Source organism: Triturus cristatus, chromosome 4_1 (genome assembly GCF_964204655.1).
Source record: "Triturus cristatus chromosome 4_1, aTriCri1.1, whole genome shotgun sequence".
Taxonomy (NCBI): domain Eukaryota; kingdom Metazoa; phylum Chordata; class Amphibia; order Caudata; family Salamandridae; genus Triturus; species Triturus cristatus.
The window spans coordinates 997,693,146-997,837,324 of record NC_140585.1 but is presented as its reverse complement, the minus strand read 5'-3'; positions in this window follow the sequence as shown (position 1 = coordinate 997,837,324).

Here is a 144,179-nt window from a genome sequence, read left to right as displayed (position 1 = left end):
TAGTCCCCCCTAACCATGGAATTACCAGACTAGATGGGTCCGACAGACCAGATGGAGGCATTGTCTGCATACACAGCCTCAACCTATCAGTCAGACACGCAGAATCTCCTATCTTACCCACCTGCAAATGCCTTTGCCTTGATATCTCAAGCAACAACAGTTTCCTTTGCAAGTTACACATGATATACCATCCTCCAGGTGACAACCTAGATTTTATTGAACAAATCATGGAATCCATTGGAACAAACACCGATCAACATTGCCCTCAAATTTTCCTTGGAGACTTCAATCTACATTGGAATGACCTGACTGATCCAGCAATTAACAGTTTCAAATCCTTTCTTGCAGACCTGAACCTGACTCAAGTCTGCGACAAACCCACTCACAACAAAGGATCAACATAAGATCTCATCATTGCAAAACCCCACTCAATTCAGATGGAATCTATCCTACCCTGTGATTGGACTGACCACCATTGCATTACATTCCTCATTTTGAATGTCCTGAAAGACAACACAGTACATCGATCCAAGCCCAAAATATGGAAAAGAAACATGCACAACATATAATGTAACATGCTGTCTTCTCTCTGTCACAACAACTTGACTTCCCCTGAAAAGCTCTCAGATGTCCTTGATCTTACAAATCACAACATTGGCTCCATGGAAACTGTTATGGACTCCATTACAACTAAAAAGAATAACCACCAAAATTTCCAAACCATGGTACAATAGTAGTCTCAACACAGAAAGATGTAACTTAAGACTAGTCGAACGTCTATGGAGATCTGACGCATCCATTGAACAGCTCAAGCACTTAAGATCTTTAAGGAACAGCTTCTACAAGAACACCAGAACTTCTAAAGCAAATTTCTTCAGAAACCAACTTGATCAAGCCAGCAACCGACCCAAAAATCTATTTGATCTCATAAAAGCACAATTGATCTGCGCACCGAATCAGTCTCTGGTGGGAACCAATTCACTACCAAATGGTGAGGAATTTGCCTCCTTCTTTCTGCAGAAGGCAGAAACCATGAGAAATGACCTACAACTGGCCTTGGAACAACTTCTTATCCCCCTTCAACACTACCCTACCCTTCCCTCCCCCAGACCTTGCATCACAGTGAGCTCTCCCAGCATTTTCTCCCAAAACAACGCTTCATGGAACTCTTTTAAAACCTTTGATGAAGACATGATTCAGTAATTATACTGAAACCCCCAAACCATTTCAATGACCTCCTTCCCTCGAAATTCTTCAAGGAACTCATATTTGCATTACTCACAATCTGGACCATTGTTAATGCTTCGCTCCTTCAAGGCTCCATCCCTGGCTGTCTAAAGTCCGGTCAAGTTACTCCCATTCAGAAAAAACTAAAAGTGAACCAAACTGACACTACCACCCTATTTCCAATATCTCTAACCTGGTGAAACTCCTGGAAAAATGTGTTCACATTCACCCTTGCAACCACATTGATCAGTTCCATCTATTAGACCAATTTCAATCTGGTTGCCGTGTGGGGCACAGCACCGAATCTGCTATGACACACATTGTAGATGATGCACTAAAAATGCTGGACCAGAACCAAGCCTGTCTTTCAGTCCTCCTTTACCTAACATCGGCATTCGATACAGTTAAGCACACAAATTTCCAAGAACTTCTGGAACACAGGTCTAATCCTGAAATGGTTTGCCTCCTACTTCCTTAGCGGATCTCAAAGAATCAAGCTTAATCTATCTGCATCTCAGTCCATGGCAATCACTCTTGGGGTACTACAGGGATAATCTCTTTTGCCCTCCCTCTTCAACCTATTCATGGAGCCCATAACTGAAATTCCGAGCTCAACTAACATCCAATATCACATGCACCCTGATGATACCCAGCTATACCTAAAAGTCTCCTGCCCAGATGACATCAGCTCCATCAACACAACACTAATGGAAACTCAAAATTGACTAACAACTAAATACTCAGAAAACTGAACGCCTTCTAATCGCCCCACCCAACCAGGCACTGATCATTGAAGAATGGCTGAAACAGTTTACAGTCCTTAACTGCACTCCACAAATCATTGACTCTGCAAAGTCATTGGGCGTTACGCTTGACAAGAATCTCAACATGCAGAAACACATCAGTGCCTCCACCAAAGCAGTTAATCACCGAATTAGTATTTCAAGAAAATGAAAAACTTTCCTCACTCCCAACGATTTCAAACATGCTGTACAAGCCTTAGTGATACCCAGGTTGGATTATGGTAATACAACCCTATCTGGATTGCCTGGATAGAAACTTGCTCCTCTAAGGGCCTTGCTCAACTCTGCCGCTAGACTCATCACTTGCTCAAAAAGATACAACCACGTCACCCCAGATCTCAAATGCCTCAATTGGTCCCTTATGAAGCAAGAATCCAGCTAAAAATGGCATGCATGATGCATAAAGCCCCCACCACAATACCCCTAACCATCTCACCCAGAAACTCGAACTCTCGAGCAGCTCCAGAGCATCTAGAAGCTCTAACTCCTTTCTTCTGAAACCTCAGAGATTCCACAAGAAGAAAACCTACAGCTGTGCTTTCTGTGGGATTGCCCCAAGAATCTGGAACTCGCTACCTCCTAAAATCAGAATGAATCCTTCCTTAATGTCATTCAAGGAAGAAGTCAAAGAATTCTTTATGAACAAATTTCTTTCCTAGATCACATTACTCATATCTCCCAGTCACTCACATGATCAATTATATCTAGCTACTTAGTGTACTTTGCAGTGCAGTACCGACTTTACTCTCCTGCTTCTCAACTCTGCCTGGTACCTTCACTGGCATGAACAATGCCAATATGTTGCTATTAATGAATGCTCTGTGTTATTCGATTGTTAGTGAACTTGCAGTGAATGTGATTTTATGGTTTCTACTGCTCTGCATGCTGTAATTCTGTAAAGCGCTCTGATGCCAGCAAGGGTCATGTTCATGCTATAAAAAACGATTAAAGTAAATAAATAAAATAAAGGAGCGAGGGGGAGTGAGTGAGTGATTATGTTTGTGGAGGGGATCCTTTCTCTTGTTCTTTATAGTGACTTTCTAGAATGTTCTTTGCTCGATTCCACTAGTTGCGTTAACGAGTTAGTTTTAAGATTTGCAGATGTTTATTTAATTGCATCTGTGCCTCTCTCGAAACAGTGCACATTGCTTACTCAAGGTCTTGGTAAATCTCTATTGTGTTCAACAACAGGTGTGAATGGAAGAAAATTCAATTTAAAAAAATGACTTGTAGACACCGATAGAGGTACACAGCGATTTAATTGAATTGAATAGTTTATAGGGGCATACGATGACCAAGTGCCACGCAGTTTACAAAAAATTCATGATGTTTATCTGCATCAAAGACAAAGGGAAATACAACAATCTTTTCGAATCGGCGCAGCAGAAAACGGGAACTTACAACCAACAGACACTATTTACAAACTGCATAACCTTAAGAAAGTGTAGGCCTTTTATGGCCCAATGAATATGAATGTAAGAAAAAGATTCATATATAAGTGGCACATCAGGGATTGAGGAGTGAAAGGTGACAGTTAGAACAATACATTGTATGTCCTTTTTCAGACTTTCTCAATATTTTTTGTTGCTAAGTTATCGGAAAATCATATATTTGTTAATTGGAAAGAGTTAATGATATTACTTAACCAACAGGGGCTGTATCACTATCCTGGGCCCTGCGCCAGGCAGAATAATTGGTGATGTATGTGGGGGTGGGGGAGCGCAGCAGCACCCCAGCAATGACCATGCTGGAGTTCAAAAGGTGTATGAGCGATAAAGATACCTTTAGATTTTGTTTTTATCCTGTCACATTTGTTTTGCTGTGTCAAAGACAGGGGTAACATGTCATGATAGGTCTGCTGACAAATAGCTGCTTATTATTTGAACGTGGCCTTGGGGGTTTGCATTTATTTCTCAGGCTATAACATTGCAGGAATTTGTAAAGTGAACTATCTGACAATCTTGCTGGGGCTCAAGGAGGGTGAAAAAAAATGCTGTAGGAGGTTAGTTTTTTCATAACACCCAACAACGTTTAAATAGCTGGAAAAGAACTGTGCTAACATTTGAAAATGTTTCAGCAGTTATGACACCACAAATGAAGCACTTTTTATGTAATTCTGAAGTGTGATGGAAACAAATATTTAAATACGATCAGATCAAGACACTTGACTTGGTGAAGTGCAAAGGGTAAATATCTGCTAAAGTCCGATTTACAAACATTATCATTTGTGCGCTATATTGTTTTATCAGTAAAACTGTATGTCACTTCGAATTTTCTGCGCATTTCAAAGGCAGCTGCGCTGTTTGCAAATGGCAGTATGCTACCAGACTATGCTTTAGTAATATATATTCTGCAGTGTGCTGCAGGATTCATCACTGGCTACATACCACACCCTTGCCACTCACCTGTTGAATGGGTCTGGCTCATTTGTTGTACTTGTTCTTCGTGTGACACTTACATATTTAACAATCCCTATGACATCAGTGATATAACATTGATGGCAGCACCCCAAATCTGAAAATTATTCAAGCACCATAATAAAAGGTCTGTGTGTTTCTTTTTCTCGTCTTCAGCACTCATATTAGCTCTAAAGATCTTTGTGTTTACGCATGGGCTCCAGTGCTACAGGGCACAGGGTGAACACTGTGGACTTCTCTGTTAATGCGGAGTATAACAATTCAGATTTGGCTTGGTTGTGTTTGATAACTGGTTGATTTCTAAATGCTAATGTCTCTGAGAAATTATTCAAGTGGCTTGACAGTTGTACAAAAATCTGTATATCTGAAGCTTAAAAGTGGTACCAAACTGGTGTTATGAGGATAACTACGAAGAGGGGTTGGATGTGAATAATATAAAGGTGTAGAGAGTGGGAACCCCATTGGAACCCCTGAGGAATGTAATGTGATATACTAAGTGAGACCAACCAGAGAGTAAACAGCAGATGGCTGAGTTGGGCACCCCAGACTTTCCATATAAGAAGGTTAAATTTCACGGTGTTAAAGAGGGTGAAGGGATTCAGAAGGTAGAGGAGGGAATGCATCCTAGCGTTGACCTCTTCTGAAGTCCTACTGCACCCATCAAGGACTGACCATACATGACAGCTGATTGATACTTGTCAAGAGCTTGGTGATTTCACAAGTGGTTTTGTAGTTGGCCCCTTTCAATGAGCTTTGCTAGAAATGCCAGGTTGTTGTGATGGGACATTATTTCCCATAACACACTAGATGGCATTTTCAGAAAGGGTAAGATGACAACGTTTCTCAAAGTAACCTGTGATGGGACGATATTTTCCACCAGTCAGCAGGTGGCTTTTTCAGGAAGAAAAAGATGACAAAAAATGTTTAGAGTAACCTAAAATATGTTCTATAGAGTAGATTTATTAATAATTCTGAAGATTATGAATGACAATTTGGAGTGGCATTGGCCAGGGGCAGGGTTTGCTTACTGCACCTTAAGTGAGCTGTGACCCAGATTTCAGGGAGCGTCAGAAGAAAAAAGGGGTGGGAGATGATGAACCAGCAACATCATAAGGTTTCGCTCCTAATTGCTCACAGACAAAACAGGTCCCATTATCTTGAAATGTTTTGCCAAGTTCTCACAAAGGTCCTCTAATGAAAGACATCACACTGGTGCGTCTTTCAGCACTGAATATATAAAGCTTCTGCCCAAGACACAGCGGGAATAACGCCTTTTAGTGAACCAGAGTAACTTGGCACTGAGACTCCAATGGCAGCACTTAAACACGAGCTGGGCATGGATAGCATTGAAACTCGTGGCACTTAAGCCAGCATTGTTCTGGCATCAAATATGAACCAAAACAAATTTGGCAACTTATCTCTAGCTTTTCCATGAACTTTAGAAATGCAGCAACTAAGTAGCCATGGCTTAAACCTGTCACAAGCACTCTTTCTGGTATAGGATGCCCTGAGTATTGACTCAAACCAAAGGCAATTATATCATCAACCTTAGACCCAATAAAAGGAAAATATTGGTCATGGCGTTCTAATCAACACTTTGGTAAATTGCTCATTTTATTTCAGGAAACGAAACCCTCATCTGGCTCTTAGAACTATTTGGATCAACTATTTCTGCCAGCATAGAGAGCATTGTTTATGAAATTTATTTTAGGGTGTCACCCATACAGACCTTTTCAAGAAACTGGTTGAACACTAGTAGAGATATCACCTACTGTTGCTCACAAGACGGCGATAAAAGACTTATGCATTTCACGTTGCTATGCTCCTTTTCTCTGTCAGCAAGGAGGATATATCTTTGCCCACTTTTCAAAAAGTATAATGTAAGACATTGCAACTCCGCCATGAACCTATGCCTAAGTGTTGATCTTGATTGTATTTTTAACCCCGCGGCCTTTTACATTTATGCAGTGATAGGGGGGGGGAGGGGAGTAGTCTCCAAATCTCAATCTCTAGCATAGTCATGAAACAGAATTGCCCCACTGGTCGTATGGACCGTTGATAGTCAGCTAAAAGGGTTGAGGAAGAGCTAGCATTCACAAGTCATTTCAATTTCAATAAATTAGTTCAATTCTTTTAATAATGCCTGAGAGGATGATATGCAACTTTAAAGGCTTATTGTCATGGTATTAGGGCATTACAAACATCAACTCATCAATGATTAATCAAATATACCATTTAGGCAAACAGCTAAAGTGCTCACAGAATTTAAATGGAGATAAAAAGTGCAGAATGCAAATAATCAGTTTATAATGAATGCAAATTACCCAGATTTAGTGTTCCATAATGAAATTCATTCTAGCTCAATTAGAAAATGAAAGTGCACAGGGTATTTCTAAAGGGGTAAAGAGGAAGGTGTCAGCATCATGTGAACTTCAGAAGAAGTTCAGAAACTGGACAGAGTGTTTAGCATGAAGCATCACACTGAGGGCAAGTCAGGAAAGGTAGAGAAGTCTGCTCTCCAAGGTCAGAAAAGGATCTCTTTACTAATTGCTAAGGAACACTAATTAAAAGCACAGTTGAAAGTCCCAGAACTTCCATTTCTCGCTCCCAAAGTTCAGAGCCAATCCAGAGGCAATATTTGCCGGGAACCAGTTCACTCCGTAAATTCCCACTCTCACACAATTAATTACACATCTGCTCAACCTTGAGGGTTGCATCACCCTAGCACAATGGGTACACAAGGCTCCTTTCACCATTGTCTTTTCATGTCTCTGCAAACTTTCTCCTCCCAGGCCTCACTATCAATCTAGTACAAAATAATTAACCTTTCCCTAGCTAAGGAGGGACTTGATAATGCACATTTAAAGAAAGAAATATACACCATACTAGCACTCTGTGTAGCACCCAGCTAAGACCTAAAGTCAAGCTAAATTAGCTTAAGAATCAAAATAGAAGTACAGTATACAGTTACAAGCTGTCATGACTATAAGGTGAATACTCAATAAGTGTAAATGCATAGTGATTTCCAAATGAGCACAGCATCTTCATGTATGATAATGCATAAATGTGAAACAAACATGTTAATGAGTTAAGGAATATGTGGAGTATATGCTGTAACATATGAATAAAGTATATACAGAGGATAAAGTCTAAATTACGCTGTTCGAACGGCATGGAGTATTACGCAATACTTATCCAATGGAATATTACACAATCCTTATCCAACTGGTAAAATTACTAAAGTTCCGCACTCAAAGTTATCCCAGAATATTGTGCAATATGCCTTATGCATTGCCGTGCCAACCTTAATTGCACGCATGCTAGGGAAAAAGGCCAGAGGGTCGAGAGTAATCCTTGAGCAGTAGCTATTTACTATGAAATTTGAAAAACACTATTCTTAATTGTGTTGATTTAAAGCTATAGAAACACATTCATAAATCATTAATTCAATACACAAAGCACTTTAGTAGGGACTATTGGCAATCCCTAGAGGCTACTTCCATGATCACATTAAGATTAACTCTTTAGCAGTAGTCTTTTATTACATTTTAAACATGCTATTTTTATTTGTGTTGATTTAAAGCTATAGAAGTGGCTTAATAAATCACTAATTCAATTCACAAAGTATTTTTGCAGGGATTGTTAGTGATCCCTATAAGATACTGGTACAACCGCATTATGCATGTATGTTCTCTGATTGCACCCAACATTTATTCTGAAATCCTTGCTCATTATGATCTGTCCTGGTGACATAAAATTGCATATGGATTTATGTATATGTTTTATGTATAAATACACATGTACCAGTATTTTATGTGTATTTTCTTAAATATTTATGGGAGGGTTGAGTATCAGTCTCAACCACCGGTGTACTGGTGGGGTACGTGTAATGGGATACCACCAGAGACTGATATTCAACCCTCCTCTGTGTCAACTCCTTACACACAGAAAACCTATCTCTCTTCTCTCCTTCATGTCCTGTTTCTCTACCTTTTTAGCCCGCAAACAGTGCTCGTCCTCTTCCCCAACCGATAGGGCATAGCTGATCGTACACAAGGTAAGGCTATGCAAATTGTGCCACGGTGAGCACAAAGACCAGCACACTTGCATGTCTTACCTGTTTCTTTCGGATGCATAATGCCACAAGCGTGTTGAACAATAACAAAGGGCACCAATATGATAACAATTTGACAATGGATGCAAGAATGTCATGAGTGATTTATCACACATATTGGTGAATGTGGCATTTTTTATCATAAGACTGGTTTATGATTGAAATACACCACGTGTGGTGGATGTACCAATATCAAAGATTAACCGCTGCCCACATATAAGTCCACCGGTAGGGAATTTTTCTGGTATATAAAAACGCTTGTGTCAGAAATGAAATAATTGTAATTTTATTTGCTATTATCTCCTTTCTAATTTTTTTTTCCCGGTTGGATGATTGTTTCATACATAACAAGTAGGCACCACCCGCATAAGGGGGGGGGGGGTGTAATATGCTCAAAAAGGGGGATAGTTAGTTCACACTTTCTTGGTCCTGAAAAAGCGCCGCGGATCTTGCATAGACCATAGAGGCATGAAACGTGTCAACCTGCACTTTATTTCAGTTGCTACTTGGCCACAACATTGACCTTAAAAGTAGCACCAACCATTTTGATCTTTTAACCAGAGAGGAGAGTCAACAGAATAAAAGGCATATCTGACACCCCCTAGTCAGTTTTAGCTCATTATCATCACTCCTCACCAATCAACCCACTTAGGACACCCTCACACTCATCTTCCAGCATCCAAACCAAAAGATCTCCTCCAAAGTGACCCTTGGGGGGACCTGATGGGCATTGAACCCCGGCTCACGAGGAGCACACACCCAGTGATGAAGCATGACATCCCTAGGGATGTGTGAGGGCAACAAGAAACAGTCTTGGTGACCGTCCCCCTTCTGATCTATCTAAAGCCTAAACTCCTTTCTCAGGAACAGTGATCCCCAGCCTTGATTTAGTCATTTATTGAGACCTTGACTGCCCCTTGTTTTTGTGTTTGTGGCCTCATTACTAGTGGTAAGTCACTACTAATAATCCACTATACAACACTAAACAAACAAACTAAACTGAGTAACGCTCCACGAAAACCTAATTAATTTAGTGATGACTGAAACCATGCATTTTAATGTGACAGATCGTCTACTGCTTTTCTTAGGCAGCCACAATAAGCACCTTTTTTTTCTTATTTGACATCTTTAGCAAAATTAAAACTGTCTAAGAGTATGTGGATTATGATATCGCTCATCAAAGAATATTGTTTAGTGCTAAAAGTTGTAAGCTAAGGAGTATTACATTGTCAGGATATTTTTGCCACATCAAAACTTTGAAGGGATAGGAGGGCCAGAAAGTAATTTTCAAAATAGTTTCAAGCAAATGTTATCAATAGTTCTTTCATTATAATGCTACTCAGCAAACTCCAAGATTGCAGTAACAGCTGCATGGCATTGATACTTAACTTTTTGCCAAAAAATATAGGGAAGGGGATAGAGTGAAATATGTAATGACCTCTGGTTGCTTTCACACTCGTAATTCTCTGATTTAACAAAGGCTTTCATAAATTTCTAAAGCAACAATGGTAAGAAACAAGGCAGAACCATGAGGAAAAGTGACATCAGACTGTACATTACCTATCATCTCTGATATTTTTGGATCCTCTCTGCGCAATCACTGTAAATGTAGTAAAGGTATGTTTTACATCAATTTAGATTCACAATCATTGTTTTGTGATCTAGATGATTTACAAAATAACTTTACAGTTTAAAACATTCAGTGAAATATTACATTTTCAGCAAAAATTAAGCAATTGAATCCCATCTGCCAAAAATGAATTTGATTTTGCACAAGCTGAAAAAACGAAAGCTTCAAAAACTCATTGTATTGTGAACTCAGGAACTTTGAAAAAATCTCTGAGCAGAGAGACACTGCACATTACCAGCTGATGCATAAAGTAACCTGTTCTAGTTCCTTATCCTAGACACATAAACAGGCAAGGGCTCTGGATGATGGATACATTTCGTAGGTAGCCCTCAAGGAGTTCAAAGAGACACTCTTACTCTAACATTTGCCTCATTGAACCTAGTGAAGGAAAATGAGAAGTGGTGCAAAGGCTTGCAAAAGAAACCCTTTTAGGACTAAGAAAAATATCAAAACCCTGATAATGTCTCCCATAACTTTATTCTCACTTAACCATACATTATCTTTCCCTTATCCTGGTGAGGAACATCATCACCCAAAGCAGGAGACACGGGGAAAGGAGTTCAATATCCAACAGACTGGTGGGGATAGGAGACGAACCATACACTACCGAAGAACACGGGGCAGGTTAAAGATAACTTCTGTGGTTGCTGGAAAACATCCTGGTCTGTTGGCAGCAGTGACGTGTGTTATTGGAGACTATTCTTAAATATTGCACTCTGTTTATTTCTTAGGGAAGCCGATGACGTATGGCATCTTACACCTCGGATTTTTCTTGACAGTTTGCTCTTTAATGTTTTCCCTGTGCATTCTCATTTTACTCTGTTTCAGTCTATGCCCATCCCTCAACTTTAATATTTAACCTGTTTTACGTTCCTGATAGGTTCATGTATTATCGAGAGCCTACTCTTGCTTGTGTTTATTTGGTGCTTCGTTTCTTTATACCGGGGTGCTGGTATTTGTTAAAGCTTGAACCTATGGGTTAGCCTTTATTTTTAATTCATGTGTCTTTTGGTCAAAGATAACCCCCTTCTTCACACATGAATGTATAGACAAAGCCATGGGTTCAGGATGATATCTGTTCGATTTTCTGCACTCCCTCTATTCATTACAGTCATGTCTTGGACACAACCGCTGCCCATTTTTGTACATCATTGTTTTATGTCCCTAATACTAAAAATAATCAATATGTTGCTTTTTCACCCTCTTAATCAACATTCACCCATGACTATGGTTTCTTATACCTTGTCTCACTCTCTTGCTAGTAGTTCATCCTCTTCATTCTTTATTGTCAGGTCCACTAAGATCATGAAAACAATTATGCATAGTACATGCTTCATGTTTTTTCATAGCAGGGTATTTATTGTGGATCATTGTTTGGACATCATAACTGAAGGATACCTCTGACACAGTAATTAGTTTAGTCTCCCTCCCAGTATTTAAATTGCATATCCCTGACCATATCACTGGCACCTCAGAAACGTGTGATCCGAGACTTGTTGGCTATCTTGGCCAATAAATTCCCTTTAGGCAAATGCAATCTAAATTTACAAAATGGTTTTGATTTCATCGTCATAATAACAGTCTACAAACCCCTCTGGAGAGCTTTAACATTGTTAGGAAACTAGGATTAAATGCACGGAGGACCAAATGATGTGGTAGGGTTATCTAAATTATACAACAAAAATGTAAATTATGCAGCACATTCTCTTCCAGTAGCACCTTCATTCATTTGAACTAGAAACAAAATTTGAAAATGTTGTTAGTTATGTGCCAAATATGGTAAATCCTTAACTATACACTATACAGTTAACACTGCTGCTACCGAATTACCTAAGTCCACTGACCCGAGCCAATGCTCATTATTTTATCAAGAAAGATAAATAAAACCTAAACATCCTTACTCCAGTTAATGACCGTTGTAAGTGGTTCAGCTTTTTTAAGTGAACTACTCCGAAATAAATATGTAATATAAAAAATACATAGCATGTACCATGTGTAATATAGTCCAATAATGGTATCTATAACATATATAGAGACTAAACAGGTAACTGTGTAATGCGGTCAAATGTTGCCACTGAAGGGTTCTGGTGACATCATAAACTAGAAGGCTAGATGCCAAATGGTTTTTAAATGTCACCAGAACTCCAAGATGGCAATATTACACAATATTGCATATTACCCATTATATATTTTGTATATTACATGTTTATGCTAGCACAATTTTAAAACTCAGTATTCTGGTATCATAACCCTGCCCCCTTACAGACATACTTCCACTGCAAAACAGAACTTCGAACTCTTGTGAGTCCAGTACAGTGTAGTCTGGGCAGGAAATACTTCAATTACTGCCAATATGAACAATTTCCCCACCATTCACTGATCCATCTGCCAACAACACACCTATTGTTTGTAATCACCCAGTCCAATTCGTCTGAATCCCTTTTATTCTTATATAGTTAAAAGAAAGAAATCTCACTCTTACCTTTGATATGTGTGTCAACGTATGCCTGCTTGGCAATGAAGATGAGTGGATGAGAATAATGTAATATAGTGTGTTAAATACAGTACATATTTAACATTCAGCTATGCTGCAACCCACTTACATATATTTTCAACTATTCCCCACACAAAGAAATGAGTACCAACTCATCCACATATGTTTTGAAAATAAAAATAGTTTTATATATTTCTTTAAAAGCTGTAAACAATAAATTTGTGTATACATCTTGAGGATAAATAAAATGTCATAGAGAAGGGGAAAGAAAACAAATATAGTGCCTGAATACAGAACGGAAGAGTCAACTTGGAGGGTGGTGGGCAACAGAAAAAAACACATTGGGAACATGAGGATCCAGTCTATCCACACTATCAAATGGGGAAAAAAAACAATTGCCAAAAATATAGTTCAAATCATAATTACAAGGAGGGCGCTAGGGGGCTTGCGACCAAGATGGCCGCACGAAGGTGAGGCTCTGGTAGTCTGGACAACAAATGCAGCAATAATCCGGAGTAATCACCACTCCATAGGGAGCATAACATGCAGGATCTATCGTTGACTCCACCAGCGAACTGACGGAGGCTCGTGCAGGACCCACGGTTCTATGTGGAGGTGCTGAAGCCAGGGACAAACTGATGTGGCTGCGATGGAGCCACAGGCACAGTCATTAACAGAGGCTGGTGCTGCACATGAGGCGCAGGCCACACCCGCGGCGCGCCAGCAGGCTCATGACGTGCGGAGGCACCCGTGGCCCAGAACGGCCTGACAGCACTTACCAGAGCCCCTGCGATGCAAGCAAGATGAAGGTAAGGGGGATGAAATAGCGGCGCTGGGGGAGAACTGCATAGGCCGGACAAGCTCCGGCTTCGGCGACGGAGGCCAGACGGAGACAGAGGCTGCGTCCATAGGCCCCCTTGCTGCCAGAATAACTGCCTGCACAGCAGAACGCCCTAATGCTGGCAAAGAAGAGAGACGGCTACCCGCAGATCCCGGGCACAGCAGGAGGGGACAGCCGGTTTATCCTGGATGCTGATGCCGCATGCGGCGGAGTAACAGCAAACTCCACGAGGCCTCGGGGGAGCAGAACAACACAACCAAGTGAGGCACTGGGGCGCAGTGCCTGAGCTGCGTCGGAGACTACGAGCCAGGGGGGATGAACAGAGAGACCCGGCGTGAGGGTTAAAGACTCAGAAACACGACAGAACACCCTCACCCTCAAGTGAGTATGCTTCTGGCACCCCGCACCACAGCTACTCATCCCGAAGCGCATGTAAGTCAATGGATTAATAACTTATGACCCCAGATGATCTAGAAAAATAGACACCAGCCCCAGCCTCACTAAATTTACTAAGCAATAGTGATGCAGCGTGGAATTTTAAATCCTTCGTCACAGATCAAATATTACACTAGCACATTCACTCAATACATTCATTGGTGGAGCCCATAACACCAACACTCACACTTCATTGATCCGTTCTCACAGGAGAGATAGATTATCCAAACACTGACATGAAAGGAATATCTTTCCATTAAAAGAACCTAATTTACCTGAACATACATTAAGTACTTTTATTAAACTCAGAACCTCGAGATATTCCCCTCATTTTGTCGACAGATCAGTTAGTTGATTTTGGATATTTTGTGACTCAATTTTTAATCTACATTTAATCTTATTCTAATTTCTCTAAATAAATCACCCGACACATTTGTTTGTTAGAATAATAATTTTGTTTATCTAATCAATTTCAATAAGTCATAAACCAAATCAACGAACATCATATTTACCTAATCTGGCTATTAGTCGTGCTCTAAGTCAATAAAGTCGTGGAAAAGTCTTTAATTCATCAAAGTCAGGCAGCTATTCAGTCTTTCAAAGATTCAGGATAACAGCTGTCCAGCAGTGTCACCGTCCTCTCCGTCAGCATAACGTCAGGAAAATGAAAGTTCGCTCAAAAGAAGGATTTTGTATTCGCTTTGTCTACCCACTTTTATAATGAAACTAACGTCAAAATGTAACAAAAATCAGTTTTAGAAAGTTCTGATTGACTGGTTTGGGGTCATTCGGTAAAGTTCTCACATAGTCCGTTAGGTTAAGTCATCACACTTGCTGGTTCCGGTTTTAAAGACAGTCCTTTGTTTCATGATTTTGGCGAAGCTCCCAGGGTGTCTTTGATGGGTACATCTTGCCTGGGGTCAGGACGAGGCCACTGTTGCTGGCGGTGGCGCAGGCGCACTTCACCCAAAACCTCATGAAACAATAGCAGTCACGTCGTGTGTCTCAGTCAGCCATCTTTTCTTGGTCCCAAATGGTCAACTTAAGTAAAACAAACACAAAACGTAATTAAAACATTGAAATGGCTAATAAAATGTTAAACCCTCACTAATTCCCCTATGTGTAAGTAATTATCTAGCATGATAGCAACATTTAAAGCGTTTATATTCACCCAGTGATGTCATCTCCAGGCAGCCGCTGGCAGAGGGTAGGTGCTGACTGAGCCGGCCCCCGACGCAACCCAAATAGGGCGCAGGCAGCCTCGGCAATACCTAGGAAGCCCCTGTTCAGATACACGAGGGTTACACTAGCTTGGTACGCTCTTTCTGTCTCTGCTGACTAGGTAACTGTACCCCGCAGCCCCGTACCTCAATTTAACCTTCCAAAGACGTAGGTTACCTTTCCAATCTCTGGCACCCTCGTCTTCACCGTGCACAACCTTTCACAGTTTCGAAAACACATTATTAGAAAAGTTAGTTATAGACCTGTCTTTATGTAAATAGTTTTTATCTATTCTAGTCGGAACTATCTTTTGAATCTTCCCTATATTAGTTATGTTTTCACTATGTCCTTCTAATGTATCTATAGTAACTTTAAATGAGATCAGGCGAGCAAGTACATTCCATAGAAGCATTAGTAATCCTGTACAACAACAACACATTTTACACCATCTCTTCAAAAATGTACATCTATCTTTTCTACTATCTATGTTTGCCATCTTTGCTAAAATGGACTGTGTCTTTTGACTTAGCCTCTTCTACTTCACAACTAGTTTTCTAACCCAAGGCTCTAAGCACCTACGTGGTTCTACCAGTTTTTGTCTTTTTCAATATTTTATTGTCTTTCTCTTAGTCGTTTTCTTGTCTCATTCAGTTTGGCATTTCATCATTTTTCACTTTTTCTTCGTGATCAGTATACAGAATGTCCTGAACATCCGTTTCTTCTCCTATATCGGACAAGATAACTCAAGATTTCTGCTTCTTCGTCTTCCTCAACCACTTCCGGTACAACCACCTCTGGATTTCCTTGGCTATCCGTCTCTTCGTTTACTTCAGGCAGGGCCCCATACGTCCATTCTGGTGATTTATACTTCTGGTTAGGTTTTCTGGTTCTTTTGCTCTCTTTAATTTTAGTGGTTACTTCGTCTTTTGATTTCACCTGATTTGTCACTTCATTCACCTGTTCAGCTCTTGGTGAACTTACTCGTGTCAGTCGGTATCTCAACCTTTTTATTTTATTTGGTCAAACATCATCTTTTGCTGCTCTTTTCAATCTACTTCTTTTATCATTCTTTTCAGTTCTCCAAGCTCTCTTTCTTAGAACTCGACCTTCAGGTATTTCATCTTCGCTTTCTTCCGACTCGGTTTCAACTTGCTTTTTACTTTCAACAGTTTCTTTTTCCACCACTTCTTTAGTTTTCCCTACTTCTGTCCCTCCGCGAATCTCCATCACGCAATCTTCCTGCTGACTACTTGTCCCTGTTTCTAACTGGATGTTGGAGTTCCCTACACCTCCTCGGGGGTCTTCCTCAATAATCTTTCCGTCTCTCTGTGTATCTGGCACATGTCCATCTAAATGTGTTGTTTCAGGTGGAATTTCTCTCAATATTTCATCTGGCACTTCCTTCTCAAGAATCTCTTTTATTGTCTCTTCACTGTCTTCTTCTCTGGTTTTCTCTTGTTTTCCCTTTGAACACTTCGCTCCTTGTTCAGTCTCTGAGTCTGAACTGGTATCAGAAATCTGTAACATTCCTCTCAGGGAAATACTTCTTGGAACATGTGTTAGACTTTGTTCTGCTTCCCCCTCACAGGGTTTTCTTTTGTTTTTGGCTCTTCGTCATCTGACTCAGTACTGGATTCTGATTCATCAAAAGACTCCTTTTCTGTGCTGTCCACTGGATTTGAAATTCTCAATATATGGCTTGCATGGATCCAATTTTTCAATCCAGCACACTTTACAGCTGTTGTTGTGGTCAAGATGACTTGCCTTGGTTTTCCCCACCTCGGGACCAAACACTTTCTTCTTCTGGGGACTTTTATTCTCACCCAGTCCCCTGGGCTTAGATCATGAGCTGGCTTCTTTTCAAGGGTGGTGGCATCCGCTCCAACCTGATGAAACACAGAATGAACTGCGTCAGCCAGGCCTTTACAGTATTCCAACACCATGTCATCAGTTATAGTCATCAGCTTGTTGACTGGTATAAACACGTGCTGCATGGCTCGTCCCATGATGATTCCATGAGGTCTTAACCCTGTAGTTCGATCTGGAATTGATCTAATAGTCATGAGTACTAGAGGCAAGACATCAGGCCATTTCATACCTGTGGCTAAACACATTTTCCCTATTCTATTTTTGATGGTACCATTCATCTGTTCCACCACACCAGAAGCCTCTGGTCGGTAGGCACAATGTAGTTTTTATTGTACATTCAATGCTTCACAAATCAGTTTTATGATCTCATTATGAAAATGTCCTCCTCGGTCTGATTCAATTGTCACTGGGAACCCAAATCTGGGGATTAATTCCCTCAAAAGTAATTTTGTCACTGTCATCCCATAATTTCTTCTTGTTGGGAATGCCTCTACCCATCTGGAAAACAGACAGACCATAACCAAAACATACCTCAGTCTGTTACAGGGAGGCATCTCAATGAAATCCACTTGCATTCTGGTAAAAGGTCCTCCTTCTCGACCTATTGTTCCTAGACTCACTACTGTCTTTCTTCCTGGATTGTATTGCTGACATATTAGGCATCTCTGGCAAAGACTTTCTGCTACAAGTCTGAATTTTGCATTATACCAGGTTTGTTTAAAGGACCTGACCATAGCATCTCTCCCTATGTGTCCCTGTCCATGATACATCCGTGCCATGGCAGACACCATGCTATCAGGCATGACTGGTCTTCCATCTCGATAGACCCACACATGATCTGTCTCTCTGGGTGCACATCCTGCTTTTACCCACCGCTTCATTTCCTCTTCTCCTACCTCTTCCTGCAATTGTCTTACTTCTTCCCATGTTCCCACAGTGTTAGTAAACATCAAAGAGCAAGAAATCACCTCTCTTTCCTTAGCCCGATTAATTTTATTTCTGATTTCGTGCACAGTATTGTGCCATGTCATTCGCGTATTTGTTACCAGTGGCAATATAATCACCACTTTGACTATGGGCAGCACACTTCACAACAGCCAATTGCCTAGGCAATTGTATCGCCTCAAGCAATTTTCCAACCACTTCAGCATTCTTAATGGGAGTTCCACTCGATGTCAAAAACCCTCTCTGCAGCCATATTTGACTGAAGTCATGTACGACTCCGAATCCATACCGGCTGTCAGTCATCACAGTCACTCTCACACTCTTTCCAATCTTACATGCTCTAGTCAAAGCGACAAGTTCAGCTACTTGTGCTGATTTTACTCCTTTCAGATATGACGCTTCCATCACTGCTGCAGCTGTACATACCGCATAGGCTGCACTTAATACTCCATCATCTGTTCTCAAACAAGACCCATCCACAAACAGAACAAAATCACTTTCTGGTAAGGGTACATCTTTTATGTCTGGTCGAGGTTTTGTACCGAAATCAAGTACATCCAGACAGTCATGATCTGCTTCATCTCTGACTTCCACATTCTCAGCATCAGGCAATAATCTTGAAGGATTCACGTTCAAACATCTCACAAGACTTACATTCATGGCACCTAGTATAATTTTCTCATACTTAGTCAGCCGACTATGTGTCATATACTGAGTGCGACTCCTTGTTAAAAGGATTGCCACATCATGAGGTACGAACACTTTCACAGGATATCCCATCACAATTCCCTCACTCTGTTCCAAACTTCGGCATGTAGCAGCTACTGCTTTCAAACACCCAGGTAAGGCTACAGCTACTGGGTCCAACATTGATGAAAAATATGCAATTGGTCTCCTCAGTGTTCCATGCTTCTGTATTAGGACAGAGAGCGCACACCCATTTCTCTCACTGCAATACAACCCAAACTCCTTTTCATAGTCAGGCATACCTAATGCAGGTGCTTCACACAACCCATCTCTCAATCTTTTGAATGCTGCCAATTCCTCTTTGTTCAAATCAAAGGGATCTTTCACATCACTTCTTGTCAGTCGTACCAAAGGTTTTGCAATCAACGAAAAATTGCTAATCCATTGACGACAATATCCAACCATTCCCAGAAACATTCTCACTTCTCTTTGGATCATGGGTGCACTCATTCTTTTTATGATCTTGATCCTATCTATCGTTATTTTTCTCAGTCCTTTTTCAATGTGATGTCCTAAATATTGTACTTCTTTCTTGCAAAATTGTACTTTTGATGGGGACACTTTAAGTCCTCCATCTGCCAAATGATTCAGCAATGCTATCGTGTCAAGCTCACAAGCCTCACGGGTTTTCGACGCCACAAGAAGGTCATCGATGTACTGGACTAATACTGAATTTTTGGGCATTAATAGACTTTCCAAAGACTTCTTCAATAGCCGATTAAATATCGAGGGGCTTTCTGTATACCCCTGTGGAATTCGGCACCAAGCCAAGATACGCTCGCCGAAACGAAATGCAAAAATTTGCTGACTGTCATGGTGCAATGGAATGGAAAAGAAAGCATGGCATAGATCCATTACTGTATACCATTCTGCGTCATGAGGGATCTGATATAAAATCACAGATGGATTTGGCACAATGGGACAACATGACACATCAATCTTGTTTATCTTTCTCAGATCTTGTACTATCCTGAACTTCCCACTAGGTTTTTTCAGTCCCATTATTTGTGAATTACATGGACTACTCATTATTTCTCTCAAAATACCTTGTTTTATAATTTTTACAATCACTGGAGTCATTCCTTCAATTACTTCAGGTGTCAATTTAGATTGGGGAACATTTGGATAACTTACTCCTTCTTTTACTGTTATTTTTACTGGATCTACATTTCTCATTAATCCCACATCTTCTCCTGTGAAATCCTAAACTTCTGCCTTAACAGATTGTTTTAATTCTTTAGGTAATTCATCAGGGTTAAATACAGCATAGGTTTCAATAACCTTATTTTCCCTGGTTGTCATTGTCATTTTATACAGCACATCTTCATCTGGGGTTTCAAATGCTATCCCATCCGGGGTACAAAATATAGTGCAGTTCATTTTGCACAACAAATCTCTACCTAATAGATTCACAGGACTGGTATCGCACACGACAAAGCGGTGCATTTCAGAAAATTTCCCTAAGCTGACTTTCACTGGGTCTGTAAGGTGAGTTTTAATCTGCCTGTTGGATACACCAACTACTTGGATCGTTTCATCCGAGAGAGGAAGATTCTTAACATCAGCTGATCTGACTGTTGATCGAGTAGCACCAGTATCAACTAGGAAAGTAATGCTTTCATCATTTATTTTTTTTTTTCTTTTTTTTTTGAAAAACCTTTATTGACATTTCAATCAATAACAAGTATGGGCCTACAACCCCCCGGGGCCGGCCGCTAAGCAGTCAGAGCAACAGAGATCAAATGTTAACACAGGCAGCACCTCGGGGAGCAGAATCTTCATGCTAATATAGTCTGACCAGTGAACTGCGCAGGTAGGACACCAGGATAAAAAAAGGGGTTTTCATTTTATAATGGAAAAAGACAGAAGGATCAGGTGCCGAACAATTTCCCAACAGCGATAAGAGACAGGCAGAATAAAAAACGTAAGCAATAAACAGCAATCTATTTGGATCAATGGCGCAGACACAGGAAATTCAGGATGGGGAAGAATATCATGCCCAGCTGCGCCTGCAGTCCCCTGCCCTAAAGCCCAGAGAACACCCCGGAAATTGTGGCACACATGAAAAGGCAACGATTCACAACAAAGGAGGCGTACCACGCTGATCCCAGAAAAGAAAAACAAGAAGAATCAGAGAAGAAAAAAGAGGCCATGGAAAAAAAGAGATTAAAGACTAAAGAATCCCCTCCCCCAACCCCCCACCCTGCACCTCTGCAGATGAGTACGGCCCCCCCCCCCCCAGCAGTGTGCCTGTCGCCCTGGAACCAGACCCGAAATATAGAAAAAACAGGGAAAAAGGAGTAAGAAAAGAACCCCACCAGACGGGGGGGTAGAGAGAGTATTAATAAACTGGAGGAGGGCCTTCAAAACATGCCCCCGGCTTCTCCCTCCCGCACATTATGTGTCCCCCAAAGCAAACAGTAAGCAACACAAAATCGACCATGTCAAAGAAAGATGGGGAGCATTTTGCACCTACTATACCGACAGTTATACCATGAGAGCACGCAACCCCGAGCCCGCCCGCCTATTAGCCGACCACCTCTGAAAGATCATTCTTATCCTTGGCCACTCTTAGCAAATCCGCCCATGCATACCCCTCGACCCGGCGCCATGTCCAATGCTACAATGCTTTCATCATTAATCTTTCCATCTACAAATGGGCCTGACTGGTCTACTTCTAGAGTTGCGCCAAGTACGCACTCTTCTTCCTCCCTTCGGCACCGTCAAGAACTTTCTTCTGAATCACTCTCATCGCGTTGCAGCCAATACTGCGAAGCAGCGCTAGTGCGCGGCGGTTTATTTACCTGTTCTCCGTTGTAGAATCCGGTTTCATTACTATACTTCTGGGAATTTTTGCTCTGTGGAAAAGGCGGTTTTGGCACCCGATTCTGTTGGGTAACAACCTGCTGCTGTCTCTGCGGTTGACCACTCACCTCATTCTGCACCTGTGGATTCAATGATGCATTTTCATCGTTAGTACTTGGGGGAAATTTACACTCTGATTTCCATTGCCCTATCCTACCGCAATTATGACACAGAAATTTCTTCTTAGCTTCCTTTATATTTCCTTTACATTTCCCAGGACTAATTTTTTGTCTTGATCCTGGATTATTCGCTTGTTCTGCTAATTGAGCTTCCTGTCTCTCTGCTACCTTCATTTGTGCCCACATAGCCTTCTCTTTCAATTTTTGCTTCAATCTCATCACTGAAATATTTAGCATGTTTCAATACTTCGTCTATTTTCTTATTTTGCCAGTCTACAGTATGCTGTTTTATCATCTCACTAATTTCTGGACGAAGACCATATACAAACCTGTATACAAAGTGACTTAGATCCTTTTCACTCAGATTTTCATCTCCACTAAACTGTTTAAAGGCCAAAATTAGCCTCTCATAATATGCATGTACTGACTCTTTGCTTTCCTGATGTGTTCTGTCATTTTTACCCAATCTGTCTCTTTAGGTGGAACCTTATTTTTCAGAAAGGCTATAACCTGTTCATATTTCTTCATTAACTCGGGGTCTGGAGCCCCTGTTTTTGGATCCCTTGGGTATTCTTGTGTTGGCCAATCTAACATGATTTTGCATTCTGTCCATAGATCTGCTGGTACTATTATGTCAAACAAGCTGTTTAGATCAATCCACAATACTCTGGACAATTTTACAAATCTGTCCACCTGTCTATACCACTCGACAGGTTTTTCACGTAGTCGAGGGAAGTCATTTGGCAATGACAAAATATCTTGCCTAGTCCTTGGGACATGTACATATCCTCCTCCTGGAATTTCTCTCATAGGGCATTCTGTTACTACCTTCTCTTTTTCTCTAACAGGGAAAGCTGAAAAGGTTTTATCTGAAGCATTATCTCGTTTGATACCATCTACTTTTCCATATGTCCACATCTCCCCATTTTCTCAACAAAATAATTATTTCCTTAATCTGACTCATTCGTCCTGTGGTATTCATATTTTCAATGTCCTTTTCAGTGAAATCTATTCGATATGGTTTCTGTAGGGCTTTTACCTTTTCAATATCTATACCCATTTCATTTGCCACATCTTCTAATCTTTCATGGAGACTTTTTGCTCTCCACGTTATGCTTTTACACAGGAATAACAACTCCTCATCCTGGTAGGTTTTTAACTTCTCTGTAGGGATAGTTCCTACAATTAACTCTTCCAGTACCATTCGTAATTTGGCCACATCTATTGAGTGAGATTATTTGTCTTTCTCTTGCAAGCTTCTCAACCATTCACTTAATTCCTCTGTAGATGGCCCTACTGACTTCTCTACATTACCTTGTCCAGAATCCTTTTGTGTTTCTAATATTGTCTCCACTGTTGTTATACGTCTTTCTGCACAATTCTGGCCTACAAACGGATTATTTGAAACATTTGGTTCAATCATACTTATTGTCTGTCTCCATGGATTATCATTTTGACTTGGTTTTGGCTGTTCAACCTGTTTATTGCTTTTATAAGGGACCGTTAAAGAATGTTCGACATCTTTTTGTTTATAGAAAATAGGCATTACTGGACCTATCATTACTGGAACTGTTACAACTTCCAGATTTTTGGTCAATTCTCTTATTTTCTCTGGTAATTCTAAGGTTGTCTTTGCTAGTTCTGCTGAATTTTCACCATTTATTCTACTTCCAGACTTCCTTTCTACCTCCTTAATGGAATTGTTTTTTCCCAAAACTTGGAACTCTGGTTCGGATTTTATGATTCGTAAAGTTTTTTTCATTGGGGCACTTGGTGTTAATATTTCTGGTTCTGGCCGATATGGAGGTGGATTTTTATAGAACATGTCATCTAGAACATCGTCCTCCGATTTATTCACTCCATACCCTCTAGTTTCCACATTATGTCTCTTTTCTGTGCATTTTCTTCCTTAATTTTCTCCTGCAGTTCGTACGGGAAACAAACCCTCAGTCATACTCGCATTCTGCCATCTTCTCATTCGATCATCATGATTCTCATGTCTGTATGACCTACCAAACATGTATCTATACCTTCCGCCACTTCTCTGTCTTTCTCGGTCATGCATCTCATCTTCCCATTCTGTAAATGCTTCAAATTGTGTCGGTCTTGGTTCTAAATTCATAATTTTCTCTCTTAAATTTCTCAAAACTGCCAAATTAAATGAACCATGTTCTGGAAAAGCCAAAACTCCGTCTTTCTCAGTATACTTGACCCAATTGTCCAACCAAATACAGGTGTGATATTCATATTTCGCAACCATAAAGGATGCGTGGGTTTTCGGTGGAGGAAGTAATTGTCCTTCCCTAGTTACAATCGGTTTGTCCTTTTTAAACCACTTTTTAATTCTACCAAACCAGGACTTCTTCTCCTTTTCGGGGGGGTCGTAATACATCTTTTCTGCCTTTTCGTGTATCTCTAGTTTCTCCTCTTGACCGTACTGCTTTTCTGTCCAATTGTATCGCGACTCACAATAACGCACCAATCCAGAGCGTCTACGTCACCCTGTGATTCTCCACTCCTAGCGCGGCGTACACTAACGCACCAATCTGGAGCGTTCTACATTTCCAACTGAGTGGCCAATGCCAGCGCGGTCGTTCTGTCGTCAGCAGCCGCTGCCGCAGCTCCTGCTCCTGTCTACCCCTCCTTTACAAAATTCACTCTGTAAGTTTTGTTTCAAATTTACAATTCTGTTACTAACAACACAAAAACACCACCATTGTCCGCTTCGCTAACCAAGGAATAGCAATAGACCTTTCTCACGAGAATTCCGTCTTTCCCAAGAGCAGCGCTTACCTCTGCCCTACTACGGAATCGTTACTTCCATTAATAAAGTAGCACATCCCTCTACCTTACCCTTCTAACAAGCATTAGCTAACCGTTTCTCCAGATTTAAGACACTTGATTGGAGACACAATGCTCCTGAGAAATAAAACTAGCGTTTCACAATTAACCCGAAAGCCTTCACATTCACGCACTTTCACACGAGAAAATGTAGTACATTCACACAGAATCCTGTCTTTCCCGAGAACAGCGAACAGTCTGTCCTACTACAGAATTATGACATACGTTGATATAGTAGCACTTCCCTCTACTTTACCCTTCTAACAAGCTTAGGGAGCACCTATTACCTTCCTAGTGATAAGCATTATCAGAATGCCATTTGGACTCCTGGTACCTAAGACCAAAACTTCACAGGTGACCTTCGCTACCATACACTTCTTTCATACAGGAGATATTTCTAATGGTAACACGCGACGATGTCACCGTATCGAACCCAGACAATGCGTCGTGCAACTTCAATCGTTACACGTTTCTCCCTGTGTACCAACAGGGTAACAACAAACAACAATTCCGTCTTTCCCGAGAGCAGCGCTTACCTCTGCTCAACTACGGAACCGTAACAAACTTCCGACTTCCTACATCCCAGAAGCCGTGCAAACAACATAGAACTCGACTCGACTCACATAGAGTGTTAATACATTAACCAATATCAATCAATAACCAATAATCAATAAGCAATTTACAAGCTATATTCACCAAACCAAAATATTAACAACCATCATCCTGCTACCAGAAAAACTGATGCAGCGTTGAATTTTAAATCCTCCCTTCGTCACAGATCAAATATTACACTAGCACATTCACTCAATACATTCATTGGTGGGGCCCATAACACCAACACTCACACTTCACTAGCGCGCAACCAAGATGGCCGCGTAGGTGCGAGGCTCCCGAGGACCTCCGCAACCTCCTACGATTATCCTGAAATTATCCTGCCCTGGATGAGGGGACTATGTTGGTGAACCTGAGCTGAGGTGGCACCCGTTTCCCGCTTCCGAATCGGACCTCGGACACCGGAGTGAGCACCGATTGAGGTTTGCGGCCTTCCCCTCGCCGGACCCCGGATTTGCGCTGTGGGGTGATCCAGTGACAAAGTGAACAACAGCGGCAGGCAGGACCTGGCGACTCGCGTACCCCGCACTTTCGCTTTCGCACCACCTTGTCGTCTCTGCGAGGTTGGGTCGCGGAGCCCTTGGTGTTGGTGTGGTGTGGCCTTGCTGGGAGACCCTGCCTGCCTGCAGGCTGTGATCCACCCCGCTGCTCTGAGGGGGCCCCCCCGGAGCTCGTGGCCCTGCTTTCCTGCCCTACACGACGTGGCTGGTGCGACTGGGAGACTGGTGGCCATGGCCACGAAACAAGATGGAGACCGGGCAAAGACCAAATCGACCCGGCGTGGCGCCGTCCATCAGGCCAACAGTATGGACCGCTATACCCTCCAGAAGGGATCTCCCGATGGACCGCGCAAGTCCCCTGAGAGCCCTCCTGATGCCCCAGACCTGCCCGCAGATCTGACTCTGCGAGATGTCATGGGCGCCATTGCCGAGATGAAGGCCTCGGTGGGCCAGCGGTTTGATACACTGGCGCAGAAGATTGACTCGGTCCTCGTGGATGTTGGCCTGGTGAGGGCCGATCTTTCCAAAACCAACGACCGAGTAGATTCTTTGGCCCACACCGCATCGGGCCTAACGACAGATGTGGCGGCCTTGCAAACAGAGGTGCGCCGGCTTAGTCAGGCGAGTGCGCTTATGGATCGACGCCTGGAGGACTCCGAGAGTCGGGCACGGAGGAACAACATCCGCATTATCGGGGTGCCCGAGGGACGCGAGGAGGCGGCGGCGGATCTCTTTGTGGAGGACCTGATTGCTACCCATCTCCAGCCACGGGGGCTGAGCAAATTCTTCGCTGTGGAGAGGGCCCACAGGGTTCCCGGGGGAAGGCCGAAGGTCGGAGCCCCTCCGAGACCTCTCATCGCCCGGATTTTCAATTTTCGGGATAGAGACGCTATCCTGCAAACCTCCAGACTGCATGGACCGGTCAAGCTTGACAATATGGAGGTTAATTTTTATCCTGATTTCACCCCAGCGGTCCAGAAGCAGAGACTGAGCTTCCTAGGCGTCAAACGCCGTCTTCGGGACCTAAACCTCAAATACGCCATGCTTTTCCCGGCCAAGCTGCGTGTGGAGGTGGATGGTCGCACGCACTTCTTTGATCGTCCCGAAGCGGCCGGGGACTGGCTGGATACTCTGCCCGGGGATCGTGATCGGGGGGGCGGGGGGGGCGGCGGGGGGAGACGGCACGCTGGATCGGGACTGAGGGTCTAATATTGGGCCTCACTCTGGACGAAAATGATGCCACTTTCGATTCTGCGTCAGTTTTTGTAAGTTCCCCTCCTATGGAGGTTGTGTTGGGTCTATTGGGGGTTCTCCCTCCTCCTCTAGGGGGTTTAGTTAGTCTAACTATATATGGGGCGACAGGCACACTGCACGTTGGGGGGGCTGTTCGGGCTCATGCAGGGGTGCAGGGAGGGGGGAGTTCTGTTGGGGTGGGTGGGTAGGGATGGATTCGTTTTTATCACAAGGCAAACGTATTTTTGTGTTAGTTCTAAAGTGCTCTCCGGGGGACGAATGATGGCTTCTGTATATGATGGGGGGTAGGGAACTAACTTTGTTGTCTTGGAATGTGAATGGACTGGGGGACAGGATCAAACGGGGTGTGGTCCTGCAGTTTTTGAAGCGAATCTCGCCCGATGTAGTCTTTCTGCAGGAGACACACCTCATTGGCAACTCCTTCTGCGCCATGAATCGGCGTGGCTATCGCCTAGTGGCTCACTCGGGCTTCACGTCTGGCTCAAGGGGTGTGGGCATCATGGTGAAGAACTCGCTCCCGTTGGAGATTGATGAGGTGCTCCACGATGACAGGGGACGTTACACGGTCTTGGTGGGAAGACTGGAGGGCAAAGTGGTTGTCTTTGTGTCAGTATACATCCCACCGGGGCTGCAGTCGACCACCTTTGCGGACCTTGGGTGCCTTCTCCTTGGCCTTCCGGGGGGGCTTTTAGTTGTGGGGGGGGATTTTAATGCGGTGGTATCTGGGTCTGTGGATCGTCACCCCCCTAGGGACCTCCCCCGGGCACAGGCGTGGCTACCCGGCCTCTTGGATACATTTGGATTAGTGGACTGCTGGCGTTTAAAACACCCCATGCAGCTGCAGTACACTTTCCACTCGGGAGCCCATGGTAGTCTCTCACGACTAGACTATGTCCTTGTCCCGGTGGCCTATGTTGGGAGGGTGGGAGAGGTGCGCCATTTGCCACGGGGTATTTCGGACCACTCCCCGCTCCTACTGCACTTTGATGTCTTTCCGAGGGGTGAGGGTAGGGTGGTCCCAATCAATCCTTGGTACCTGCGCGACCCCACCATTCGCGCTGAATTGATTAAATCCCTTCAGCGATATTTTGACGAGAATGTGGGGTCTGTGCCTTCGGCTGTACCGCTATGGGAGGCCTTCAAGACAGTACTCCGAGGGGAGGCCCTATCCCTTATTTCCCACGCCCGGAGGCGCGAGCGGGAGGAGGTGACCCGGATGGAGGCTGAAATAGCCGAGTTGGAGGGTAATTTAGAAGGTGGGGTGACGGATGCCGCATTACATGTCCTCCAACTCAAGCAAGCGGCCTATAGGGCCCTCGTCACGGAGGCGGCCAGGGGCCTCAGTAGAGAGCAACAGGGGCGACTGTATGATGTGGGTTATAAGGCTGGTAAACTTATAGTGTGGTTGGACAAAAAAGAGAGAGCGAATCGTGTGGTCCCGCTGATTGAGAAAACGGATGGTGTGTGTGTAACTGAGCCAGAAGAAATCGTCTCCTGCTTCGCGGATTATTTCCGTGTGGTGTATTCCCCGGTGTCTCCCTGCTCGGAAGAGGATTCCCGTGCCCTGCTCAGTGATATCGCGCTGCCGTCCCTTTCCGGGGATGACAGGGTGTCGTTGGACGCCGCTCCCACCTCCGACGAGATCACCCTCGCCATACGCTCTGTCGCTTCCGGCAAGGCCATGGGTCCGAATGGTCTCCCTATCGAGTTGTACAAGTTGCGACCGGATTCGCTGGCACCCCACCTCCGGGCTATGTTCCTGGCGGCACACTCGGTGGGCTCTCTCCCGCTGGACCAGCGTCTGGCTACAATCGTGGTCATCCACAAGGAGGGGAGACCTCGGGACCGGGTTACATCCTATCGGCCCATTTCGCTACTGAATGCGGAGCCCAAGATTCTCGCCAAGGTACTGGCCAATCGGCTGGTCGGCGTGGTGAGCGATTTGGTTCATCAGGATCAATCTGGCTTTATTCCCCATCGCAACACAGCCCTTAATCTGCGGCGTTTGCACGGTGTGCTCGCACGTGCCCCGTTCATACGGGAGCCGGCCATTTTGGCGTCCTTAGACGCCACCATGGCGTTTGACACGCTTGAATGGCCATATATCTGGGCGATGCTTGCGAAGTTTGGATTTGGCCCAGGGTTCATCAGTTGGGTCAAATTGCTGTATTCGGGCCCATTGGCGCAGGTGGTGGTGAACGGAAGAGTGTCGGCTCCGTTCGAGCTGGGCCGGGGCACACGGCAGGGCTGCCCCTTATCGCCGCTCCTCTTTGCACTTGCCTTGGAGCCCCTGGCGGAGTGGCTGCGGTGGGAGCCTTCCATCCGTGGTCTCCGTTGGACCCCTGAGTATGAGGACCGCGTATCCCTATACGCTGATGACATCCTCTTGTACCTAGCTTCCCCACGTAAATCACTCATAGTACTGGTTGATGTTTTGCATTCATTCGGTCGTAACTCCGGTCTGGTCATCAACTGGGCTAAATCGTGTGTGTATGTTCTCTCCGGGGAGGCTCCTATCCTCCCGCGGGGCTGTCCGATCCAGGTCGCCCCGCAGGGATTTAGGTACCTGGGTGTCTTCATTACTCTGGACCCGGAGGCTCGGTATGATCGGAACTTGCTTCCCCCTCCAGCGTCTGAAAGAGGATGTCGCGCGCTGGCGGCGTTTGCCGCTTTCGCCGCTCGGCCGGGCGGCATTGTTTAAAATGATGTCGCTGCCGCGTTTCCTGTACGCGTTGCAGAACACTATGGACCTCGTCCCAGCGCGCTACTTCCGCGAAGTGGAGAGTTTGCAGCGCCGCCTGTTCTGGGACGGGAGGCCACGTATTGCCCTGGCTAAGCTGACGCTCCCATGGTATGACGGGGGGATTGCCCTCCCGGATATTAAACGGTATTATTGGGCCTCCCAGCTAGCTGCGATTAATCAGGGCCTATATGGGCCCGCCTTAAACCCGGCGTTTGAAATGGATAGGATGCTACTTCCAGGTGGTGACCATAATCGAGCGCTCTACTCTAGCGCGCCCGACGCTCGCCTAACGGGCCCCACGCGTGTCATGGTGCGAGTGTGGCACGCGGCCAATGCAGCTATGGGGTGGAAGGACCGTTTGACCCGGGCGTCACCACTATACGCGTCTGAGCGGTTGGGCTCCTTGTGGACCTCGAAGGGCTTTGAGAAGTGGGACTTAATAGGCATTAGCAAAGTGGGGGATCTCTGGACGAGGGGAGGATTTAAAACGTTCGAGTTGCTGCAGACGGAATTTCAGTTGCAGGGCAGCGAGTACTTTCGGTATTTGCAGGTCCGGCATGCGCTGGGCTCCGTCTTTCCGGACGTTGCCTCCATCCCGGAGTGTTCCCCCCTGGAGGATAGAGTGCTGGATGGACACGTCCCTGACAGCACGATCTCACTGATCTACAAAAAACTGATCAACGACCGCTCAGACTTGTTGACTGCCCTTCGTGAGGCTTGGGTAGCCGATGGGCTGGAGCTGGACGACGAGGACTGGATCTCCGCAGTGGCCTCCCCGAAAGAGGTGGCCATACCGGCTCGCCTTCGTTTCGTCCAGCTCAAGATACTCCACAGGGTCTACATGACAGGGCCAAAGCTCCTGCGTATGGGCTATGCTGAGGACGGTTTGTGTAAGCGTGGGTGTGGTGCGCTGGGGACTTTTCTGCATATCTTGTGGGAGTGCCCGGAGGTGGAGGGGTTCTGGCGTGGTGTGCATGAGGTGCTGCGAGTGGTCACGCATGTGGCGCTGTTGCCCGAAGCGAGGAGATGCCTGTTGAATGTGTGGGAGCCTACCGATTACTCGGTGCCGCAGACGTGGTGGGTGACTCTGGGGTATATGGTTGCCAAGCGTGATATTGCCCAACTGTGGGAATCCCAGAGGCCCCCGACTGTGTCGGCCTGGAAGGAACATATGGATTGGTGCATGTTTCGGGAAAAGGTGGTGTATGTGGCGAGAGGTAAGCCTGCGACATGGGTGAAAGTATGGGGCCCCTGGAACGCCTACCGCGGGGGAATCTGTGCTCCACCGTTATTGCCCGATCCGTCGCCGGCCCCGTCCCCTTAGCCAACTCATCCCCCCGGTACCTGGGCATTAGGTGTACCCAGCCCTAGTTCTGATCTCTCCCCCCTCTTGAGATTCCTATGGATGGCTAGGATCCCCCCTCTAGGGGAGCACGTGTTGCTATTTCCGATTGAGGATTGCCTTGTGGGTTTGTTTGTATTTGTTGTTCTTTAAGTTTAAAATGGAACCGTATAGTGGGGTCTGGATAGTGTGGCTCGCAACGATGTTACCTCCTGTGCATGCTCGGCCGCAGCACCATGTGTTTTATAAATGTATATCGTATGCTCCTTTCATTGCTAGCGGCCGGCCGGAAGGTTGTAGGCCCATATTTGTATATTTTTGAGTCTTGTAATAAACGGTTTAAAAAAAAAAAAAAAAAAAACACTCACACTTCATTGATCCGTTCTCACGGGAGAGATAGATTATCCAAACACTGACATGAAAGGAATATCTTTCAATTAAAAGAACCTAATTTACCTGAACATACATTAAGTACTTTTATTAAACTCAGAACCTCGAGATATTCCCCTCATTTAGTCGACAGATCAGTTAGTTGATTTTGGATATTTGGTGACTCAATTCTGTAATCTACATTTAATCTTATTCTAATATCTCTAAATAAATTACCCAACACATTTGTTTGTTAGAATAATAATTTAGTTTATCTAATCAATTTCAATAAGTCATAAACCAAATCACTGAACATCATATTTACCTAATCTGGCTATTAGTCGTGCTCTAAGTCAATCAAGTCGTGGAAAAGTCTTTAATTCATCAAATTCAGGCAGCTATTCAGTCTTTCAAAGATTCAGGATAACAGCTGTCCAGCAGTGTCACCGTCCTCTCCGTCAGCATAACGTCAGGAAAATGAAAGTTCGCTCAAAAGAAGGATTTTGTATTCACTTTGTCTACCCACTTTTATAATGAAACTAACGTCAAAATGTAACAAAAATCAGTTTTCGAAAGTCCTGATTGGCTGGTTTGGGCTCATTCGGTAAAGTTCTCACATAGTGCGTTAGGTTAAGTCATCACACTTGCTGGTTCCGGTTTTAAAGACAGTCCTTTGTTTCGTGATTTTGGCGAAGCTCCCAGGGTGTCCTTGATGGGTACATCTTGCCTGGGGTCAGGACGAGGCCACTGTTGCTGGCGGTGGCGCAAACGCACTTCACCCAAAACCTCATGAAACGATAGCAGTCACGTCGTGTGTCTCAGTCAGCCATCTTTTCTTGACCCCAAATGGTCAACTTAAGTAAAACAAACACAAAACGTAATTAAAACATTGAAATGGCTAATAAAATGTTAAACCCTCACTAATTCCCCTATGTGTAAGTAATTATCTAGCATGATAGCAACATTTAAAGCGTTTATATTCACCCAGTGATGTCATCTGGTGCAACTTCCAATTACGTCACAAAAGCAACATATATCATGCAATATTCTAATTTTCTACCATTAGTATGCGTACATATATTAGTATACAGTTAATTTAGCCATGCAAATGCAAATCCCACGTGTAATTCTTTTGTTAATATAATTGGTGAGTTATCACTTCAAACAGATTAATAATATTACAATTAATAGATTATTCGGATTAATATAGACATGCAGACAATGGGGGGTATACAAAATGTTGTACTACCCGCTCCAGCAATAGCAGCCAGAGCAACACCACCAGAATCTCCGTAATCCCACCGCTCAACAGACCAGCGTGAGCGGACCTCCACTAATAGGGACCAGGGACAGTTTCGAACGATAAATATTCAGGGACTGTGAATTGCCCATGTTAGACCAGACTATCACCCTACAGTATTACCGAAGAGTACGACTGAACCAAGTGGAAGAGCTGGTCAAGGTGGACCAATAGAACGTATAAGATGGAGTAAACTGATGGAAAGCAGTTGAAACTGCCATTCGAGGCCTGAAAAACAACCCGCACGCAGCACGAAGGGCAGACTGATGCTGAGGCTCCCCTAGATAGCCAGGAAGACTATTGGAAATCCTTGCTCCTCACCATGAAAAACAGCCTAACGTCCATTGAGTCAAAAACGGACACCATGTCTACATGCATGGACACAATTCTTCAAAAAAATTGAAAAGCATAACCATAGACTCAGAGAGGGTGAAACCAGAATCTTGGACCTGGAGGACAATGCAATGAGTAATAAAGAACAGCTCTCTCAAATGGATTGCCTGCTGAGAGTAATCGCAGCAAAAAATGAAGATTTAGAAGCGCGTTTGTGCCGGAATAATCTGTGCATACTTGGTTTACCTGAAACGACAAACACAGGTCACATGGAAGACTATATAGACCGGCTTCTCTGCGAGGTGTTGGGTGCAGAAGCTTTCTCAAAACACCTGGTGATCGAAAGGGCACACAGATCATTGGGAACGCGCCCTCCCCCAGGAGCGCCACCATGACCTATCATAGTCAGTTTCCTTAATTACCGTGATAGGAATACCGTGCTGCCCATAGCACCGGAGAAAAAGAAAGAAGAAAATGAAAATACAGTCCTCACGTTCTATCCAGATTTCACGCTGGCAGTGCAAAACGCAAGGGGTAAGTTCATCAAGGTTAAACGGAAACTTCAACAAGCCCAAATAGACTACACAATGTTGTACCCGGCGTGACTCCATGTCACTCAAAAAGGGAAACAATACTTCTTCCAAACCCTCAACAAGTAGAGGATTTTCTGAAAAAGAACCAATGCACAGCATTCAATGGAAACTCCAGCAGGTCCAGATTCTGCTCTCCCTCACCGCTGTCAAAAATTGACTGATGGCTTTATGGCTAGCGAGGTAACAAAGTTGAGAAATGAGACATGCTAAAGAGACTCAACAACATAACCCCCAAGCAATATTGACCTCCAGACTACAATGGAACACATGATGAGATGAGATGATCCTGCCGGTGAGGCCCAGTGGGTAATGCTGGGCCTAGAACTTTCGACGCCAGATGAGGTGCCCTTGTTCATTGGTTGTTGTAATATGCTCTCTCATGTGTGATAGAGAACTAGACAAATAGGTCCGGATGCCCCCACATACTTCCACTTGTTGGGAGTCCCCCGGTCAGTGGGACAATATGGGGAGGAGGGAAGGCGCAAACCCCCTAGCAGCACCTCCATTGGAGAACCCCCTATTTACTATGCTGTTTGTTCTTAATTTCAGATTCGGGGTGGGAGGGAAAGGCATACACTACAGGGTTCAAGCCTGCCTGCAGCCACCGGCTGTGCACATTTTTTTTCCTCTGTTTCCTGTGCTGTTTTATTTTTGGTGTTAGGTGTAAGTATTGTTTTACTCCTGTGACTGCCACTGTTGTCATGTCCTGCGCATCCTGCTCATTATCCCGCTGCTGTTCCCCGCAACCCCTCCCCCTGCCTCTCATGCTCCTGCCTCACAGCTGAGCTTCCCTCCCTTCTCCCCTATTTAATCGTGGCCACTGCTGGGGCGAGCAAGCAAGACCTTTGACTCCGGTCAGGGACCTGCTATCTCCCCCAATAGCTCCACCGTTGTGCCGTTGCTGCTGATAGGGATCTGGCAGGGGTTGAGCCTGCCTGCTGCCCCCTGCCTCGCTGGGCCCATTTTTTCCTCTGTTTTCTGTGCTGTTTTATTTTAGGTGTTAGGTGTAAGTATTGTTTTACACCTGTGACTGCGGTCCTGCTCGTTATCGCGCCGCTGCTCCCCCGGGGCCCTTCCCCCTGCCTCTCATGCTCCTGCCTCCCAGCTGAGCTTCCCTCCCTCCTCCCCTATTTAATGGCAGCCACTGAAGGCATGCCAAAGGCAAGACCGTCTGAGCCTGTCCGTGACCCAACCAGCACCAGGGACCCTGGATCTCCAACCATCCACAGCTATGACTCAGCTACCCTCCTCGCACTCAAACTCGTGAGAAACAACAACTGCCAGCTGTCTGTGCTGAACACCACCCACAGACAGTTCTCCTGCAACCACTGCCGCCAGACCTTCAAGACCTTCAACATCATCAGCACCCCCACGGCCACCACCACCGCACCAAACGCCAATACCTCCAAAACCCTGAGGTACATCCTCCTCAACATGCGCTCCCGGCACAAACATGCCGTTGAGATCTGGGACCTCCTCGACACCCTCTCAACAGATGTCGCCTTCTTTACAGAAACCTGGACCAATGCCTTATCCGCCCCTGACATCACCACTGCCATCCCTGACGGATACAAGATCCAGAGGAAAGACCGTCCCAACCATCCCGGTGGAGGACTCGCCATCGCACACAAGTGCTCCCTCCGACTCTCTATCTCCACCACCGACTCCATCTCCACCACCGAACACCTTCACTGCCAGATCCAGACCAGCCCTAGAACCACTCTGCGTGGCACCCTCACTTAGAGACCCCCCAAACCTCACACCCCGTTCGTCACAACCATCGCCTCCATGGACTACATACTCATCGGAGACCTGAACTTCCACCTCGACAACCTCAGCGAATCCAACTCCATCACCCTCCTGGACAACCTAACCAACCTAACCAAGCTTGGCCTGAAACAGCTCATCACCATGCCCACCCACAAGGCAGGACACACCCTCGACCCCATCTTCGCAGGAGGTAACAGCATCCACTTCAGCCACACCACGCAACCCCTTTGGACGGATCACCACTGCGTACACTTCAATGTCGACAAAACCCCTGCCCCCAAACTGGCACTGCAACCTCCATGAAGGAACTGGAGCAAGATCACTGAGGAGCAACTCAACCACATCCCCCACCATCTCAATCGACCCCAACCGCGCAGCCAAAGAACTCCACAGATGGATCTACAATTGCGCAGACAAGCTTGCACCCCTACACAACTCCGACAGGCAGCGCCCAGGAAAGCCACCTGGTTCACCGCCAACCTCCAAGAATCCAAAAGCACCTGCAGACGTATCGAAAAGAACTGGAGAAAAAGCAAAACACAAGAAGACCACAACACCTACAAGAACGCCATGACGGAATACCACCAACACATCAAATCCACCAAAAGGACCTTCATCCAAACCAAGATCCTCGCCAACTCCAAAGAACACTTCAACGTCATCCAGGAATTCACCAAGCCCCCCAATAAATCAATCAATCAATCAATCAGTGAACTTGTAGAGCGCGCTACTTACCCGTGAGCGTCTCAAGGCACTGGGGGGGGGGGAGGTGCTGCTATTGCTCGAAGAGCCAGGTCTTGAGGAGCCTTCTGAAGGTAAGCAGGTCTTGGGTCTGCCGCAGATGGGTGGGGAGGGTGTTCCAGGTCTTGGCGGCGAGGAAGGAGAAGGAACTGCCGCCAGAGGTTGTTCGTTGGATGCGCGGGACGGCAGCGAGGGTGAGGCTGGCGGAGCGGAGCTGGCGGGCGGGGGTGTAGAAGTTGAGTCTGTTGTTCAGGTAGACTGGTCCGGTGTTGTAAAGTGCTTTGTGTGCGTGGGTGAGGAGTTTGAAGGTGATCCTCTTTTTGACGGGGAGCCAGTGCAGGTCTCTTAGGTGGGAGGTGATGTGGCTGTGGTGGGGGACGTTGAGGATCAGTCAGGCTGAGGCGTTTTGGATGCGTTGTAGTCGTCACAGGTGTTTGGCCGGGATTCCTGCGTAAAGTGTGTTGCCGTAGTCCAGCCTGCTGCTGACGAGGGCTTGGGTCACCGTTCTTCTGGTTTCGGTCGGGATCCACTTGTAAATCCTGCGAAGTATGCAGAGCGTATTGTAGCAGGAGGAGGAGATGGCGTTGACCTGCTTTGACATGGAGAGGGAGGAGTCGAGATTGAATCCTAGGTTGCGTGCGTGGTCCATGGGTGTTGGAGCTGTTCCCAGTGTGGTCAGCCACCAGGAGTCGTCCCACGCAGAGGGGGTGGGGCCTAGGATGAGGACCGCCGTCTTGTCCGAGTTCAGTTTTAGACGGCAGCTCCTCAACCACTCGGCGACGGCCTTCATTCCCTCGTGGTGGTTGGTTTTGGCGGTGTGCGGGTCCTTGGTGAGGGAGAGGATGAGCTGGGTGTCGTCGGCGTAGATGATGTTTAGGTTGTACTGGCGGGCCACTTGTGCGAGGGGGACCATGTAGACGTTGAACAGGGTCAGGCTGAGGGATGAGCCCTGGGGTACACCGCAGATGATGTCGGTGGCTTTGGATCGGAAGGGTGGGAGCCGGACTCTCTGGGTTCTGCCGGAGAGGAAGGACGTGGTGCAGTCCAGGGCCTTCTTCTGGATTCCGGCTTCTCGGAGGCGGGTTCTTAGTGTGCGGTGGCAGACCGTGTCGAAGGCGGCTGACAGGTCTAGGAGGATGAGGGCTGAGGTTTTGCCGTTGTTTAGTTGGCACCTGATGTCGTCTGTGGCGGCGATTAGGGCTGTCTCGGTGCTGTGGTTTTGTCTGAATCCGGACTGCGATGGGTCTAGGATGTTGTTGTCCTCGAGGTGGTGGGTCAGCTGTATGTTGGCGATTTTCTCGATGACCTTCGCCGGGAAGGTGAGCAGGGAGATGGGCCGGAAGTTCTTGAGGTCTTTGGGGTCCAGCTTGGGCTTTTTGAGGAGGGCGTTGATTTCGGCATGCTTCCAGCCTTCCGGGAATGTCGCTGTGTTGAAGGAGATGTTGATGACCTTCCTTAGTTGGGGTGCGATGGTTGCGTCAGCTTTGTTGAAAACGTGGTGTGGGCAGGGGTCTGACGGAGATCCTGAGTGGATAAAGTTCATGACCTTGCGTGTCTCGTCGTCGTTGACGTGGGACCAGGAGGTCAGCTGGTTGGTGCAGGTGGTGTTCGGGGTGGGGTCTGTTGCGGTCGAGGTGGATGAGGTATTGAAGCTGTCGTGGATGTTGGCGATCTTGCGATGGAAGAAGGTGGACAGTGAGTCACACAAATCTTGTGAGGGCGGGATGTCGTTGGTATTGGCGCTGGGGTTGGAGAGTTCCTGCACTATGTTGAAAAGTTCTTTGCTGTCGTGTGCATTGTTGTTAAGTTGAGCTTTGAAGGATGTCTTTAACGGACTTTTAGTTTATAGGCCACCCGGGCCCAGGAATACGTTCATTGAGGCCATTATGAGGGTAATGGAATCATGTATGGGACAATCTAATTTTTCGGTGCTGGGTGATTTCAATTTCCACTTAGAAGCATCAGATAACACAGATACTAAGGAGTTATTGGATCGATTCCTTAGTTTAGGTCTGAAGCAAATTGTCACCTGCCATACACATACGGCAAATCAAACCCTCGATGGCATTTTTACAAATCACTATCAGAAAAAGTTGATTAAAACACTATTTCATATTTCATAGTGCTGTCTTTTTGAAGTTTCCATAAAAGGACTCCAAGACAGAACTGTAGGGCCAAAGATAACAGGGATCGCGTGTGCCTGGAAACAAATAAATAGTCCTGACCTTGAAGCCAGTTTGCTTTCACAAAAACCCCAAATGGTTTTTGACACTGACACTGACTCAGATCAAGCAGTAACACTTTATTACCAGTGGATTGAACAAGCGGTTCAAAGGCTAGGCTTGGAAACTCAGACACGGGCAATTACTAAGCGGACTTCGGCCCCTTGGTATAATCCCGACCTAAAAAATTTTAAGAGAATTTGTCGAGCCAAAGAACGACTCTGGAGGAAGGAATACTCAGAGATCGATAAAATGTGCTAGAGAGAGGCACTAACAGTATACAAAGAGGCCATATTTGAGGCAAAATCCAGATATTTTGCAGAGAAAATTATGGCTGCAAAAAATATTTCTGGTGAACTATTCCAGAAAGTTACTAAATTGCCCACTTTTGGCAATGTAAAGTCAGTAAAGACAACCAAACCATTTTGTGACAAACTTGCCAAATTCTTCTATGAAAAAATGGTCAAAGTCTATGATGAATTCTCCATTGTTGACAATGATATCAGTCAAGCCGAGTCCATGATGGATGAATCTGACACAAAAGTTTTGTTAAGAAATTTCTCCTCCCTTACACAGGATAGAGTTGAGAAAGCTATCCTCGAAATAAAATCAGGCTCTTCCCTGGATCCATGTCCTGTTATGGTTCTCCACATGGTTCCCAACACAATAGCAAAAATCTTAACACCCCTATTGAACAATATCCTCACATCTGGGTATTTCCCAGTAGAATGGAAACATTCCTTGATTAGGCCTATTTAAAAATAACCTACTCTTGATCCTCTCGAAGTGGACAACTATCGCCCCATTGCTAGTTTACAATTTCCATCTAAAGTTCTCGAAAAGGTGTTAAATGAGGAACTCCGGTCATTTATAGAACATAATAATACTAGATATAGCGCAACATGGCTTCAGGCAACACCACAGCACTGAATCTGCATTAATTGCAGCCACTGAAAGTCTATGACTACAACTAGACCAGGGTGGAAAGGCTATACTGGTAATGCTTGATTTATCCGCCGCGTTTGATACGGTGGATCATCACATACTCCTTCAGCATTTGGCGGATAGAGGGATAAAGGACAAAGCTGCAGATGTTCTTCGTTCCTATTTGAACAATAGGAAGCAAGCTGTGGTTATAGATGAGCATACATCCTCTCACTTTGTAATTTCATGTGGGGTGCCTCAGGGATCAGCACTCTCACCTACCCTATTTAATATATACGTCTCCCCACTGGCTAAACTTATTCGCTCCTTCGGTTTCAAGGCCATTTGCTATGCAGATGACACACAAATTATCATCTCTTCAGCCACAAATCCAGAGACTGTGGCGGAGAGTTTTAAGCTCTGTATGAGTCAGATCATCTGCTGGATGCAGAATAATTGTTTAAAATTGAATACCAGGAAGACGGAAGTAGTTATGTTTGGAGGGGACATGTCTCTCTGGAACTCAAATTGGTGGCCTGAAACAGCAGGACCATGTCCCCAGCCGGTAAAGAAGGTAAAAAACCTTGGAGTTCTTATCGACGACCAACTCTCCTTAACTGACCAGGTAAATAGCATCACCTCCTCCTGTTTTTACACTGTTAAAATTCCTTTTATTCCTATGTCCTTGAGGAAAATGGTTGTAACGGCACTGATCCTGTCAAGAATTGATTATTGCAACTCACTCTGGAGCAAAAAAAAGTGTGATCCAAAAACTCCAGACCCTGCAGAATGTGGCGGCTCGGCTGCTACTGGATTTACCTAAATTGAGTTCAATCAGCCAAATTACTCGTGAACAACTACATTGGTTACCCATATCCGCGAGTCAATGTGTGTGCTACATAAGAGTTTGCATAGGTTAGGACCGTCACAGATAGGTCAATACTGCAAACGGTATACCCCATTGAGAAGTCTGCGTTCTGCGTCAGCCTACCTGCTTGTGGCTCCAAAAGTAAGGACACTGAAGTGGGGTGGCAGAAGTTTTTGGCACCTGGCTCCTAAGTTTTGGAATACTATGCCTTTGTATCTTAGAATGCAAAGTGATTTGTTACAGTTTAGAAAGGGACTAAAAACTTGGTTATTTACATGTATCCCCACAAAATCGTAAGTTTCTCTTGTCTTGACGTAATGGCAGTAAGCGCTAAGACGCCAAGGCAAACATGCGCTCTACAAAAAACAATTTTCATTTCATTTCATTCATTTCATTTCATCTCTTGGCTGTTCTGATGAGTTGGTGATGTCTGCGGATGGCGTCCTTGTGGGCTGTGTGGCTGTCTGGTGTTTGGTCGTGGAGCCATTTCTTCTCCAGCTTCCGGCATGTACATTTGGAGGTCTGGAGTTCTTCAGTGAACCAGGCGGCTTTCTTGCTGGGGTGGTTGATGGAGGGTTTCTTGAGCGGGGCGAGGGTATTGGCGCCGTCGTCTATCCACTGTCTGAAGTGTCGGGCGGTGGCGTCTGTGTCAGTGGGGTCGGTGGGTGGGTTCTCGGCAAGGGTGGAGGTCAGCTGGTCTTTGGGGACTTTGCTCCAGCAGCGACGAGGCAGCTGTTGGGTGCGGTGGTGCGTGGTTGGTTTCTTGAAGGTGAAGTGGATGCATCGGTGGTCGGTCCAGTGGAGTTTGGTGGTGTGGTTGAAGGTGATGTGGGTGCTTGTGGAGAAGACGGGGTCGAGCGTCTGGCCGGCGGCGTGGGTGGGTTCAGTGACGAGTTATCGGAAGCCGAGGTTGGCGAGGTTGTCGATCAGGGTGGCGGAGTTGGCTTCGTTGTTGTTCTCGAGGTGGAAGTTCAGGTCCCCGAGGAGGATGTAGTCCGTGGAGGCAAGTGCGTGTGTGCTGGCGAGGTCGGCGATGGAGTCGCTGAAGAGGGCCCGGGGTCCAGGAGGTCTAGACGAGTGTTCCTCTGAGGGTGGTGTTGGGGTCGGTGTGGATCTGGAAGTGAAGGTGCTCGGCAGAGTTGAGGGAGAAGTCAGCGAGGGGGTGGACCTGGAGGGTGGATTTGTAGACGATGGCTATTCCTCCTCCAATTCCGTTGGTGCGGTCTCTGCGAGAGATCTTGTAGCCGTCCGGAATGGCTATGGCGATGTCAGGTGCCGAGGAGTCGTTCCACCAGGTCTCGGTCAGGAAGGCGACGTCTGGGGCGGAGGTGTCGAGCAGGTCCCAGAGCTCGACGGCGTGTTTGCATGCGGAGCGGGTGTTGAGGAGTATGCAGCAGAGGTGGTTGGGTCCGGTCCTTGGAGGTTTGGTAGTTCTCTCGCATGTGAAGTTGCAGGTGTGGCAGGAGAAGGGTCCGTGGGTGCGTTTCGGGGCGGCCTGGAAGCAGCGGTGGTCTCTGCCGGTTTTGAGAGCATAGAGGGTGGTGGTGTCATAACGGAGTCTGGCGTTGCAGCGGGTGCGGGGTCCAGGGGTCTGGCACTGGGCGCGGTCCAGGCGCGGACGGACGCAGACAGGCTTGCCTTTGGCGTGCCTTCGGCGCACCAGCGGCGCAGCCGCTGCGCGCGGCCTCCATAAGAGGGGGAGAGTGAGGGAGGGGCAGCTGGGAGGCGGGAGCGGGGTGGCCAATGGGAATGCGGGGGGTTGGGCCGCAGGGACGCAGCGGCGGGAAGCTGGAAACAGCGGGAATGCGGCGATCTGGAGCCGGCGGGCACAGGGGAACCTGAGGAATACAACAGTTATGCAAACAGGGAGAAGGGCACAGAGCAGTCAGCAGAGACCAGGGAGAAATACAATTAGGGAGAAGGGCACAGAAAAGACGGTCAGCAGAGACCAGGAAGCACACAAGATACAGGCAGCGAGCAGCTGGCAGCCTTGTGGTGGTGTGGGGGGCGACCTACCTGCGGGCAGGGTCAGCAAAACCACAGACATCACCCCCTCCCAGGACCCCTGTGACAAGCTCGGATCCTACTTCCATCTGAAAATCAAGGACCTCTACAACCACTTCAACGACCAGACACCTGATGCCGAAACCCCCAGCAATGCCAACCAGCCTACCATCTCCTCCTGGACCCCAGTCACCACCGAAGACACCACTTTGACCATGGGCCCCCCACAGACCCCTGCCCACCACACATCTACCACAGAGCTGCCACCAACATCACCCCCAGAACGCACCATCAACACCACCTTCAAGACCGGCACCTTCCCCATGAAAGGAAACGTGCAGAAGTCAGACCCCTGCTAAAAAAGCCCACAGCAGACCCCACGGATCTCAAGAACTACCGACCAATCTACTTCATCCCTTTCACTGCCATAATCACCAAGAAGATCGTCAATGCCCAGCTAATAAAATTAATCGAAGAAAACTCCATCCTGGACCCTTCCCAATCCAGCTTGCGCAGCAACCACAGCACCAAGACCACTCTACTTGCCTCCACAGATGACATCTGCACCCTCCTCGACCAAGGACACACCACGACCCTGATCCTGCTCAACCTCTCTTCAGCGTTCGACACTGTCTCCCACTGCACACTCACCGCCAGACTCCACGACGCCAGCATAGAGGGAACCGACCTCGACTGGATCTGCTCCTTCCTCACTGGTAGAACCCAAAGAATCACACTGCCACCCTTCCTCTCTGAACCCACGGAAATCAACTGCAGAGTACCCCAAGGATCATCCCTCAGCCCCACGCTCTTCAATATCTACATGGCCCCCCTCGCCGCCATCATCAGACACCACAAACTCAGCATAGTATCCTACGCCGATTACACCCAGCTCATCCTCTTCCTCACCAAGGACCCCGTCACCACCAGACCTAACTTCCAGAAAGGAATGAAGGATGTCACATCCTGGATGAGCAGCAGTTGCCTGAAGCTCACCTCGGAGAAGACCGCGGTCCTCGTCCTCGGACCTTCCCCCTCCGCATGGGACAACACCTGGTGGCCCACTGCCCTTGGCAGCCCCCAACCCCATGGACCACGTCCGAAACCTCGGCATCGTACTCGACTCCTCTCTCTCCATGACCTGACAGGTCAACGCCGTCACCTCTAGCTGTTTCAACACCCTCTGCATCCTCTGAAAGACCTTCAAATGGATCCCCCCGAATGAGGAAAACCAACACTCATAACCAGCAGACTGGACCCTCTACGCCAGAATCAACAGGTCGCTGCTCCACAAACTTCAGACCATACAAAACACCGCAGCCAGACTCGTCCTTGGCATTCCCAGACACAAACTCATCACCCAGCACCTGCGCAACCTCCACTGGCTCCCCGTCAAGAAGAGAGTTACTTTCAAGATACTCACCCACACCTACAAATGCCTCCACAACACGGGACCCCAATACCCCAACGAGAGAATCTCCTTTCATGTACCCAAGAGAAATCTCCGATCCACCTACCTCGCTGAAACCCCACAAATCTGCAAAGCCAGAACTGGTGGAAGAGCCTTCTCCTACATCACAGCCAAGACCTGGAATGAGCTCCTGATCGACATCAGACACGCCCCCTCCCTGAACATCTTCAGGATGACACTCAAGACCTGGCTCTTCGACTGAACAGGGCTGCTTACCCCCCCAGCACCTTGAGACCCTCACGGGTGAGTTTGATTGATTGATTGACAAGTTGGGATGTCGGCGTGGAAGGGGTGGAAACAGGATATCAGTTGCAATATCAAATTATTCCTCAACAGTCTTTCGGAGCAGTACATGTCAGCAAGCCTGAACAATGATGCAAAAGTGTTAAGCACATTTTCACTAACATCATTTGACAATGACAAGCGCAAAGCCATTGGTTTAACTCCACTGTATGTCCTGGAATGTTTGAGGGTTAAATAACCCATGTGAAAGGCGGGCACATCTTAGGATATTTGGATAGGCAGCAAACCCAAATTGCGTTACTTCAAGAGGCTCACCTTGACCCAGCCACACAGCCAAGCTTTGCTGCCCATTGGGCATCGCATCACTATTTCATGTCTTACTCCACATATGCAAGGGGGGTAGGGATCTTTATTAAAAAGAATACGCCATTTGTGCCAGGAGGCACCCTGATTAATTGTAAGGATGATATTGCATTGTATGGGGCCGACTATGGTCGCATGTGGTTACAATCGCAAATTGTTATGGCCCCAACATAGATGATCCCCACTTCTTTGCTACATTATGGGGCAAATTACTCTCTACAGGAATGACATATGTCCTCGGGGGGATTTTAATACAGTAGTTTCCCCCACTCTTGATAGAGCTTCCCTGTTTGCACAACATTATACTGCAGCACAGGGACAGCTTGCAGGAATCATTGCAGATAATTATCTCCTAGATGCATGGAGATAATCGCACCCCAATGGGAAAGAAGGCACACATCACTCTGCAGTGCACTCAACCTGGTCTAGGCTTGACTACTGGTTAATCTCAAGGGGAATGGGACACTGGGTAGAGCAGATTGAACACCAAGCAAGGACATATTATGACCACTCCCCAGTGAAAATGACACTCTCCATTCCAGGCTGTGAGCCACCATATAACAAGTGGCGATTACACCCAATGGCACTGCTAGATGCAGTATTTAAACATGAGGTAGGACAAGAAATACAAGAATTCTTTGAGCGCGATATTGATACTGTCCCAAAATCACCACGGTGTGGGAAGCATGTAAGGTTCATCGAACAAACTAGCCCTGGTATTTAGCCAGGGATTGGAACTAGAGGCACAGGACCTAGGGGCTAGCCACCTCCAACACGAAATATAAACACAAAGGGGGCTGCCCCTAGTTGGGGTTTCTACATACACCTGACCACATGCATCACGGTGAAGGGATAATAAGTTCCCAAATCACCTCTCACTTCTTTTATTACCATACAGTTGCCCAATGAATTAAAAATTATTCTTTTTGACAACTGTAATGGTTTTTAAATCACTTTCACTACTCACGGGCCCCCACTTAGTTTAGGAGTGCATCCCTGTCATTAGGTGTATGCCCGCCCTCTATCAAACTGAGTTTTTAGAGGGCGAGGACGGCCTATGATGAAGCATGACACCAGGTGGTGTGTGAGGCCAGTCCTTCACTTTTTGTGAGATGCCCCTACTTCACATGCATCTCTAAAAAGTCCTGTAGAAACCCCAACTAGAGGCACAAGCATTTAAGCTTACCAAGAGTGGGGCTCTGTATTATGAAAGGAGGGGGTATATTAAGGGATATCCGAGCTCAGCTCAGCAAGTCAGAGACTGAGATAAAAGGGCTAGAACAGGAAATGACCAAGTGAACCACGGAGGGAAGTACGAAGGCTACCGTGCAAGGAAAACTAATGGACTACAAAGACACAGCGAAAAGGGAATGTATCTTCAAAAGTAAATACCACAGAGCGAGAATCTATGGGGAGGGAGACCACCCAGGGAAGGCCATCGCTTTCTACATCAGACAACTCAGGTTTTCTAACTATGTTACTGAACTGTATGATCCCGAGGGAACTATCCATAGGAATGTGACTGATTTAATAAATATATTCACAACATATTACTCTGCCCTGTATACCTCACAAAGGTCACAACCCCTAAACCTCCACAATATCTTGAAGGCACTAGCATGGCTCGGGGACTCCCAAATAGAGTTTTTAGCAGCAGACCTCAAAGAGGACAAAATCACAGCAGCCATTATGTAAATGAACTCTGGGCGGGCTCAGGGGTCAGATGGGCTGCCTGTAGAACTTTACAAAACCTATGCCACACAAGTAGTTCCCATTCTATAAAAGGTGTTCGAAGAGGCAGGCGAGGATGGTATACTTCCATTGACAATGAGAGAAGCCATGATAACCCCGTTGCTCAAACCAGGCGAGCCAGCGGAATATTGCGAGACAAATATACATCCATATCAATACCGGCATTCTTCCAAAGGGCAAGCAACAAACATATTCAAATTCAGGTCATAAAAATATAGATAAAATAACTCTTTAGAATATGATATGAGACGAGAGAGTTGTTGCATATAATTGTTCTCTTTGGCCCATTCAGTGGAACCTGGTATGTTTTAAGTAGGAAATTATTGGTTATTCTAAATGTACAAGTACAATGTGTCTTTTTGAGTGTTTTTTAATTTAAATATGTTTTTTGTTTGCCCTTTGGAAGAATGCCAGTATTGATATGGATGTATATTTGTCTCAATACAGGATTGTACCCTGGAATACACATGTATATGTTTTTTAATAACAAAGAGAGCAATATGTTTGTCTTGAGAAAGATGGTATGAAGTGAATTAACACCGTCGAAACACGCCACCTGCACAAATCGCATTGCTGGCTGGATCAGTTGATACTAAACGGGAGCTAATGTACATGGTCTCAGTAGGCCTTTTTTCTACGAATGTGTAACTTTGTATGACAAAGTGTAGTGTCTTTATCTCTCTTTTAATAGCTAAGGAATTGGCGTTATACATATGTTTTTGATGTTTTGTTAACATAACAGGTATAATTGTGCATGAAATATTTTATTGTATCCAAATGTATTAATTGTTTTGGCAAGATTGCACTGTGTATATATTGCTCCTTGCTTTTTATTGTATTAAATAACAAACATACCTAGAGAGTATACGTTTTTAAATAAACAATTGTACTAATTTCTACTCCTGACATATTATGGATTTACTGTCTGGATCTCGTTCATAGTTATATGTACGTGTCTGAGTGTAAGAGGTGTTGTCAGTAGAAGAGAACAGGAACTGAGGGAAAAATCTTTCTTTCACTTGTTAATATTTCCCTATTCCCTTGGTCAAACTAAGGGGTCCCTCTCTTTAGTTTTTTTTAATAATGTTAATAGACAGATTGGTGTTGCCTAATCTGGCTGGGTTCATCCCAGGAAGAGCGACGTCGCACAACCTCCAAACACTGTTCTCGGTTCTTCAAGCCATAGACCCAGACACTGCCGTGTTGGCATCATTTCTTGATGCTACTAAAGCATTTGATTCCGTAGAATGGGACTAACTTTTAGGAATTCTCTGACACACGGGGATGCCCCCTGGCTTCCTCAGGTAGATAGAACTCCTATACCGAAAGCCCCTGTCTACCGTCCTCCTTAATGGCTCACGTTCTTCCTTGTTTGCAATCACAAGGGGAACGAGGCAAGGCTGCCCGTTATCTCCAAAATTATTTGTTCTAGAAATCAAACCATTAGCAGCAAAATTGAGACTGCACCATAAAGAGCAGGCATTAGTGTATCCCACCAGACACATTCTCATATCACTAAATGCGGATAATATAACCTTATATGTTAAGGACCCACAGGAAAATTTGAATCCATTATTAAGAGAAATTACTAAGTTCGGGGAATATTCGGGTATAAATATTAATGGGAGAAAATCAAGCATATTCCCCCTCACCGATAAGGTCACACCCTATGCTCTGGACTGCCCCCTGGAATTGAATGAGATGGAAGTAGATACTTGGGGATTAAGATTACAAGAGACAGAAGCAAACTGATGCACACAATCTATGGCAAGACCTTAGACACCCTAACAGAGTCTATATATCGCTGGATAGCAATGCCACCGTCCATGGCAGGGAGGATATCACAAATAAAAAAAGTGATATTGCCCTAAATGCTTCATTTATTTGCGAACATCCCATACAACCCAGGGAAAGCATATTTTAAAGCTCTGCGAATGCAAACAATCCATTTGACATGGGGGGCAAACAACCAAGAAGTGGGAAGTACTTACTCTCCCATATTCACAACGGGGATTCGAAATACCCAATCTCGAACTATACTATCACTACACACAAGCACAGTATGCGGTGTATTGGTTCCATCCACCCCCTTCATGCCCTATTTAGCAGTAGAAATGGGATGTATGGAGCCCACCCCCTTATCAGGATTTATCTCCACACTGCAAAAACAGCGAGAAGCTGACCCCTCTACAGTATCTTGCACCAATACCGCATGGAGGAAAATAGCTGCCAGACTAGATATGCAGATGCTATTCTCCCTTCCCCTGCCAATAGAGTACCACCCAGACCTACAGGTCACTTACGAAAGGCTATAGAGACAAGTCTTAGATAAAGTCCACATAAAGACGTGGGGGATTTCTACGTAGATGGGGAGTTTCTAACAGAAGAACAGTTTTTCCGTGACAATAACCCCATTGCGATGGATATATTTATGTTCATCAGACTCACATCAACCTTTTGGGCTATCACCCCAGAGTTCCCACAACACCCTCAGACTCTCCCACCATTACATTATATAATCCAATCAGAACCACCCCAACATGTGACCTTACATATATACCACAATACAGAAAAAGCAATCAAAATACCCCAGTTATCATCGCGAATAGCATGGAGGAGGACCTGGGCACGCCAATAACTGACAAGCAATGGGAATATTGCTGCAAACAGATAGGGTACATCTCAGCCAATAGTAGGCTCAGAATGATACATTATAAATTCCTACATTAACTGTATTATACACCAGCCAGGCTATACAAGCTCCACCTAAGCGATAACGACAAGTGTGTGTGGTGTGGATGGGAGGGGGCAGTTTCTTACACCTAGCATGGGAGTGTCCTGTCATCAATGATTATTGGCAGCATGTGTTCGCAGCAATGGTACAGATGGTGGGTTCCCCACTCCACACTACCCTGATTACAGCCATATTGGGATATACTGAACACGTTAAAACCGCACACAAGAAATTCTTAGCACTGGGATTTCTGATAGCAAAATGCAAAGTTGCTTGTAAATGGAGGAGAGGCAGGGCCCCACATTTCAAAGATTGGCTCCTAGATATGATAACATGGCAGGAGCAGGCTCTCACTTATGCAGAATTACTCCCGCCCACGTGTAGGCAAAAAGATATATGGGAACCCCTGAAGACTTACCTCCTCTCTACTCCAGACACTGCACCAGCCCCTTCAGAGAGGCGAGACATTACGGGGCTATGAGGGAACCAGCAGCAAGAATAGAGATACCGATCTACAGCAGAGCTAAAGGAGTAACTATGCTTTGTACAGAGCTAGATGGAGGCAAATGTGAAGTTGTAAAACGCAGATAGCCCATGCCTTATACAAAATCACTATGATGCATTACGCCCGAAATATGAACAAAAAAGCCACTGTACAGACAAATCAGGACGGGATTAACATTTAATGTTTACCACTAATGCAAGATGCAAGATAACGATGTAGGCATGTACTGAATGTGCGGTATAATAATATGACTGATGTATGTTCTTTTTTTGTTCCTTTCCTGTATTGATTATTTGAAAATGTTAGTATTTAAAGTAAAATTTCAAAATCAAAGAAAATAAAAATCCACGCCAATTTAGATGCAGTGTCTGAAAATCTATCCTGGATTAGAGCTAAAATTCCTGGTCACCTTCCTAGTCAGACAATAGGACCACATTTTGCTCCTCTTCAGATGCAGATACTTGGTATAGTGGAATGGGACTGGACACCATCTAAGAATTGTGACACAACTGGGTATGTTTAGAAACAGAGGGGAAATACATACTGGCGCACACAACACTTCTAGTGCAGGGGTGGGTGACAGAATCACTAGAAATGGCTGCAATCCTTGAGGATAAGAGGAAGTAGAGCTGTGGATGCTGGTCGGCATTCACGTTTCATTTTGTATTCACCTCTCCTCTACCAATTGAAGACCACGAGAACGGTATTCCTTGACAGCAGTCTCATGGCCTCCTGCTAATGAGCCATGGTTACAAACCCAAAGGCTGGGGGTAGGACACTATGCGTAGAACTGGTTCCAGGGGTAAATCTTTATCTTTGCCATATATCTTCAGGGCACTTGGAATAGAAGAATGTTGACAGGGGGTGCAGGTGGAGTCCTTGTTGTAGTGTGGCATCTTTATGGGTTGGCTTCAGGCTCTAATTAGAGAGGGTCCTCCTCCTGGGAAACCACAAATGTAGCTTTTTGTTGTCCTGAGGTGTCCCCTTGTCTTCCACCACCTTCCTGGTCTTTATAGCCTCTACCCACCTCTTAAATAGCGAGTGATCGACTCTTAAGATAGATGCAGCCTTCCTGCTGGTGGAGGCTCCCTCCTCTCTGGTGGTGATCTCTTCTTCTTGTGCCTGCCTAGCAGCTGAGGTACTTAGTAGTTTTCTCCACTGGCCCTGTGGTTCTCCATTTTGGCCTTACCCATCCGCACAAAAGGACTTCACATAAACAAAAACATATTTGAATACTGGCGTAGAAAAATAGCAATGTCAAATCAAACACAACCCTTTAGCATGCAAGATTATAACTTGTAGCTGTAGGTGACCCTAGTTATCAAAGGTGCAGATGCAACAGACATTAATTTCCAAATAAACATTATTGTTTCTGTATGAGAAAGAAACAAAAATGTCTCCTTAGCATATGTGATGTACAAAGAAAATGTCACTGTTGCATTTCATTATGATGACAAACAGGAATATATTATGTTATATATCATATGAAGGTGAAGTGTTGATTGGTAAAGTGTGCATGGCTATATTCTGGATGTGTGATGGCTGTAAAATGTAAATGGACATTTCATGTGTATTCCAAAATCATGACCATTGTATCTTAGCTACTTTGTTTAGGTGTGAAAGACATGTTTTATTCCGGGTTTGATGTTTGGCTGACATCACAGAATTAACCTCCATTATAGACGCTGTGTGCATTTAAGCTTGGTGAATAATTAGCAGCAACGAATAAGGCCATACGACAATAGTGAACAAAACATTTTTTAAAATAAAAAAATAACAAATAAGAATACTACAAATAAATATAAATTAATGTATACTATCACTTTCAATTATTTATGCTAATGGTATTAATTCATATACAATGTTGTAGGATTGAGGATTATAGAACAACATTCACTGACAACATGGATGCAAACAAACTAATTAAACACAGTATTTAACATTAGGAAACTAATCTACAGACACAGATTTACTTTTTTAATATCTCAAAATATGCTGCTCTGCAGGTGAGATTGGTTGGTCAGGTTGTTTAGAATAGGGCGCGCAGGATGTTGAGCAGAGCTGTAATCAGCGCATTAGAAACAGCTGAGACTGAGATAGTAAAACACTGTGGGGGATATTCACAAGGATTTATCTGTGATTTATCTCCACCTTAACGCATCAAAAGAGGAGATAGATTTAACACCCCATTCACAAGCTGGTGCAAACTGCAGACAATGCCAGTAATCCCGCGATAACTGCCCCAAAATGTATCTCCATGGTGGGCACCACCAATTAACCCTAATGAGATGCACAGTAGGCGTTCCCGTGCAAAAACACATGAAAAAACCACAACACCACTTTCACAACGAACTGCCAGATCTGCAAAAACAGGCGATAAGTTGTGGTAGCACCAGTGATTTAACACCTGCCTTTTGCTGGTGCTAAGCAGGACGACTACCCACAGCATGAAAGGGAGCCCAGCCAAGAGCCACACCTGAAGACCCACAGATGCCATGGAGACAATGATCATGCAGCTCCGATACCCATGAGGGTCACAACACCCACCGCCACCACCTCCAGCCCCCACTGGACATACACATACCGTGCATGACACAATAGCCACAAAAAGTGCATGATAACGCACATTGCCAAAAAAAACACACGTGTGGTCAGAAGAACGAGAAATAGTCACACAGCACTGAAGTAAAAACCAAAAACTTTATTGAAATACAACACAAAACACCAATGCGGAAGACTCCTGTTGGGTCCGTCAGGAACAATCTCAACGTCACAGCCTGGAAAATAAACCACAAAATCAGGATGTGTGTCATGCACACATTAAAGGAGCAAGACACAGAGAAGGAAAGAAAGCCAGAGAGAGAAAGAGAGGGAAGGGAGAGAGTGAGAGTGAGAGAAGGAAAGGAAGGGAGAGAGTGAGAGAAGGAAAGGAAGAGAGAGAGTGAGAGTGAGAGAAGGAAAGGAAGAGAGAGAGTGAGAGTGAGAGAAGGAAAGGAAGAGAGAGAGTGAGAGTGAGAGAAGGAAAGGAAGAGAGAGAGTGAGAGTGAGAGAAGGAAAGGAAGAGAGAGAGTGAGAGTGAGAGTGAGAGAAGGAAAGGAAGAGAGAGAGTGAGAGTGAGAGTGAGAGAAGGAAAGGAAGAGAGAGAGTGAGAGTGAGAGTGAGAGTGAGAGTGAGAGTGAGAGAAGGAAAGGAAGAGAGAGAGTGAGAGTGAGAGTGAGAGTGAGAGTGAGAGAAGGAAAGGAAGAGAGAGAGTGAGAGTGAGAGTGAGAGTGAGAGTGAGAGAAGGAAAGGAAGAGAGAGAGTGAGAGTGAGAGTGAGAGAAGGAAAGGAAGAGAGAGAGTGAGAGTGAGAGTGAGAGAAGGAAAGGAAGAGAGAGAGTGAGAGTGAGAGTGAGAGTGAGAGAAGGAAAGGAAGAGAGAGAGTGAGAGTGAGAGTGAGAGAAGGAAAGGAAGAGAGAGAGTGAGAGTGAGAGAAGGAAAGAGAGAGTGAGAGTGAGAGAAGGAAAGTGAGAGTGAGAGTGAGAGTGAAGGAAAGGAAGGGAGAGAAAGAGCGAGAGAGAGGGAAGAGAGAGAGAGAGAGAGAGAAAGAGAGAGTGAGAGTGAGAGAAGGAAAGTGAGAGTGAGAGTGAGAGTGAGAGAAGGAAAGTGAGAGTGAGAGTGAGAGTGAGAGAAGGAAAGTGAGAGTGAGAGTGAGAGTGAGAGAAGGAAAGTGAGAGTGAGAGTGAAGGAAAGGAAGGGAGAGAAAGAGCGAGAGAGAGGGAAGAGAGAGAGAGAGAGAAAGAGCGAGAGAGAGGGAAGAGAGAGAGAGAGAGAAAGAGAGAGAGAGAGAGAGAAAGAGAAAGAGAAAGAGAAAGAGAAGAGAGAGAGAGAGAGAGAGAGAGAGAGAGAGAGAGAGAGAGAGAGAGAGAGAGAGAGAGAGAGAGAGAGAGAGAGAGAGAGAGAGAGAGACACCACCTCCCCAGCGCACCCAGGCCCCACTGTTCACCTGCTGCTACCAGTGTGTCCACCAGTGGGCACACCACGTGTCCGTGCAAGCTCCAGGCCCCGGTCCCGCCACCATGGCATGGTCCACATCATGCGGACCGGCCCCACGGCCCAGCAGGTCCCACATATGGCACTGAGTCCTGAGTCATCAATGACGGAGACCACATCAGTGCACACGTCATCATCGCAGGCTGCACATCCGCTCAGCTATTTCGATGCCACTAACCCTGTGCAACGCCAGTCAGCGCCATGTGGTGGTAGGCCTGTGATGGCCGCAAGGCTTCGGGTACCACTAACCCTGTGCAACTCCAGTCAGCGCCATGTGGGGGTAGGACCGTGATGGCCGCAATGCTTCGGTGCCCCTAACCCTGTGCAACCCCAGTCAGCACAACGTGGTGGTAGGCCCATGATGGACGCAAGGCTTCGGGTGCCACTGACCCTGTGCGCAACAGCTCATGGGCCCTTTGTGATTGAGAACCATGGAGCGTCCGTCAACCAGTCACCACCGGCAGAGGGGAATGTGATGTTGTCTGACCCTTATATTTGCGGGGTCACATGGCCTGTGACGCCTGTGCCAGATGGGTGTGGTGTGTGTGCAAACCTGCCCTCAGGGAGTGGCCGTGACATGCTGACAACTAGACCAGTGACCTGCACACCACCAGTGAGTACACCTGCGACAGGTAGCTATGTGGGCCCCCTCTCAGAGCATAAGCGGAGTGGGCTGGCCTGGCGTACGCCGGACCAGCAGAGGGCTTGCAACAATGACTCAGGGGCTCTGGGCGTGGTTCAGTCCTTGTCCGAACAATGAAGCGACTAATGCGTGTGTCCCTGTTGTAGTATCCGCGGCACCCGGAACACAATAGGCAATGTAGCACACTGTGACTGACATCTCACTAGATGAGCATCATTGACATAAGGAAAATCACTGTCCCTACATTCATCTAGACATTCATACATGAATGATGAAAGACATGACACAGCAGTGCGTTACTGGATGCTTATTGTACATCCAGTGGAGTTTTGCTGCTGGAGCGATACAGGGCCATGCCAAGCACACCACACAATAAGGGCCCGTGGAAGGCCAGCCAGAGTCCATCCGGCATGATAAGTACTGCGGAAGAGGAAGGGTGCAGTCCGCAGTCTGGACGCCATGTCATTGGTCATCGAACAGGAAATGGCAATCTATGTCGCGGTCCAAGGCGAGTGCAGCAGAGTATATCGGGGGTCAGTGGAAGGTCATGGGGCCATGTGCGGCATCAAGCATAAACAGGCCAGGTGGTGGAAATGAATGCTAGTGCCTCCTTCTAAACTCAAACCCATCCATGTCCTCGTCCTCGGATGTGTGCTCTGCCCCACCTGTGGGTGTTGCAGTACCGGCTGCGGCACTGTATGACACTGACACATCAGGGGCCGGCGGAGAACTGTCGGCCGCACTGTGTGGCAGTGACACTTTAGGTGCCGGAGTGGATACGCCTGCGGCACTGTGAGGCACTGACACACCAGGGGCCGGAGATGTGGATGGTGTGGGGGCAGCAGCATTCATCAGTGCCACGCCTTGAGGCAGCAATGCCATGATGAGGATCTGCATGGCATGGTAGATACCACCTACTTTTCACTGATGTGCAGCAGTGGCTACCATCCTTTCCGCCTCCATCCGCACCATGTCCTCCATGAGCCTCCGCATGTGTGCCAGCTCAAGGCTGGGATTGCTGGAGCCACTCTGAGCGGACAGGTGTTCTTCTCTCCACGTCATGACTCCAGCGATGTCAGTCAGGGCTCGCTGCAGACCATGGAGCGAGCCTAGACACCCATGAATGGCGTCCACTTTGGTAGCCATGATGTGGAGCCCCACCCGCACCTGCTCAGCCGTCTCCCTCTGGCCCTCCAGCACACGGCGTTAGAAGGCCATGTGTTGTTCCTGGGGTTCTTGGGAGACTGCCGGGGCTGTGGGTGCCTCCTGCTGGGTGGTTCGGGTAGTGGGTGGGGTCTCCTCGATGCAGCTGGGCTGCCCTGAATCTGGAGGTCAGTTGTGGATGATGTCAATTATGTTTTGGAGGGTTTGGTTGTCGATGCTGGGGGTGTCCTCCTCGTCATCAGTGAAGAGTGGCTGGGACTGTTCTGCAGGAGGTGTTGATGGTGCCCTGCAATGTGAAGGGGAGATGGTGTATTACAATGTGTCCACATGTATGTAGCTGCATGGTACATGTTGACATTCAGACAGCATGGCGTTGTACATTGTGACAGTCTGTAGATCAGGGCCATGACCCAGAGTCATTGTGGGTGTGCTCTGTGCTCTGCTTGATTGTGTATGTGTGCCATTGTGGCCATCTCCACCCGTCCCCCCAGTACCTGGTGGTCACTCACCCTGTTGCGGCTGTGTTGTGTCCTGTCGAGCAGTGTCCGGTCCCCCGACTCCGGTCACAGTCTCCACACTGATGACTGTCGACACCAGCTCCTCCATGTCATCCAGCACGAGCTGTGGCGATGAACTTCCACCTCCAGTCTGCATTGCTGCCTTCTGGTTGGCTGCGAGTTTATCCTTGGTCTTGCGCTTGATGTCAGTCCATCGCCTCTTGACCTCGTCCATTGACCTCTTGTGCTCTCCAACGGCATTCATCTTGTCCTCAATGTCCCGCCATATTCCATTTTTGGTGTCCAATGACACTTTGGAGGTGACGAACAGTTGTTGATGGTGTCCATCACCTCCGTGACTAGGATCCTGTTTTCCGGCGGACTGAACTTTGTCTTCCTCTTCTTCTTGTCCTTGCCCTTCCCTGTCCCCGAGGTCCAAGGCTGGTCGTCTGAGGTGCTTGTGGGGTTGCGCTCATCCTCTGCACCTGCTCCAGCTGCCTCCATGGTGCTTGGGTGTTGGTCAGTTTGTGTTTGAGTGTTTTTTCTACTTTTATAATGATTTTTCCCGCCTGCCATGTGTGTATTGCAGGCCTGGCGCTGCTTATCGCTGATTTCCTCATCGAGCTTTGGCCCATTGCATGTTTTTTCGTGTTGAGGTTTGTGTTTTTATCTCCGTTGAGGTGGTTGTATAGCGCACATTGGCCGTGTTTTCGGCAGACTATCGTATGGTACCGCCATGTTGTGAATTCCATGTTGACACAGGGTTAATTTCCCGCGATAGGCTGCGATGTGTAAAGTTGCGTTAACATTTTTTGGAGAGGTTTAGCACACGTTCTTGTGAATAATGCCCCTAAATCTTTTGTTTAATATCTTAAGTTTATGTTGTTACAGTTAATTTTGTATTGTACGGAGAAAATATATTCCAAAATACTGCTGTCCTCTCACCAAATCATTCTGCAAATAAAACCTCTCATTGCTTTCACTTTCTTCTGTGAGATGTGATTTTCCTATCTTTCTCCCCTTTGAGGGAAAATGTTTCAGTCATATTTACCTGTGACATTCACACAGCAGAGTGTTTAGTGCACGACACATGTTTTGTCTATTGCACGCTTCCTATAAATTTGTGTTTGAATAAAAATTCCATTTACAGATTTTTTAAATCCAAACCCGCCAGTTCATCATTGAAAATCAGAGCTTAGAGAGTGCATTTCAAGCCACACAGACAACCACTGGAGAATTTTTTCAGCAATCTAAATTGATGACTAACACATTTTGTGTTCCAACTGAACAGTTTGACAATGTACTTTAACTATTTTTGTGTGGTGCCTCTGCCCGATTATTACATTTCGATGTTCTGCTTGGAAAAAATCGTTTGTCAAAATAAGTAATTCATCAGTCATATTGTTCTAGTGAGGAGTTATAATGCACTTTCTACTTTATCCGTGGGAATACATGTCTAGTTATAGTAATGTGACCGATAGTCTCAAGTGGCACAGAGAAGTATACCAATGTTGCCTGAAACACACTTGGTAAATATCTTGCTCAAAGGTATTGTTCTCATTAAAGAATGAAATGTTTGTGTTCCAGTTTATATTCTGACAACAGTGCTTATGAAACATGTTGTACTTTCTATCCTGTATAATTATCTTTCATGCTTGTGTATTCAATATTCTATTTATACAAGTTATTCAAAATTAATAAATGTACTTAATTTGCAAATACAGGGATTTACATTGCCAACGTGACTGTCATTTTGCAGCTCTGGAGGATCAAAATAATTGGCAGCATTGACTAAAGTATATGACAAGGCTAGACAAACTATGATGCCACCTTTCTCCATTAGGAAAAACAATTCTTAAGAATAGTATAGGTGATTTTCTACGCTATATATATATATGTGTCTAACTTGCAGGTAAGTTAGGATGTAAAGTTAGAGACCTTAAAAAGAGAAGAAAAATGTTAGTGATTATCCTAAAGCCTGAGTTTACTGTTGAAACACCTTTAGATTTCAGAGCTTAGCATAAGATTTATAATTTGGCTGACGTCCCATCTTCCTGCCAGGGTGATAAAGTAAATGAATCTATCTTCCCCACAGAGGTACCATCCACCATATTTAGAAAAGACCACCAGGCAGGAGGTAATTTCAGAAAGTATTGCCAGGAACTGCTCTCACAGCTGTTCCTGTCAAGGCGTTTTGCAGTTTGGTGCAGGGCTCTTTCAACATGACGGAGCTCTGCACCAAACAGTTTCCTTTTTTATTTTCAAGTAGAAAATCTCATAGTGGAATTCGCCTTTTGAAAATAGAAAGCAAATGTCCCCTTGCAATGAAAGTGCTCTCCATGGCGAGGGGAGTATTTAACACTATACACTGCCCCAAACCGCTTTGGTTTTCCTGTTGCTGACAGGTAGTGAAAACCGACCTCTAATTCCACCCATCTAAATTTGGTGGGCAGAATTAGAGGTCTGACTCCAATGGCCTTTACTCCACAGAGCCATCAGGGAGGTGTAATCATGGTGGAGTAGTCCTCCTTGATTCAAACTTAAGCTGGTATTTGCCTCAGATTCTCTGTTCTTGTCATTTCTCACAGCACATTCTCTTTTCACAGGAGGGGCCTTTCAACTCTGATTTTCAACTGCAACTTGTCATCACTTTAGTCATAGACTTGCTCTTCTTGCCGCCACTCATGCATTGTGCTTTGGCATTGCAATAGCCCTTCACTCTGACAACTCTGTAACTGGACGTTTGAAGTCTCAGGTTCTGAACTTTTGCTTCCCTGAAACTGTTCTCTTTGACTTTCTGCTCAATGTTTATAACTCTGTTTGTTCTTTACATGTTACAGAAAAAAAGGAATCCCTCTCTAAATACACGCTGCAAATCTGACTTTGATTTTTGTTTTGTTGAGCAGACTGTGCATTTAGATCATCTGCCTCATCCGCTGTTTCAGCTACTCTCTTTTTATGAACAGGGTGGATCCACTAAGGCACCCTCACACATTTGATTGCACTGTTGTTGGTCAGAATCACCGGGAAAGAACCACTCCAACATTAATTCAGGCAGCCTCTTCTCACATATTTGCGAATGAACTCTCACCATGGCAGGGTGTATCTTTGTAGTCTTCTGTAGCTGCAGTCACCTGATAAGAAATAGCTGCATGATAACGCTCCATCAATACCATTGGTAAACACACACTGACGGCCTAAACAATGACATACCTTGACTAGAGGTGACTCCCAGATGACTGTTGTAAGTGGCATGACGTTAGCATCTGGCATGGATTACTTATTGAACTCCGTTATATACAACTTATGCAGTTTGGTAGAGAGCAGTAAGAATGTGTTAAGGAATCACTATCTTGCAAAATGTAAATACTTTATTGGGACCTGGTCAAAAAAACATCAAAGTATACAGAACATCGTTTACCTTAAAATAGCTGACAATATAAGCAGTACGCCCCTCCCGGCACTTACATTCAGGAGACTTCTCTCCTTTTCTAAAAATCATTCTTTTTGTGAGCACTTGATTCACAATTTTAATGAAAACAAGAGAAGCGCCTTGTTAAGGTGCTATGTTAAGTAAGCTCCTACATTAAATTAAAAACTCAGAAAACGAGCTTTTGACCAATCTTATAATAGGAGTGGGCCACTTCTGATATCAGTTTACGAGCGATAATGTCAGTACATGCCTTGTGTAATGTCACGTGATGCTGGCACTCCCAGTTGGGTGAGCAGTAAGGTGCCTTTTGAAAGAATCTCCTCTAGGCTAACTACTAACATCCGGAGGATCAAACTTGATGCATAGGTAAAAATCGAGGGAAACACCTTTGACAAAGTAAGTGTACTGGGCACCCCCGGTGGGGGGCAGAATACTTCCCTTGTTGAGCAATTGAAAGCAAACGGTAATTATACCTAATAAACTATTGACTATATATAGAGTGTGCCTACAAGGGTTCCGCCTCTACCCCTGCAAATACCTCCATGAGGCTTTCACTAGTACAATTTAGGGTAACATAATCTACGAATGAATTATTACAGCATGAATTTTTCTCATTCATTGATTTGCACTGGTTTGCAGTGTGCACCTATCACATTTGTATCTAACAATTAAATATATAGTCCACAACAGCATGGAATGAAAATTACTACTTTCTGTGTTTTTGTCTGATTTCATCATTGTTTCTCTCCTTTTGATTTACAGAGCTTTATATAGCGCTAACTTGACTGGTATCGGCTATCAGAGCGCTTTACATTGCACCAGTTAAATGAGGACACATTCATTTTTTGTTAGGCATGGGGAGATTCAGTGACTTGCCCAGAATCACAGGCTGTTTAGCGTCATTGCTGAGACTCGAACCCGGTTCTCCAGATTCGAGATCGACCGCCCTAGCCGTTAGGCCAACTCCTCTCCCCAAAAGTACCTTAAGCCTTATGTATTGTCTAATTGTAATTATGATCTCTGTCTTATGTTTTCCACATCCTACAGGACCAACAAAACATCACAGATTCAGCAAATATTGACCACAGGGCTGAATAGTTATATTGGAGATGCCTGCTGATGGTTGCATTGGTACCACTATAGTAGGAACTTTGGAAAGTGTGGAGTCCTAAAGAAAACCATGGACCCTTTCGTGGGGCCATTAAAAAAAAATGAAACTTGTCGACCCATTCAGATGCAGGAATAATAGGCTGTCCCATCTATTGCTATAGTTTATACTCATATCTCTGGCCCAGCCTTAATAAATAGAAGCATCTTGGGGTTAGGGCTCAGGGATTTGTATGCTTTCCAGATCCTAGTACCTCTAAATGCACACCCTAGGATTACTCCCTGTAATGACGGGAGCCCATTAACCATTAGAATTTTCTCTGGTGAATGTGATGTAGGCAGTGATGAAGTAAGAACAACAAGAGGTCCTGACGTCCCTCTGGAAGTAGCCAAAGAGGTTGTTACTCTAGAAACTTATTAGCTGAGTCACTACAGAATTAATTCACATGATTATTACACAGAAAATAACCACATTTTCATCAATAAAACACCAGAGAAAAAGACAAAATAGATGTATTCTGTAGACAAAATCGTATTTAAATTCTTCTATTATGAAAATAGAAAAATCAATAAATGAAGGTATGTCGAATAGACAATCGCTCTAAGAAAGAGTGCAAAAAAGAAGGGCTCATATGTGGGGTGAATAAGAGAAAGGGAAATTCAAAGAGAAACTGGAGGACAAAGCGTCATCATGTTCACAGTAGACACTGGCTGAACACAGTAAACCAGTATAAATGGGCCTGTCTACAAAATAGTTTATGCTCTATTCTTCCATATTTTATTTCCAAAAATTATGCTGAAATGCTCAAAATGCATCATCCAATTTCGGGCTGATTAAACGTAATCCACGCCCTAGAGTGGAAGATGCCGACGTTTTGACCCTACGTGAGGCATAGAGGGAAACTTAAGACCTCCACTTGTGGGTCTTCATCAGGACAATAGGGAATATGGAAGACAACCGCTATCAGGTGCCCAAATTAGCAGACCAGGTCATCCACAGCTCCCAGTGATGGGTAGTCACCACGGTCATGTCAATAGGTTTTAATCGCTAAGAGCCTCCATGTGCTGTAGAGATGATTGGATATTCAGTTGGGCATCCAATAAAAACCATACAGGAATTACAAACAAATCCCTAGATTATTTGCTGCAAACCTGTGGAGTAGCATAAATCACTCGCAGATTCCTTTCGCCAAGGAGATGACGAAATATTCAGTAGTGCATTCATCAAAAAGAGTTGTCACTTCAGAAAATGCAAACCAATCAGCAGGAACTTCTCATACACTGGCTGAATGGAAAAAGCCACAGAAACTCTTCTCCAGGCGGCAGCTCTCAGAAAAGCTGCCACCTGGAGAAGAGCATCTGCAGCTTTTTCCTTTCAGCTAGCATATGAGAAATTCCTGGCGATTTGTTTATAATTTTCTGAAGTGACATCTCTTTTTGCTGAATGCACTACTGAATATTCAGCCTTTGATAAAGCCATGGTCCAGCTGATCCTGAATTCACCAAGAATACTAGATACCACACAGAGTGGACCTTTAGTGCAGTCAGACGACTGGATGAAACTTCTAACCCTAAAAAGGTCCTACACTCACAAATACACGCATGGGGCCATAGTGACAGACTATTTGCGAGGCAATTGTGCACTGACTGGCCTGATTGTGACTAACACCCCAAGATTGTTTTTAAAGGACAAAGGGGCATATGTACAAGCCCCTATCCCCACCACAACATCACTTTTACCGACGTTGTGGTGGCAATAGGGGCTGCACCTTATGTACAAGGCAGCGTTAAGCCATTTAACCTCTTCGGTGCCCGTGACGAGCTGGACTCGTCATGGGCCGCGGTGGCGCTGTGCCCATGACGAGTCCAGCTCGTCACAAACCCCGCCCGCTAATGTAACGGCCGGCACAGGGCGGGGAAAGGGGCGGGCACCGAAGGGGTTAACGTGGCTTAACGCTGCCTTGTACATAAGGTCCCCTTTCATGCTATGGTTAGCGTGAAAGGGCTGGGCGGTGGGTGTTCCAACCCAACACCCATTCATTTTGACACTGCCCTCTATGTACAAGGGTGGCGTACATAAGAGGCAGCACCAAAATTAAAACCAGGTAAATCCTGGTCTTCAGTTGGCAAAACGAGGAGAAATACATTATTTCTCCTCTTTTTTGCTTTTTCCATGTGTAGTGAGCACACTGGTGCAAGGATGCCTGCATTGGCGCTAAGTTGCTAAACTTAGCGCCATCGCAGGGGGAAACGCAAGGCTGCACCAATGTGATGCAGCCTTGCGTTTCAGAAGTGGCGGAGCACAGCGTTAAGCCAAGGAGTCTAATGCCAAGCTCTGCCACTTCCTTGTACTTTTACCCCAAAATGTTTAAAAAGGACTGGTCCGTGATCACCTGGCGATGCATTAGGAGTGGTGGATCCTCATAATAAGCACAGCAAATCGGATCGCGGATGCAATCATGATTGAAATACACGCTCTTGAAACACATTTGAAAACCATTGTCTCAGTCTCTTTACACAATAACAACTTGATGAGACTAACAAAACAAACAAAGAATACAAAGAATCTCAACTCACTACCAAGATTAATACATTTAAGAAGGTTCTAGCCGTTTTCTCCTTAGAGAGGGTATACCCTTACAGTAGTGATGATTATACAGCTCCATAGTTCCACCAGAAAGGAAGAAAATACTGCTCTAACTACTCATCATCTGGTAGTGATGAAGGGTGTAGTGAATCTGCCTCCAGCAATAATGGTGGTACACAACAGAAAGGCACCCAAAGAAGAGGCAGAGGAGATGGAGAGGCCAATATCCAGGACCACCCCAACAACAATTGTGGCCTCCCACAGCGTGGGGTTACTCAACACCAAACTTTCAACCACCAATGGTACCCTTTCAACCGCAGCCTCCGCCTTTCTACAAACCAGCTATTTTAGTCCGAGGACGGTCCAGAGGAAGAAGGAGACAACAGCAGTCAGAGGTTTACTAGAGCCCACCGCCATCCTCCCGCAACACCCGGAGCAAAACAAAGGCCAATCCCAAACCTGGAACGAGCAGCGACAGAGTCTAGTCGTAATTTGAGTGAACAAATTCTCTCTACAAACTAAATGAAAGTACTCAACAAGGGACTTGTCTTCATACCTACATACAGAAGCAATGAATTCCAGGTCCACCAAGAATTAGCACAGTTTTTCTGCAAAATCAGACTCAATTTCTTCTTTCACAGATGGGGACTGTGACATAATTGCAGACAATTGTGCCAATACCAACTTAAGCAGTCAGTCTGAATTCAAACCACCGACCCACATGGTACCGCCTCTGGTCCTCACCTTTATAAAGGCAGTTCTCAAAGAGGTGGAGGGCATTTTTGATAATACTAAGAACCCTTTCCTCAATCTACCTAAAGATGAGCTTTTTGCCCTGGAAACACTGAGCAATGACGACTCCATTATTTTTAAGCCAGCAGACAAAGTGAGAGTGACAGTCATGATGGACATAACACCCAATTGAGCAGAATGCTTGACACAACTAAACAAGAGATGCTCCTATCGTCCTTTGAAGCGTGACACCGCAAAAAGGCGGACAGCAGAAATCACTACTTTAGTGAGTACAGCAAAAGAAAACAGTTGCATCATTCCGAAAGAAGCAGATTTCCTCCTCATTACTGACCCAGTGACTCCATACTTTTATGTGCTTCCGAAAATACATAGAGCATAGAGACCACTCCTTGGGAGACCCATCATTTCGGGCATAGGCTCTCTACTAGAGTCCCTGTCCCAATTTGTGGATTTCTTTCTTAAACATCTCGTCAACGAGATGCCAACATATCTACAAGATACCAAGGATGTCCTCAGACGGCTCGCAGATGTGTCCATCACAACTGAAACTGATTATTTGGTCTTGTTAGATGTAGAATCTCTGTACACTTGTATCCCCCAAGAAAAAACCCTAATCACCGTGGAGACCCTACTCTGAGGGGGCACCTGAATAACAATACCCCGGTCCAGTTCATCATGGAACGTGCACGCCTGGCCATGAAAGAAACTTTCTTCAGTTTTTGGATAACATGTACTTCCACACATCAAGAACTTTGATGTGCAGTACTTTTGTCCTGAGCCTGGCAAACCTCTAAATGCACTCCTTCAAAACTGAATATGTCTTGTCACCCAACAATCCCTGCTGGCCCCACAAAATTTTCTAAAAACGCTATTTCCATGACATTTTGGTCATTTGGCGTGTAGAAGTTGAGACCATCAACAGCTTCCATCTTTGGCTCAACACCCAGAATTGTTTTCTGAGGTTTACCCTGAAATTCAGCAAAGTGAGACTTCCTTTCCTAGACATTCTGATTTTCCCATCAGGAGAAGGCCTAGGAACAGAATTGTACAAAAAAACAATGGCCTGCAATGCCCTGTTACCTTACACCACTAATCACCCAAAATCTCTGAGGGAGAACCTTCCTTTCTAACAGTTCCTATGTCTCCGAAGGAACTGCTCCACCATTGAGAAATACAAATAGCACACAGAGACCCTGTCTGAGCACCTATGCACAATAGAATACTGAGTCCACTTGGTTCATAAGGAAGCAAAAAGGGAACGGAACAACAATAGAGATGCCTTATTAGAGATTGCCCACCTAAGAAATTAAAGTCAAGATTGACCTGTGGCCATTCGTTCTGCACCTTCTCTCACCAGATGAAAAAAATGAATCTGCAAGAACTGGCAAAGTCTGAATACAGGTGAAACATCGATCAAACAATCATTGTTTGCCTTTACATGGAGCAGCAACCCGAGGGACACACTGATACATACTAGACCACGAAACACAAGAACCTTAAAAAACAAGATATACTATGAGGGCTTCCAGCATTACAGGGTCACTATCCGTGTGGCTCTTGTGGAGTATGCACTCAAACCTCCCACTCTATCGTGATTGATATCCGCACTAAAAGACCTTGGGAATTGAGACAACATGCAAATTGCAACAGTGACAAACTGATCTACTTAATAACATGCACGTGCCAACTAAGATATGTGGGTATGACAACTAGAAAAGTTAAGACCCGAATTATGGAACACAAGAGTACCACAAAAAACAGGCAACAAAACTGACTAATAATTTTCTGGAGAAGGGTCATATGGCAGAGGAATTAAAGTGGACAGTATTAGACCACCCGCATATTCCTCCCTCTGTATCAGACATTGCAGGGGTTTTCTCTTCCACAAAGACCAAACATGGGTGTACAGGCTGCATAGTGACAAGAATGGACTTAACGATTAAATTCCTTGGACATCCATCACAGCAAGATGATCACAACCTTTTCTCACTAGGTGGGAGAGACTCCAGTTTGACATCTACCTAAACTACTTCGGCGAGACCCAATGAGATGTACACCACACCAACCTGCCAAGAAAGGGATGTAAGGTTGCAGATCAAATATGTTAAAGAAACAAACATTTAATGACAAATAGTCCTTGGACCTAGTAGTCACTCAACTGAGATAGGTGTCTCAGGGAGGCCGGCTGCTCTTAATTTTTGATGGGCTGTCCTGATGTCTTGATAAATAGCCTCCAGTGTATTCCATACGATCTGACTAACGTAGAATATCCACTTACATTAATGCCCTGGACCCAGCCCTGGCCAACTCAGCGGTAGATGTACCACGTGTAGGAGACACCAAGATCCCAGTTCTCCTATACGCGGATGACGCCGTGCTTTTTGCGCGTTCAGGGGTGGCTCTTGACAGACTATTGGCCTCTTTCGGTGACTTTATGACATCATTAGACCTGAAAATTAATACCCAAAAATCACAGGTCATGATCACTGGCCAGGCCAGTAGGAAAAAGAAATCTAAATCCTTTTTCTGTTTAGGCCACGAGGTCAAAAGGGTTCCAATTATTACCTATTTAGGGGTCATTTTTGACGAGAAAGGCACATGGGGTCCTCAACACAAACTAAAAGGCAACTCAATGGCAAGATCTGCTGCAGCTATACTTGGCTTTGCCAAACGGTTGGGTACTCGCCCCCTGGAGGCCATTTTGAAAGTTTATAAAGCTAAATCTCTGGCAATAGCCACTTATGGCTCTGCCATATGGGGCTATTCTAGTAATGACACCATTCAGAGGGTGGAAAACAAGTTTTTAAGATCCTTGCTGTCTGTTCCCCAGCCCACACCCACTTTTACAATACATTCAGAATTGGGTTTGGGGTATGTTGTTGATTTAATCAAAATGGCACCTGTTATATGTTGGTTAAAAACCTGGCTTAACCAAGACATTCTTTTAACCCATTTAATACTTAAGGATTGCCTAGCCCTGGATAGAGGCCACACAATTCCATGGGTAGTATACGTTAAAAAGATGTTGAGCATAGTGGGACGACCAGAGCTATTTAATTCCCCTGATTGTATCAACAAGAAGGACATCATGGGGATTAAGACCGCACTAATGACAAGATTAATGGTCGAGAGGGAGGACATTGAATTAAACAAGCCGGTAGTGAGAAGGAACTATGGGTTAATCACCGTCCCTGGCCTTGAACCCTACCTGGCATTTGTAACCAGTCCACTTCACAGGTCTCTCCTGATTAAATTCCGCTTAAATTTGATACCTTATGTGCTAGGTTTTTATCCCACATGGGCTACCCCGGATAATGCTCCCCCATGTGACTGTGACAATTTTTCTTGTCAAGACACATTACATTTTATTATGTTTTGTGAGCATTTTGTACAGATTAGGACAAAATACCTGTTACCTTTACTTAAAGGGGCTGGCTATGTTCAGGTTCGGCCAGCGCTTCTGTTCCTGCAACTTCTGCCAAACATTACCATTGCCTTTTATGTAGCAAACTTCTTAGTCGCAGCTGTTCGCATCAGTAAGAAGCGTGCTAGAGAGCGGCCTACTTTTAACACAATTGATGCGGTTGTAACGGGCGGTGGCCCGTAGTTATGGAGTATTCCATCCCTGTTAGTTTTTTTAGATGGAAATTTTATCCCTAAACTTTATTTATTCTTTTTAACTCAGAATTGAACCTATGAAATATGTTCTCTTCACATTTTTAAATTTTGATTATGTTTTTCACTACCAGATCTGTAATTGATGTACTTTTGCTCTGTATTTTATGTATTGTGATTTTATGTTTGTTTTGTCTCTTTTTATCATCTTTTATTGATCGAATAAAAGTAATTGACTGACTGACACTTACACTCAAACCTGCTCTATCTGTAGTCTCCAAGAGATAAAAACATTGATATGAACACCTGGGAGATACAAGCGTCAGAGACTCCGGAGCTGGAGACACAATCGATCATGTGCACTTTCATGGCCACTCTAAGCGGGTTGGTGAGACAAACACACCACTCACCTTTTAGATCCAGGAATCTACACGAAAGAACCACTTGCCCATACATATTCTCGATTGTCTAATAACTATACAACTACTGTTAGACACTATTTTGGGGAATTACACGAGACCTCATTATTGAGACTGCATTTTCCACACTCCATCCCGCAACGATGATGGCAATGAGATGCTAGTCACTGTAGCACCTATGGCACATAGCCCTTGAACATCAGGGACTACATATCTCATGATCAGCATCACCTCGCTGATGGCACAGAGAGGTCAGCTAGACTGCTACCGCAGTGTACACCCACCCATAGTCGCTATAAGTCTGCAAACAAGGCGTGGCAAATACATCCTTCCCTCCAGGCTGCAGTTCGAAGCACCTGGAACACCGACTTCTAGGTAAGTCAGACCCAGACACTTCTTTCCTATGGCATCCAGCCGACCCTGTGGTACCAGTCTAAGCACCTTTTATGAGACGCCCACAAACAAGGTGCCCTATGGGACCAACTTAGACCTACATATAGAATGGCCTCGGATTTTAGTACGTTGGGCTACCGTCCAAGATGGAGTATTCAGCTCTTGACCACCAAGCCCTGTGGGTGCCATGAGTGGTTTGATATGTTTAATCTCTTTAAGATGTTTGAGATACACATCATGAATATAGACACATCGGCCACCGCATTTTTACCTTACCGATAAGACTAGTAGAGAAACCAGTGGCTACCACTAATCATGTTGTGAATTATCTGACATATAGCCCTAATAGTATGCTATATTACTGTCATTGTAGATTTATATTTAGCTTCCACAAAAAGAATATGCTAATTCGTTTTTTCCTTTATACACATTGATAGGTACAACCAGTGAATCCCCCCACAAACACAATTAGGATGGTATAAGGATCACTGTTTTTGTATCTTTTCTTTGTTGTATTCATCATTTTTGGGAACTTCTGTTATTATTTGTGTCACTTTACATTACATTGTCCTCTCGAAGGGACAAGGGAAGCTCATTCCAACTCCTAGCTATCAAATATCTGAAAGAGTGTGCACCCATGCATGCTCTTTTTATCCTCTGGACTTTGAACTGGTGTGTCCCCGTAGATCTTAACTGGCGTTTCGTTTTATATGGTAGGAGTAGGTTGTGCAGGTAAGCATGGCCTTTTCCCTGCAGAATACGATGGCCAAAACACAGTGCCTTGAATGTGATCCGTTTCTGAACAGGCAACCAATGCAGTGTTTCCAGTGCATTCTTAGAAGGTGCCTTTCTCTTCGGGTTCAAAGCCAGGCGGGCAGCTGCATTCTGGATGGATTGCAACTTCTGAAGAGCCTTTTTTGTTGCGCCCAAGATCAGCACATTCCCGTAGTCCATTCTTGACATAACAAGTGCATGGATCAGGGGTTTTTTAGCAGCTATAGGAAGAATGTCCAGGGTTTTCCTGAGAATTTTCAGGATTATCAAACATTTTCCTCTTGTTCTTTTAATCTGGGCATCGAAGTATAGTTTAGAGTCCATCCATACTCCTAGATTTTTCACCTCAATCTTCAGGGAGGCAATTGGTCCTAACATAGTTGGCCACCAAGCCGGCGACCATATAGATTGTGACTTCCCTACTATTAGTACCTCTGTCTTACTGCCATTCAGACTCAGGCAGTTGTCTGACATCCATCCTGCCAGATCTTTCAGGCAGGCTGTAAAGCGGTTAGCTGCTTGGGGTGAGTTTGGCGCCAGAGTGACCACTAACTGAGTGTCATCTGCATACGACACGATTGAAACTCCATGTTTTTCTACAACGTCGGCCAGGGGTGCGATGTATAGATTGAAAAGAGTTGGGCTCAGTATTGAGCCCTGCGGCACACCCTGTGCCAGAGTGATGGGTTTGGATGTGTACGCAGATTGTATCACCTGAAAGCTGCGGTCCTGCAGGTAAGACACCATCCAGTCCATCGCAGCCCCGACCACACCTCCTCTTCTTAGGCGGTGTATGAGCAGCTTGTGTGACACCGTATCAAACGCTGCGCTCAGGTCTAATAAGACACGCGCAGTTGTCAGCCCTTCGTCTACTCTCTTCCATATCATTTCGGTAGCAAAAAGCAAAGCTGTCTCAGTTGAATAGGTTGGCCTAAAACCAGGCCAACCTATTCATTAGGCATTAGGCTGAACCATGTTGACCACCTGCGTCACTAACTGCAGGTATATGTTTTCCCTATCAGTGCCCTGGCCCAGGGATGCTTTAATAAAGATACATTATGTACCCAGGAGCTAGTTTTACCCCCTTCACACCCATTCTCACTTTTTTCTTTGTGCTGCGTCCCACACCAAGCCTTCAGCTCATTATTGTTCTATTTAGCATACCTTCAATCAGAAACAAAACATCCCTGAGCTCCTCCCTCTCAGTGAGGGGGTTGTAGCCCGTGCCGGAACTAGACATCACAACACGAGGAGAATCCCAATGAGAAAGCAGGACACCTTTGGTGGGTGAGGGATTTTGTCTTGATAAATGGACGTTACATTTTTTGCTGGGTCACTCCCCTGGACAGTGCTTCTAATTTTTAGACCCAAGGGTTCTTTTTACTTTGTGATATGTAATGGTGTAAAAGAAGCCATGAAGAAAATGGTGCAAGGTGATGAAGAAGTCCCTCATCGCCAGATTAATAAAGTGTTGAATCTCAAGTTTAATCCAATGCCAAATGTTGATTACGAACGATACATCTTCAACCACGAACGTCAGAAATTTGGTGAAACCAATGATGAATTTGTGGAGAGACTCAACACTCTCATCAGATATTGTAAGAACAATGACATTAATGATGAAGGAGCTATGCATCTGAGATTTATTGACAGATGCTTGTCAGGCTAATTCAGATGATGAATGAACCCTTTTACCTCTTTGAATTTGTGCTGCACATGTACACAGTCAGAAAAGGAAGGAGAAATTGAAGCATTTCTCCTTCGTTGCGCCTACTTCAAAAGGGCCAGTTTTCTGACACTAAACTCTGTCTACATTATTTAGCAACTAGGGTTTAGCTTCAGAAACCTTGGGTGGAAATGCCCATGCTCCACCCATGGTACGCCCCATTGGCGCTGTATACTGCAAAGCAGCGGTGTGCATTGTTTTGCGTTACTTTCAAGTTGTTTCCAGTGCTAAACAAGTTTAGCGCTGGAAAGTACCTTGGAAAATAAGATTTTGCTTCGATTTGCATCACTTTTATGACACAAACATGGCATAAAATCTTAGTATATCCCCCCAAAGTGAAGCCCACACATAATAAGCAGTTTTGTTTTAGATGTGGATTTTCATTTCCACAGAGGTAAATCTCCTGCCCTTGGATAGATATGTAAAGGCTGTGGGAAGGAGAACCATTTTCTGATGGGTTGCAGAGCAAAGGAAATAGTAAGTGCATCATGGAGCGAAGACACAATTACTACTAGAATGTTACACGTTTGATGCACACCCACAAGACCAAGCAGCGACATCAAAAATGACAAATCAACAGTGTATATTCAAATATTGCTAAATGCCAAAACAGTGAGGAAGGACTGACATGCTCGTGCTAGTAGATGTCTTATTTATCGTGATACTTTTGTATAGATTTCAACACATGGGTGATCAGTGCACATTATTTTGAAAATCCCTACTCTTAAACAGTATGTCTCAAATGTTTTGAATAATGAAAATATTCGAGTCGGTTGCTGATCACTTAGTTTATCACTCATGGAACTACCTAGTCCACAATGCATTATTTTAAATCCTTAAGCATTGCCATGTTCTTCCGTTTTTTCACCGCATTATTTATTTGTCTTTCTCACAAAAATTACTTGCACTTTAATTACGTTGCAGCCTTCACAAAAATTACTTGCACTTTAATTACGTTGCAGCCTTTAAAAGGAATAATTCCATGCAGGGCTTAGTAACATTTTACATGCGTGTCTTTGTGAAAAATGTTCGTCCTCATGTTTGTTAAACGAATCTGTTATGCGGGTACCTGCAATTATTGAGATCTTCGCTCCTCCGTCGTGTTGGGGTTTAATAACCCTACCAGACTGGCTGCTTCCGAAAGTGCTCCCAAGTTATTGGCAGGCAGGCCCCCTGCTCCACAAGGGGCTAAAGTCACCAGGGAGGTGCAGTGGCCCAAGCTTCAGCCAAATCCTCCGTAGCAATCAGTGGGCAGCCGGCGGGCGTCCTTTAACCATGAACCACAGAAACTGAAATGAAGCTTGATAAGAGGACACCTCAGCCAAATGAGTCTGAGCTTGATCACAGAGTCACTGTTACATGTTCCAAATGCAATCTCAAACGGCCTTCACAATGTGAGCAAACAAGCCCTCCAGATGGGAGTAAAGTAAGTCTAAGGGGCATATCAGCAAGGGCTTTATATCTGCTTTTTTGGCTTTAAAAGCCAAAAAAGGAGAGATAAAACTTGCGCCCTATCAACAACAGGGTGCTAACATGCAAATTTGCATGTTAGCACCCTTTTACTCTACGCTTCCCCTTGCATCTCTAATGAGATGCAAAGGGGGCGTTCCAGAGTAAAATAATAGGAGAAATGTCGCTAAGCGACATTTCTCCTATTATCAAGAATGTCGCTAACCCTGTTAGAGACAAAAAAAGCAGCGCTAACCGCGGTTAACGCTGCTTTTTTACGTCTGGTAGTTTTCAGACTTAGCCATGATATCCTATGGAAGGAGGATATCATGGCTAAGTTTGCCTGTCCCTATCAACAAGGTAACGTGAGATTATCGCTGGGTTTCCAGCGATAATCTGACGTTAGCCTGTTAGCGTGAGGATTTTTATCGCTATTGAGATAAGCGTTGCTAATAGCACGCTATCTCAGCGATAAAAATTCACGCTAGCCGGCGATAATTATCCTAGCGCTAAGTGCGCTTAGAGATAATTATCGCCGGTTGTTGTTGATATGCCCCAAAGTTCTTTATTGCAGCAGGTACCAGCAAACAAGCATTACGCGTTTCGACCAGATGGTCTTAATCATATGCGAAAATGAGGATCAATTATTCGTGCATTTAATTACTGCTAAGTGCCAAAACAGTGAGGAAGGACTGACATGCTCGTGCTAGTAGATGTCTTATTTATCGTGGTACTTTTGTATAGATTTCAACACATGGGTGATCAGTGCATATTATTTTGAAAATCCCTACTCTTAAACAGTATGTCCCAAATGTTTTGAATAATGAAAATGTTCGAGTCGGTTGCTGATCTCTTAGTTTATCACTCATGGAACTACCTAGTCCACAATGCATTGTTTTAAATCCTTAAGCATTGCCATGTCCTTCCGTTTTTTCACCGCATGATTTATTTGTCTTTCTCACAAAAATTACTTGCACTTTAATTACGTTGCAGCCTTCAAAAGGAATAATTCCATGCAGGGCTTAGTAACATTTTACATGCATGTCTTTGTGAAAAATGTTCGTCCTCATGTTTGTTAAACGAACCTGTTATGCGGGTACCTGCAATTATTGAGATCTTCGCTCCTCCGTCGTGTTGGGGTTTAATAACCCTACCAGACTGGCTCCTTCCGAAAGTGCTCCCAAGTTATTGGCAGGCAGGCCCCCTGCTCCACAAGTGGCAGAGGTCACCTGGACGTGCAGTGGCCCAAGCTTTAGCCAAATCCTCCGTAGCAATCAGTGGGCAGCCGGCGGGCGTCCTTTAACCCTGAACCACATGAACTCATATGAAGCTTGACGAGAAGATGCCTCAGCCAAACGAGTCGGGGCTTGATCACGGAGTCACCGTTACATATTCCAAATGCAATCTCACACGCCCTTCACAATGTGAGCGAACAAGCCCTCCAGTCAGGAGTAAAGTAACCTCAAAGGAGCAGATTTATGAGCCCCTTGCGCCACTTTTGCGTCACTTTTCCCATGTTAAAAGTGACGCAAAAATGGCGCAAGGGGCTCATAAATCTGCCCCAAAGTTCTTTATTGCAGCAGGTACCAGCAAACAAGCATTTCGCATTTCGACCGGATGGTGTTAATCATATGCGAAAATGAGGATCAATTATTTGTGCGTTTAAATACTGCTAAATGCCAAAACAGTGAGGAAGAACTGACATGCTCGTGCTAGTAGATGTCTCATTTATCGTGATACTTTTGTATGGATTTTAACACATGGGTGATCAGTGCACATTATTTTGAAACTCCCTACTCTTAAACAGTATGGGGCAGATTTATAATAACTGGCGCATCCCTGTATATCAGCAGGGATGCGCCAGTTATTTTGCGCCCCAGCTCCGCCATCATGAATGTGCCGCATTTATAATGCGGCGCACCATGGGGCAAAAACGGCACAGATGCGTCACGCATCTGTGCCGTAAAAGTGGCGCATTGCTGGAGTTGCGTCGCAAGCGCGACGCAGCTCCAGCAATGCTCTGGGGGGCCCTATCTGCACAATGCTGCGTCAATCCTTACGCCTGCTTCAAGCAGGCGCAGGGTTTTGACGCAGCATGGGCTCAAAAGTGACTGAGTGAAATCTTGTAGATTTCACTCAGCCACTTTTAGGAGGCGTTCCTGCGCCGGAACGCCCCCACCTGCCCTGGAACGCCTACATGTGGCGCAGGGCTTTACAACGTGACGCATCTCCCAGATGCGTCACGTTGTAAATACCCCGCACCATGGCGCAGGATTTGAGCCGCTGCTGCGTCACAAAAGTGACGCAACGGCGGTGCAAAAGTGGCGCAAGTGCAACATAAATCTGCCCCTATGTCCCTAATGTTTTGAATAATGAAAATGTTCGAGTCGGTTGCTGATCACTTGGTTTATCACTCCTGGAACTACCCAGTCCACAATGCATTGTTTTAAATCTTTAAGCATTGCCATGTCCTTCCGTTTTTTCACCACATTATATATATAAATTACCTACTGGCGGTCTCCAGTAGGTAGCTATAGTTAGGACCTATTATCAATAGGAAAAACGTTTTTTGATTTGCCAATATCTTTGACGCCGGTTGACGAATCATCGCAAACTTTTTAAAACTAATGGGGCGCGCCGGTCAGCTCCTGTCTTGAAAGTTTCTGGGTGATCTGTCAAGCGGGGGCCGTGAAAAAGGGGGATACTAAAGCACATTTTCCCCATGTTAATTTCTATAGGAAATATTAGAACAGGCTCCAGCCCGAACTGCTGAATGGAATTACACCAAATTTGGCAAAAAGGTAGGTCCTGGTCTAGAAAGTGAGCTTTTTTATTTAATGGTGTAAATATTTTGAGAAATTAAAAAAATAAAAAATATCGATATCTGAGCACCGAGGAGGGTTCATGAACCCTCCCGGCACAAGCTTCACTTCGAATGGCTGCCAACACTCTAAACCAGAATGTGTTGGCAGCCTTATTGTGACTCGGTAACCAAGTCACAAGAAGAAGGTAAAAAAAAAGGTAAAAAACAAGAAAAGGGGGCAGGGTAGAAACACCCTGGCCCCCTAGGCCTCCTCAGGCCCACAAGGACTCCCAGGCCCAAAACGCAAATCCGGCGGAGAAACTTTTAAAAAACAAGGCGCGGGCTCCTGAATTTCCTTGTACTTAAGCCCCCGGGTGGGCCAGGTCCTGGGGGAAATCACAAATTAAGTTGCAGTGGCCCACGGGGGCCCCCACAGCCCCGGGGACTGCCACCTCCCTGGGGCTTAGTTAATTGTATGCGGGGGGCGCGCAGCCACTCCGCTGCCCAGGGGATCACCACCTCCCTGGGGCTTGAAAAATAAATGCCTGGGGGTCCCAAACCCCCCACGATGCCCTGGGGACCACCACCTCCACGGGCCTTTATTATGATGGAGGAGGGGGACCTCATGGCCCACCAAAGCCCCGGGGACCACCACCTCCCCGGGGCTTCCTTGATTAATGGGGGGCACGCGGGATCCCCAAGCCCTAGGGATCACCACCTCCCTGGGAATTCTGTTATTAATGAGGGGGGACTCGCAGGCCCCCCAAGCCCCAGGGGCTATTTTAAATGTAGGAGGGGGGGCCGCTCAGCCCCCCTCCTGGAGCTCTTGATGGCCCTGAGGACCGCCACCCACCACCCCCCAGGGCCAGCTCCTGCAATGTCCCAGGGTGCCCACCCAGGGACATTGCTGTTTGCAATGACAGGGCAGGAGCTGTGCGGCTACCGCCCTGTCATTGCAAACTCTGCTTTGCTTCTTGGAAGTAAGTGCAGGAAACCTGTTGTCACTTCCAAGAAGCAAAGCAGAATTGCTTTTGGGCAAGGGGAGCTGCATGTTAGCAGCTCCCCTTGCCCAAAAGCAGTGCCGGCTCCCGCAGGAGGCGGGGAACTGGCTGGGACTGTGGGGGCATCGGGGCTCCTCCAACAGTCCTCAACATAAGGCCAGGACCCAGGGGATGGGGTCCCCGGGCCATAACTGGCCTAAGGAGGGGGGCCCCACAGCCCCCTCCAAAATTAAACAAAAATGTAAAGGCTGGTCAGGCCCTGTGTGATGGGGTCCCCGGGGCAAGAAGTGGCCCAGAGAAGGGGAGCCACTTTGCTCGCCTCGTATAAAATAAAATAAAAAACGGCAACTCGACGGAGGCTCCGCCCCTTCCCTGCATGACTCTGCAAACGTGCCCCCTGGCACGTTGTAAGTTTGGGAATTAAGTCCCCTTCATTCCTGAGGGTCCCTGGGGGCCAACTAGCCCACCAGGTACCTCCAATAAGCCTCACACAGTGGTATTGCTGAGAGATGGTCTGAGGCCATGTCCCTTTTTACACCACTCTGCAAACGCACCTCTTGGCAGCAGTGTGCCAGGAGACGTGTTTGCAGAGTGGTGTAAAAAAGGGGTGTGGCCTTGGACCACTTTCAGCAATCCAGCTGTATGTGGACCCTCAGTATTCAAGGGGACTTCGGTAGTAGAACTCCTTTGTAAGACTCCAGCATGGCTCCTTCCGGGTCAGGGAGGGAAGAGCCAGCCGGGAGCTCAACACATGCCTGATTTAATGCCTGCGGGAAAAGCTGTGCGGGCAGGCACGGGTGCCGGAATTAATGTGGATGTGGATGGCGGTAGGCTGACTAGAGACGTGGTGGGACAGGACGATACGGTGAGCGGGGGGAGTACCCCCCAGGTTAGTGGGGTAGCTTCCAAGAATTTAATGAATGGTGTTACGCGCGAGATTGAAATCCATGTTCAGACTGACTTGATAGGCAAAAATAATAATTTACCCACAGTATCCACTGTAAACCCCGAGAGCGCTATCTCTTTAGCCAAACACTCCCAATTGGTTCCTTCTACCTCTGGGGGTAATGAAACTAAAGCAGACAGCTTAGGGGGTCTGCAGATTGCTCAAATGGGGCAAACTCCGGCAGTACTCCTGGATGGCTCCCAAGCTGCACAACTTGGGTCTGAAACTGTCAGTAAGGATAATCCGGATAACGACAAAGATAAGGACAAGGACCCTAGCGATTTTTACTCTTTCTCAGATGAGCGGGGTTGGTCAACTGATACAGGGTCCCACTTGAGCGATTCCAGTGATGATGAAACCAGTACCAAGGAGATTAGAACGGCTCAGAAAACGGCGTTGAAACACAGAAAGAGCCATTGTGACTCAGCGGAGTTGGCTTGGGACTACACACCTACCAGCCACCTTCTCCCAGCAGTCATTCCAACATGCTCACATGGGCTAACTTCTGGCCTAGCTCAGCATCTGGAGCCTGGAACTCTCCAAGATACAGTCGCACCTACGATTGAAACTGTCTTGCTAGCCATAGCTGCGCACAGGGAGGAGACATCCCACGATGGTCGTAAGGCCCAAGCGGAGCTACGTAAGGTGCAGGGTGTGGTCCGCAAACTCTCGAGGAAAGTTGGTTCCTTTAGTGATCAAATGACTGAGATGGAGTCGAGAGTGCTGGTGAACGAGTCATAAACAGCCTCAAATCGTGAACGGATCGATGCCCATGAGGTAGAACTCTCGGATATGATGTGGAAACTCGAAGAGATGAAAAATCGACTACGGCGAAGTAACCTACGGGTTCTGGGAGTTCCTGAAGGGGCGGAAGGGGGGGATGTTCGCTCCTTCGTGGTTAAATTATTTCAAGACTCCCTCCCCGAACTGTCAGCCTGGAACTGGGATATAGAGGTACAACAAGCACATCGGGTACCCTTCACCATGAGAAGCACACCCAAACATGGAGCATATCCGAGGGCCATATTAGTGTACTTCGGCAATTTCCTACTGAGGCAGGCAATCTGGGAAAAAGCGAGACCAGAGGCTAAAAAAACCAGCGGACATATAACTTACTTTGTACGTCCCGACTTCTGTCATGCAACGGTTGAACGGAGGTGGCGCTTGCGTCAGCTCATCAAACCGTTTCAAGATAAGAAACTTCAGGCATTTCTAAATAACCCAGCTCGGCAGAAAGTTATTAATGGAGACCAGATAAAACCTCCGAAATTAAGGCAAAGGACTATTTGGATAGCCTTTAGTGATAAAAAATGTTTTGCCTTTATATAATGACAAAATCAGGGAATATGTGAATATGTAAAGTCTCCCAAAAAAAATGTATTTATTTTTTTGTTTTTTTTCTCTTCTGTGTTATTAAGACTTATCTTTTCTTGGGTGTGGCAAGTAAAAGTAAAAGAAAAAGTCATAAAATATGGAAAAAATACAGGGATAAGAAGAGGTTCCTCGTACACATTACATGGCGTATTTTGGGAGCACTTGACTGGCACTGCACGTCCATCATTATAGACTCTTATGGAGTCTATTTGCCTCAATTGTGGGAGGGTGGGGGAGGGCTGGGGCAGTTGAGGGCAGAGGGGGCAAGGGGAAGGGGGGAGAAAGCACATAAAAATGGCAACTATAATTGTAGAAATATAAATAAAAATGGAAATCATAAGATTAATGTAAAGTTGGGCCACACAGTAGAATCTGATTGGAAAACAAATATAACACAATATGGCTAGGTTAAAACTGTGTTCCTGGAATATAGCGGGGCTCAATGATAGGGGGAAAAGGGATCAAATGTGTGGGATAATTACCCAAAATACATTCGACATAATATGTCTTCAAGAGACCCACATCCCATGGGCAGAAAGAGATGTATTGAGGGTCCCGGGGTTTAATTTAATGGTATGTACAAGCCATACTACCAAAACAAGAGGCGTTGCTATTTTAACAAAATCCTTTTTGGGGGAGGCCATACGCAAGGCAGCTGATCCTATGGGTAGGTAGGTGATTGTGGAGCTTAAAATTGGAATTACAATATGCTCTATCTATGCTCCCAAACAGGATGATCCCTCTATTTTTACTGATCTTGAAATGGAGCTTGCATCCTGGCCTCAGGCACTGATATTCTGTGGGGACTTCAACATCTCTTTGACCCAAAACGGGTTAGTACACAATCAAGGTCAATATAAATATGGTGGTCGTAAACCGAAGGTATACAGAGCTATCTCACAACTCAAGGAAAGCCTAGGCCTGGTTGATATATGGGATCTGAAGCAGCATCAGGATCCAGGGTATACGCATTTCTCACACCTGCATAATAAATATGTTCGTATTGACTATATTTGGATGGCAAGCAATTGTGCTAATAGGACACAAATCAGTAAACTGCCGAAGATTATCTCGGATCACAATCCGTTAGTACTCACATTTAGTATTAACAATATGTCTAGACCTTGCTCAAGCTGGTCCTTTGATAGGAAATTGCTTGTTAATAAAGAATACATAGAGTATATTAAGGTATGGGTGCAAGGATTTAACGACTGTAATCGGTACAGCGCTTCGAGAGATATGGTCTGGGATTGCTTTAAGGCGTCAATCCGTGGGGAGACAATAAGCTACGTGGCCAGACAGAGGAAGGAACTTGCTAGGATAAATGAATTACAGCTTCAAGAACTGGCTAGAATAGAGGAGAAGCATACTACTCTAATAATGCAGGGCGGGGATGGGGGCCGACTTTTAGAGAGATGACAATTCTCAAAACAGAGATAAATAGTAGGTTTTCTCAGAAGGCGGCTGAGATATATCAATCTCATCGTAATAAGATCTACGAAGCGGGGGAGAAGTGTGGTAAGCAGTTGGCTTTCCGCACTCGCCAAAAACAATCTCTCAACCTTATCACTAGGGGTGGGCGGAATTTGCGTAATCGCGTTACGCAAATCTCCGCGAAACGGTAAAAAATCTCCGCGAACACGCAGAAATTCCGCAAACACGCGGAATTGCTTGTTCGCGATGCTTTTTTCCTGTTCACAATCGCTGTTTGCGTGCTCGGGGAGAAATATCTCGCGAACATGCATTTTGAGAACGCGAACAAGCAAAAATTTCGCGAAATCGCGGAAAGCGGAATTTTGGGCAATTTCGCGTTCTCCACGGAACGCGAAATTACCCAAATTCCGCAAATTCCGCGAACGGAACGGAATTTACCGCCCAGGCCTACTTATCACCAGCATCGAGTTAGACGGTCAAGAATATACAACACCTGAGACTATCATAGAAGTTTTTAAAAAATATTATCAGAAGTTGTATCAAAACGAGGATACGTTAGACCCTGTAGCAATTAAAGAAGCACTTGCTAGATGGGCAATCGAGTTGGAAGATAGTCTAGGAATAGATATGGCTACTAGGCAAGATTTAGAAAGGGACATAACTCAGATGGAGGTGCAAATGGCCCTCGCAGAGCTAGCCTCGGGTAAAGCCGCAGGGCCTGACAAAATACCACTGGAGCTTTATAGAATTTTAGGCAATGTTATAACACCTCTACTTCTTGATTTGTTTATAGGGATTCAAGTGAGTGGCACCCCTCCTAGATCATGGATGGAAACTAATATAGTGATTTTCCCAAAAAAAGAGAAACCCCCTAACCTACCCTCATCTTACCGCCCAATTTTCTCCTAAACTCTGATTCGAAGTTATACTCTAAGATCTTAGCTAACCGGCTCAGGGGGGTCATCGAGCATCTGGTCTCCCCGTGGCAACATGGCTTCATTCCGGGCAAGGGCACTACGGACCATACCCGTCAGGCCATAGCATTGTTTGATGCCGTGAGTGTCGCGGGGGGCCGGATGTCGATGGTCCTCCTGGACGCCGAGAAGGCTTTTGACAGGGTTTCGTGGGAATTCTTGTGGGCGGATTTAGATCAAAATAAAATGGGTCCCCGTTTTGTGAAGTCCATTAAGGCTATGTACTACACACCTAAGGCTAGGGTACTGGTAATTGGTCAGGAGTCTAAGCTTTTTGATATATTTCTTGGGACTAGGCAGGGGTGCCCATGTTCCCCGATTCTCTTTGCCCTATATATAAATCCCCTCATTTTAAAACTGTTAGGCGCAGAGGTAATCAAACCAATTACAGTAGGCCCCTTCGACACTAAAATATTAGCATATGCCGATGACGTCGCGGTAGTAACATCTCATCCCACGGAGGCAATAATGGAAATCGAACAGATTACCCAAGTTTTTGGACAGTTTTCGGGGTATTCCCTAAATAGGGATAAACCAATGGTTATATGTACTCAGAACACTCAATTTGAAGATCCAAGAAAAGTGGAAAGTGCTGTATACCTAGGAGTTTATATATCTCCCAAGATGGATGAAATCATTAAAATAAATTATGATCCTCTGCTACAAAAGGTTAAGAATGATTTAAAAAGGATAGATGGCCTGCATCTCTCAATTATTGTAAGAGGTAATTTTCCAAAAATGAATATCTTACCCAGGGTCCTATATTTGTTCTGCGCGATCCCGCTATTGGTGGATGATAAAACTATTAAGGCCTTGGAATTCCAGATGAGTAAATTTGTATGGGGGTATGGGAAGATAAGGAGATCCGTCCGGTACCTCTCTTTACCAGTTATAAGAGGGGGTTTGGCAATCCCCAATTTAGGATTTTATCTGTGGGCTATCTTGCTCCAGCAGACGACGTCATTACTTTTTATCAAAACACCTGAAATAGCGATAGGGGATAATTATATACCCTCAGTATATGAATTGGTCATTGGAGATAAGGCTAATGGCCTCCTTGTAAAGCAACTAGAACCCTCATACTTTAAGAAAGTTAAGTTTAAGATTATATCGAGTGTCTGGGGAATTTGGAAGAAAACTGTCAGGCATCTTAATATTCCTAATTATAATAAGTATATTTCACTATGGCATTCTACACTGCTACCAGCACAATTATATGATGATATTTCTAGAAGATGGGAATATTTAGGAGTGTTAACGGTAGGATATTTCTTATTGCCTGGCTACGGTAATAGATTCCAACAACTGCAAAATAAATTTTCTATTCTTAATACTAGTGTATTTAAATTTATTCAAATTAATACGATTCTTAATGTAAAAAGTGCTGATATTTCATTGGATAATATTCCCCTATTCGATTGTATGGGCAAATCTACAACTAAGATCGGTACTACATATGATATTATAATGGAAAGTCAACGGGATGACGTAGAGTCTATTGAAGCAAGCTGGTCAAGAAAACTGAATAATCCTAATGTAGATATTGATATGTCATTAACCCTCTCAATGAAGCTGTTTGTGACTTCTAATCTGAAAGCTCAGCTGTATAAGACTGTATACGATCTCTATTTTACACCTGCCAAACTCTATTCTTGGGGGAAAAGAGCTACATCAGAATGCCCGAGATGTGGAAAAACCGCGCCACATTTACTCCATATGTTATATGAGTGTGATAAACTTTTAGTTTTGAGAGGTATGATAGCAGGTTTTTGGCGGGAAGTGTTTGGGCACTTAGTAGCTGAATCTCCTACCCTTTACATCTTGGGATATGATAACACATTGAGGCATACCAAGGAGGAGGAAACATGCCTCTTTTTGGGGACGGCTGTATATAGGATAATTTTAACAGCTCGCTGGAAGGATGTAGATCCCCCCAACTTTCAGGTTTGGCTTGCCCGGCTGTTAGGTATGTACAATCAAGAGAAGGCGATTTTTGCCTGTAAAGAGAAGAAGGCGAGAGCTCAAGGTATTAAGATTTGGGAATCAATTGAGAATTGGAGTAATAATAATAGAGCTTCCTAATCGAATTATGCTTAATAACCTCTGTCCTTTATTTTTGAAGCTGTGTCAGATTGATTACTCTCTCCAAACACTTTGATATGCTGTATACTCCTGGTATTTCTAGAGTGATGCTCGATTTGATGTTTAAGCCACCAGGAATGACAGAGTGAGAGTAGTTAACTAGTCTAAATTACGAATTTAAATGCTGTCTAAAGTATAAATTATACCCGAAAAATATTTCTAGTGCTGACCTACAGTACTGAGAAGAGGTTGAAGTTGCTATTTGACATCCGATTTCTTTACTGGTGCATTTATTTAAGAGGCGCTGTAATAATTTACTAGAAATGGGGTCAAGGATTTGTATGGGTAAAGAATCATGGTAGCATAGCCCCATAGTGTGTCAATTTTGCCTCAGTGCAGACAGATTTATATTGCTTTTTTTGTCTTTCGTCTTACTAAATTTGCTTGTTTCATGTGTTTTATTGTTGTTGCCATTTCAATGTCTCTATTTTTTGTATACCGTATAAAAAGAGTCAATTATTTTTTTTTATATTTAGCAAAACCATTGTTATAACAGAATGTAAAATGAATAATTAACCCCTTCGCTGCGGCGGAAATTCCGCCGCGGTGCGGGGGGGCAGCGCGGTGGCCCGGTGCTCATGACGGAGCCACGCCGTCATGAGCCACGGTTGGGCTGTGCTCATGACGGAGTGGTTCCGTCATGACTCCGCCCACAGCGCTAATCGCCCGCACAGGCGGGGAATTAGCGCCGCGTGGGCGGCACGGCCGCCAACGGCCGCAGCATGACGGAACCACTCCGTCATGAGCACACGGCAACCGTGGCTCATGACGGCGTGGTTCCATCATGAGCACGGAAGGAGTTAATGTGACCAATTGCTTTTGAAAAGATTTATTATAAATAAATATTTTGCCAAATAAAATAAAAAAAAAAACATACCCACTATGGTTCAGCAGCCTGTTGCTTTGGATGTAATTTGCTTCTTTGGGTAGTGTTGCCATTTTTTTACTGTAAAGAGAAGAAAGAAATAAACAATGTTATGTATTTAAAATTTAGTGATATATACATGTTTAGAGGGAAAATGACAGTATGTTTATATTAGTTTTTTCACAGTTTACAATGTATGCCTTTTCAATATCTGGTTATTTTTTCATTTTGATGTATCTCTATTTTTGTTGTATTTTAACATAAACAATCCTGCTTTATTGGGAGGAAGGAAATTTAATTAATTTTATAGGAAAACAAATCAATTTCTCTTACCTTTGAATTAGATGTTAAAATGTTCTTTTGTGTTGGAAAATTAGGTGGTGTTTCTGAAAATAAAACTATATTTTGAGTTTTATTTAAAAAAGATATATATATATATATATAGATATATATATATATATATATATATATATATATATATATATATATATATATATATATATATATATATAATCTCCATGGGCTGGTATATACTTTTTTATTTATTCCTTGCCAGCACAAATATGCAAGGGACTTGGGATCTGATAAATGGAGTGAAACTAAACATTTTAAAAATGCAGTTTGTCGCACCAACTTTTTGTCTAATAATCCAAACTCCAATCTAACATGAGTTTGTCCGATGTTTTTTGGGTTCCTATAAATTGATTTAACAAATTGTATTTGTAATTTGTCCAAAGGTTGGCTATCTTCGCCCCGAAAAATTATTGGCCCAAATGTGAGCTAGGGAATGAGTTTCGCCTTTATCACCTTCAGTACTTGTAACTTGGGCACAATGGTTTATCCCGCAATAATCTAAAAGCAAAAGACAATGAAGTTGCTTTGGCCTTTAAGTTATCAAAATGTTGTTTAAAAGTCATTCTATCATCAAGCGTAACTCGTAGATATTTATGCCGCTTTACTGTTTCAATGGATAGTCCATTCATTTTCCATAATGTCGTATCTGATTTAGTTGATCCCATTATCATAATTTCATTGGGTTTTTGTATTTATTTGTTAACAATTCGCTAATATATATTGATCAAATGACTCTATCAATCTTTGCTGCCCTATTTGCGTGTGACTTTGGCCCGGAAGGATTGGAGAGTGTGCATTGACATTATGTAGATGGTGTGATAAGTCAGCCATAAAAAGGTTAAAAAGACAGGGGGCAAGTACGCAGCCCTGTTTATTATTACTATGCGTTTCAAGGCACTGAGTCGTACAACTTCAATCCCCCAATTTGACCTGCACCCACATATTTGTATACAACAATACAATCATATCCAGCAGTTTTTTTGGTACGCCCCATGCTAATAGCTTTGCCCAAAGAAGATTACGCTGAACAGAATCAAAAGCAGCCTTTAGATCTACCAAACAAAAAAATAGTTTTAGCTGTTTGTATTTGGCTTACCCTGCCAACAAATTTTTTATTAAACACAATTGGTTAAATGTAATTGCTCCATGTGGTATATTGCAAATAGCCCGCAATGCTTTATTAAGAGCATTTATTTTGTGTAACCTGTAGGAATACCACATATTTCTTTTTGGTCTAAAAGGGTTTCCCCTGAAAGCTGGTTTTGACAAAAGCAATCAACTAATGAAGAACAGAGACCGAGCCAAATTTCTGCTTTTGATTTCCCTTTTTGGCTCTCATTTAGTGCTAGATCTATTATAGGGACTACAAAAGGCAAAGGTCTCCTCTTGTTTTGCTGAACGCCATGCCAGCCTTTTCATATTATAAGCAACGGGCCCTGTATCAGGAACTCTTGACTTTGGTAAGTAGTCCACTGCCAATGATAATGTAATTAATTGTGGGTTATGATCACTTTCTACTCTGGGGGCCACTCGAAACCCAAAAAGACTCTTTAATAATTTATTTGAAATGATGGTATAGTCAATAGTAGAATTTTGCCGGAATTTGTAAAAGTTGGAACACCTGTCGTATTAAGTTGGGTATCCTGTAGCAGCACAAGGTTGCATTTCTGTAATTGGGAACAAAACATCTTGGTAAAAGCGTTGCCTGTCTTCTTTATGTTCCAAATATTCTTAGTGAACAAGTGCATATTAAGGTCTCCTGAATTTATAAGGCTAGTTGCCGGATACTGATACGATAATGTTTTAATTGATTCCCATAATCCTGAAAGCGAGTACTCGTAACTGCATTCTTTACACTTAAATAAGCATTTAAAAATATGATTGGTGATTCAAAATCTATTTTGATGCATAATAACTAGGTCAATTGGAAGTCTATTACATGGTGGGTAACATCTAAATCCAAAGACACATAAGTAGAAAGTCCACAATTTGCTCGGCCATGAGCAGATGAACGAGTTGCAAAGTAGGCATATTGTGAAAAATAATAATGAGCTCATGGCACCTTTTCCATGTTTCCTGGAACAGTAAGATTTACAAATTCTGATTAAAATGTATTGTGCCATGATCTTCTAATAAGCATGAAAGGCCATATAGTTTCCAAGAGCAAATGTTAAAATTGGTAGGTTCTTTCTTTCTGGGCAAACTGCTCCACTTTCAGTCATTCTCATCAAGTTTCCCTTTAATAAGTATTTTTGGCAGCCAGGCCCAATCATTCTTGAGGGATGGATGCTTTTGTGTTTCTTTACAAGTTTGTGGCCCCAAATTACCACATTTGATCTTAATGCCAGAGGATGGTTAGTAGTGGTCCTTTTGCCATTTTCAGAGTATTGATATTCACCTCTTGAGATCCCTTTGTCTTTGATTTGGTTGGCAAATGTCTTTCTTCCTCGACTTTGGGTGTCAACAATGTTGGATACAAGCTGTCTTTATATTTTCGGAATTCAATTCCCCATTTCTCAAATTGTGGTGTATATTGCCGAATTATATTAGTTATCAGCTCACTTTGCCATATAGTACAAGTTACTTCATGTTTGGGGTTATCAGAATCCTGTTTGAATTGATCTGATTCTAAAACGTCTGATGTTAAGTTACTAAGCTCTGGTATTAAAGCTAGTAGCTTTAATAAATTACCACTTTTTAAAATGTCATGCTGATCCCTTGAAACATACAATGGAATAAAAAGTAACTTTGAGGAAGTAACAGAACAATCATCCCCAATTGTTGTTGAATTATTTTTAAATTGATAATTGGAAAATGATAAAGTAGGGTTTAAACTTGTGCCCTGTGACATCAAAACTCTTTGGTGCCGATCACGATCCGGTAAAAAATTCCCCCGTGCGACTCGTATCGGGTCTTTTTACCGTACGAATCGTCCAAGTGCCGTACGAACTGGCAATCACGATTCGCATGGTAAAAAGTCCATACGACCCGCACCGGGAATCATTCCCCACACGTCCTCGGGTCGGAAAATGTGTCCGACACGTCCTCGGACGATTTACCTTACAAACGTAAAAATCCAAGTCCGACCGAGGAATCACGATCCATCCCGTGCGTCCGAGCCTACAACCGTATGGAAAAAACACCGTCCGCACCGAACACCAATAGCAACCATGGAGACATGTGCCCGCATACGCGCCCAACACTCCCCCCAGCCCCCGTACGTCCGACACGTACCCCCCGTATATGTATACCCCCACCCGTCTATGTACACCCCAGTACGTTCCAGTCGTACCCCCACCCCAGTACGTGTCGTACCACCGTCTATGTACACCCCCCCACCCCTGTACGTGTCGTACCACCGTCTATGTACACCCCCCCACCCCTGTACGTGTCGTACCACCGTCTATGAACACCCCAGTACGTTCCAGTCGTACCCCCACCCCAGTACGTGTCGTACCACCGTCTATGTACACCCCCCCACCCCTGAACGTGTCGTACCACCGTCTATGTACACCCCCCCACCCCTGTACGTGTCGTACCACCGTCTATGAACACCCCAGTACGTTCCAGTCGTACCCCCACCCCAGTACGTGTCGTACCACCGTCTATGAACACCCCAGTACGTTCCAGTCGTACCCCCACCCCAGTACGTGTCGTACCACCGTCAATGTACACCCCCCACCCCTGTACGTGTCGTACCACCGTCAATGTACACCCCCCCACCCCTGTACGTGTCGTACCACCGTCTATGTACACCCCCCCACCCCTGTACGTGTCGTACCACCGCCCATGTACACCCCAGTACGTTCCAGTCGTACCCCCACCCCAGTACGTGTCGTACCACCGTCAATGTACACCCCCCACCCCTGTACGTGTCGTACCACCGTCTATGTACACCCCCCACCCCTGTACGTGTCGTACCACCGTCTATGTACACCCCCCCACCCCTGTACGTGTCGTACCACCGTCTATGAACACCCCAGTACGTTCCAGTCGTACCCCCACCCCAGTACGTTCCTGGCGCACCCCCAACACAACCTTCTAAGTACGGAGCGCACCCCATGCCCCAACATCACAACCGCATGTACGAGTCGTACAAAGCCACACACAAGGACCAAATCGTACAACCAAATGGCCCATGTACACACCGTACACACGCTCAAAACGCACGTACACAACAAGGACAAAACAAAACAACTCAACAATACACCATTCGCAAGGCACACAGCCACTAAACATGGCCAACAACCACTAAAATAACACAATCACTGACCTGCAACTGTCAAAAACAAACAGAGGCCCAATACACCACCACTCCTTATAACACACCCACCCAAAATTCAAACACTGCCACACCCACCCATGGACCAATAAAAAGGGCCCACACACACAAACCATGAGCCTTTGCAACAGACCCACTGCTGCCAGACACCACAGAACCAGACTACAAGCGACACCACATCTTACACTTGCACACCTTCACACGACCACCCTCACAAACACCCTCTCATCACATTCACACACACACACAACCATCCACACCCCCCCCCAACATCCACACACCCCCCACACCCACACCATCCCCACCCACACCCCTCACCATGCCCACTACCAAGAATCCAAAGTTCAGTCACCGAGAGTTGGAGGTCCTTGTTGATCAAATCCTCAGAGTCGAGCCACAGATCTTTGGAACATTGGTCAGAAGCACCAGCCAGGCAGCCAAAACAGCCATGTGGCAGACCATCGTCGATGCTGTGAATGCTGTTGCGGACACCAGGAGGACCAAGCAGGATTGCCAGAACAGGTGGTACGATCTGCGGAGGAGGGTCAGAGCCAAGAGACAGGAGGAACACGACCAGGCCAACGCCACCGGAGGAGGGCCCTCCCGCAGACCCGTACAGTACCATCCCTGGGAGGAGAGGGTGATGGCCATACTGCCGGTGGAGGCAGTTGAAGGAGTAGAAGGACTCCGAGACCCGGGTGAGTACACAAACAACGCACCTCACATGGGGGGAACTGCAACCACAACCAAAATTAATAACAGGCACGCAAACACCACAAGCCATCGCATTACTCAACCACACTCCATGAGCAGGCACATGCCACTGCTGCCACCATGCCCCATGCACCCAGCTGGACAATGTCAAGTCACAGGCCACAGAAGACAACAACACATGACACGGTAACCCGGATGGCGGCAGTGTGGGCACCAAGAATCACATAGTGCGACTCCAAAGCAGACAACAATGCCCTCTGCCCATATGGCCTAGGTCACAGCCAGACAAACACTGTGTCCCAACACAGGAATGACTTGCCAGCAAATGGCGGATGCCTTGCATCAACACATGGGGGTGAAGGCACTGTTTTGCACATGCCAGCAGCTAATGAACAGCCAACAGTGTGAAAGAGTGGCAGCACACACCACCACAGCAGCAGCGCACAGACACACAGCAGACAAAATGGGTGCCTGGAGATCAGAAACAAACTCACATCAACAGGCCAAGGGCCACTCAAAGATCTGCTAACAGTGTGTGCCCAGGAAGCTGGGCCAAGGTGACAGAGGGTGACACACGGAGGGAGGGAGAGGGGGACACAGAGGGAGGGAGAGGGGGACTGAGAGGGAGGGAGACACAGGAAGATGGACAGAGGGAGGAGGCTGACACACAGAGGGAGGGAGAGGGGGACAGAGAGGGAGGGAGAGGGGGACACAGAGGGAGGGAGACACAGGAAGATGGACAGAGGGAGGAGGCTGACACACAGAGGGAGGGAGAGGGGGACACAGAGGGAGGGAGACACAGGAAGATGGACAGAGGGAGGAGGCTGACACACAGAGGGAGGGAGAGGGGGACACAGAGGGAGGGAGAGGGGGACAGAGAGGGAGGGGGACACAGGGAGATGGACAGAGGGAGGAGGCTGACACACAGAGGGAGGGAGAGGGGGACAGAGAGGGAGGGAGAGGGGGACAGAGAGGGAGGGAGAGGGGGACAGAGAGGGAGGGAGAGGGGGACAGAGAGGGAGGGAGACACAGGAAGATGGACAGAGGGAGGAGGCTGACACACAGAGGGAGGGAGAGGGGGACACAGAGGGAGGGAGACACAGGAAGATGGACAGAGGGAGGAGGCTGACACACAGAGGGAGGGAGAGGGGGACACAGAGGGAGGGAGACACAGGAAGATGGACAGAGGGAGGAGGCTGACACACAGAGGGAGGGAGAGGGGGACACAGAGGGAGGGAGAGGGGGACAGAGAGGGAGGGGGACACAGGGAGATGGACAGAGGGAGGAGGCTGACACACAGAGGGAGGGAGAGGGGGACAGAGAGGGAGGGAGAGGGGGACAGAGAGGGAGGGAGAGGGGGACAGAGAGGGAGGGAGAGGGGGACAGAGAAGGAGGGAGACACAGGGAGAGCAAATCAGTCCTTTGGTGTGTGGGAATGTCTGCTCGTCAGCAGGTGGACTGCGTGCATGTAGACAAGGGTGCCCAGTGCCAGAACCCCCCCTCTTCATCATGGCAAAACGCAGGGCCATGTCACAACCTGTACACGAGCACAAGGACAGCCACCTGCATCATATGAGTGTGTGGATCCACTCCATGTGCACATGTACAGTGCTACAAGGAAGGCGCAAACGCATAGCTCGGCACACATGCACACTCCACTGCTGACTGCAGTCACACTTGACGCAGCAAGTAAGACTGTGCCACACATAGTTAAAGGGGCCAAATTGGTGCCCAAGGGACACACACATGCACAAGTGCACTGTGAGTGGAATGCAAGACAGATCCTAATTCCAAGAGGAAATGTGCCAACTTTGTAACGGATGCAACATGGATGTTGCATGGATCAAAAGTAACATTGTCTCTCTCACACACAGGTCAACGTCGTGCTGCACCCCCCAACACTGGGGGGGAACACTCACAGGACCCGGATCTGCAGGAGACCGATCCCACCGGCAGCGACCACTCTCACCACTCTGCGGACGACCCCGACCGACCTGGCCCCTCTGGTGTCCAACCACCTGCAGCACCTGCGTCAGGTACAACCGTGCCAACCACCACCCCCACTCCTGCCACATCCCAGGAGACACCCAGGATCCCTGCCCCAACACCACAATGCAGCCAGGCTCGCCAGGAGGGACACGGTGTCCCGGGCACCCAGGAGGAGGCAGGCGACAACGCCAATGCCACCCCTCAGGGGTCCCGGAGACCCCATGTGCCCACAAGTGCAGGCCAGACGCAAGTGGGCAGGGGTGGTGGGAGTGGAGAGCGGCGGAGGCGCGAGCCTGACCAGTTGGCTGGGGATCTGGTATTTTCACATGTCCGTAACATCCTGGACTCATACCGGCAGGACACCACGGGCATGGCCCAGGTTGTGTCCGTCCTCGAGGGGATCAAGGTCCAGCAGGCCCAGCAACATGCGGAGCTAATAGCCTGTCTACAGCTACACCAACGGAGGATGGAGGACAGACAGGCTGAGCAAGTGACGGCGTCCCAGGGGATTCACGCTGAACTCCGTCGGATGGCCGACACCATGGCCGACCCTCCCTGTGCCAGAAGGCGGAGAACATCACCACCCACAGGGAGGGATCATGAGGAGGAGGAGGAAACATCCGACGGAGCATCCCAGACGTCGTCACGGCCTGCTGCTGAGGTTCCCCGCAGGAAGCCGGGTCGTCCACGGAAAGGACCGTGAGGGTGGCTGCTACATCACCATCTCCCAGGACACCTGGCCTGGCACCTGGCCCACTGGAGCAACAGCATCACAGCATCAAGAGACATTCTCTGCCACATGGCCCTGCTGGTCACTGGCTGACCAATGTTGACAAAGACTGTGGCATGGACTCTGAGGATTTCCAATGGCAAGGACACCAACTCCCCTACTGAACTTTGGATTCCCTAATCCCGGAAAGGCCCTCACTTGGCCCCCCCCCCAATAATAAATCACACTATTATGAGTTGATGCCTGCTGGTAGCATTATTACCTAACATGTGTCTTGTACAGTCTAAACATGCCTGAGTCATCTGTTCACTTCAACCATCCACACCCTGGGGCCTGAGTCTGGCACAGGACACATGGGTCACAGTTTTCTAGGCAAGACAGACATGGAGCACCATACACACCCGTGATGGTCAGAACCAGCTGAGGGGGTGGCCGAACAACCGTGCTGACAGACACATTGAGTACAGCAACAGTCATGCGCAGAGGTCAGGGATCCTGGCCCGTGTCCTGGGGGGCACCCAGGTACGTGTAGACAGGTGGCAGAACCATGTCCTGCAAGCTTGAGTCCGGTGGATGCAGAGAATGGGGTCATGGACAACGTTGGATGCATGGGGATGGCACATGTCACAATACCCACACAGTCATGGACATCATGCCCATTACACAGTCTCAGCACACACACACAGCTTGCATCTTGCCACTCGACACATTGACACATAGCCACAATCAGGGAATACCATGCCAGACATGCAGGATGCACCGTGCCAACACACCAGCATTGACTGAGAAGAGGCACCTTGGAGGCATAGGGACATCTTTAATAGTCATGTGTTTGGGATTGCAGAGGCAACTTGAAGTACACATGAACACATCATGTGGAGTAACATGTGGCTCCAACACTGGCACCCCACTCTGCAGCACAAATGCGTGATAGCCATGGAACTGGCACACAAGTGTCGGATAATAGCTAAATACCCACAGCTGCTCACGGAGAGCCTGCCATACACCATACATCCGCTGATGTGGAAGTCCCACGCCATGTCAAGACAATGTTAACCGTATGTGTCCGAGGGCAGTGTCACACACATTGATGCCTTCATCACAATCCACCATCCCATCACTGATGACTGACAACCAGGCAGCCCATCTATTCAGGTGTACCCAGCTGCATGTCGTGTCCCATGGGGATGCCACATGTCTGCAGAGGACCCAAACCCCGACCGGGGCAGTGTGCACACATCGTGAACAACTGCCACACCCAATACACCCCAGATGCATCCCTTACCCCATGGAGACTTCCAAACGTGTCCGTGCCTGTAACGCTGAGTCAGCCCACGATGCCATGTCCATGAGGAATAGCAGTGCCACAACAATGCAACCAGCAAACGGCATGCGCAGGTACCTGGGGAAGAGAGACACACAAGAAGTCAGCCACAAGAAGCACAGCCACTTGCATGTGCATGTACTCGACACATGTATGTATGACAACATGCTAGGTCACAATTATGTCTGGGGAAATACTACCATCACTGCCACCATCACTCCAGTGACACACCCACACACACCTCTGACCCACGTGCCATACATGCAGGTGGAGACACACATCACAACGCATGCCACACGTGGACCAATGCGTGCACACTCAGACCCTGGTACTCACCACTAAGCAAAGAAGTCGCGTATGAGCCGAGTCCGGATGTCCTCTTGAGGCTCCACATCCTCCACATCACTAGCCCCATTGCCAAGCCCTTCGTCCTCCACGGGTGGATGGTCCTCGTCATCTTGATCCAGGATGAGGGGCACAGCTCTTTCAACTGCCATGTTGTGCAGCATGCAGCAGACCATGAAGATCTTGCAGACCTTCGCCGGGGCATATGGGAGTGCGCCGCCGGTCTTGTGGAGGCACCGGAATCGGCTCTTCAGCATGCCAAACGTCCTCTCTATCACTCGCCTTGTCCGGCCATGGGCGGTGTTGTAGCGGAGCTGGGCCGGCGTGATGGGGTTGCGGAGAGGTGTCAGCAGCCAAGGCATGTTGGGATAGCCAGCGTCCCCTAAATGGAAAGCACATGGATATCGTTAGAACTGGCGAAGCGGTAGTGCTGCTCGGCCAAACAGAATACAGGACAGACAGACTGTACCCACCAACAACACATGCACGTTCGTTGCGCAGCTGCATCATCATATCAGGCATCCCGCTACGCCTCATGATGTAGGCATCGTGTGCTGATCCTGGAAAACGAGCACAGACATGTGAAATCACCATGTTGGACAGACACACCACAAGGGCATTGATGGAGTGGTAGTGCTTCCGATTGCGGTACGCCACCTCCCGTGCGTGTGGTGGTACCAAACCTACATGTGTCCCATCTATGGACCCAATGACATGGGGCATCCCTCCCAGGGCATAGAAACCACGTTTGACCTCAGTCATCTGTTCAGGGGTTGGGAACTTGATGAAGTCATCCAGGTGAATCAACATGGCCTCCAAGAAATCATGCAGCACACCGCTGAACATGCTCTGGGACATGCCACCAACATGGGCTATGGTATATTGGAAGGTACCCGTGGCAAGGAAATGTAGGGCAGCCATTACCTTCAGCTGGGGTGTCAGTGCCGTAGGATACCTGTGCTGCGGTTGCAGGTGTGGTGCCAGTCTCGCCGTCAGCTCCAGAATCAACGGTTGGGTGAAGCGGTAGAGCCGGATCCTGTCATTCTCCTGCATGGTGGCCAAGTCTGGAATTCTTCGGGCAACAGGAGGCGCTCTGCAGTAATTTGGAAGTGACAAGGAAGAGTGAGTGCACTACGAGAACAACTCATGTCTACTGAGCACATGTAAATCTGCCAATACACACATGCCACATAGGGAGTCAGGCATGTGCTACATGCCCAGGACACGTATGGATGCAAGGTGACACTCCTTCCAAGACCCAGCTACACACGGTGATTGAGAACCTCCCCATGCCACGCCATGGGAATAGCTGTGTCCCAGTGCAAGTGAACAGCCCGACGCAAGACAGAAGTGACATACACACACACATCAGCAGAAGTAGGATGCCGATTGTAGAGACTGGTAGCGGAACACCGGAGCCACAGGTCACATGACATTACACTAGGCCTGCCCACACACCTTGCCATGAAGGTGCACATGTCATGACTCACCACACATTCCTTGTGAGGATGCTGACATGGCCTTGTCACGCTACTCCGTGTCCCATGCATACATGTGCACCTCACATCAGATACCACATGTGGCATGGTGTGCGGAACAGTGTGCAATGACAATCTACACACAGACACATGTTGGTTGCTGCAACGGCTGCAGCTTTTGAGGGTGCTACAACATCAACCTGATGTAAATCCCGGACACATAAATGACATAGTCACATTGTGCACTGTGGGTAGTGACAAGTCAGGTGTCATGACCCCTGTACCGGGCATCATGGGACACTTCCGTGTGTTGGTGTCCGTGCCATGCCAGTGACGCTCACCCCAAGTGCGCAGTACGACATGCACACATGTCAAAGGAGTCAAGGGCATGCCTGGCACACATTGCACCCTCACACAGTACACCTGTACACATCTCATCATACATCTGGTGCCTCCTCCACTCAGGAGGCATGTTCCACATCACAGCCTGTCACACCTGTGCCCCACACATGTAGTAATGCACAGACGATGCCTTGATGTCCATTCCTGGACAAGTATGTCCATCCATGGACAAGTATGTCCGCCCTATTCCTACCTGTGTGTCGACTATCACCACAGTGATGTGTACAAACCGGCGTACTGCTGCTAAGAGGGCCTGTGTATGTTCCCCAATCACTGTGGGAGTGCTGCCGTATGTGTACCCATCGTGATGGCGAGCGTACAGGCATTTGTACGGTCCGTACCACAACGAGTACGCATACGCGTGCAGACCCATAGTGATAGTGAGCGTACATGCGAGTGTACGGCCCTCTCACTATGGGTCTGCACGCGTATGCGTACTCGTTGTGGTACGGACCGTACAAATGCCTGTACGCTCACTATCACTATGGTTCTGCACGCGTATGCGTACTCGTTGTGGTACGGACCGTACAAATGCCTGTACGCTCACTATCACTATGGTTCTGCACGCGTATGCGTACACGTAGTGGTACGGACCGTACACTCGCATCTACGCTCACTATCACTATGGGTCTGCACGCGTATGCGTACACGTAGTGGTACGGACCGTACAAATGCCTGTACGCTCACTATCACTATGGTTCTGCACGCGTATGCGTACACGTAGTGGTACGGACCGTACACTCGCATCTACGCTCACTATCACTATGGTTCTGCACGCGTATGCGTACTCGTTGTGGTACGGACCGTACACTCGCATCTACGCTCACTATCACTATGGGTCTGCACGCGTATGCGTACACGTAGTGGTACGGACCGTACAAATGCCTGTACGCTCACTATCACTATGGGTCTGCACGCGTATGCGTACTCGTTGTGGTACGGACCGTACACTCGCATCTACGCTCACTATCACTATGGGTCTGCACGCGTATGCGTACACGTAGTGGTACGGACCGTACACTCGCATGTACGCTCACTATCACTACGGGTACACAGACCCATAGTGATAGTGAGCGTACAGGCATTTGTACGGTCCGTACCACGACGAGTACGCATACGCGTGCAGAACCATAGTGATAGTGAGCGTACAGGCATTTGTACGGTCCGTACCACTACGTGTACGCATACGCGTGCAGACCCATAGTGATAGTGAGCGTACATGCGTGTGTACGGTCCGTACCACTACGTGTACGCATACGCGTGCAGACCCATAGTGATTTTGAACGTCGGCATGCATGTACGGGCCGTTGCCATGCATTTGGGGTGCCCTAGGGCCCGGAAACGCACCGTACCTGTGTGTGATTCTCCTAATTACATAGGGGACAAGTATTAAGGCCTACATGCATGCTGGTTGTCATGGCGACCAGGTTCAAATTTCGATTTTGTTCTGGAAGGTGCACAGCAGAAGTCAGTTGGAATTCTTCTACTTTGTTGCAATGTGTTTGTGGGGCTGACATCATGCAGGAGAATGAAACCGATAGAGAACCCACAGACTGCTAGGTTTGAAGGGATTGGTGGAAACATAGGATGCAAATGTGAGTGACCAATCACTCTGTACTCCTGTGCATGAGACTGGGCAGAAGGCCACATATAAGGCAGCCAGGTCCCATGAGGGATTACTTGCCTGCACATCTTTGCATTTGTCGACCAAGCTGCTGCTACTGATTCCCTGGAACCATGTCAAGGGCTGTGGAGAGGACACAGCCATTCACCCTGGAGGAGAACATGGCTCTGCTGGATGTGATCCTCCCACAGTACCCCATGCTGTATGGGCGACCAGGGTATCAGGTGAGTGCATAGGCCACTGCCACAGACTGTCCCTATGTTGTGACTGTGTCTTCAGGCATTGTGACCCGGTGTGACACACATGCCATGTACTGTCGGGGGGGGTACCAGGGGGGGGGTGCCTGATGTCTCCCAGCAGTGCCCTGAGACAGGAGGGGTGTGTGCAGAGTCCTCCCAGCAGTGCCCTGAGACAGGAGGGGTGGGGACCTATCACTAACAGCAGTGCCCTGAGACAGGAGGGGTGGGTGTGGAGTCCTCCCAGCAGTGCCCTGAGACAGGAGGGGTGGGGACCTATCACTAACAGCAGTGCCCTGAGACAGGAGGGGTGGGTGTGGAGTCCTCCCAGCAGTGCCCTGAGACAGGAGGGGTGGGTGTGATGCACAGTGTGAGCCTTGATCATTGATTGTGACATTGCCATCATTCCACCTGAGTACCCACTATGGCACGTACTGCCTTTTCCCTCACCAGAGGATGATGTCCCTATGACAGAGGTGCAATGCGTTGTCTGCATTACATGCCATGTAGTAACCAGCTATTATGTTCACATATGTCTCTCTGTGACATGTGGCTGGTGTATTGATGTGGTGTCACTTGTACTTCCTCACAGGTAGGCGCCTCTGCCAAGGAGCAGATCTGGCTGACCGCCGTCAGTGCCGTGAGGCGTGTGGATGGTCGGAGGCGGAGCCTGTCCCAGGTGAGGAAACGCTGGCAGGATATCCGGTGCTGGACGCGGAGGATTGCACGGCTCCTGCTGGGGGACTCACCTGAGAGCCACAAGAACCGCGGCCGCCGCCGTCTGACCCACCTCCACAGGCGTGTGCTGCCGGTGGTCTTTCCAGACCTGGAGAGGCGCTTACAGGCGATGCAGCAGGCGGAAGGGGGTAGGTACATGTGCGTTTGTTGTGTGTCACCGGCATTTGTAAGGGCACAGTGGCATTAATTCACTGGCAGGGTTTAAAGGTGCTGTGCCCATCCAGTTTGCCCAAGTGTAGCGCTGCGCCCCTGCCACCCTTCCCCTCCTTGCAATGTGTTCCCTGGTCTGTGTGTAGTCACTCCTTCACAAGGTAATGTAGGCTGGCGCTTTGTCCACGAGAACAATGACTGTAGCATCATGGGTGGTGGTGGTGGGTAACAGGTTGTGGGACCTTGCCTGTGAACTGTCAAGTTCACTGCATGTGGGTTCCATGTCAGTTGGCACTGATGCTGGCTCCAGACATGGGAGTTGGTCTCTCATGTGTCATGCCTTACAGCGCGCATGTCCTATGTAGTGGCCTGTGACATGATGTGCATGAGTGTGCGCTACGCATAGTGCAGGGATGGTGACGTGTGTAGCAGTCATTCCCATTCAGCCATTCAGTAGCATGTAGTTGCGTGCCCAATACTGTCCCCTGGGGCACCTTATCCTCAGTGTTGTTTGTGTCATCATCAACGTGGACACTCTCACTGTCTACAGCGTAGGTTGTGCTCTGTGCCATTGTCCCCTGTCACCATGTATATAGACGTGCTATTATGTACAGGTGTCCACTGTGCAGCCTGACCTGATTGTCCCTCTTCATACTCACAGTTGCCAGTGCCTGTGTGTCTTGTTATACTCATCTGAGGATGGGCACTGGTACCTCATTATTTGTACAGGCGCACCTTTGCTGTTTTGCGTCCAATCTAGCCTTTTGCCTGCCACTGTGTTTATCACCCAGACTATGAGATGTTGGTGCCACCTGTGTCTCAGCAATTAGCATCGTGTGGGGGTTGCTTGGGGCGGGCAATGCCTATGTGTCAAATCCTGATTCCTAATTGCTGGGTCTGGACAGTGTGTGATGTTACTGGACACACACGCAAGGTGCAGTGACCGAGTCATGTTGGGCATGTTTGCAGCATTACCTATGCAGCATGTGTCTCAAGTTCATGGATATTGTCCCTGGTCATAGGTATTTTCACAAACGCTGTGTGGTGCAGAGGCAGTGCAGGATTGTCCCCAGGGCCTGGGTGCTATGTCAGACTCCGTTTCCTGTCATCAGCTATTGTCTCATGCTCTCCATGGTATTTCAGTGGCATGGTGGCTCAACCAACTGTGTTTCATGCCCTACATCGGTACCTTGTTTTGCAGATGTTAGGGATCTGCCTCTTCAGGCTATGCAATGTTGACTATGTAGATTGGACTCATGTGACAGATGTGTACAGGTGTCTGATTAATTTCTGTCTCTCCACCCTGCCCACAGCATCGTCGGGGGACACAGAGGGAGACATGGACACGGACCAGGCGGAGGGACCGAGCACCAGTGGCAGCCGTGACATCGGGGCTGGCACATCGAGTGGGACAGAGGCGGAGGATAGTGTGGCCGAGGACCTGTCGACTGGCACATCAGACTACGAAGCTGACAGGTCCGAGGAGGATGTCTCAGAGTTGGCGGAGGCTGCACCAGCAGCTGACAGTGGAACAACACCTGCCACCGCCCCCTCAGTTCCCACCAACCGCCTCCCACTTGCTCGTGTCCCTTCCCAGCGTGCCCGGTCACCGCATGTCTCCTTCCTGCCAGGCACCGCACCCCCTGCCCCTGTCTCCACTGCTGCCGCCAATGCTGAGTCCATGGACATCCAGCGGCAAATGCAGGTTGGTCAGGCTGCGATCCTGAATGTCCTCCATTCCCACGGGAAAACCCTCACCAACATCGAGGCATTCTTGGAGGGCATTCATTCTTTGCAGGCTGAGCAACGCAACTTGCTGAGGTCCCTAGACTCCACACTGACTGCAGCAGTGGGTCTCCTGCAGCGCGACCTCCCCCCACCTACCCCTGCCCCATCCACACTTCCCACTTCCATGCCTGTCCCACGTACACCCAGACGTCGGCATGCACCCACCACAACAGACACAGGCACCACACCAGCAGGGAAGGTCCACCGCACTCCTCCTGACACGCACACACAGGGTGAGATAGGCACACCCACTGGGTCGGGGGGCAAACGTGTGACACGCAGCCAGAGTGGGAGTCCGCATTCCACACAATCCACTCCCTCCAAATCCCCTCCCCTCAGCTCTCCTGGCCACATCTCCCCCAAGGACTCCTTCATGGCCGCTCTGTCCCTGAGCCCCACAGTTACGCCACCACGCAAGCGGTCAAGGAAGTCCTCGGTCAGGGTGGTTGAGTCTCCCCCCCTGTCTCCACCCTCCCCCGGTGGCGCTGCAACCCATCCCTCTGAACCCCCCCCCTCCTTGGGGCCTGAGGTCACTTCGGGTGCAGGGGACTCCCTGGAGGACCTTGCTAAGGTGTGTAGTGCCATCCTGGCCTCCGCCTTTGGCCATGACACACCCCCTGTGGTTGAGTCCTCCATCCCTGCACCCACAACGCCGCCCCTTTGCCCTGATGTCCCTGCGGTGCCTGTTGCTTCCCCCCCCCCTGATGCCCTCACCAGTATGGAAGACGATGGCATTTGACTGTGCAGGCAAGGTAGGGGACACACATCCCACTGTGTCCCCCATGCAGCTGGGAATAATTGACTGCCCTATGGCCTTTGTTGACTTTGAACTGCCGTTGATCCACGGACATTGTGCTCATGCTGATTAAAGCTTATTTTTTTTTTCATTATCACACTCCTGCTATGGTGGTATTGGTGTTGGTGGGGCTGCTACATTGTTTTGGGTGGTGTTTAAGGCTTTGGGTGTGTGGGATTTGTAGTAGTGTTCTGCTCTTTGGGGCCACCCTAGGATCTGTGTGCCATCACAAGGTGTTGGCTAACTTCCTTAGGTCATGTCAGCAGTTACTGCATGGTTCAATTGTCCCAGGGTGTATTCCTTCCTCTGTGTACCCAGTTTCTTCCCTGCAGGGTGTTCCCAATGTTTAGCGCAGAGCTGTGTGTACATGAGCTGTGTGTGTGACGGAGCCCTTCTACTTTGGCCATGCATGCATGGCCATGTCTCCACCTGCAACAATCGTGGCATCCTTGGTGATCACTGTACTTGTGTGTGGAGTCAGTTGACATGAGTTCATGGGGACATGTTCCCTTGTAGGCAGTATGGATGTGGGTAATTGTGGCATCACACACATGTGTTACACCCCTCCTGGGTGTGGACACTGCTGGGAGGACTCTGCACCCACCCCTCCTGGGTCTGGACACTGCTGGGAGGACTCTGCACACACCCCTCCTGTCTCTGGGCACTGCTGGGAGGTGTCTGCACCCACCCCTCCTGGGTCTGGACACTGCTGGGAGGACTCTGCACCCACCCCTCCTGTCTCTGGGCACTGCTGGGAGGACTCACCACCCACCCCTCCTGGGTCTGGACACTGCTGGGAGGACTCTGCACACACCCCTCCTGTCTCAGGGCACTGCTGGGAGGTCTCTGCACCCACCCCTCCTGTCTCTGGGCACTGCTGGGAGGACTCACCACCCACCCCTCCTGGGTCTGGACACTGCTGGGAGGACTCTGCACCCACCCCTCCTGTCTCAGGGCACTGCTGGGTGGACTCTGCACACACACCTCCGATTTCTGGATATGTGCGCTTGGCACATACACGGTGGGGTTACGCACACTGCATTAGAGGTGAGGGTACGTGTCTACTGACACTGGTGTGGTGGGGGTACGCTCCGTACGTCCGCGGGTGTGGGTACGGGTCGTACTTACACTGTTGGGCAGGGGGGTACGCTCCTTGCATTCGTGGGTGGGGGTTCGAGTCGTACTTACACTGTTGGCATGGGGGGTACGCTCCGTACGTCCGCGGGTGGGGGTACGGGTCGTACTTACACTGTTGGGCTGGGGGTACGCTCCGTGCGTCCGCGGGTGGGGGTACGGGTCGTACTTACACTGTTGGGCTGGGGGTACGCTCCGTACGTCCGCGGGTGTGGGTACGGGTCGTACTTACACTGTTGGGCAGGGGGGTACGCTCCTTGCATTCGTGGGTGGGGGTTCGAGTCGTACTTACACTGTTGGCATGGGGGGTACGCTCCATGCATACGCGGGTGGGGGTACGGGTCGTACTTACACTGTTGGGCAGGGGGGTACGCTCCTTGCATTCGCGGGTGGGGGTACGGGTCGTACTTACACTGTTGGGCTGGGGGTACGCTCCGTACGTCCGCGGGTGGGGGTACGGGTCGTACTTAAACTGTTGGGCTGGGGGTACGCTCCGTACGTCCGCGGGTGGGGGTACGGGTCGTACTTGCACTGTTGGGCTGGGGGGTACGCTCCTTGCATACGGGGTGGGGGTAGGGTCCGTACATATCCGTCCCCACGCTATGTGATGTTTGTGCGGCCCGTACCCAGGCCTTTGCCACGTGGGTGCGATCCGTCCCGCCATTGTTGGGGTGACGTGTGTGGGCGTGGTCCGACTCGTACCCACGCTCTTCAGGCGTGGGTACGGGACGTACCTGTCTGGTTGTGTTGCCGGTTCGCGTGGTGACGGACTTCCGTTGTGGCGGTCGCTGGATTATCAGGACACGCCCCCACCCCCTCGTGGTGACCAGGGCATGGGAGTCAGGTATGTCCAGGCCATGTGTAGTGTGTCACTCATGTGGTTGTTTTGTGGCCTGCCCTGGTAGTGCCACCCCCACCCCACCCCACTTTCCCCCCTCCCTTAGTTATTCTGACCTTCTGCGGCGTCTGCGTCGTAACCTGTAGAGGAGGTGTACTGCTATGAGGGCAGGGATGACTCGTAGGTTCGGGTCCATGTCTGTCCGTCGCGTACTGGTACTCCTTGCTCGCGTCGTCCTGTCGCGTACGGGTCCTCCTTGATCGCGTCGTCCTGTCGCGTACGGGTCCTCCTTGGTGGCGTCGTCCTGTGTGTCCGTCACGTACTGGTCCTCCTTGTTCGCGTCGCCGTCTGTCCGTCGCGTACTGGTGGTCCTTGTTCGCGTCGTCCTGATTTTCCGGCAGTTTTTGGGTGCCGCAAAATATTCACCGTGCGGGGTGACGTCGGTGCGAATCGTGATTCCTGGGTCGTGAATGGCTGGCTGCGTGCGTCCCGACGTCAGGTCGGCGCTTTCCCGGATCGCATTGGTAGGTGTTTTTTGTTCGGTCGGTCTTTTTTACGATTCGTACGGTAATGGTGTACCCGTGCGAATCGTAATTCCATGTTTGTATATTTTGACGACCGGGTACGCGTCGGACGGAGAATATGCTCCGTCCGACGGTTCGTACCCGGTTTTTACCGGATTGTGATCGGCACCATAGACTATCTTCATCACAAGCAGTATGCCGAAGTTCACAAGTTTTTCCTGAAATCGCTCAATGGGATTACACAAGGATTTTGTTTTTACCAAAGGGAGAAGAGGGCAACATTTTCATATTTAACAGTTGCTTTTCCTCCATTGTGTTTGAAGGATTACTTTGACTTTCTTTGTTTTTATCCTGAATGTGAATCTGAGGAACACCATTTACTGGTGGCAACCATTGCATAGAACCTTGTCGAGCCACATAACTATACAAAACTTCACCACTTTGAGGAGGTGTTATCTGAATCCAGAAATCTTCAAATGAAGGATATTTGCCTATTCTTCCTAAATTCGGGTTCAATTCTTTAACCCTTTTATCTCCATTTATTATATTACAAAGATAATTTTTTAGATACTTTAAAAATTGAGTAGACCTCCTTTGGGGCGTGCAGAACACTTGAATTTGTTAATTTATTTTTCCTGTTTATTTTATTAAGTGCTTTCTTTTGTTTTTCCTTGCTCTTTTGGTGAGACCTGCTGATTTTGAGTTAAAAGATGGTTCTAAAGTATTTGATACTTGGGTGACCTGTCCGAATTGAGCTATTTCTAGTTTATTTGCTTCAATTTCACAAATAACCAACGACGAGACCTGTATACTTCCTTGCTCAATTATATTGTTATTTCTTTTTTCATCCTCCTTGCTAGATTGTAATTCTAGATCTAAATCATTTTGCAATTCATTGTTATTAAACCTCTTACTTGATCCTCCATACTTAATCTGCTTAAATGTTTGGGTAGTTGGTGACTTAATGTCTTGGCCATAGCTATGATCGTTCATACTTGAAATTACTGGCTCTGTTTTATTCTGCTTTGATATTAGTCTTACTTCATCCACAAGAGAACCAACTATAGTAGGTAAGCTGGATATTTTATCTATAATATTTGCACACGTACAGGAGATCATTTGGTAATCCCCATCAGCTTGTGCCCTTACTGCTAAGTTTGTCAAATGTGGTGGTTTAGAGTCTATCCCTGTTACATAGAGGGCAAGAGTATTCAATAGATCCACCTGAATATTCAGTTTATCAGAATGGTAATTCAGGGCATTGGTTATAGTATCCATAGTGTTAAGCAAACTGCCCAATATTCCTGATTGAAACTCTGTACAGTCCTTGTCTGTTCTTCCCACAGAGAAGTTTGTATAATATTTGGCCAATAAGGAAAGATCAGCTGAATTAAGGGAGTTATTCATGGAGTTGGCGTTCTCTGATTTATTTGACAAATATGCACACTTAGGGCATGATTCTGATGTGGTTAGGAAGGCCTCCTAATGGCATTTGCTCCCTCCAAATCGGATCAGGAATGGGTCTTTCCAACCGACTCGGAAAGGTCTCCAACCAACCGAGTACGATGCGAGTTAGGTGTTAGGAATATCCAAATCCAAACCCGATGGCGTTTGGAATGACGAGCCGTATGGAGCAGAATTGTACGTCTCTATGGGCCGCATTTCCAAATGACCGAGTACGATGCTGGATTTGGACAACCTTTCCAAATCGTGCTGTCTGACTTGAGTCAGCAGTCAGAATCAGACTTTGGAGGCCCGTAGTGGGCCCCCCTGCACCTGGAGCCTTCCCAATTGGGCCCATGGGGGTACCCATGGGTCTTCCCTTACCAGCCATGCACGGTCTGGCAGGCACCAGAGGGTGCCTGTCACAGGGTGCCCGATTGTCCCTAGCCACCCCTTTCTTCAATGGGAGCCTATGCATTCGGTCGGAACAAATGATCCCATTGAAGCCAATGGGAGTCCAACCAAATTGTATCTGGAAACATCCAGATGCATCGTACTCAGTCAGTTGTACTCTCCCGATCCGATTTGGTTGGTAACCATTCCCAAACCCATTCTGTTGGGAAGCTTTCCAAACCGCATCAAAATCGGGCCCTTAATGTCTATCACCTCAGGAATCATTGCCAGTTTCAAATCAGAACTGGATATCCCTATTGTTGATATTAGACTAAAAGGATCTAATTCAAATCCATTTTTCTGATTGCTAGGGATTAGGATAGCTTCCAGACTCATATTATGATGGAGTTGATCCCTATTATAATTTGGCTACTCATCTGGGACCCGATGATGAAGCATGACACCAACCTGGTTGGTGTGTGAGGCTTTTATTAAAAAAACATTGAGGTGCCAGACATTATCGTGTCAGACAGTCATCTAAAGTGGCCGTCTTGGTTGGTTTATAAAAGAAAAATATCAGTCAAAGAAAGGTCGACATGTTAAAGCACCAAAGTCATTCAAATATTGTTCGAAGATTACACTGAAAGTAAACTGTTGTTCGATACCTTTCATTATTGACAGTGGTGAATCGACAAACATTATGCCTGAGGAGAAGTTTAATGAATGATCTTCATTGTCACAACTTATGTCATCAAAAACCAAAATGTATACATGAGCTGCATCGAAAACCTTAAAAAGTCAAGCTTCATTTAGAGAGACAATGAAACACAAGAAAAAGAAGTTGTAAGCAGCCATCCATGTGCTTCAAGGCACAGTGTCTAGTGCCTGTCTACTCAGTTTCCGCACAGCCCCTGATATAGAACTGATTTCTGTTAATTACAACATGAATGATCACCACAAAATAGAAACTCAGTTTCTTTCATTATTTCATTGTTTGGGAAAGCTTACGACTGTGAAAATAAAGTTGCATATTAATAATGACATCCGAACTCAGAATCAGAGATATAGACAGATTTCTTTTCATTTGCAAGAAGCTGTTGAAAAAAAACTTGAACTGTAATTTAATCATGACATTATCAAGCGTTCTTTAAGTCCAGCACCACGGTTTTTTTTCAAGGTAGTTGTGTCTATAAAAGACAGTGAAGGAGCTGTATCCATATGCGTTGACATGAGCCAGGCAAACAAAGCAATTGAACAAGAACTACATCCAGATCCACACATTGCTGGCATGATAACGCAACTAAATGGTGCAAAGGACTTCTCTTGCCTTGATTTAAATAAAGGTTATCATTAGTTGGAAATTGAAGAAGATTGTGGGTACATATGTTGGTCTGTTCGGATAAAAAAGACCGAGTTTTGGTGTGTCATTCACTGCAGAACTGTTTCAAGACATCAATGGACATATACAGCCTGCCATGAATGTGGTCAATTACAGCGATGATATATTGGTTTTGGGAACTACACAAAAAGAATATAATAAAGCTGTTATACAAGTATGTTGTTTACTTGCTGAAGCAGGGTTGACTTTGAAAGCAGACACATGTGAGTTCCATAAGAAAAGGCTAGAATTCTTTGGCCATTCCTTTTCAGATTGGGGGATGACACCAGATCCTGCTAAAGTACAAGCGCTGCAAATGCTGATCCCAACAAGATGTTTGCATGGTGCGTTAATTTCTTGGCATGGACATTTACTGTTCCAGATACATACAAGTGTTTGCCACTGAAGGTGCTCTGTTGTGATACTTGACGAAAAAAAATAATCATTTCGTTAGTCACATGAATGTGAGAAAAGCTTTAAAAGAATTAAACAAGCCAAGAATTTTGACACCTATTTTTGAACTGACAACTTTGATGAAAATGTATCCTTATGTTTACTCTACTAAACAGCCTCTTTTTTCTGACTACCTTTCACAATATGGAGATGATGTGCATGAGAAATATTCAACAATATCAAAATGTTTAAACTCCAGGCAAGATACTCTTTGGAATTCAATTAACAGATGGTGGTGTGTTAAAGTTTAACTCCCCACCTGTGTTTGTATATTTATGAGCAGTGGCGTCACTAGGGTTGGTGTCACCCAGTGCGGTAACTCATGGTGTCACCCCAGGACAGGGTGCCATGCTCCCAAGGACAAGGGGGGGCGTCTGTGGGGCATGGAGGGGGCAAGTCTGTCAGATCTGCCGTCACTCTGTACTGTGTCTGTGGGATGCCTCGTGTCCCACCGTGAATTTGTGGCACAGACCTTACACCTTACCGCTGCACGGGGGATTCAGGGGGTGCGTGTGAGGGTCAGCTGCACGGGGGTCTTACCTGCAGGACATGGTGATCTTGTTCTTGGTGGTGGCTGGCACGCTGGTAGTCACCTGGTCGAAGTCCCCTATGGATGCCATGCTGTCCCTGCCTGAGCTCTGGGCGCGGGGGCAGCTCTGAAAGGCCAGTAGGGCTGGTGGAAGTCATGACGTGTGACACTCTCTCGGTGGAGTCAGTCACATGGTAGGCTTGCCTCTGAAAGATTAATGGGGATTGGCTGAAGTAAATCACACACCAGACTCCTCTTAAAAGGAAGCTAGCGATTGTCACATGAAAGACTGCTCCCTGGGAGGCAGGTAGGGTCGGGAGGAGGAGTCAGTCTCGTACTCTCTGGAAGGCCACTAGGTGGAGTCAGTCACTTATCACTCTCGGAGTCATTAATGATATGGTTTTAGTATCGATGTCGCTAATGAATTAGCAATTTTATGGAGTCTATAATGAAACTGGCCAGAATTTTAAATTCTCGTATATAATTTTATTTGACCTACATTTATGTTTCTGTTACTAATTTCACGTGATTTTAATTAATCAAGCCATAAAGGATTTTGACTGACACTCTCAGAGTCAATCACTCCCGAGACTACTCCGTGAAGGTCCACGGGAGCTGGGCAGTCAGTTACATGGCACTTTAATCACTGAGGCTGGGGTGGACTCACTCAAAAGCCAGACTGATATCTGAAGGCTAGTCTGGCTAGGTGCGTCACTCCTCTAAGGCTGGGAAGAGCCGCTCACACTTTGAGCTTGCATCTGTAAATGTGGTCGGGAGGGGGTATAGACAAGCGTTTTTTGGTCTCTTTTCGCAAAGGCTAGTAGGGCTGGGCAGGAGTCCGTCCAATGTCAGTGAATTCTCAATGAAAGGACTGCAGGGCTGGGGATGAATCAGTGCGGGAAAGGATCAGTTACACTTTTGGCTACTGTATACAGGCTAGGTCGGTAGGGCTATGGGGGTCATATGTGTGCTACCTTGTTTGTGAAAGAGTCCGGTAAGGGATCAGTGACATGCTAGACCATTTTATACAGGGCCGGTGGGGCTATGGTGAAGCCAGTAGGGTCCAGTTGGGGGTGGAGAGGGAGTCAGAGACAATCGCATGCCCATTGGGGTAACTTTGTTAAACCCCCTGGTTTCTGGGCGGTCGGCAGTCCGTGCTTTTGTTTATTTTGTTTAGTTATTGATTACTGTTTTATGTGTTTAATTGCCCTCGCTCACTAAAGCGCCCATCTTAGCAGCTCCCTGATGTATGGAGATATGTGAATGATTTTCAAAGGCTCCGAATTTCACCCGGCCTGTCCCTTTAAGAGAAGGCTCGGCGCCTCCCTCCTCAGTTTGCCAATGGGGTCTTTCTCTACTTCTGGAAGAGTCTTAGATAAGAGACCTGAGGAGATTATCAGCCTTTGAGTGCAGGGGGAGGGAGGTCACGTGAGCGCGGCCCCAATCAGAGGAAAAGTCCTGACACACCCCCGGCAGCATTCACAGCAGAGCAAGCCTAGAGGGTGGGGCTCCCCCGTGCAGGCTGGTCTGCGGGCGGGGCGGGGGTCCTGTTATTTTGCATTTTGGTGTCAACCCATGTGATGGTGTCACCCGGTGCGGTCCGCACCCCCCGCACCCCCACTAGTGACGCCACTGTTTATGAGTTCAGTGCGTTTGATGCAATGCAAACATTTGGAAGGCAAGACAAAAGCTGATGCAATTTTCTTTATTTTTTAATTATGCTATTCTATAAATACCAAATGAAAGTGTCACAATATCAAGCTGGCAGAGTGATTTTCACAACTCGTATTATATGTGAAACGCTGAATTTGTTTTCACTTGTGTGCAGGTCTAGCAATTTGAAGCCTATACAAATATTCTCTAACGATGAAAAATACTTTTGCTTCATTATTTTCATTGATATAGTGGAAAAGATAATCATTCCACACTCTCTCACCAGTTGAAATCTCAGTTTTCAGCATGGCAATCACTGTAAGAACTCAGTCGAACTTTTTTCATTGGTTATAAAGTTATTGAAAAGGGGGTCAAGGTCTATACCAAGTGACATAAGAACACGCCTGATGTCTCTTCAATCCATCACTTGGTAGCCTGTCAATGTTGCTAATTTAATTCTTGAAATTCTGTAATGAAAAACAATATTAAAAAATGTTTTCAGTGACTCCTGGTCAAGTTCACGTTGAGCCTTCCTTCATGCAGTTTATCAAAGTGTATCCAAGTGCCACTAGTTTTGTATCTTTCTTTCAGAACAACTCATATATTTGGTAAAAGTCTGTGATCTAAGACCTTGGATCAGTTCATATTTTTCAGGGTAGTCATCATGGAGGCTATTTTCTGTAATTTATCTCCCAAAAGTAAAATTACACTTGTCAGCCTGTCAAATCAATCTCGGCTGCACATATTGCCAAAGAGACACAATCCCTCTCAGTCAGAACATCCTGCCCCCTGAAGAAGTGTTTTTAGTATAACACAAAATAATATAGCTAAAATAAATGTGCAATATTAACATGCAGGCTTAAATGAACAAAATGTGTTTAAAAATGTGCCAAATTGTAGTAAATAGCCACACTTACATATACTACGCCTCAAAACTGTTTGAAGCAGCATTGCTTAAGGAATAGTTTGCTAAAATGTGCGGAAACACGCATGGCCGTGTTTTTTATTAAATACATGTTTTGTGTAACTCTGTCAAATGATTCTACTCATGCAAAGAAAAGTTGAAACAGTTGTTTAGAATACATCATTTAGTAGAATTATGAAGAATAACCACACATAGAATGCAACATATGTACTTAACTTGACCTCTTGTAACATATGTGTTTTATTCCCAAAGGAAAATATCCAGTAAATAACTTTCTTTTGTTACAGCAAATGTCTTAATTTCTACATGGCTCATTGTTAACTAACATACTTTTATTAGAAGTTTAGAGATGTAGTTCAATTCCAAGGATGCCTAAAATGAAAAAGCCTCATATGTAATTTAGACTAAAATATAGTTGCACTCTTGGAGATTACTGTCTGTGAAACAATTGTGTTTGTGTGAGAAGAAGAGGAGTGCACCTGTTCCCAGGAGGAGCCATCAAGGATGATTGGACGAGGGGAGGAGAAGATGCAACATCATTTTTCAACTGTTTATAATAGTATGGGTTCCTAGAGTAGATTCGCGCCATCCAACCCATTCCACGCCTAACGCCAGATGCTATTCTATGACATTTACTCTTTGTCATTGATTGCTATTGCTACTGCACATGTCCCCTGCCTTATTCCCTGTTGCTTTGAGACTCTACTGAGTTTCATAAACCTCCCTTTATGGGAAGTTCTGCTTTGATTGATTATTGACTTTGGATATATTTGAGCTTTGTGCTTAATCTCACTCTCTTTCAAATTTTAACTCTTTATGGGTTCTTACTTAAGCTTTTCGCCCCCTTCTTTGAATATGGATTTCTTCCTTTATGGAACATACTTACTGCACTTTTGTTATATTTTAATTAACCAGCTTATTTTGTCAATTCTGTAAAATATCAATTATTTTCAAACTAATATGAATGAATCTTATGATTCTTAATAAAGATAATCTACTAAACTTTGAAAAATTAAACCCTTAAAAACTTTAAATAACTTTCATTATTGACAAGATACCGCAAAGGATTTTGTTTCCATATACAGGGATTTTGTCACATTGCCAACCAGTTAGGATCTGTGAAGGATCTAATACAAACCTACCAAGAGCGCAGTGAAGTGCTGTACAAGGGGAGGGGCAATAAATTATGATTCCTAATGATGCAGCATGCTCATGGGTAGAGAACACTATCATGCAACCTTTCTGAAAAGGTGGGTTGTTAGCTTCCTAATAAACTGTAAAAGGGTAGGGGCAGTTCTGATATTGATGTCAATGTTGTTTCAAATCATGAGAGAATAGATGGAGAAGGCTTTCCTGCTGGCTTTCTCGATTTTGTAGTTTATTTGCTTCCAATCTGGAAATGCCCAAATTTCTGGTGTGGCTTGGTTCCCCTGAGATAGTTAATTTCATTGCCACTTCTAGATGGATACCAGTTATGGTACCTAAAAGACCTGGCATCCTTGGTGTGGGGGTCTCCTATCTTTTTGCCTCTGCCTCCTGTATTTTTGCTTTGTACTGGACATTGTTTTTGCTGGTCTAGTTGCTTTGGGCACTTTGCCACTGCTGACCGGTACCAAAGTGCAAGTGCTCCCTATGTAAATTGTGCATATGGATTGGTTTTTCCATGATTGGCTTGTTTGACTTACTACTAAGTCCCTAGTACAGTGCACTGTGTGTGAGCAGGGCCTGTAAGTCAAATGCTGCTAGTGGGCCTGCAGCACAGATTGTGCCACCCTCCCAAGCAGCCATTCAAAGGGGCCTGAGACCTGCCACTGCAGTGTCTTCACACAGTCTCTACTGCCATGATGACCTGGCAAGTCCCCTTACTTGCCAGGCCCTAACCTTCCCTTTTATTACATGTGAGTCACCCCTAAGGTAAGCTCAAGGTACCCCAGTGGGCAGGGTGCTGTATGTGTGAAAGGTAGGACATGTTCTGGTGTGTGTGACATGTCCTGATAATGAAATACAGTGGATTTAGTTGTCACTATGGAAAGGCTATCTGTCTAATTGGATAGAATGGGAGTTAGTATATACCTCTTTTAAGTATAACTTCCCATTGGGATGAGATAGAAATATGGAGTTTAGAATGCCTGAACTCAGATTAAAAAAATGCATCTCTTAGTAAAGATGAATTTTATTTTGTGTTGTTGAAAATACTACTATTATAAAGTGGGTATTTGCTTGCTTAGCCATTCTGTGTGCCTATGCTGGTTTGTGGATTGACTGTCCGTCTTCTGATTGACAGGGGCTGTGGATGTGCATTCTCTTCAGACAGCCACTAAGAGGTTGAGGTGAGTCCTGCCTTTCCTGGATGAGTCAGGGCTTGGATGAATAGACCTGGGCTGCATTTAGAGTAGCGGGAGGAGATTTCCTTGCAAATGAATAGGCCTGGTCCACCTGTTTCCACCTCCAGCAAAGAAGCTGGGCCAGAGAGAACATAACTGGTTTGGACTGAGCACGGAAACTCCCTGCCACAAGACAACAAAGGGAAATGTGGTATAAATATTGGGGCTGAGACCCTAGTATTTGAGAACTCGCTTAGATCAAGGAACCTGCCAAGAAGAAGAGCTGGAGAAACTCTGAGGAGAGACTACATCTTTGCTGTGTGCTTTGCTGTGTTGGCCTGCAGTAGCTGCTTCTGTCTTGGGCAGAGTCATGACTGGACTGAACCTTCTGCAACTTTTGTTGCTGAGTGTCTCCAAGGGCTTGAAGTTGAGCTTGCCGCCTGTTCAGAAAGTCTCATGAACAGCAAAGACTTCACCTCCCTCTGTGTACTACCTATGGGACCTTGTGTTCCAGCAGCCGCGGTCCGTAGTAGGAGGAACTGCAGGGCGGTGATGTGGGGAGGGGGAGGGGCAGGGTGGGGGGTAGTAAACTATGGATTACGGAGGTTTACAGGTAAGTTAACATATAAATTAATAAAACGAATTTCGTTGCGTGCACTGCATCGCATTTGGGGATGCAGTGCACGCAACGAAATTCGTTTTATTAATTTATATGTTAATTTACCTGTAAACATCCGTAATCCATAGTTTACTACCCCCACGCTGCCCCTCCCCCTCCCCACGTCACCGCCCTGCAGTTACTCCTACTACCGACCACGGCTGTGTTCTAGTTGCCACAGAGGGAAACCGCAGTCCCATGCCGTCACTGACACCGTTGTCCACTCCGTGATCTGAAAACGCCACACTTCACACCACACCCCTGGACTCACCGATGATGACCCATGCTGCCACTGAGCAGCTGCTTGCACCGTTACCTGTGGGCACTGCACTCCACACTGCTCGGTTCACCCTGGTCTCATCGATGCTGCAAGCTGACATCGCCGCCACTATCTTTACCGTGGTTTGGGGGCACTGCTCATAAGTCACATGACGCCCACCCTTTCCCACTATGCAGTCTGGGCCCACCAACACCAGCTCCCATTGACCCGCACCACCACCTGCACCATGATCTGTCAGCACCGCAACGTGCACCCCCCACTTCGTACCGCCACCCCAGTCTCACTGATGCCACTGGATGACCTTCACCGAGTCGCTGTCTGTACTGTGACCTGAGAGCACTGCATGCCACATAGCTCCACTTCACATCGCAACCGCAATGGTTGCCACAACTGGCCCGCACCGACGCGGTACGCCGGAACCAAAAGGTACTGTATACAAGTCTTCTGGCACCTATGAGGTTGACCGAAACTGTTGGATTTGGTTCTTTTCAGCACCGCGGTAGCCCCGGATTGAACTACTGACTTCAAGGAACTACATTTTTAAGGTTATTCTTGCAAAGTGCATATTTTGATTATTGTATGTTGGATTTTTGGCATTTTGGTCTTATTTGGTTTAGATAAACATTAATTATTTTTCTAAGCTGTTGTGTTGTCCATTTGTAGTGTTTTCACCTTATTACTGTTTGTATGCACAAATGCTTGATGCACTGCCTCTGAGATAAGCCTGCCTGCTCATGCCAAGCTACAAAGGGGGTGAGAAGGGATTGTCTAAGGGCATAACTTCCTTACGCTGACTAGAAGCAAGGGTCCTTTCATGGACAAAGGTGCAAACCATTGCCAGCTAGAGACCCCCATTTCTAACAGTGTCCTTTTATGTGATTCAGCTTATCTTGAATATGATTTGACTTGGAGTGGGACCCATAGATGCTCTATTATGGTTGGAGTTGTATACGTCAACCTCTGTAGGTCTTTAATGAGACTTGTACCTGCATGTAGCATGCCTTTCAGCCGAGATAGTTTGGTGCCTGGAGACCACAGGATAGATCACCGCCACATCGAGGTGAAACTAAATTAAGCCTATAACTGTTATTTTCAAGTTCTCAAGTTAGTTTCAAGGAGGTAATGTTTCACATACTTCAGCAGGGAAAGTTGACACTACTCTCTCTTGATGCCCTTGGCAGTGTGTTCTTTGAAGGAAAGGTATATTACAAGAATGACATAATAACTGACCTACCCATAGCTTGTTGAAATATTGTTTTCCATACACTTATCGATTTGTGTAGTTTTCTCTTGCTAGTGTTAGATGGTGTGAAAATCAATTTCGGTAAACTTTTAAAAGCAAACCCCACCCAAACCCTGCTAGGCTTATCCTTGTGAATGGCTGTATGCAAATAACACTTCCATAAAATGGTTGAGGAAATCACAAGTTTTACTCATAATTACTCCTCACTGTGAACTACAGCTGTTAAGAGTATTGCCATATTTTGAATGGAAAATACTTCACAACTTGGCACAACTTTACTTGTCAGGTGGCATGGGTAACTTCTTCATTTCCTTGAAAGCTACAGTCATCTGAGCAAAATCCTGGCCAGGCTTCACTTGTCGCCAGCTGAGGTCACTGTATCACCCATTTCCACCTAGAATCCAATGGGAAGTGACCTCACCTGCACATTATTTGATCCTTACATGTGGCCTAGTCTGACTTATTACAACCCGTCAACTTCATACAGACATTTCAACTTATCTGTGAACAAGGCTGTTTCAATCCATCAATGCCACGGTGATATGGATTCCTCTATGTCTGTAGTGTCATGCAATGTGGCTAGTTTGCCTGATGGATGTGTGGGTAGTATAATAGGACTATGTAGTAATTGCTATACATCTCACCAATATCCTGTCAGACTGGTACAGTACTGATGTATATGTAGGAGACCTTCGTTTTGAGATCTACATCTCCAAAAGAGACACATGCCTGCCTTAAAAAGTCTGTCTAGAAACCAGCACCATCCGTGTAATATCTGATACAGAGGCATATTTGAGCAAGGCTTCCCTAAGTCCTTTGTCATGTATTTCAACTTTCATATACTTTCAATCTAATTTGGGACAACAACACAACAGTAATGTTTTTCTGTAAGTCACACCATGCAGAGGAAGGTAGTCTTTTTCAAAAATAGCCACTTAAGGAAGAAGGATGCCTCAGTGGGCCTTCCGTCAAGTAAACTGAATAACTTAATCAGACTCCAGTTCATCTAATTCTCATGTACCAGTATGTCAGCAATCTCTAACCTTATGGAAAAATAGAAGAGGCTTCGTATGAAAAACAGCAGAGCTATAATGGACAAAAATTGGGTGGACCAAAAAGAGGTAGTCTTGCAAACAAAGTAAGATTTGTTGGTGTCTAATTGAAAAAGTGAGTGGAAGTAAATTCCCACTAATTGCATTACCAGTCCCACAAAAGGAATGGGTAGATCACTTATCTGAACTGTAATGAACTAACTCTGTGACTTCCGGTAATATAAAATCTTACTTCTCCAGGGCACAGCACAAGTCTGACCACCAGATGACGGCTTCAACAGAAAAACAAAAAGACAGTTCCATTAGGAAGACGAGAGCAACTGCAGCAATGGACTCAGACAGGATTCCCATAAATGTTATAAAATCCAATGTGGAATGATGGAGTTCATTTTCAGCCCCTCTCTTCGCCTACTGTTATGAAACCGGCCATATTCCAAGCTCTTGGTTAGGAAGCATTGTCGTCCCACTTTTAAAAAAAGGCTTGTGCATCTCCAAATAACTATTGTCAGAGTTCGCTCCTGGAAGTGACAGAGAAGATCTTAGCTGCCAGTGTCTTAGACCACCTAAATGACTGGGCCTCGTCCACGAGAGCAACTGTTCCAAGCAGGTTTTTGACCAAACCACTCTGTGACTGATAACATTGCAATTTTGCCAACTATAATTGACAAATATGTGACTAGTAATTATCAGGTGGTATATAGCTTATTCGTTGGCTTTTCTACAGTACTTGATAGGGTTGATAGACACTCCCTGTGGAAAATATTACCGAATAAAGGAGCACCAGCAACTTTGCTGTGGCTAATAGTAGCTCTCCACTCATCTACATGGTGTAGATTGCAGATGGAAGGAGATTAGGGATTCACAAAGAAGTTCCCACTCAGAATGGTCTTAAGGAGGGATGACTACTTGCTCAACTCCTGTTCTCATTATTTCTTAGTTACTTACCTGATTGCTTTTTAGAGGTTAACAATTACCCGCCAAAAATAGCATCACAGAAAATTCACATATTAATGTACGCTGATGGCGTTGACATTTTTGACCTCACAGCAATTGGCCTTCAGCATAACATGGATGCTCTTTTCAGATATACAGTAAATAACTTCTTAAAAGTAAACATGTCAAAAACTAAAGTAGTACCATTTAGGGGAAGGAGAAATTACAGCCACTTTGCCTGAAAGTTCGGAGGAAGACCAGTCAAGGTAGTAACAACATGCATCTACCTGGGGAGGGTCTTTCCTGAGACACTTGAAACCACTCCCCATTTACAGCACACTGAACTTAAGGCTGTAGCGCACCTTAGTGCAATAAAGAGATGTTATTAATTTTCTGAGAGTCTGCACTTTTTTACCCTCCTTGAAATCTTCCGTGCTAAGATCACCCCTATTCTAACTTGCACATTAGAGTACATTCCCATAAAATGTGGTATACCTTAAATCTCAATGAAGGGCAGTTAATGCTTAAGATTACTACCACAGGCAAAGCTATACCCATTCAAGTATTACGACTAGAACTTACAATAGTCTGTGCTTACTCAAGAGCCTTGGCAAACCTAATCAGATGGACGTATATAATTTGCTTCACGTGCCTGAAGGCTACTTAAGAGTGATTTTAAGCCAGGAAACTTTTAAGGCTGGTCCTGGAAAAAACATTTGAAATCAAAATCTTGACTTTCCTCTGGCGCATTTCCAATGCTCCATTAAACTCTTACAGTCTTTGCCACAAGCACTTATGAAGAATGAATGACTTGACCGACCTAACAAGAATTCCACTGTTTTAAAGACGTCAAATATATGAAAAAGTTTATCAATTGTATATACTGTAATTTTTATATTGTTGATCTCTGAGGGGGTCTAAAACAATAAAATATATTTGAATTGATTTTGATTTGATTTGACTCCTGAAATCAAGGGAATGGGTACAGGCTCGCGTTACCTATAGTTTAGACTGACTTGCACATTGACTTGCACATAGACATAATGCAAAACAAAGGATCCTTCACCAGAGTGGGTAAAATTGTATTGAAGCTGTTGACAACACAGGATAGGCACAAAGGGGCAGATTTACAAGCCCCTTGTGGCACATTTACGCCGCCGCTGCGTCACTTCTGTGATGCAGCGGTGGCGTAAATCATGAACCATGTTGCGCCGTATTTACAACGTGACGCATCTAGGGAGATGCGTCACGTTGAAAACCCCTGTGCCACATAAAACCTGCGTCAGGTTTCATGTGGGCGTTCCACCGCAGGGTGGGCGTTCCCTCGCAGGTACGCCTCGTAAAAGTGACGCAGTGAAATCGACCAGATTTCACTGAGTCACTTTTACGGCCATGCTGCGTCAAAACCCTGCGCCTGCTTGAAGCAGCCGTAACCATTGATGCAGCATGTTAGGTATAGGGCACCCCCGAGCCTTGCTGGAGCCACATCGCGCTTGCGACTCCAGCAATGCGCCGTATTTCCGCCGGGGGATGTGACACGCATCTGCCCATCCATGTGCCATGGCTTGCCGCATTCTAAATGCGGCGCATCAGTGGTGGCGCATGGGTGGTTTTGCGGGTCGCAAGTGTTCTTGTGCATTACTGCTGATTTGAAGAGAAGTGTCAGACCTTGTAAATCTGCCCCAAAAATTATAACAAAGGTGCTTGGAGAACAAAGTTCATTATTCAAGTTAATTGAACTCCTTGCTGTCTTCCATAAATCCCAAAACAATTTGGATAGTGTTTAATTATTTGATCCTTACATGAGGCCCAATCTGACTTATTACTACCCCTCTATAAGGAGCACACCATACAGACATTTCAAACGGCCCAGGGTCCTTCTTCTTATAGGTTTGATCAGGTCCATTTCTGTTTACATGTCCTTCCCACCATCAAAAAGGGGATAATAAGGTCAGCATTCTACTGCCCTGGTGACCTACACATGGGAGATGACACCTGCACCAGCCATCCAAAGCCATAAGGTAGAGTCGGTACTATCCTTTCATATGCTTATTTTTTCAAAACAAATTCTTTCTTTCTTCAGTTTGTTATTCAAATAAGAATAAGTTGAATTAAGTATTGTGTGGGGCAGAAAATATGTTCTTGCCAGCAAAGTTTAATTTCTGTAGGAGCCAACAGGATCAACAATAGCAATCTTTGCACACACAGAACAAGCTACTAGTATTAAAATGTTCTTGATTTTTCTTTATTTTCTTTTAAGAGTTAGGACAGTGGAATCAAGAAAATAATGAAAGTGAAAGAGAAAAAAGCCTGGAACATTAAAAAATAGTGGTACGAATCCATGTTGCAGAGATTTCTCCCTGGTACTATGTAATATTAGTTATCCCTTGTAACATCTATATTAGATGAGAAACACAGTCTAGGGAGGTAGGAGAGGGTTTGGGGGAAAAATAAATAAACATTCCTCTACCAAACAGAGGGGCATATTTATAAAGGCTGATCGCCACCAGAATGTCACCTTTCATGGTGTTCTGGTGGCAAGAAGCCCTTGTAAAAAAGGCCCCATTTTCACGCAGCACTTAGCGTAATAGGGGCAGGCCATTGGTGTTGCGGTGGGCGTTCTGCCAGAACACTAGTTTCTCCGATGGATGTATGGGTAGTATAATGGCATTATATAGCAATTGCCATACAGCTCACCAATATCCTTTCATATTTGTACGGTACTGATGTATGTGTAGTAGATCTTCGTTTTTGAGATCTACATCTCTAACAGAGAACACTGAGACACGTGCCTCCCTTAAAAAGTCTGTCTAGAGAACAGCACCTCCCGTGTAATATCTGATATAGAGGAATATTTGAGTCAGGCTTCCGTAAGTCCGTTATCATGTATTTCAACTTTCATATACTATCAATTTAATTTGTAACATCCCTTTCTAGTTTTCTGAGGGAAGTCAACTGATAGCATTACTTTTAACCTGTTTCAGTATATATTGCTGGTAGGATCAGAAGCACTAAGGTTGACACTTTCCTTGCTGGGGGATGTTCTGCCAACATTTTTCTTCACGAAGGTCAATGTTTCCTTTGCTGAATTAATGATATGGAGTTTATCTATATACAGGATCCTAGGTCTGGCAAGCTATATCACTGAGTACTAGATGTCAAGTTTCCTTAGTTCTAGTTTCATTTCCTTGAAGGTGAAGTCAGGAAAGATGAATGTTTTGAGACCTCGATAGTCAAGATGACCCTTTTCGCAGGCTAATATTACTGCTGTATCCCTGTCTTTTCAGCTTCCAAAACACACTATTACTGTTCTGTGCATTGCTTCTAGGGGCTGCTTGGTGACCAAGGAAAAAAGCAAAACCAAAGGGGATGATGGACGGAGTGTTGAACATTGCAAACACTCACCTCCAGTCAACTGATCTGGGTTTAATCCATCATCATTCTTTAGCTCACTCCGCCACCCCAGTTCAGACATGGCCATATGCAAATCAGTCTGACCCTGTGCCTCATGGGAACAGTCCAGCCCGAACTGCCAGGCCATGTCTTCCTTGGACCAGAAACAAGCATCCTGGGATCAGTTTCAGGTTCATATCCCTCATCAGCCAGGCTATCTTGAATCCAGTGGCAAAGTGAGCAAGGGACCCACATCTGAGCATTCCCTGCCAACTTAGGGTGAACCAAGCAAAACCAAAGGGGATGATGGATGGAGTGTTGAACATTGCAAACACCCACCCCCAGTCAACTGATCTGGGTTTAATTCATCATCATTCTTTAGCTCACTCCACCACCCCAGTTCAGACATGGCAATATGCAAATCAGTTTGAACCGGCGCCTCATGTTATGTTATGTTAACTTCAGTTTATATAGCGCCAGCTCACCTACAGGTCTCTAGGCGCTTAGACCGATAACCAACAGAGATGTTTAAAAAAAAGGCAATGGAAAGACATGTTAAAAGAGCTATTTAGGTAGGCCGAAAGCTTCCTTAAAAAGAAGTGTTTTTAACTGTTTCCTGAAACAAAGGAGATTTCCTTCTCTCCGAAGAGGTTCTGGTAACCTATTCCATAACTGTGGAGCCAAGACCGAAAAGGATCTTCCTCCTTTAGTTGACAACTTATATCGAGGACAGGCCAACAACTGAGCGTCGCAAGATCTAAGAGTTCGTTTCGGTTTATAGAGCTCCAAACGTTCTTTAATGTATATAGGAGCCTGTCCATAGATTGCCTTATGGGCCGTACATAGGCTCATGAACTCCACTCTCTGCTCAATAGGGAGCCAGTGTAACTTGAGCAGTAAAGATGAGGCTTGAGTTCTTCTAGGGAGCTTAAAAATCAATCGCGCCGCATCATTCAGAACAACCTGCAATCTGTCGGTCAAAGACTTGGGCAAACCTAAGTAGAGGGCGTTCCCATAATCCAACCTTGAAATAATTGTAGCAGAGACAACTGTACGAGGCATAGGAAGGGAGAAAAAAGGAACTAGCTTGCGCAACTGTCTAATCAAACCAGTACAGATCCCTACAACAGAAGAGATCTGACTGGCCATTTACAGCTCATTGTCAATCTTGATACCAAGACTTTTTACTTTATCGCTTGGTATCGGCAAAGAACCTAATTCCTGGGGCCAATATAAGTCACTCCAAGGTGAAATTGTGGTCGAGACTACTAATATCTCTGTTTTGTCTGGATTTATTTTCAACAAATTTGTTGTCATCCAGCTGACCGTGTGTCTAAGAATATTTTGAGCGTTGGTTTGTGCTATAGCCGTATTATCGATACTCAGTAATAACTGAGTATCATCGGCGTATTTAAACACACGACAACCCATATTGGCTAGAGAGTTAATCAAAGGTTGCAGGTACAGGTTAAACAGTAGTGGGAACAAGGCAGAGCCCTGAGGGACTCCGCACTCCAGAAAACCTACCTCAGAGATACAATCTCCCAGTTGAATCCTCTGCGACCTTCCCTTCAAAAAGGACTGTAGCCATTTAAAAGCCAGGTCCCTAATCCCAAAACGGGCCAATCTGTCCAATAGCCGGGAATGGCTGACAGTATCAAACGCCGCAGATAGATCTATAAGTATCAGGGCACTTGGTTTCTTACTGTCAGCCATGCCTCTAAGATCATCCAGCACCGAGAGCATCACCAACTCGGTGCTGTGATGTGCCCGAAAGCCTGCCTGACGCTCCTGGAGTAGATGGTGTGACTCCAGGAAAAAAGAGAGGGACTTCAGCATATGTTGCTCCAAAACTTTGGACAAAAAAGGCAATTGAGAGATCGGCCTATAATCTTTCCGGATGGTCAGATCGGCTCCTGGCTTCTTTAATAGTGGTTTGACCCGGGCCTCCTTAAGACTCGGTGGTAGGAGGCCAGACTCCAACTAACTATGAAGGAGGGAGATGATATGATCTACTAAAATGGGACACGCCAAACGAAAAACCCTAGGGGGACAGGGATCCGCCGGAGATCCTGACTTGATTCTACTCATAAGCTGTTCAAGGGTTAGGGCATCTATTTCCGGAAACCTTGAGATAGATACTTCCAAAGGAGTTTGAGCCTCCTGTACTAAAGGCGGTCCATTCAAAGTACTATTCTTAATCTCAGAAAGAATGGTTTCCACCTTCTCTAGAAAGAAGTGTTGAAAACTGTCCACATTTATTGTGGTTTCAATCGTTTCAGTTTTTTTGCTCAACTCAGTTAGGATTTTAAACGTTTCCTTCTGAGTATTCTCGGCCTGATTTACACGGGTTTCATAAAAGGCTGCTTTTGTTGCCATAATCATCTTTTTATATAAGTTGAGTGAATTTTTGTATTGTTCCCGATCTGTACCCTCCTTTGTTCTCCTCCACTTCCTTTCTAAATTACGGAGCTTTTTTTTATGGTCCCTCAGAAGCGGAGTAAACCACGGGGCCCCTTTTCCTACTCTTTTTACTTTTTGTAATTTCTCTGGTGCTATCTGATCTATTACTTGACTCAGAGTCCGCGTTATATTCTTATAATCCTGATCTAGATCTCCACTAGGCACCAATAATTGAGCATAATCAGGAAAGATGCTAGTTAAAGATTGCGAATCAACTCTTGTCCACCGACGAACTGTTTTCACTTTCAAAGGTTTTTGGGCCAGATACCCAATAATGGGAATCTTACAGTTCACCATGTGGTGATCCGACCAGATACAGGGTAAAATATCCACCAGATATACCTTGGGATCTGAAGTCCAAATGAGGTCAAGAATATGCCCTTTAATATGCGTAGGGGCATCTCCAAGCTGTTTAATGCCAAATGAGGACATAGTGTTCTGCAAATTCCGAGATGCCAAATCTTTATGGCCTTTATCCCAGTGCTTATTAAAATCCCCTGTTATCACTATTTTTTGATATCTTGTGCAAAGGTCAGACATCAAAGAAGCAAATAGATCGTTAAATGCTGACGTAGAATTTGGGGGACGATAAACTGTGAGAATCACAAGGCATGAGTTATTCAAGATAATCTTCACTCCAACAATATCGGATATATCTACGGTCTCGGCCGCTATTTTAACGACCTTTAGATGTTTTTTATAGAAGATTGCAACCCCCCCACCCCTGGCATTATCGGCGCGATTGTGCCAAACCGCATCGTATTCATCGGGGAGGGTGGCTATGATATCAGATAAAGAATCATCACCCAGCCATGTCTCCGTAAGAGTTAAGACATCAATCTCCTCATCCTGAAGGAGTGTAAAGATTTCGAGATGATGCTTGTGAAGCGACCTAGTATTCAAACTAGTCAGCTTTAATGGAGGTGGGTCCGTCCCACACCTCCCACTGGGGAAACGGAGGAGATTCAAATCCTCTAGCCTAGATATGATGGTGGGATCTAGCCTCTGCCTATCACTATGTAAACAACGCAGTTCTGTGGCCGAAAATACCTGTCGTAGGGCGGATGGCCGTAGTCCGGAGCCCGACCGAGCGCGGACGGGCGCAGACGGGCTAAACTCAGGCATAACTCCGGCGAAAGTTCGGCGAACCGACTGCGCGTGCCCGCTACGCGTCAGCATGACCGCCTTATATGGAGGTCTAGCGTCCTTCTGACGACTAGACCAGCAACAAAGATTGCGCCGCCAGGCGTCCTTCTCTCCCCCCAATATGTCTCCCAAAGTAGTGGAGTTGCACAAGGGACCCGCTAAAAGAGCGGTGAATTACTGAATTATAGTGCGAGTATAAGGCCTGCAGAATTAAAAACAGGGGAAGACAAAAAGCAAAATGTAAATAAAATACAAAACCGGGAGGTATTTAAAAGACGCGAATCTTACAGATTACACAATCGCTGCTTCCTGAGAGACACGCAATGCGCTCCCACTATCGGTTCAAGGTCCAGGTTACCGCTAAGTTTCACCCGCCTTAAAAGCAGGTCTAGCGTCCTTCTGACGACTAGACCAGCAACAAAGATGGCGCCGCCAGGCGTCCTTCTCTCCCCCCAATATGTCTCCCAAAGTAGTGGAGTTGCACAAGGGACCCGCTAAAAGAGCGGTGAATTACTGAATTATAGTGCGAGTATAAGGCCTGCAGAATTAAAAACAGGGGAAGACAAAAAGCAAAATGTAAATAAAATACAAAACTGGGAGGTATTTAAAAGACGCAAATCATACAAATTACACAATCGCTGCTTCCTGCGAGACACGCAATGCGCTCCCACTATCGGTTCAAGGTCCAGGTTACCGCTAAGTTTCACCCGCCTTAAATGCAGGTCTAGCGTCCTTCTGACGACTAGACCAGCAACAAAGATGGCGCCACCAGGCGTCCTTCTCTCCCCCCAATATGTCTCCCAAAGTAGTGGAGTTGCACAAGGGACCCGCTAAAAGAGCGGTGAATTACTGAATTATAGTGCGAGTATAAGGCCTGCAGAATTAAAAACAGGGGAAGACAAAATGTAAATAAAATACAAAACTGGGAGGTATTTAAAAGACGCGAATCTTACAGATTACACAATCGCTGCTTCCTGTGAGACACGCAATGCGCTCCCACTATCGGTTCAAGGTCCAGGAACAGTCCAGCCCGAACTGCCATCCATGTCCTCCCTGGACCGGAAACAAGCCTCCTGGGACCTATTTCGGGTTCATAACCCTCATCAGCCAGGCTATCTTGAATCCAGTGGCAAAGTGAGCAAGGGACCCACGTCTGGGCATACCTTGCCAACTTAGGGCGAACAAAGCAAAACCAAAGGGGATGATGGACGGAGTGTTGAACATTGCAAACACTTACCCCCCAGTCAACTGATCTGGGTTTAATCCATCAACATTCTTTAGCTCACTCCGCCACCCCAGTTCAGACATGGCCATATGCAAATCAGTCTGACCCTGAGCCTCATGGGAACAGTCCCGCCCGAACTGCCAAGCCATGTCTTCCCTGGACCGGAAACAAGCATCCTGGGACCGGTTTTGGGCTCATAAGTAACCCTCATCAGCCAGGCTATCTTGAATCCAGTGGCAAAGTGAGCAAGGGACCCACGTCTGGGCATACCTTGCCAACTTAGGGTGAATGTCATGAGAATTGCAGGGCTGGACTCGCAATTAGTACATACCACGATTAGATACTCCATTCATCCTTCTATGTATAAAAACCCACCCCTTTCCCGTGCTCCTGCACCTCGTTATAGTGGTAATGTATGCTTGAGGTGTATTAGTTAGTAGAGTATACTTGTTGTGAATCGTTTTAGGGAAGGTTGGGGGATGTGTATCATGTTTAATGTATTCCTTGCCTTTGCATCTCTGTTTTAAGATGCGTTATTGATCACTGTGATATGCGCGCTGGGAGGATGCATTACTGTAGATGTAGCTTTGAACACTCGCATCGTTTGAAAGCCTTCCGATGCTCTGTGTACTTCCCTCTGCGCTCGCACTGCCTGTCAAAGACGTGGCGGAGCGTGCAAGCGCAGAGGGTGTTTGCGCGAGTACGCTTGGGTGCGGTTTACTATTTAAACCGCACCCAGCATTCTGGAAGGCGCTTTGCCTTTTGCTTGCCATCTGAGAGGATCGCGCTGGAGGTGTCCCGGAATCACGCTTACCTGATCTTCGGAGTAGGCCGCTTCAGCATTCAATCTTCACAGGAAAGGTCACGATCATCAATCTCCAGCTGAAACCTGCGGAACAGACAAGAAAAAGGAGATAAGTTATTTTAGTTTGTAGTTTTCAAGGCGCCCAACGCAAGAAAGGTTACAGCAGAGAAATGCAACTAAAGACAATTTTTGGAACCGTTTAGAATAAAGGGACATCGTGATTAGAACTTATACACGGAAATTACAAGGTCTTCCTTTGTTAAGTAAATGTTTATTTATGTCACTGAGGTCATAGTGAAATATTTGCAGTGATTGCTAATCTGGTTGTTTAAGCAGATGAAAGTTCGCTGGCACAGTAGAACCGAAAATACTTCAACAAGCTGAGCCAGTTTATGAGTGAGTACACGAGGGGAAGGGATTTGTTTCCTATATTTACATGTATAAGTATATGAAAATCTTCAGATGTATATGTATTTGGATATGTGAAACTTGATGTTCTGAAAAGTTTTATGTGTTTTATTGTCACCAGAACATTCCAACCCAGAGTACAAGCACGCAGGATCTACGAATCTCATCAGTCAAATATCCAAAAGAAAATACTAGGACGTAGGCCAGACAAGAGTTGAATGCAGGTAGGCATTTTATAGCATGAGCAGCGACAAGCATTCTGGTAACTTCAGTTTCAGTAGATGCTTTAGATAGGGAGATCTGTTTAGTATACTGATCAGTTCTGCATTGTTTTTGTACAGGTCGTCAACTGAAAAAGTATCAACGCGTCCAGTATCCGGCCCTCCTCCCAAACAGCTTGTTTACATCTTGTAGTTATTAAAACTTATACAAGTAAGAAATTAGTTATTAGGGAAGTTGGTCCCTTGCGTCCCTGCAAAACCCTACTACGTCTCCGAAAACGCCTCAAGGTAAGGGACGACGTAGTACCTTGACAGAAGGCAAAGCCCACGTAGACTGTTTTGCCCGGACGCAATGGACCCTAACGCTCAAGTGTCCTTACAGGATATAGCAACCATGTTAAACAATTTAAAAACAGAAAATGTAGCATTACGCAGAGATATTTCTGTTTTACAAAGTGCAGTACAACAGAAACCATTGCTTAAACCAGCAACTTTTCAGAAAACCTTTTCTGATTCAGCCTCTTCTTCCTCTAGTACCCCAACGCAAATTCATGTAGTCACTCCGGTTCCTATTCCTCTAGCACAACCCGAGAGATTCTATGGAGATAGCAATAAATTTGCTATCTTTATGAATCAATGCCATTTACATTTCATAGCCAAGGCAACAGCCTTTCCCGATGACTCATCGAAGGTCGCTTTTGTCTTATCATATTTAGGAGGAGATGCTGCCCTTTGGTCAGTTCCTCTGGTAGAGAATAATGACCCAGTGTTGTATAATTTCAAGACCTTTGAGTGTGCAATGAAGAAGATTTTCGCAAAACACGTATTTGTTCAGTCTGCGGACAATGAACTCTTAAACTTAAAACAAGGGTCCTCAGATTTGCTTCATTACATATCAGTATTTAATAGATTGGTACTAGAAGCAAGGTGGCCAGAAGAGAAACAAGTTTCCCTCTTTTATAGAGGTTTAAAGGAAGACTTAAAGGACATGGTAACACAAATTTTGGAACCTCCTGAGTATATTCACGAATTCATAGATTTAGTGGTAAAATTAAATCATAGGTTGGCAGAACGAAGAGGTGAAAGAGGGAAATCGGATCACAAGTTGATTTTATTTAAGGACAAACCACATACAACAAAGGACATCCCTGCTAAACTAGATACCACAGAACCAATGCAGATAGGCACAATTCGAGGCCCTCTTTCTAGAGAAGAAAAGGAAAAGAGGAGGAGATTAAATCAATGTCTATACTGTGGCAAAAGTGGACATTTCGTTAAAGAATGTCCTAATCGTCCCAATAAAGTAAAGGTAAAAGGTTCCGAAGTGGCTCTAGCACAAGTACAGCCGGAAAACTAGAACACTCGATAAAAGACGAGGTCACTTTGTCGAGTGATTATTCTTGTTTGGCCTCTTCTATACCACCTGTGGGATGTCGACATCTGTGCATCAAGGTTAGGTTAACAACATTATCCCATTCAGACTGTTCTAGGGATATTGATGCCTTAATAGATTCCGGAGCTACTGGAAACTTTATAGACACACGTTTTTTGTCTAAACTAGGCTATAAAACAGAATACAAGACTCAACCAGAAATTGTGAGAGCCGTAGATGGAAAAGAGCTCTCGTCCGGACCTATTTTAAAACAGACTGAATTGTTAGACATGAGGTGTTCCTCTTTACATAGAGAAAAAATCACCTTTGATGTCATAGACGCACCACAGTTCCAGTTAATCCTGGGAATTCCATGGCTGATTCTTCACAATCCAGTAATAGATTGGGCATTAAAGACCATCACTTTTAAATCGGCTCAGTGTCATGATTTGTGTTTCTCAGAAAACTGTGTTGAAGATGTGGTACAAGGTTTTGATTTTGTTAATAAGTCATCTAGCATCTTACTCCTTAAAGGAGTCCCGTCGGAATATTCCGACCTCACTGAAGTTTTTGACAAGAAAAAAGCTAATACTCTCCCTCCTCATAGGGATTTTGATTGTAGGATAGATCTTCAACCAGGAGCCACTTTACCATGTAGTAGAATATACGCTCTGACAGAAAAGGAGAATGAACACTTACGTCAATATTTAGATGAATATTTAGCTAATGGGTTCATTCGTCATTCAAAATCCCCAGTATCCTCAGCTTTGTTTTTCATTCCGAAGAAAGGGGGGGAGTTGCGCACGTGCATCGACTATTGAGCACTCAATAACATCACAATTAAGAACCGGTATCCTTTACCTCTTATCCCTACATTGTTGGACCAAGTAAAACAAGCAACCATTTATACCAAACTGGATTTGCGCGGAGCTTACCATCTTGTAAGAGTTCGAAAGGGCGATGAATGGAAAACAGCATTTCGCACCAAATTTGGTCTATTCGAGTATCAAGTAATGCCCTTCGGACTCTGTAATGCTCCAGCTGCTTTCCAGTTTTTTATAAATGAGGTACTGCATGAGTTTATAGATGTTTGTTGTGTTGTCTATATTGATGACATTCTCATTTATTCTAACTCAACTGGGGAACATGTAAAACAAGTTCGTGCCATTCTCCAAAAATTGCTTGACAATTCTTTGTATGTCAAATTAGAAAAAAGTCTGTTCCATGTTTCAAAGGTGGACTTTTTAGGGTATATTATTAGTCCCTCTGGCATAGAAATGGATCCAAAGAAAATTGAGGCAGTACGTTCTTGGCCAAGTCCAACTACGGTTAAACAAGTGCAAAGTTTTTTGGGTTTCGCGAACTTTTACCGTAGATTTATTCAGCACTTTTCACAAATTATAACTCCTATAACTAAATTGTTAAGGAAAGGCGTGACTTTTAATTGGTCAGCTTCTGCAGAAGAAGCGTTTCAAGTTTTAAAAGGGAAATTTACTTCAGCTCCCATACTATGTCATCCAGATTCTACTCAGCCCTTTATAGTAGAAGCTGATGCTTCTCAGTTTGCTCTTGGAGGAGTGTTGTCTCAACGCGATCAAGAGTCTGGACAAATGCATCCAATTGCTTACTATTCCAGAAAGCTTTCCTCAGCAGAACAAAATTATGCCATAGCCGACAAGGAATTGTTGGCAATAAAAGCAGTTTTTGTGGAATGGCGCCATTACTTGTTAGGTGCTCGTCACCCAATCACGATATACACCGATCACAGAAATTTACAAGCGTTAAGATCAGTAAAAGCTTTGTCCGCTAGACAATTGCGATGGTCCTTATTTTTTAATGATTATAATTTTGTGATCACGTACCGTCCAGGCAAAGAAAATCAGAAAGCGGATGCTTTATCCCGCATTGGGGAAAAGGAAACTGAGCACGAGATTGTTGTAAAACCTGTAATACCGACAACCCGCTTTCAGGCTAGTATATTTGCATGTGATTTAGTTGCAGATGTAAGGAAGGTACTAGAATCAAAAGATTTGAACGAATGGAAAAAAGACTATCCTTCAGCTCAGGAACGAGACAAACTGTTATATGTTCATGATCAACTTCTGGTACCTTCCCCTGATGTTCAACAATCTGTAATGAAGTTACATCATGAAACTTTGTTAACAGCTCACCCAGGAATTGTTAAGACCTATGAGCTTATCAAGAGAAAATTTTGGTGGCCTTCCATGTTCAAGGACATACAAACTTTCGTTGAGACATGCAGTGTGTGCTGTCAAAATAAAAGTTCTCATCAAGCACCAAGTGGTCTATTACGACCTTTTCCAATTCCGCCCCAACCCTGGCATACTATTTCTTTGGATTTTGTGGTAGAACTTCCTCCAACAAAGAAGGGGTACTCCATTATTTTAACAGTAGTTGACCAGTTGTCTCGTATGGCTCATTTCATTCCATTAAAGAAATTACCGTCTGCTATGGAGTTAGCGCAAGTGCTTATGTCTAACGTAATTCGACTACATGGAATTCCTTCGGTGGTTATTTCCGATAGGGGTCCCAATTTATCTCTCACGTTTGGCAGAAGTTGAGTGAGTTCTTGAACATGGAAGTGCGATTATCCTCCAGTTATCACCCTCAAACTGATGGGTTAACCGAACGCACAAATCAAACCATAGAACAACTCCTTAGTTGTACTTTAAGTTCTTTTGATAATGACTGGTCTACCTTGTTATGTGCTCTAGAATTTGCGTATAATAATGCGGAACATTCATCTCTTCAAATGTCACCATTTTTCTGTAATTATGGTTTCCATCCCAAATGTATTCCTGATGATGTAAGAATATCTGACTCAGTACCATCAATTCATGACTATGTAACTAACTTAACCTTCATTCATTCACAAGCTCAGTATCATTTAGCAAAAGCTAAAGAGAGTCAAAAAGAAGCAGCAGATAAACATCGAACTGTTCAACCCTTGTATTCCGTAGGAGACAAAGTATGGTTGAATACCAGAAACTTGAGATTTAAGGGAAACAAAAAATTCAATCCAAGATTTATTGGCCCTTTTAGTGTGGAAAAAGTACTAAATCCGGTCTGTGTTCGTTTAACACTCCCGTCCACATATCGCTGTCATCCAGTTTTTCATGTCTCTCTGATCAAACCATTCCATCCTGATACTCGTATTCTTCGACCTTCTCCTCCAATTATTGTTGAAGGTCATCCTGAATTCGAGGTCAAGACAATTCTGGACTCAAAGAGGGTTCGAGGAAAACTGTTTTATCTGATTGACTGGAAAGGTTATGGTCCGGAAGAACGTACTTGGGAACCACTCAATCATCTTAAGAACGCTCCAAAAGAGGTCAGGGCGTTTCATAGAAGGTGTCCCAATAAACCGAAACCGATTGCACATGTTTTAGGGGGGCTCTTGAGAGGGGAGTACTGTCATGAGAATTGCAGGGCTGGACTCGCAATTAGTACATACCACGATTAGATACTCCATTCATCCTTCTATGTATAAAAACCCACCCCTTTCCCGTGCTCCTGCACCTCGTTATAGTGGTAATGTATGCTTGAGGTGTATTAGTTAGTAGAGTATACTTGTTGTGAATCGTTTTAGGGAAGGTTGGGGGATGTGTATCATGTTTAATGTATTCCTTGTCTTTGCATCTCTGTTTTAAGATGCGTTATTGATCACTGTGATATGCGCGCTGGGAGGATGCATTACTGTAGATGTAGCTTTGAACACTCGCATCGTTTGAAAGCCTTCCGATGCTCTGTGTACTTCCCTCTGCGCTCGCACTGCCTGTCAAAGACGTGGCGGAGCGTGCAAGCGCAGAGGGTGTTTGCGCGAGTACGCTTGGGTGCGGTTTACTATTTAAACCGCACCCAGCATTCTGGAAGGCGCTTTGCCTTTTGCTTGCCATCTGAGAGGATCGCGCTGGAGGTGTCCCGGAATCACGCTTACCTGATCTTCGGAGTAGGCCGCTTCAGCATTCAATCTTCACAGGAAAGGTCACGATCATCAATCTCCAGCTGAAACCTGCGGAACAGACAAGAAAAAGGAGATAAGTTATTTTAGTTTGTAGTTTTCAAGGCGCCCAACGCAAGAAAGGTTACAGCAGAGAAATGCAACTAAAGACAATTTTTGGAACCTTTTAGAATAAAGGGACATCGTGATTAGAACTTATACACGGAAATTACAAGGTCTTCCTTTGTTAAGTAAATGTTTATTTATGTCACTGAGGTCATAGTGAAATATTTGCAGTGATTGCTAATCTGGTTGTTTAAGCAGATGAAAGTTCGCTGGCACAGTAGAACCGAAAATACTTCAACAAGCTGAGCCAGTTTATGAGTGAGTACACGAGGGGAAGGGATTCATTTCCTATATTTACATGTATAAGTATATGAAAATCTTCAGATGAATATGTATTTGGATATGTGAAACTTGATGTTCTGAAAAGTTTTATGTGTTTTATTGTCACCAGAACATTCCAACCCAGAGTACAAGCACGCAGGATCTACGAATCTCATCAGTCAAATATCCAAAAGAAAATACTAGGACGTAGGCCTGACAAGAGTTGAATGCAGGTAGGCATTTTATAGCATGAGCAGCGACAAGCATTCTGGTAACTTCAGTTTCAGTAGATGCTTTAGATAGGGAGATCTGTTTAGTATACTGATCAGTTCTGCATTGTTTTTGTACAGGTCGTCAACTGAAAAAGTGTCAACGCGTCCAGTATCCGGCCCTCCTCCCAAACAGCTAGTTTACATCTTGTAGTTATTAAAACTGATACAAGTAAGAAATTAGTTATTAGGGAAGTTGGTCCCTTGCGTCCCTGCAAAACCCTACTACGTCTCCGAAAACGCCTCAAGGTAAGGGACGACGTAGTACCTTGACAGCGAACAAAGCAAAACCAAAGGGGATGATGGACGGAGTGTTGAACATTGCAAACACTTACCCCCAGTCAACTGATCTGGGTTTAATCCATCAACATTCTTTAGTTCACACCGCCACCCCAGTACAGACATGTCCATACGCAAATCAATCTGACCTTGTGACTCAAGGGCACAGTCCGGGCCGAACTGCCAAGCCATGTCTTCCCTAGACCGGAAACAAGCATCCTGGGAGCAGTTTCCGGTTCATAACCCTCATCAGCCAGGCTATCTTGAATCCAGTGGCAAAGTGAGCAAGGGACCCATGTCTGGGCGTACCCTGCCAACTTAGGGTGAACAATGCAAAACCAAAGGGGATGATGGACGGAGTGTTGAACATTGCAAATAATCGGCCCAGTCAACTGATCTGGGTTTAATCCATCATCATTCTTTAGCTCACTCCGCCACCCCAGTTCAGACATGGCCATATGCAAATCAGTCTGACACTGTGCCTCATGGGAACAGTCCAGCCCGAACTGCCAAAAAGCCATGTCTTCCCTTGACCGGAAACAAGCATCCTGGGACCGGTTTTGGGTTCATAACCCTCATCAGCCAGGCTATCTTGAATCCAGTGGCAAAGTGAGCAAGGGACCCACGTCTGGGCATACCTTGCCAACTTAGGGCGAACAAAGCAAAACAAAAGGGGATGATGGACGGTGTGTTGAACATTGCAAACACTTACCCCCAGGGGACCTACGTCTGGGCATACCTTGCAAACTTAGGGTGAAGAAAGCAAAACCAAAGGGGATGAGGGACAGAGTGTTTAACATTGCAAACAATTGCTCCCAGTCAACTGATCTGGGCTTAATCCATCATCATTCTTTAGCTCACTCCACCACCCCAGTTCAGACATGGCCATATGCAAATCAGACTGACCCAATGCCTCATGGGAACAGTCCAGCCCGAACTGCCAAGCCATGTCTTCCCTGGACCAGAAACAAGCATCCTGGGACCGGTTTCGGGTTCATAACCCTCATCAGCCAGGCTATCTTGAATCCCTTGGCAAAGTGAGCAAGGGACCCATGTCTGGGCATACCCTGCCAACTTAGGGCGAACAAAGCAAAACCAAAGAGGAGGATGGCCGAAGTGTTGAACATTGCAAACCCTCACCCCCAGTCAACTGATCTGGGTTTAATCCATCCACATTCTTTAGCTCACTCCGCCACTCTGGGTCAGACATGGCCATATGCAAATCAGTCTGACCCTGTGCCTCATGGGAACAGTCCGGCCCAAACAGCCAAGCCATGTCTTCCCTGGACCGGAAACAAGCATCCTTGGATCGGTTTCGGGTTCATAACCCTCATCAGCCAGGCTATCTTGAATCCAGTGGCAAAGTGAGCAAGGGACCCATGTCTTGGCATTCCCTGCCAACTGAGGGTGAACAATGCAAAACCAAAGGGGATGATGGACGGAGTGTTGATTATTGCAAACAATCGCCCCCAGTCAACTGATCTGGGTTTAATCCATCATCATTCTTTAGCTCACTCCGCCACCCCAGTTCAGACATGGCCATATGCAAATCAGTCTGACCTTGTGCCTCATGGGAACAGTCCAGCCCGAACTGCCAAGCCTTGTCTTCCCTGGACCGGAAAAAAGCATCCTGGGACCAGTTTTGGGTTCATAACCCTCATCTGCCAGGTCATCTTGAATCCAGTGGCAAAGTGAGCAGGGGACCCACGTCTGGGCATACCTTGCCAACTTAGTGCGAAGAAAGCAAAACCAAAGGGGATGATGGACGGAGTGTCGAACATTGCAAACACTCATCCCCAGGGGACCTACATCTGGGCATACCTTGCAAACCTAGGGCGAACAAAGCAAAACCAAAGGGGATGATGGACAGAGTGTTTAACATTGCAAACAATCACCCCCAGTCAACTGATCTGGGTTTAATCCATCATCATTCTTTAGCTCATTCCGCCACCCCAGTTCAGACATGGCCATATGCAAATCAGTCAGACCCTATGCCTCATGGGAACAGTCCAGCCCGAATTGCCAAGCCATGTCTTCCCTGGTCCGGAAACGAGCATCCTGGGACCGGTTTCGGGTTTATAACCCTCATCAGCCAGGCTATCTTGAATCCAGTGGCAAAGTGAGCAAGGGACCCATGTCTGGGCATACCCTGCCAACTTAAGGCGAACAAAGCAAAACCAAAGGGGAGGATGGGCGAAGTGTTGAACATTGCAAACCCTCTCCCCCAGTCAACTGATCTGGGTTTAATCCATCCACATTCTTTAGCTCACTCCGCCACCCCAGTTCAGACATGGCCATATGCAAATCAGTCTGACCCTATGCCTCATGGGAACAGTCCAGCCCGAACTGCCAAGCCATGTCTTCCCTGGTCCGGAATCAAGCATCCTGGGACCGATTTCGGGTTCATAACCCTCATCAGCCAGGCTATCTTGAATCCAGTGGCAAAGTGAGCAAGGGACCCACGTCTGGGCATACCCTGCCAACTTAGGGCGAACAAAGCAAAACCAAAGGGGATGATGGACGGAGTGTTGAACATTGCAAACACTCACCCCCAGTCAACTGATATGGGTTTAATCCATCATCATTCTTTAGCACACTCTTCCACCCCAGTTCAGACATGGCCATATGCAAATCATTCTCACCCTGTGCCTCATGAGAACAGTCCAGTCCGAACTGCCAAGCCATGTCTTCCCTGGACCGGAAACAAGCATCCTGGGACCAGTTTCGGGTTCATAACCCTCATCAGCCAGGCTGTCTTGAATCCAGTGGCAATGTGAGCAAGGGACCCACGTCTGGGCATACCCTGCCAACTCAAGGCGAACAAAGCGATACCAATGGGGATGATGGACGGAGTGTTGAACATTGCAAACACTCACCCCCAGTCAACTGATATGGGTTAAATCCATCATCATTCTTTAGCTCACTCCGCCTCCCCAATTCAGACTGGGGGTGAGTGCTTGCAATGTTCAACATTCCGTCCATCATCCACTTTAGTTTTGCTTTGTTTGCCCTACGTTGGCAGGGTATACTCAGACGTGGGTGTCTTGCTCACTTTGCCACTGGATTCAAGTTAGCCTGGCTGATAAAGGCTGATTAGCCAGAAACCGGTCCCAAGATGCTTATTTCCGTTCCTGGGAAGACATGGCTTGGCAGTTCGGGCTGGACTGTTCCCATGATGCACACGGTCAGACTGATATGCATATGGCCATGTCTGAACTGGGGTGGCGGAGTGAGCTAAAGAATGATGATGGATTAAACCCAGATCAGTTGACTGGGGGTGAGTGCTTGCAATGTTTAACACTCCGTCCATCATCCCCTTTAATTTTACTTTGGTCACCAAGGAAAGCTGATTGCATATCACAAACATCCCATAATGATTTTCCCACGTTACAGAATTCAATGAGACATAGCATTCATATGTTGTTTCTTTGATACCTGGCTTCTAAATCTTCATTTTTAATTTAATTGCAATTAACCAATTTTCCATCTTCACTATAGCAGCCGACATTGACTCTGCACCATACTGAAGTTCAGACACTTTATGTTTTGTGAGACTTAGCCTTTCAGAGTGCTTGCCCATGCATTTCTTCAACTGATTTTGAGGATTGTGAGAGCGTCAATAATTTGATCTATTGTACTCAAAATACCCTTGATTTCTAAAAGATGACTTTTCAGGCCTGAGTGTATTGCTAATTGCTGAGGAGCTCGATTGGAGATATTCAAATACAATGTATCAGTTTCAGCTGGCTTTTGGGGCTTGTTCTATCCAGATGAACTCTCAAAGGCTAATCTAGTTTGTTTTTATCTTGTTTTCACAAGGCCAAAGTTATTGAATTGCCCTGTGCCTGAGCAAGACAATCAGTTGTTCCAGTGGGAATGTCAGTATTGGAGCTGCTGGATACTGTCAGGTATATAGCCAGTTGAGTTAGCCAGAAGAAGCAGTCCCTTATTACATAGCAGCTCTAATTAAACACTGTATCAGTTCTTCCTGGAAATGCATGCTTGACACTACTTTACTTTCTATTCACTTTCCCAGTTAGTTTCAGGGTTTGACTGCATCTGATGATACCTCAAGAAGGGTGGCACATATGGTGACTCCTGAACTTATTATTATTCTGCCACCTTGCTTTGCACAGGACAGGGGTCTCTCCTTCCAAGCCAGTCACCAGTAAGCCTAACCAGTTCCACATGGCTCTCAGCCTTCAAGCACCGAAAAGGGACATGCTCTGCTCCAATTTCAAATGAATTGTGCTGGCCATCCGGTAGTACCCTATGGAATCCAATCCCAGGCTGAACCCTTAATGCCCCCAGTTTTCAGCAGATCAAGTGCAGGCTGCACCTCGCCCTACAGTACTGCCAAGGTGCGATCAGCAGGCCATCGCCTGCCAGTACCACCACAAGCTGAGCAGAAATTGTCTCTGCCCAGCCCACTCCAGTCACAGTCAGCTATTTCTCTCAGCTGTTACCTGCATCTGGCACCCTCTCTTGCCATGGATCCTAACAGGGCAGCTCTCAGTCCCAGAGATTGCCACACCGCTCTGCCAAGCAATAGCAACACTCCACACCATTTGCTTCTCACAAGTCATGTTTCCCTGGCCTCTGTCTTCAGGTACAGCCTACCATAGGCTAAGATGCAGACAAGTAGGCTGCCAACGGGCACAGCTACATTGTGGGTGAATATTTCTCTTCAATCTTCTCCATGTTTTATGCATTGAAAGTATGGATATCATTGAATTGTTGGCTCAAGAATGGGAGCTTTCCAGCTAAGGGGTCATCTTGATCAGCTGCAAGCTTCGCCCCCCCCCCCCAAGTTATCTCATTTGCTGACTTTTATCCTTTGAATCCTCATCATGCTTGTTTTCACAGAACTACTATTTATTTTTCTGTAAGCACTGCATGGGAGGGCATGTTTTTCCTTACTCTGTACCTTATGTGTTTCTTTCAACTTCACTTTGCGTGCCCGGCTCGGAGCATTTTTTGTCCCCTGCTCCCACCTCCCAGCTCATCTGTTCTTCTCCAGCCCCCTGCCATCACTCTTGCTTTTTCCCTGTTTCACTCCTCTCGCTTCTCAGTTGCTTACTGACCCCTTTTCGCTTGGGTCCACTTTCCTCATTATTTTACATTATTGTTATTTAATTTTGGTCAACTGACTTTTGGTGGAGATCTATCTTAAAACGTTTTTTTCCTTTTCAAGATGGCCACCTATGAGTGCGAATGCGTACACACCTGTGGCGGACACCTTTGAATGAGGTTGGACTATTATAACAAAAACACCCAAAATGCCTGCCATTGAAGCACATGCATCTTCAGCAGCCATCTCTGCATGTGTGTTTTCATATCTGTAAAGGCTATGCTAGAACCTTTTTGTAAGCATGACTTTTTCTTTAGATGAAGTTCAAATTAAGTTATAAAGTCCTGTTAACACAGATTCAAAGACCCAACATGCCGGAAAACACAGAAACAAACAATCACTAAATATATCACCATTTAGTCTTTTCTTTAGAGGTTCTTATGCACTAGATATTCACCCAACGTGGAAGCATATAATAATCAAGCCATAGAAAAAACTAATGCTGGTCGGACATTTGATGCAAAGTTTGTGAAATATATATGTAGGTTTCCATTTTGCCAAAGATGCTGACATTACAAAAAGTAAACCTCAGTTGGAAATTGGAAGCACTTACAAATATGAAGATAGTAGGAGCCTCAGTTGTAACTACACTTTATTATACACCCAAATGATGTGAAATCCTTAATTGGAGTTAAAGGCATTCTGCTGACTTAAGGCATCTCAATCACTTCTGTTATTTCTGCTACGGGTATGTTGAGAGTGTACTCTCAACTCTTCTCCTACTCTGAGTGCAGAGATGAAGGTTCCAACATTTAATCACTACTGCATATTTAATGGTGCCAATTCATCTACAAGCTCTATCTGTTTTTCCCCACCATTCCTCATGAGCACTTCAGAGACTGCTGCTTCATTCTTGTAGGGATCCACAGTTATCCAAAACGACATGTAAGCGCTTAAAAATATGAACAGAACAGGTGCCCCAGTGGAAGCTGCACATCTGTGAATTCTGAAACCATCTGAAGTCCTTGATTGTAGTATAGCCATTGCGTTGACTTAATTGCTCTTATTTGCTTTTCTTCTTGCTGCTGGGATACAGAGGAGCACGAACTCTCAACTTTTTTCCTGCTCTTAATACCGAGTTGCTGGTTTCAGTTTTTCATCATATCTGAATATTTAAGGTCCTCAAAATACTTGCAACCTTTACTCTATATGTCCTACCATTTTTGTACTTTAACAGAAATATACAAAAACATAGGCTAGGCCAAAAATATTCAGTACCAACACTTATTGGCTTTGCCAATGCTTTTTAGATTATTTTTTTTCACAGACAATGCGAGCTGTGACTTAAGATTAGAAAATAAAAACAATGCTACGAGACTGGCAGAGCTATTTTAAACCGTCTGATAAATGCTGCCTTGTCTGGATCCCAGTTTGTGTGCAGATGAACTGCTAGCACTGCAAATAACAATACTTTCAGGTTTAAGACACCCAAAGGGATTTTACTGAAAAAGAAACGACTCCTGAATGCATTTTAAAGACCAAAGTGTGCACAAAAATATAAATAATCTCGACAGAAATACAATTCTAACCAGCTGTGTTGACAAAATGCTTTAATTAAGTGTAATTTTATTGCTCTGTTCAGATGATTGCTATGAAAGTGCCGTTTCTACTGCTCCATTCGGGCTGAAAACTGTAATTCGGCACGATACATCTTTCCTCGGAGATTTGAAGTAGTTTCTGAAATATCCAGCCTCATGCCTTCAACAGCAGTTACTACTAAAATATAAGACAGCATGATCTTGTGATTTTATGAATATGTTTCAAAGTACACATTTGATAAGTTCGCAGAATGTTCCACCCACCTGGACTGCAAATAATACAGCCTTTGGAAGAATAAGTATCTAAGGCAGTGATGTCCAACATGAGGGCCTAATCTGTGCCATATATTTAGGCTAACCTCTCACTATGGAAATAAGGGGCCTATTAGCAAGAAGTTGCGATATTTATCGCAAAACGCGCTTAGCGCATTCATTTTTATCGCTGCCTATCGCTGGATATTTTAGCGGTTAAAACATGCTATTAGCAACGTTTATCTCCACTGTGCTAAAATATCCAGCGATAGCGGCGAAATGCGCGAATATTGCTGGAAATCCAGCGATATTCACGCATTAATGCCAATGGGGACTTAACCTCAAGATCCACCTCCCATTGGATAAACAGGTAAGTCATGTTTTTAGCAGGCGTTAGGTCATAGCGATAATCGCGCTTAGCGTGATTTTTTTCATCACTTCGCCTGCCTTGCTAATAGGCGATAGCTGTGTTAGCGACTACTTTCAGTCGCTAACAGTTTGGGTAGCCCACTTTGCATGTCAAACCCCAAACCGGTCGCTATCGCCTAAAAGCTGTCGCTAACTGCTGTTAGCGACAGCTTGCTGATAGGGCGATAGAAATATCGCCACTTTAGCGGAAATAAGTGCCGCTAAAGCGGCGATATGGCCCTTGCTAATATGCCCCTTAGTTTTATGAACTAAGGGTCAGATGTCTCAAACCCTCCTATTCCGTAAAGTGCAGGGTTTATGACAGCAAGGATCCTCTTAACATATGTGCTAACCCCATTATGTGGTTCAGTAAACATTTTCTGAATCTCATAGTGGGATTGGAAATCATTAGAGAATCGCAACTTGGAAGGAGCGTTTTAGGAGTGTTCCTTCCACATTGTGATTCGGTAACCTATGCATCAAAGATTTGCAGTCGTAATTCTGGTTGCAAACCATTGTGCATTTGATGACTCACAAGAGGGGTGATAACCGATTTGCACAGGACAAGACCCATTTCCTTTTGGGGATCATGGTAGCAGATTCATTTCTTTTTTCTAAATGGAAAATCTTTCCTATAAAGAAATCGGGCGGCTTAAAAGAAAAAAGTATAATTAGAACTGCAGTTACAGGAAGGTTGGTCTTCTGTCCCTCGCAGGTCACCCAGGAATGGCCGTTATGCTGGGGGAGCGGGGGGGCGGGCGGGTGGCCAAGGGGGGAGGGCCACTAGCGGTCATGGGGGATAAATAAACTTACCTGCAGCCTTCCTCGTTGCGCTCTTCTGCTCCTCTTCACCACTTCAGTAAGGCACAGGCTCCCAGAATGCCCTGCGGGCTACCCTGGAGCTGCTCTTGCGCATGAGAGAAGCTTCAGCATTGGCCTGAGCGCCCTCGATTTACGCTCCAGGACAAGCTGTGAATCTGTGCCTGCTCTGTCCAACCCAGCTGCGTTGCTGAGTTAGAGAGAGCTTTCACTGCACACAATGGTTTGGATTGCTGGAGACAGCCGGCCAAACCATCATGCGCAGTGATGGGAGTGCACTACCATTCCCCTCAGTGCCTGTCACTACCAGGGCCCGCCCCCAAGACTCGGCAGGAAAGGAAAAATAAAACGAGTGTTCTTTTATTTTTTATTTTCTGCAGTTTTTGGGGGAGAACCATAGCAGAGGAACCACCGCTGAGCCCACTATCCATGTGATTGTAGCCAATTGCAGGGCAACAAAAGTTTCGACTGTTGAATGATAGAGGCAGGTCATTCTACGACCCCTTATTTTGTGAACTGACCTATTAGTGAATAGGAAGGTTCACAAAATCAGACTGGATTTTAAACATTGATATAAATTATTTGTTCAAGTTCTTATTTGGAATTAATATTGCCAACTGCAGGAAAACCAGCAGTAGATATTTCTTGGTGTTACTAACATCCACGTTGTCCAATATTGTTCTTTAAAAAGTAAAAAAAATTCTGGGCAACACCCTACTACAGCTCAGGCCTATTGTTAGGGCCTATCATTGCACTTCTTGTTTGCAGAGTTTCCATGGGTATGGTCATGAAACTTGACTTTTTATGATTATTGTTAAGTTCTAAGTTTTAGCACCCTAAGACATAATATTTATGAGCTTCCTCCTCATTTTCCTTATGATATTAAGTCATATCAAGATACATTCAATCAATATGGTTTTCTGAATATTTTACAATATTTATCAGACACCCCAAATAATCCACCTTCTTCCCTCCTTGAAATGTAAACTATCACCCTGGAGCTATTAGGAAAATGAACATACGTACTTTGTCAAGTTAACGCTTTAACCAAAAAATGTCTGGTATGTACTGGAACATGATGGATTTTGGAGTGTTAAGCACCAAAATATGCAAATTATTCCCTAAAATCTCATAATTGGATGACATTTGTCAAACCCAATGTGAAGACTTAAGGAAACAATCAATTAATGTACTCTTACATTAATAGTAATTGGAAAGAGAAAGAACCAAAAGTGAATACTGTTTTTATCCAAAAATACAAAATATGCGCTTATTAATACCAGAATGCAGTGGACTGGGAGGAGTAGCACGAGGTGCCGCCGTGTCATCGAGGCGGAAGGAGGGGCAAGTAATCAGCTGACTGGATGTGGTCGTCATTTAAAGATCGTACGAGCTGACCCCCAGAGATGGAATGAGAACATGAAAATGGGCACTGAGGAAAGCTAATGAGGGCTGAAACGCGTCTGCCAGCGTTTCATGGACTCGTAATGCCAGCGCTTTTTTACTAATAAAGCCACTTTGCTACACCCCGAAGCTGTCCCGCACTCTTTCTTGTTGAGAGGGAGTATTGGTTTGATGTTTTACCAGCGTGCAGGTTGCTGGTGTAGCGGGACGCCCTCTCGTTCAGGAGCTACGCGGAGTGCCTGCAGCTTTGGTCGTCGCATGAAACTGCAACGCGTCGCCCCCCCTGGTATAGCGGATTTCCACTTGGCGGTTATCGTTACCTGGGGAGAGAGGAGGCGAGATTGAACTGCCCGATAAGGGGTGCAAAAAGTGGCTTGAGCTTCCGGACAACTGCGGTGGGGTGAGGTTCATCAGCCACACAGTGGGACATCCCATGGTGTTGTGCAACACCCCATCACTGTATGGGATTGCTCTGAGGACTCCATCTACCAGAATGCAGTGGACTGGGAGGAGTAGCGCGAGGTGCCGCCGTGTCATCGAGGCGGAAGGAGGGGCAAGTAATCAGCTGACTGGATGTGGTCGTCATTTAAAGATCGTACGAGCTGACCCCCAGAGATGGAATGAGAACATGAAAATGGGCACTGAGGAAAGCTAATGAGGGCTGAAACGCGTCTGCCAGCGTTTCATGGACTCGTAATGCCAGCGCTTTTTTACTAATAAAGCCACTTTGCTACACCCCGGAGCTGTCCCGCACTCTTTCTTATTGAGAGGGAGTATTGGTTTGATGTTTTACCAGCGTGCAGGTTGCTGGTGTAGCGGGACGCCCTCTCGTTCAGGAGCTACGTGGAGTGCCTGCAGCTTTGGTCGTCGCATGAAACTGCAACGCGTCGCCCCCCCTGGTATAGCGGATTTCCACTTGGCGGTTATCGTTACCTGGGGAGAGAGGAGGCGAGATTGAACTGCCCGATAAGGGGTGCAAAAAGTGGCTTGAGCTTCCGGACAACTGCGGTGGGGTGAGGTTCATCAGCCACACAGTGGGACATCACATGGTGTTGTGCAACACCCCATCACTGTATGGGATTGCTCTGAGGACTCCATCTACCAGAATGCAGTGGACTGGGAGGAGTAGCGCGAGGTGCCGCCGTGTCATCGAGGCGGAAGGAGGGGCAAGTAATCAGCTGACTGGATGTGGTCGTCATTTAAAGATCGTACGAGCTGACCCCCAGAGATGGAATGAGAACATGAAAATGGGCACTGAGGAAAGCTAATGAGGGCTGAAATGCGTCTGCCAGCGTTTCATGGACTCGTAATGCCAGCGCTTTTTTACTAATAAAGCCACTTTGCTACACCCCGGAGCTGTCCCGCACTCTTTCTTATTGAGAGGGAGTATTGGTTTGATGTTTTACCAGCGTGCAGGTTGCTGGTGTAGCGGGACGCCTTCTCGTTCAGGAGCTACGCGGAGTGCCTGCAGCTTTGGTCGTCGCATGAAACTGCAACGCGTCGCCCCCCCCTGGTATAGCGGATTTCCACTTGGCGGTTATCGTTACCTGGGGAGAGAGGAGGCGAGATTGAACTGCCCGATAAGGGGTGCAAAAAGTGGCTTGAGCTTCCGGACAACTGCGGTGGGGTGAGGTTCATCAGCCACACAGTGGGACATCATATGGTGTTGTGCAACACCCCATCACTCTATGGGATTGCTCTGAGGACTCCATCTACCAGAATGCAGTGGACTGGGAGGAGTAGCGCGAGGTGCCGCCGTGTCATCGAGGCGGAAGGAGGGGCAAGTAATCAGCTGACTGGATGTGGTCGTCATTTAAAGATCGTACGAGCTGACCCCCAGAGATGGAATGAGAACATGAAAATGGGCACTGAGGAAAGCTAATGAGGGCTGAAACGCGTCTGCCAGCGTGTCATGGACTCGTAATGCCAGCGCTTTTTTACTAATAAAGCCACTTTGCTACACCCCGGAGCTGTCCCGCACTCTTTCTTATTGAGAGGGAGTATTGGTTTGATGTTTTACCAGCGTGCAGGTTGCTGGTGTAGCGGGACGCCCTCTCGTTCAGGAGCTACGCGGAGTGCCTGCAGCTTTGGTCGTCGCATGAAACTGCAACGCGTCGCCCCCCCTGGTATAGCGGATTTCCACTTGGCAGTTATCGTTACCTGGGGAGAGAGGAGGCGAGATTGAACTGCCCGATAAGGGGTGCAAAAAGTGGCTTGAGCTTCCGGACAACTGCGGTGGGGTGAGGTTCATCAGCCACACAGTGGGACATCACATGGTGTTGTGCAACACCCCATCACTGTATGGGATTGCTCTGAGGACTCCATCTACCAGAATGCAGTGGACTGGGAGGAGTAGCGCGAGGTGCCGCCGTGTCATCGAGGCGGAAGGAGGGGCAAGTAATCAGCTGACTGGATGTGGTCGTCATTTAAAGATCGTACGAGCTGACCCCCAGAGATGGAATGAGAACATGAAAATGGGCACTGAGGAAAGCTAATGAGGGCTGAAACGCGTCTGCCAGCGTTTCATGGACTCGTAATGCCAGCGCTTTTTTACTAATAAAGCCACTTTGCTACACCCCGGAGCTGTCCCGCACTCTTTCTTATTGAGAGGGAGTATTGGTTTGATGTTTTACCAGCGTGCAGGTTG